Source organism: Rosa rugosa, chromosome 3 (assembly GCF_958449725.1).
Source record: "Rosa rugosa chromosome 3, drRosRugo1.1, whole genome shotgun sequence".
Taxonomy (NCBI): domain Eukaryota; kingdom Viridiplantae; phylum Streptophyta; class Magnoliopsida; order Rosales; family Rosaceae; genus Rosa; species Rosa rugosa.
The window spans coordinates 55,611,413-55,730,689 of NC_084822.1; the positions used below are offsets into that span (position 1 = coordinate 55,611,413).

The 119,277-nt window shown below is 39.3% G+C and overlaps 12 protein-coding genes, 2 long non-coding RNA genes and 1 pseudogene across 24 annotated transcripts; 11 read left to right on the top strand and 4 right to left on the bottom strand.

Annotated features, from left to right (window-relative positions):
- The first annotated feature begins 16,985 nt into the window (after positions 1-16,985).
- On the top strand, positions 16,986-19,797 carry LOC133739564 (patatin-like protein 2). The gene is made up of 7 exons (XM_062167344.1): positions 16,986-17,412; positions 17,848-18,029; positions 18,145-18,334; positions 18,468-18,629; positions 18,727-19,029; positions 19,140-19,312; positions 19,449-19,797. Exons 1-7 carry the CDS (start codon positions 17,278-17,280, stop codon positions 19,537-19,539), a joined length of 1,236 nt encoding a protein of 411 aa, XP_062023328.1. The 5' UTR covers positions 16,986-17,277; the 3' UTR covers positions 19,540-19,797.
- Positions 19,798-20,791: 994 nt separating this feature from the next.
- LOC133740211 (patatin-like protein 2) lies at positions 20,792-23,007 on the bottom strand (annotated as a pseudogene).
- A 9,397-nt stretch (positions 23,008-32,404) lies between these two features.
- Positions 32,405-34,377, top strand: LOC133735991 (uncharacterized). The gene is made up of 3 exons (XR_009859372.1): positions 32,405-32,601; positions 33,155-33,229; positions 34,217-34,377. It is a non-coding gene; the product is annotated as an uncharacterized LOC133735991 (long non-coding RNA).
- A 10,218-nt stretch (positions 34,378-44,595) lies between these two features.
- Positions 44,596-45,306, bottom strand: LOC133735797 (probable carboxylesterase 2). Its single transcript, XM_062163229.1, has one exon. The coding sequence runs from the start codon at positions 45,271-45,273 to the stop codon at positions 44,677-44,679; it is 597 nt and encodes a 198-aa protein (XP_062019213.1). The 5' UTR covers positions 45,274-45,306; the 3' UTR covers positions 44,596-44,676.
- Positions 45,307-52,170: 6,864 nt separating this feature from the next.
- On the bottom strand, positions 52,171-56,114 carry LOC133739887 (uncharacterized). 2 transcript variants are annotated; one of them, XM_062167708.1, is made up of 8 exons: positions 55,976-56,114; positions 55,539-55,906; positions 55,305-55,393; positions 55,076-55,217; positions 53,514-53,612; positions 53,274-53,399; positions 52,851-53,110; positions 52,171-52,746 (listed from the first exon to the last, which is right to left on the bottom strand). In XM_062167708.1, exons 2-8 carry the CDS (start codon positions 55,711-55,713, stop codon positions 52,633-52,635), a joined length of 1,005 nt encoding a protein of 334 aa, XP_062023692.1. In that variant the 5' UTR covers positions 55,714-55,906; positions 55,976-56,114; the 3' UTR covers positions 52,171-52,632. The 2 variants fall into 2 exon arrangements, with proteins under 2 accessions (XP_062023692.1, XP_062023691.1); XM_062167707.1 differs by having other exon boundaries at positions 55,539-56,092.
- A 1,367-nt stretch (positions 56,115-57,481) lies between these two features.
- LOC133739252 (origin of replication complex subunit 2) lies at positions 57,482-60,689 on the top strand. Its single transcript, XM_062166998.1, has 6 exons — positions 57,482-57,667; positions 57,764-57,870; positions 58,523-58,655; positions 58,792-59,086; positions 59,577-59,804; positions 59,885-60,689. Exons 1-6 carry the CDS (start codon positions 57,539-57,541, stop codon positions 60,082-60,084), a joined length of 1,092 nt encoding a protein of 363 aa, XP_062022982.1. The 5' UTR covers positions 57,482-57,538; the 3' UTR covers positions 60,085-60,689.
- A 677-nt stretch (positions 60,690-61,366) lies between these two features.
- On the top strand, positions 61,367-64,939 carry LOC133739251 (uncharacterized). The gene is made up of 7 exons (XM_062166997.1): positions 61,367-61,761; positions 62,493-62,550; positions 62,790-62,870; positions 62,988-63,023; positions 63,327-63,548; positions 63,626-63,767; positions 64,244-64,939. The coding sequence occupies exons 1-7, from the start codon at positions 61,580-61,582 to the stop codon at positions 64,723-64,725; spliced, it is 1,203 nt and encodes a 400-aa protein (XP_062022981.1). The 5' UTR covers positions 61,367-61,579; the 3' UTR covers positions 64,726-64,939.
- A 590-nt stretch (positions 64,940-65,529) lies between these two features.
- Positions 65,530-67,048, top strand: LOC133740189 (uncharacterized). Its single transcript, XM_062168109.1, has 4 exons — positions 65,530-65,913; positions 66,004-66,132; positions 66,221-66,694; positions 66,781-67,048. The coding sequence occupies exons 1-4, from the start codon at positions 65,644-65,646 to the stop codon at positions 66,919-66,921; spliced, it is 1,014 nt and encodes a 337-aa protein (XP_062024093.1). The 5' UTR covers positions 65,530-65,643; the 3' UTR covers positions 66,922-67,048.
- Positions 67,049-67,192: 144 nt separating this feature from the next.
- LOC133740190 (B3 domain-containing protein Os06g0194400-like) lies at positions 67,193-70,431 on the top strand. Of its 4 annotated transcripts, none has more exons than XM_062168110.1 (6): positions 67,193-67,866; positions 67,932-68,027; positions 68,110-68,304; positions 68,745-68,951; positions 69,304-69,375; positions 70,173-70,431. In XM_062168110.1, exons 1-5 carry the CDS (start codon positions 67,732-67,734, stop codon positions 69,331-69,333), a joined length of 663 nt encoding a protein of 220 aa, XP_062024094.1. In that variant the 5' UTR covers positions 67,193-67,731; the 3' UTR covers positions 69,334-69,375; positions 70,173-70,431. The 4 variants fall into 4 exon arrangements, 2 of the variants coding, with proteins under 2 accessions (XP_062024094.1, XP_062024096.1); XM_062168112.1 differs by having other exon boundaries at positions 69,304-69,365; XR_009861066.1 differs by having other exon boundaries at positions 68,745-69,375.
- Positions 70,432-70,932: 501 nt separating this feature from the next.
- Positions 70,933-73,944, top strand: LOC133740338 (B3 domain-containing protein At5g42700). 2 transcript variants are annotated; one of them, XM_062168279.1, is made up of 6 exons: positions 70,933-71,245; positions 71,330-71,431; positions 71,533-71,739; positions 72,166-72,372; positions 72,750-72,821; positions 73,664-73,944. In XM_062168279.1, the coding sequence occupies exons 1-5, from the start codon at positions 71,108-71,110 to the stop codon at positions 72,780-72,782; spliced, it is 687 nt and encodes a 228-aa protein (XP_062024263.1). In that variant the 5' UTR covers positions 70,933-71,107; the 3' UTR covers positions 72,783-72,821; positions 73,664-73,944. The 2 variants fall into 2 exon arrangements, with proteins under 2 accessions (XP_062024263.1, XP_062024262.1); XM_062168278.1 differs by having other exon boundaries at positions 70,934-71,245; positions 73,597-73,943.
- A 2,290-nt stretch (positions 73,945-76,234) lies between these two features.
- On the top strand, positions 76,235-80,454 carry LOC133738478 (probable protein phosphatase 2C 12). Its single transcript, XM_062166035.1, has 10 exons — positions 76,235-76,453; positions 76,709-76,998; positions 77,551-77,722; positions 77,970-78,123; positions 78,224-78,287; positions 78,411-78,518; positions 78,717-78,842; positions 79,023-79,258; positions 79,486-79,691; positions 79,820-80,454. Exons 2-10 carry the CDS (start codon positions 76,798-76,800, stop codon positions 79,843-79,845), a joined length of 1,293 nt encoding a protein of 430 aa, XP_062022019.1. The 5' UTR covers positions 76,235-76,453; positions 76,709-76,797; the 3' UTR covers positions 79,846-80,454.
- Positions 80,455-82,647: 2,193 nt separating this feature from the next.
- Positions 82,648-83,999, top strand: LOC133740054 (BRI1 kinase inhibitor 1). The gene has a single exon (XM_062167904.1). It carries the CDS (start codon positions 82,893-82,895, stop codon positions 83,838-83,840), a length of 948 nt encoding a protein of 315 aa, XP_062023888.1. The 5' UTR covers positions 82,648-82,892; the 3' UTR covers positions 83,841-83,999.
- Positions 84,000-88,124: 4,125 nt separating this feature from the next.
- On the top strand, positions 88,125-89,965 carry LOC133738573 (uncharacterized). 2 transcript variants are annotated; one of them, XR_009860172.1, is made up of 5 exons: positions 88,125-88,424; positions 88,578-88,642; positions 88,778-88,888; positions 89,175-89,316; positions 89,522-89,965. It is a non-coding gene; the product is annotated as an uncharacterized LOC133738573 (long non-coding RNA). The 2 variants fall into 2 exon arrangements; XR_009860171.1 differs by having other exon boundaries at positions 89,175-89,238.
- Positions 89,966-93,719: 3,754 nt separating this feature from the next.
- On the bottom strand, positions 93,720-94,322 carry LOC133737977 (uncharacterized). The gene has a single exon (XM_062165425.1). The coding sequence runs from the start codon at positions 94,320-94,322 to the stop codon at positions 93,720-93,722; it is 603 nt and encodes a 200-aa protein (XP_062021409.1).
- Positions 94,323-95,002: 680 nt separating this feature from the next.
- Positions 95,003-101,738, top strand: LOC133735481 (phosphatidate phosphatase PAH2). 5 transcript variants are annotated; one of them, XR_009859050.1, is made up of 13 exons: positions 95,012-95,180; positions 95,638-97,095; positions 97,323-98,229; positions 98,812-99,119; positions 99,243-99,316; positions 99,568-99,652; positions 99,798-99,884; positions 99,975-100,047; positions 100,387-100,430; positions 100,731-100,859; positions 100,960-101,061; positions 101,184-101,322; positions 101,385-101,738. XR_009859050.1 is itself a non-coding variant. In XM_062162887.1 (12 exons), the coding sequence occupies exons 2-12, from the start codon at positions 95,833-95,835 to the stop codon at positions 101,235-101,237; spliced, it is 3,126 nt and encodes a 1,041-aa protein (XP_062018871.1). In that variant the 5' UTR covers positions 95,012-95,180; positions 95,638-95,832; the 3' UTR covers positions 101,238-101,738. The 5 variants fall into 5 exon arrangements, 3 of the variants coding, with proteins under 3 accessions (XP_062018873.1, XP_062018871.1, XP_062018872.1); XR_009859051.1 differs by having other exon boundaries at positions 101,416-101,738; XM_062162887.1 differs by having other exon boundaries at positions 101,184-101,738.
- The last annotated feature ends 17,539 nt before the right edge of the window (positions 101,739-119,277 follow it).

The following is a 119,277-nucleotide window of genomic DNA, read 5'->3' on the forward strand; positions in this document are numbered from 1 at the left end:
GACCCGCAAACAGTAAGGATTTTCTTGTTTTAACTCCTCCATACTTTCTTTCCAAATCAAGTCTAATCCTTCGCCCCTGGCAGATCGCCGCTATCTTGGCCTGAAAACGCAATCGCTCTGATCCTCGAACTGATCCATGGGTGGAAGATGAACCAATCGCTGATCGACTAGTAAGACACAAGCACACTCAGTAATCTTCTTTTCATTCCGTGCGACCATATAATAATCCTCGTTTGCAGGTTCGTCATAGGTCCTCCAGACAAACTGGGGAGGGGTCCTCAGCTGCTGGTGAAGGCACATCCGCTTCCCAGGCCCAAGCGCCAACTGGTTTCATTAATCCTCCGCTTCCTACTGGTATTGCAAACAATTTGCAGTTGGTCCCGATCCCAGTGCAAGTCATAGATGATAGTTCGCCTGAGGTCGAAGAGAGAATGCCTCTTCCAGCTGCACCTCGCGAAGAACCAGACTCAACACCTGCTTTGGAACAAATAGCCCCGGATTCGGTTCCAATCTCTGGCGATGTTAATCCAGAGCCAGTACCAACAGTCGCTCTGCGTGAGCCCCCAGTCGAGGAGGTACCTTTCTTAACCAAATGTTTTATCGTTACTTCCTGGCTTAATTATTCTGACAATATCTCCTTTTAGGATCCAAATGCCATTCCAAACGAGGACGCGGTAGTCGGAGAGATAGTGGCCGAGGCTGAGGATCCTGCTGAGCCCACTCTCAATGTGGTTGATCAGGAACCTGCCCCCCATGCCCCCCAAGTCATTGGAGCCGAGGAAATAGGAGAACCTCCTGAACCAGTACCAGCGGTAATACCTGTCGCGGAGCCTCTTGAGGCCCCTGTCGCTGAGCAACCAACTCCGTCCACTTTAGAACGGTTAGCTCGTGTGCTCGAAGTGACCCCACCTGGGGTCGTAGATGATGCCAGAGAAGGCCTTCGTCGCCTCCTAGGTCCTGATATTCTGATTCCTGGCGCGCCTGCGAGAGTTTTGGAGTATTTGAGGGTACTTCTCCGCGAGGGCGCCATTACTGAAGACCAATTTCAAGAGGTCAACCAACTGCTGCAAGATCTCCCCCAAGGGCTCAATGAGCGGGCGGTCGCGACCGCGCAAGCTAGGCAGACCGAAACACACTACCAGACCCTTACTCAACAAACGGACACTGCGCATGACTTCTTGGGTGACCAGGCTAATCTCATCAGGGTTCTGACGCTCGAGAGGAACCATCTAAGGTCCCAGATTCAGGCTCTTCAGGCCCGATTAACTGATGTCACTGCTAGGCTCGCCCATGCGGAGCCTCAATTAGAACAACCCCTTGCCGCTTTTGAGATGTTGTCCCAAGAACTGGCCCAAGCTCGCGTAGCCGCCCAACAAGCCGCACAAGCTGCTGCGGATGCTAGCTTCCGACTGGACGAACTTTTCCTTCACTTAACTCATGTAGGCCGAAGACTTTTGGGCCTCTAGTACTAGCATTAGGCCCATTTTGTATGAACAATATTATTATTAATAACTTAAATATTTAGCCCACATCGCTTGGCCCAAATACATACGCTCAAGTTTTCGAGCAGTTCAACGTTTAATTTGCCTTTATTGCTATTGAAACTGTTTGAAAAGATAATCTCGAAATGAAGCGGTTACCTCCTTGAAGATTGCCCCGCTTCCCACGCGTTTTCAATTACCTTCATTTCTGAGATCCTAGCATTCAATTCCATCGATACTCTTATTGATGGCGTTGAAAACACTTCAACTACCCATCGCACGGTTGAGGCCACTGAGATTGGTCCTATAAATACCTGTACTTTGGAGAAGAAAAACTCAAGCAAATATGGCTTTCCCAGAAATGACTTTGCAAGCCTTACTTCTCTTCCTTTCGTTTCTGAAATCTTCCCCTCACGATCTCACCCTTAGCCTCGAATCCCTAGGCCTTATGGCTTAATCTCAATACCTGGGTAGGTCTTATGGCCTTATCTCAGGTCCAGCCGCATGTCTTTGGTCTCTGGAACTCCGGATAGGATTCCCCGGTTTCAGTTAGACTGAAGAACACGCGGCGCTCCTAACGCGGCAGAACCAGATTCTGAGGGATCTCTCTCCTTAGATTTCTCGCGTGGAGCAGGAGGGAGAAGGGCGGAAGGCCACTCGAGGCCGATCGTTCTTCTTCCGCAGCCTACCTCCGGGGTCTGACTGTCAGACTTCTGTTTTTCCCCTGGAGGTAGATGTGGTTGTGAGTCGCGCTCTCTCGGAAGACCATCTCCATCCCGGAGGGTAATCCACTAGAAGGTTTGGGATGAGTTATTTCCTTCCCTCTCCTCCCAGTACAGACGATAGCAGCTGCGACTCAGATCAGAGGAGGGATGTGGGTGAAGAGAGGGAGAGCATGCATGATCATAGCACAGCCCTCTTGTCACCACAAGATCCAGAAACTCTAAGCAGATCTGCAACTCTTATGATTTTTAAGCCACTTTTGACCTTGTAAACCGCAAATGTAATTGTTTCGATTTGTACTGCTTCTGGCCGCAAAGCCACTTTATGAATGAAAGTTTCTAAGTATTTTTCAAAAAATTGTTATAAAATAAGGCCTCATGTATAGGCCATTACATATATTCTTAACACATATTGTCAAGGAAGAATGAAAAAAAGTAAGTTAGAACACAACAAAATTGTTATTGAAATTGTTATAAGGCCTCAACGAAGGCCTGGATGTATAGAATGTTGCCCCTAGTGTTTGTAGGTGAAGCAAATACATGAGACTAAGGCCACAGGAAAGGCCTGAATATGAATGGATGATGGGAGCCGATGAAGACTATGGTTGCCCCCCTGTCTGGGAAGAAGGTTGATCCGGTGGATCCTCGAATTCCCAAACACTAGGGTAATATTTCTTCAGGAACCGCCCGTTGATGGGATTGCGATGGATGTCGCCATCCAAATCTTTGAGGTGAAAAGCCCCGCGCCCCATAATACGGTGAACAACAAAGGGTCCTTCCCATCACGGAGTCCATTTACCGCGACCGGTCAATTTCTCGCCAAAGGGCAAAACAGCTTTCCAAACAAGGTCACCTTCTTTGAAACTACGGCCACGCGTCCTCTTATCATAGGCGCGGGCGATACGCTGTTTTTCCATCACTAAATTATCCAAAGCCGCTAAGCGCTGCTCGCTCAGGTCTTCGTGCTCTTGCCACATCGCCTGGACATAATCTTCGCCGATCAAGTGATGCTGATCTTGGACGCGCAAGGATTGAACGTTGAGTTCTAAGGGTAAAACTGCGTCATGACCAAACATTAGTGCATAGGGTGTTTTAGCAATGGGATTCCTCTTAGAGGTGCGGTAAGCCCATAGTGTCTCAAACAATGTTTCGTGCCACTGGCGAGGGTTTTCGACAAGCATTTTCTTCAAGAGGGTGATGATAATCTTGTTACTAGCTTCTGCGTGACCATTGGATTGAGCGTAGTAGGGTGTGCTATGGATAAACTGTATGCCTACGTCGTTGACGAGCTTCTCGACCTCGCCACCCATGAATGCTGCCCCCTGTCTGAGACAAGCACTTCAGGGATACCAAACCTGCAGATGATGTTATGAAAAATGAATTGGCGAATGGTGGCACCTGAAGCCTCTTTCAAAGGCTCAGCTTCGACCCATTTGGTGAAGAAATCAGTGGCCACAATGATGAACTTGTGTTGGAGGGAGGAATGAGGGTGAATCATCCCAATCAAGTCCAATGCCCAGCCTCGTGCAGGCCAAGGTTTAATAATAGGTTGCATGGGAATATTGGGGATGTGCTGCACTGGACCATGTGCCTGGAAATCTTGGCATCCTTTCGCGAACGTGATACAGTCCTTCAAAATGCTGGGTCAATAATACCCATGTCTTCTGATGAGCCAACGCATCTTATGACCCGCTTGATGGGCTCCACATACTCCTGCGTGTGCTTCGCGCATTAATCGCTTTGCTTCGCGGCCATAGACACATCAGAAGTTTATGCCATCTTCCCCACATCGTCGTAACTCATCGCCTCTGAGGAGGTCATTTAAGGCAAGAAAACGAATCTTCCTGTCTGCTGTAGGATCTGGTTGCTTGAGGTAATCGATCAACGGAATGCGCCAATCGACGTCAATAGGCTCTAGGACCGCGACGACCGGATCGTCAGGCGGGTCAAGCCGCTCGAGCCACGAAGGCAGCGTGCGGCGCTAGACTTTCAGAATGCGCTCGCGAACCCCATACTTCAATGTAATGCCTGTAGCCAGTTGAGCGAGCTCGTTGGCCGCGAAATTGCGCTCGCGAGGTATGTACTCCAAATCCGCGTCATCAAATTGATCCAGAAGCTCAATGGCGCGATTCAAATATGGTACGAGCAAACAGCTTTCACACATGTACTTCTCTTGAAGCTGATTTATCACGAGCAGAGAGTCGCCGCGTACCTGAACGTCCCTTACTCCCAATTCCAGTAAGACTTCTAGGCCAATAATAAGGGCCTCATACTCTGCTTGGTTATTTGTACACTTAAACTCCAATTGGAAAGAATAAGAGAAACGATCGCCCGCTGGGTTTTCCAGAACAACCCCTGCCCCTGCTAATGTTTCTGTTCTTGAGCCATCAAAAAATAATACCCAGGGTTGCAAGGAGACGGTGGTTTGATACCATATGGCGTACTCTGGAATGCGCGCCAAATCTGGTCGAGTTGTGGTGGCGGTCGCTATCTCTAATTCCTTTACTGTGGGGATATCCAACATAGGGTGATGTGCCAGAAAGTCTGCGATAGCCTGTCCCTTCACTGCTTTCTGTGGAACGTATTGTAGCGAGAATTCGGATAGGGCCAGTACCCACTTGCCAATGCGACCTCTCAGAATAGGTCGCGACAACATGTACTTAACCAGGTCGGTTTGAGAAATTATGCATGTAGTAAAGGATAACATGTAGTGTTGCAACTTACAAGCGGAGAAGTACAATGTGAGACACAGTTTTTCTATAGGAGTATACCTTGTCTCGCAATCCATAAGTGTCCTACTGAGGTAAAAAATGGCATGCTCAACACCTTCCTCATCATCTTGGGCGAGTAGGCTGCCAATGGAAGCCTCAGCTGCTGAAATATATAACTTCAATGGAAATCCAGCTCTAGGGGGAACAAGCACTGGTGGGCTCGCTAAATAGGTCTTGATTATGTCGAAAGCCTCTTGATATTTAGACTCCCATACAAACTCGTTCTGTCCTTGCAACTTCAGCAATGGAGAAAAGGGTTGGATCTTACCTGCAGAGTTAGAGATGAAATGTCTCAGAAAGTTGATTTTACCCAGCAAACGCTGTAGCTCCTTCTTCGTTCGCGGAGGGGATGCGTTGATGACTGCGCTTGCTTTGTCTTCAGGGACCTCAATCCCCTTTGATGGACAATGAAGCCCAGGAAACCTCCTGCTTGAACTCCGAACACGCATTTGGCGGGGTTCATCTTGAGTTTGTGTTGTCGCATGCGCTCGAAGACCTTCCTGAGATCTGTAATGTGATCCCCTCTCTTCTTAGACTTCACAACTACGTCATCGATGTAAACCTCTAAAATCTTTCCAAGGATATCATGGAAGATTAGGTTCATGGCTCTCTGATAAGTTGCCCCAGCATTCTTCAGCCCAAAAGGCATAACCACATATTAGAAAACGCCTGCTAACCCAGGACACCTGAACGCGGTTTTATGTCTGTCTTTTTCTGCGACCGGAATTTGGTGATACCCTGCGGTGCCGTCCATGAAGGACAGCAATTCATGTCCTGCTACGGCGTCTACCAACATATCCGCTACCGGCATGGGGTAAACATCTTTAGGTGTAGCGATATTAAGGTCTCTGTAGTCCACGCAGACCCTCATCTTGCCATTCTTCTTGCGAACTGACACTATATTAGATAGCCACAAATTGTATTTGGCCACCCTGATAATGCCTGATTTATGCATTTTTTCGACTTCCTCTTTGACGAGGACTTAGGTTTCTGAATTCATTCTTCGCGGTTCTTGTTTCACAGACCTCTTGTCAGGGAGTGTTGGCAGCTGATGGCAAACCAAATCCGGTGACAGGCCGGGCATATCTTCATATTTCTCCGCGAAGCAGTCTTTGAATTTCAGTAATAGGTCAATAAGCCTCTGTTTCTAGCTAGGCTCTAAGGAAGCGCTGATAGCCACTTCCATAGGCTCATCTGTTGTTCTAAGATTGACCTTCTCGGTAGGGTCTCTGACCTTAGGAGGTGTATCGTCCAGCGCTGCCGGAGCGAGCTGAATTTCTATCTCATCTTTCTGTTCCTGGTCAGAGAGTTCTTCATTGACGATTTCTAAGGTCGCGATCCGATCATAGGCCTCTTTTTCCACTAAGTACGATGATAGCCATTCGTACAGCGAGTGGAAGGCCTCTATCCCTTCCTCTGGAAGGTCGTAATCCATTAATCGTTTAAGGGTTTGGGCACAGCGTGGCCAGGCCTTCTTTTGCTAGCGTGAGCCCCCACTGTGCCAGTTCAGAGGCTGTCACCCCTGTGGGGCGGCCTTTGTTATCGATGCCACTCACCTGCAATGGAGTAATAGGCTCCAAGTAGTACCTGGCATCTACATAATTCACGGAAACTGGGAATGGACAAGGATCCTCTTTGATCACCTCAGCCTTATCTGTCTCCCTGTTCCACATAATGAGTTCCTGATGGAGAGTTGACGGAACACAATAACTCCGGTGGATCCAATCTCTGCCCAGAATAGCATTGTAGGTCGCATAACAATCTGTCACAAAGAAAGCATAAACTCTCTCTGCAGGGCCAACCTTGATGCGCAAGAAAAATAACCCCAGGGTCTTTGTTACAGTCCCCGCGAAGTTCTTGAGTGTAAGGGACGTAGACTGAATTTTCTCTTTCTTGATCCCGAGCAAGTCCATGGTCCTGGTAGTGATGACATTAACGGCAGCTCCGGTATCAACCATGATCTTGCTAACTTTGGTACCGCCAACTTCTGCTGTGATGTATAAAGGTCGCATGTGTTGGACCATAGCAGGTGTTGGCCTGGTGAAGCTCATGAAGAATTCTCTGCTGTTGGCATCCTCCGTTTCAAGAAAGACAGCCTCTTCCACAGGTGTCTTGACTGCTGATGTAATCTGCAAGGGCTGTGCACTACTTTCCTCAGCTTCTACACAATCCTGCGCGGCGACCGGTAGTGCATACCTCGCGGGGAGTACGTAAACCATGTTGCATGCCGTATCAGTCATATCTGTCTCATCCATGTCATCTTCCAGGTTAAGCTTGGGTTCGTCGACAGGGGTGTCAGTGTTGAATTGCTTAGCCAGCCGGTCTACCAACGATTCCTCTGTAAGGCCTTTTACCTCACATTGCTTATGTTCCTGTATCTCGGGAGCCTGCTTAGGGGAGTTTGACTTCGGTTCCCTTGCTATGTTCACCTCTGGGGAGGCGACTACTACACTCTGGATCTTTTTAGGTCTCCACTGTAAAGTATCGGTAGTCTTGTCCTTGCCCCCCCCCAGTCTCTAAAAAACTGAGGATTTAGCTTCTGGGTCTTCGCGAAACAACCTGCGCCTGACATGTGGTCGCCTAGTCGGTGAACTCTCCTTTCGAGCTGGCGGAGGTGTTCTTTCTTCAGTGATCGTGCAAAAAACACTGGGCTTAGATGCCCCTGTTGCTGAGTTCGCTTGCTTTTGGAAGCTGCGGGGAGTCACTAATGGCTTAGCAGCTAGTGCCTCCATCTCCTTCTGATACTGCTCAGGTGATTTGACCAATTGCGAAGGCTTGATCAGACCCTGGTCCAGAGCCTCTAGCGCGCGCTTGGCTTCCCCAAACCTGCGCTGTAGTTTCCTCTTCTTGGAAGGACTTATTTCCACTGCCTTCCCCTTTTTCCTTGTGTACCACTTGCCTTCCTTGATGGTGGCGACTGAAGCAGGAGGGATATAGGGCTTGGTCAGAATATCTTTATGCTTGCTCGTAGCTTTCTCCTCGATCTTGTTTCCGATCAACCGCGGCCGCTCTCAGCTTCTTGAACAAATTGGAGTCCTTTGGGGATGATGTTGACTCCATTTTATCTTTTTCTCTCGGGCTAGAAGGTTGATAGTTTCTCGATGGCGAGGCCCACTTGATGGGCGGGAGAGAGCCAAAACGAAATGTCTGCTCGACCTCTTCATGTGACACTTGGATGCCACAGTCTTCTTTACATCGCGAGCATAGGACCACGGATGAGGCTTGACCAACTGGTTTAGCTTTCTTCTTTGTAAGGGTCTTATCCTCGTCAGACTTTTCTTCTCCCACCCTTTGTGTTCAAATCCAAGGTTGGTTTCCTCTGATTCTGCCTTGCCCAGTTCACGTCAACCATATTGATCCCAGTGTCAGGAAAAGGGTTCAGGTCTACTAATGCCGCTGCGGTCGCCGGAGCTTCCACCTGTAAGCTGCCATTATTGAGCCATACCTGAATCTGGTCCTTGAGCTTCACACAGTCAACTGTATTATGATTCCACAAGTTGTGGAATTTACAGTACTTCTTCCCTTTCAGGTGGTCCGGTCGAGGAAAAAGTCCAAAGTCTGTCTTCACCATCTTCGCTGCAATCATTTCATCCAGAATTTCGTGTGCCGTATTGGCATCATATGTGTATGTCGCGAATTCAGGTTTAGTAAAGGCCATTGATTTGAGCTTGACAGGTTCCTTGGAAATTTTCAATTGTTTCAAGGCTGGATTCTTCCTTCATGTCAGTTCATAAGCAGCGATATCATTCTCCTCTTCCTCCTCTTCCTCCTGAACCACCTCTTCAGCATGATGATGGTAGCAAGGGTCATAAGTACTTGGCTGGTAGTTCAGGGCTGCAACGGTGCGATGTTTTCCTAGCACATATGTCCCTTTGGACGCATTCTTCCTTGCGTCAGTTTCTCTGAGAAGATGCTCAAAGCTGCCCACTTCTGTGATAAGCTCTCCCATTGACTGGATCATGCTGCCATGTTGCTTCTTTCGCTGGCGAGGCTCTAAGCCCTTGATTGCCAGCTTGACCAACTCTTTCTTAGGCAGAATCACGCTCAGTTTGGCCTTCTGAATCTGGAAGCGTTGAAGGTATGCAACGGCGGACTCAGTAGGCTGCTGGGCCATCTGAGTGAGAGAAGCCAAGTCAAGCTCAGGCTCAATGGCTCCAAAAGTTTCTCGAAAGAGCTTTTCCTTTGCGGGCCAATCTGCCACTGTTCCTGGTCGGAGTTTGGAAAACCATCTAAAGGCAGCTCCCGAAAGAGAAGTGCCAAAGATCCTACACTTGAGGATGTCATCATTCTAGTACTGGCCGCATTGCACCCTGAACCTGGCCAGGTGAGTTGCCGCATTCTCGGTGTCTTCCCTTGAAAAAGTAGAAAATATGATATTTTTATAACCCCTGGGAAATGGCGCGAGCATTATATGCGGCGGGAAAGGTCCCTCATAGACCCCATCCATTTGGGCCCTAGGGTTAGCTAGCCTGATCATCTCCTCTACCTCTTCACGTCTTACATATTCTGGGCCAGGAGGAGGGGGTTCGCCGCCGTCTGGCGAGCAGCCTGCACAGGTATGGCTTGGCTAGCAGTCGTTGTTCGTTCCCCCAGACAAATAGTTTGGGGATTAGCAGACTGTTGAAGAGTCACCGCTGGTACAGGTATATCCTTTACCAATACCGTTATCTTGACGGGGTTGCCTGTCTGGTCAATGCCGTAGTAGTTGTCTGGTAGCTCATGATAGACATTCTCCGCCCCGTCGCTGTCGTTCTGAGTAAACACCACAGGATCGGCTGGAGTACCATCACCGGTCTTCTGGGTCTTATCCTTTTGCGAGGTCGGTGGAGTAGCCTTGTTCCCACCAATCACCAGAGCTTTCTCCTTATTTTTGGTTGATAAGGTAACAGCCGCTGTAGGAGGTGTGGTCGTACTGCTGCTAGTTCTCTCGCGAGCGTTTGGTGGTACATATTTCCCAGAGCCAAAGGGCTGGCCAAGTGAGCCGAGGATGGCGTTGGGATCGCCTAGAGCCTTGTTCAATACTTCTTTGGCCTGGTTCAACTCGGCTCTCTGCATGGCGACCTCTGTTGCAAGGCTAGCACCATCCTTGCGAAGACTAGCCATATCTGACGCAGTCTGCTTGGTTTGGCTCGCGATAGCCTCCATAATCCTTTTCTGCTGCTGATTCTGCTCATTAGCGATACTTGTGGCATGAGCCCTTACTGCAATCTCTGATTGTGCGATTTGTTGCTTAGTATCCTCTGCACGCTGGGCAATGCGCTAGTCTAGTTCGCGTATGAGCTGGTCTGTTTTCGCAGTTTCCTTTTCAAAATCAGCAGCTATCTTCTTACGATGATTCTCAATATTCTCCATGATGATCGCGAACCTTACCTCAAAGGTCGCTCCTTCTGGAATAGGCTTTGCAATGAAAGCCTCTCTTTCTCCACTTTCCGTAGTATTAGAGACAGCGGTAATGTTAACAGGCTCGCTGGCCTGATTAGTAGTGACAGTCTGACCCTCAGTAGCGGTCGGGTGATTCTCTCCCTGTTCAGTTGACATATCGGATGATTGGGAATGACGAGAAAATCTTTGAGTCACTTTTTCTTCAGAAAGACCACGACAGTCCGCGCGAGAATGCGGTTTGTAACTGGAGGTCTTATGCTTTGAGCAGTTAGCGTGAACCTTTTGGTAAGGGTTTTCGCTTGACTTCCCAATGGCTACGTTCACGAAGAGACACTATTGGGTCCCACTGGGCGTGCTAAAATGTTTGGCTCCAAAACCAGTTGGCTTGCAAACTGTCTCTTTTGAGCGTGTGCGCAGGCGTGCCAGCACCGTGGGGTGCAGTCGTCGGGGGAGTCCCTTGACCTGACTTCTTCTTCAAGCGTTATGGACGAGGAGAGCACCAACCTCGCCACAAGGTCCTTCTCTATGCCTTCCGGGAAATGACTTCTTGCCTTACGGATAAGGACTTTGGGTATGATCTCTTCGCGTCACCGAATCGATACTCAACGTTCTAGGTTGAGCAGAGCAATTATTGGGAAGTTTGGAGAAAGCACAGGGTTTGCTAAAGCGTGACTTTAGCTTCGCTGGGTTGCGAGGGCGTTACCCTTTCTTCGCTGGTAGTATCGGTGGCAGTGGTACTGGCAGTCGGCTCTTGGAGAGACTAGGACTGGCGCGCGGTCACCGGGTTTCAACAAGGTTGAAGGTTTGCTCCGGGGGAGGCTTTGTAATCGGTAAGATTGATTGATTTGAGAGAGGTCATTGATTCGTCCTTGAAACCTAGTATTTATACCTAGGGTTTCGACTATTTCTTGCTATAGAAGGATTATTGATTGAAGTTTCCTATTCAATCTCTGCTACTTGACTCCAATTAGGACTCGTTTTCCTTACGGAATGGGCGAAGCTGTACCCCAAACTCAAGTAGGCTTATTTTTGGGCCGCAGGTATCGGCCCGCTGCTCTAAATCCACTAAAGGATCTTGCCAAAATTACTTTTGGGCTCAAACACGGTCTACGCCGGATAAGCTTGTCTGGCATCATACCAAGAATGGTGTGTTCAGTGTCAAATCGGTTATTGGGTAGCTAGAAGCCTGCAAGAGAGAAAAGTTGCTACTACCAGTTTAAGTTATGGTTCAAATATGGAGGCTTGGCGTAAGGTCTGGAGTCTGAAAGTACCGCATAAGGTGAAGGTTTTCCTGTGCAGAACTATTAACAACTTTCTTCCTTGTGCGCAGAACTTGGTAAGAAGGAAAATAATGACTGAGTCTTCTTGTTGGCAATGTGGTAATCCAATTGAATCAGTTATTCATATTTTATGGGATTCTCCTCTTGCAAAAAAAAGTGTGGAAGCTGTCTTTTCTAAGTGACGTGTGCAAAACATGGAGGGAACCTTCTTTTCATGATTTGTTTTTACATGTCAGTACTATTGCAGTGGGGGATGACTTAGAAAAGTTTAGTTTTTTGGCATGGTGGCTGTGGAGGAATAGAAATCTCTGTAGGCATTGAAAGATTGAAGAAGAAAAGCAAGAAAAACCAGAAAATTGAGAGATAAAGGACTTGTATTGTAAACTATAGGCTCTGATACATCGAGAAAGAGTAGCAGCAGTAGAACTTATACTATGTGGGATTGCACAGATGCAAGCCACGTGTCTGATAGTTGTAGGACACTAGACAGATTAACATGCATAATACCCTGATTAACTAACTAATTATAGACTAACTGAAAAGCTAATTGTGCCCTTAACACCCCTCCTCAGCTTGAAGATTGAATACAAGATACAAGCTGCAAGCTGCAGAAGAGAGCATGCCTTTGGTGAAGATATCAGTTGAGTTAACACCCCTCCTCAGCTAGATGGGAGCCTTGACATCAAGTAAGCACACAGATACAAGTGTTGAGATGAGCATAAACCCTTGGTGGATAAATCTGCAAGTTATTAGATCAGATGTATGTTTCAGCCAGGAGGAATGAGGGGCATGGAAGTAGATGGACTTGGCTGGGCAGCAATACAAACTGACTTGGGTTGAGTGAAGAAAGAAGCAGCCATGGGTTGAGGAGAGTTGTTCCTTGATTGTTGTCTATATCTGCAGGTTTTGGTACTATGACCAAGTCTCTTACAAATTTGGCACACAATGGTTGAGCATGATGCACTATTCTGAGGTTGAGAGTTTTTCTGAAAGCACTTCCATGCACCATGGCCTTGTTTTTCACAGCATTGGCACACTATGACATCGCTGAAATTCCCTGTGGTTCTTGGATTTGCAATAATATTACTGGACCTGTTGTTGTGGTTGTTGGTATCCTTGTTGTTTGGCAAGTTTGGATATGAAGCACTGTCATGTAAGTAGCCACCGCTTGCAAAAGAATTGTTGAAGCCATTTTCATAACCATTGTTTAAAGAACCATGCTGAACAGTTTGTGGAGAGAAATTTTGCTGAGATAAAGTTGCATTCTGGTGTGGAGTACTGTTGTAGTTGCAGTTATTCGTAGTAGATGCATTTTGCTGCTGTTGATGACTGAATGGCACAGACATGTTGGAACCATGTTGAGCAATAAATCCAGATGTCCGATGAGAGACACCAAACAGAGATGGCATTGCACTGTAACTACCTTCATTTCTCATATTTTTGCTCATCATGAATCCATTGTTTCCCATAGATGATATCGACTGATAGTTACCATTAGATGGAATGAAGTTGTGTTGGAATGAAGTTGGTGAGGTAGCTAATGTGGGTGGTATAGCAAAGCAAGTGCTTGTATTCATAGTGTTTTGTGAAGTGACAGAGCCATATTGTGTGGTTGTAGGGGAAGCAAAGGATTCTGAGGGGCTAGATAATTGCTGTACAAAGCCTCCTTGGGACTCATTTTTAAGCACAGTATTTGCAGCATATATCAAATCCATTTTAGGAGTACATGCAGTGACATATCCAATAGAAGAGGCAACACTACTTGTAGGCATCATAGCATTAGTATCACATTTAGCATTTGTAGCATGAGTTGGTGCAGGGGCATACCTTGCAGGGGCATACCTTCTGAAACTATCACCATGTGCCACAATTCCAGTCTTGGAAAGCAAAGAAAACTTGTTAGCTTCTTCAATTTCAGCTTCAGCAATAAGCAAAAGGGACCTTAGCTCTTGTATTGAAATGGGGTTATGCTTGGCCCTGATTATAGTCTTCATAGTAGTATAGTCTGATGGCAAACCAAGAAGAACAGAGACAATTATGTCTTCATCAGTCATACGAATCCCTACATTAGCCAACTGATCACAAGCTAACTTCACCCGATCCAAGTACTTGTCAATAGAATCTGAACCTTTTTGAAGTTTGTAAAAGTTGGTCTTTAATTGCTCTTTGTTAAACCATGAAGTAGAAGCATACCTCTCCTTGAGCAAACACCAAAGTTCTCTAGAAGTGTTACTTCCAACAACAAAAGAGAGGACATCACTAGATAGAGTAGCAGCAAGAAGAGTCATAATAGCATAATCGTTTTGCTTCCAAATACTGTACTCTAGTGTTGTTTCAGATGTGCCTTCTTTTTCTTCTGTGATCGTGCATTGTGAAGGACAAGGGAACGAACCATCTATATACTTCATTAGGCCACAACCTTTTAACATTGTCTCCAACAAAAACTTCCATGTAACATAGTTAGAGTCGTCTAAGCGGACTGGAATCAGATTGCAGAAATTGGACAGTAGACAATTGCTTAAGTCCATATTGAACTAGTAGATGATTAGTACCCAATGACAAGAACTTTAAGATGCAGATTTCAACTCGTCACAGTAGCCAAAACTTCAATACAAAATAAAGGAAGGTACTTGATGTATTCCCAAAGTTCCAGAATGTCCATTTTTCACAGTGATATGAGTAGTAGAAGTAGTTGAACTAGAAGCAGCCATGGCAAACAATATGAACTTTTCCTTCACAGATTGATGAACGAATCTAAAATTTCAATGTAGTAAAACAAAGGATCTTCACAGATCTATTATCCCAGGCTAGTATCTTCACGAATCAAAAAATTAGGGTTTCAATTTGCATCTAGCACAGAATCTTCAACAGCATGTATGATTTTCTTGTATGAGTAGTAATCGAGTATCCTAAACACAAATCTGAAACTTCAATGCTATGAATCATCAACAAATTCTCAGAATCTTGGACAAGAAAATTAGATCGATCTTCGAGTAGTAAACTTATCTGAAAACGAATCAATCCACTGTATATGAATTTTCTTACTAAATCAAGTATAAGCAACAGGAGGAACAGCAAGAACACCGAGCTTGAGTCATCAATCCCGATCGAACCTGGCTCTTGATGCCATGAAAGATTGAAGAAGAAAAGCAAGAAAAACCAGAAAATTGAGAGATAAAGGACTTGTATTGTAAACTATAGGCTCTGATACATCGAGAAAGAGTAGCAGCAGTAGAACTTATACTATGTGGGATTGCACAGATGCAAGCCACGTGTCTGATAGCTGTAGGACACTAGACAGATTAACATGCATAATACCCTGATTAACTAACTAATTATAGACTAACTGAAAAGCTAATTGTGCCCTTAACAGGCATGGGGAAAACAGTCTTAAACCGGTGGATATTTTTCATAGTGCTGGGGAGTGGCAGAATGAATTCATAGCATGTCAAGTTAAAAGGGACCAGAAGATAGTGACGCAGCAACTACCAGTAGTTTGGAGCCCACCACAATTGGGGAATTTGAAGATGAATTTCGATGGTGCATTGGATCCAAGTAATGGTATTTGTGGTTTGGGGGTGGTGTTCAGGGAACATTTTGGAGACTTAAAAGGGGCCATGGCAGTCCCCCAGATTGGTTATTTATCTCCAAGATCAGTTGAGGCTCTTGCTTTGCTTCATGGACTTCGTTTCGCTGCTCATGTGGGATTTGGTGTTGAAATTATATTTTTGACTCCTCTTATTACAAATTCGGGCTACGCCACTATTCGATCATTTGGAATAAACCCAAAATTTTCATGGATGGATATGCATGTTTTCTAGGCAGAAGAATATATATAGAACGTACAGTAGTATACTTGCAAAATGGCCAAAAGAACTCAACACATATATAATAAAAACCTTTTAGATCGACTTATGTCCTATGACCTTTTTGCGTCTTTGCATATCATTTTCCCCATAAAAAAAAAATATTTAAAAAAAATCCCTTTATGGAGCATGGAGGATGATTAATTATTTGAACCTCGATCGATCAGATTATATATTTTAATTATTAAAATTTATTGATCAAACTAATCACACACACACACACATATAGAGCTGGCTAGCTAGGGTTCTTGTTCTGATCATGAACATGCAGGTAAATTCGGATTAAAGACTTTACAGTAAGAAATGCTTGTGAGGATCGGACAATTCTTTGAATTAGATCACATATCTATGTAGTATCTTGAAGTAATCAGCAAACTCAGCAAAGTATGACAAGGACAAAAGCTTGAATATATTTTGAGAGTTGATGGAGAAAGAACAGTGGTCATTAGGCATAACAGAAGGACATTGATATATTAGTAATTAATGTTAACACTCGATCAAGAGCTGATCGAGCTGGAGGATTAGTTTCAGCTTGCTGATTAAGCCTCTGTAGTGTCTGTTCTTCAATACTCGTGACGTCCTGTGGTTGATTTTGATTACAGCTGAGATTTTTGAGTTATTCATTTTCTTACAAAATCAATATACGGTCAATTTCAGTTTATCATGCATCTGTAACTCTGAAGATAATGTCTTGATGATATCCAAAATGATTACAGTGTATTTGAAGTTCACGATAACAAACACACGACAAATTCAACACTAAATCAAGGAACAGGAGAAACATGTGGCAATAGAATATGATTAAATCATGAACACTTCCTGGATCTACCATCTCACCATTTCTGTCATCATCAATTCAGATTAGAGTACACAGGCATATTAATTAATGGAATGGTTGACCAACAATTTTTTTTCAGTTTTGTGCAAGTCCTTGTTTTTATGTCTTGATCAATTACTTTGGCAAGTTATCCTATATATTGACCTTTTCCAGGTCTCCATGCCATCGTTGATCGATCATCCTCGCCGCCTTATACGAATCAAATTAATTTATTCCGCGTTAAACTTGATGATTTAGTATGATCTCCTTGAATTAGTGCAGCATCAATCTCTCCATTATTGCCTTCACTGTATGTTGGCTACAAAAAGATAACTTGAAACTAATTAACAATCCAAGGCATTGGCTTCTTGGTTAAGATTTTACTTTAGAGTTAGGCAATTTTAAGAGCAGAGATTAGGCCTAACTCAATTGTCTCCTCCTTGCTAGCCTTCGATCGATGCTTCAGCTAATCAGTCTTACCTACAATTCTCATAGAGTCTCACCTACTATTCTGCAATTCTCACAAATGCATTTGTGGTCCATAATAGTGGGGAACAATGTACGTTTTTTCTGTAGCAAAGAAGGCATGATGGACTAGATATGAACTTTCTAATAATATAATTGTATACGCTTATACGTGCATGCGGTCCAACTTGAACCATATCCAAGAAGTTGTACAAACCCGGGTCAATTTTTTGAATCGCGTTCATCTATTGACATTCCAGTTATTCAAACACTTTGGGGCGTGCAACTTGATTCAATGACTTGGTTGATTCTAGGTATATGTGTTTAGTAGGAGTCTATAAATACCATACTTGATCTCTCAAATAGGAATTCACCAAGGAACTTGAGCTATTTTCCTAAAGCCTCTTCTCCAAAAGTTCATCAGATCAACCATCTCGTTATCTTTTGATCTCTCACATATATAGCTGCAGCACAGAATTTCTCAATCAGTCTTATGGAAAGAACCGAAAGCATCCCACTACAGCCACCAACTTATGGAAACCTAATCACTGTTCTAAGCATTGATGGAGGTGGAATAAGAGGGCTTATCCCAGGAACAATCCTTGCTTTTCTTGAATCTGAGCTTCAGGTAGCATATGAACGCTAGATCAATTTTGTACCAAACTAGGGTTATGCATTTGCATTTGCAAGTTATAGTATTTATCGTATTCATTGTCCAACATGTACATGTTCGATATGAGTAATGCTAGAGTAATCACACTGGCGCACAATACAGATATATCAATTGATATATATGTAGTAGTTGAGTGCTATAAGTACATATCAACTGTCAAATACAAAGTGATCAAAATGCGTGGTCCGACTCGTGCATTTCTCCTAGGTTGATCAACCAATAAATCTAACATTTTGATCATGTTGCATAAGCTGCGCCAGTGCTTGTAGAGCAAACTAATTATAGAAATATTGTATTTTCTTTTAATGTCCAACAGCCGTCTTATATATGTCATTTATATTGGTTAATATATTATACCAACTAGTAATAAAGTCATTAATCAACTTGCAGAAGCTGGATGGGGAAGATGTAAGACTCGCCGACTACTTTGATGTGATTTCAGGGACAAGCACAGGAGGTCTTGTGACTGCTATGCTTACAACCCCAGATGAGAATAACAGACCGGTGTTTGCTGCTAAAGATATAAAGGACTTCTACCTTACTCATAGCCCCAAAATCTTCCCCCAGAAGACGTACGTAAAGCTTACATATTAGTTAATTTGCTTTTAACCTAGCTATTATTTACTACCTTTGGATGCTTCCAAGTAATTACTTAATTAATCTCTGAATTTCTTAAACCCTGGACAGATGGTGGCTATTTCCTCGTCTTATAAACATCATCAAATCTCTAGTAGGACCAAAATACGATGGGAAGTATCTACATAGCTTGATTAGGGAAAAACTTGGTGACAAGAAACTGCATCAGACATTGACTAATGTTGTCATACCTGCGTTTGATATAAAGAATCTCCAGCCAACAATCTTTTCCAGCTTTGAGGTGCACATTTATTATTTCTTCTGTCTAAAATTAATAATCCACTTATAGCATGCGATGGTATATATTATTATATACTTATAGTTGGAGTAAGTAGATCTAACATATATGGTTGCTTTTATTGGGATATCATCAGGTGAAAAAGAAGCCATCCTTTGATGCTTTGCTTTCAGACATAAGCATCGCAACCTCAGCAGCACCAACTTATCTTCCAGCTCATTATTTTGAAACCAAGGACGCGGAAGGGAAAGTAAGAGAATTCAACCTTATAGATGGTGGTGTAGCTGCAAATAATCCGGTAAGTACTAGAAATAAAATTATATATGTACTTCATATCAAAGATTGATAATCAAGAAACATATAACCCTAAATTCATAGTTTTACTTTTGTTTCAGACTCTAGTTGCTATTGGTGAAGTTACAAAGGAAATAATCAAGGGGAGCTCCGACTTTTTCCCTATAAAACCCATGGACTATGGAAGGTTTTTGGTTATATCATTAGGAACCGGCTCACCAAAAATTGAATTGAAGTACAATGCGCCGAGCGCGGCTAAATGGGGTATCTTGAATTGGTTAACCAGCGGTGGTTCCACTCCAATCATTAACGTTTTTAGTCATGCAAGTGCCGATATGGTCGATCTTCACCTTTCTGTAGTTTTCCAAGCCCTTCACTCAGAGAAAAATTATCTTCGAATTCAGGTACTTATAATTATTACTATGTAACTTTATTCTTCCAGATAGCCATGAATTAATCGTACAAATTTTTTGACAGATACAAATTTAATTGATTAATGGAAATGAAACTGCAGGATGATACGCTAAGTGGACAAGTATCTTCGGTGGATGTAGCCACAAAGAAAAATTTGAACGATCTCCTAGGAGTTGGAGAAGGCCTATTGAAGAAACCAGTGTCTAGGGTTAATTTGGGGAATGGCAGATTTGAGGCTTCCAATCATGAGACCAACGAAGAGGCTCTTATAAGGTATGCAACGTACTACATATGTTACCAATATATATTGGTTGTTTCTCCGATATCTATGGTATTATATTCTTTGATAATCCATGAAATAATATGTATACCAATATATTGACAGAAAGTTTTGACTATTAATTTGCAGGTTTGCAAAACTACTCTCTGAAGAGAAGTGGCTTCGCCTTGCAAGGTCACCTCACGGAAAATGTGACATGCCCATGCCGAACTCCCATTGATACATATGATATCCAAAAATTCTGAACGCCTCTATACATATATGTCACACAAACATACTTTTCTATTCTTTCATTTGCATTAACTGTTTAAGTAACAGTTTCTTGTAGTTCAAGGTATGGGGGAAAATGATCCAACATACTTGATCATTCTTTAATTCTTTGTATTGAAATAAAACCCTAATAGGCCGGGAAATAATTGTTGTGTATATTGTAACACGTCGATATCGATAATTCTCCTATTCCAGAAATATGTTTTGTTTATACATATATAAATAAAGGAAATTAGCTAGCAAGCAACAATTTTTTTTTTTTTTGGCTGAAGCCAAAGGTTAAGAGAGGCAAAGAGCCACCCTAACCTTTGAGATTTTATTGAAGAGGAAGAAGAAGGAGAAAACATAAAAGGGGAGGGGGACCAGAAACCAAAACCTCCCATATAAAACAGGAACAGGCTAAAGAAAAAACAAACTAACGAAAACGAAAATTCGGCATTCCTGAACAGTCTCTCTGAAAATGTCTGTCAATGAAAGGAGGAGCTAGCAAGCAAGAATTCTTTTGGTTTGGCTTCTTTGTATGTAATCACCAAACTTATAAATTATACATTAATGTATGAACCACTTTAGTCTAAATAAATCAATTCAACTTAAAATTTGCATCAATATGGAATTATAAGCTGTTTATATATAAAAGTATGAACCTGTTATATATATTTAGGATGCACACCATTCAACTTTAAGAAAAGAAAAGAAAAGGCTCAGTTTGTTTGTGATCTAGTTGTTCGTTGTTTAGCTTAGAGCTTTTTCTAAATATAAAGTGAATTTGCATATATTGCATTATAGTATTCTGAAGATTCAGTGATAAGCATATCTATCTTTCTGGAAATTCCACTGTTCTTGTCGTGAATTTGACCATTTGGTCAGTTAGGTCGGAAAATATATAATTCTTTAATTAACCGTCATAGATAGAATACGACTATTACCAACAAGTCAACGAACTAGATAAGCAACGACGACCTTCGCGCGAACCTAAAGCAAAATTAAATTAAAAGGGGAATGTTAATTTAAAACCAAGGCCGCCATGATTAATCTATCTATCTTAGCCTCCTGCACCATACTAGATAGAGCAACAGACAGTACGAAGTTATATAATCAATCCATGCACATGGGTGGTTGTTCCAAATGAAGAAAAGGAAAATTAAAGCTTCCAAATGAAGAAAAGGAAAATATAGTGCAGAACAAGATAGTTCCATCACAAATAACAAAGGTAGTAGATTGGTATTCATTGAGAACATAATCTCAGTACGCACGTACTGAGTTACAAGATAGTCGAAATTCTAGTATTAAGCATCAATATTCCACCATCACTATATATGATGGGCATTTATTTTTCTTCAACAGATCGAGTATCAAGCTTATCGATCAGCTGGCAGATGCTGGGTTTGCTTGTGGTGCTGCTGATCTGATTGCACGTTCCTTCTTCTCTTTGGAGAGAACTGCCACTACCCTGCATATGCAGAATGATTAAGAAAACAAATAACTAATTAATAATAGTAATATCAATGAATATATGTTTATGATGCTTTGATACAAATCCCAGTACGTACAGAGAGTAATTTGTAATCAATAAGTACCTTCTGAGAGCCTCTTCATTAGTAATATGACGTTCATCAGGCTCATGGAGGCCGGTAGCTATATTCAACTTTGAAGCTTGTTTCTTTAACAGTGCCTCTCCCACTTTTACAAGTTTTTTCAAGTTTTCGGGCGTAGCATTATCCATCGAATTCAAGTCGGTGCTCAATTGGTCATCCTGCCCACATTAGAGTTTAGGCATATTATACTGGATGCCATGGAGCACTTGTACGTGATCACATTAGTTAAGCAAATAATCAAAATAATCAGATTGTTTGTTCCCTTATCAATTGTTTAAAACCTAATTCAATTTAAAAGGTCATATATTTATATTGATTAGATCGATGTATATATATGTACCTGAATTCGAAGGTAGTTATCGTCAGACCAAAGAGCTTGGAAAAGGGTAGAAAGGTGGCAATCTACCATGTCACTACTTGCTTCAGTGAGTACATCTAACAATGGACATTGAAAGTTGGCTTGCATCAACTATGCCATAATACCCCACTTAGCTGCTACTCTGGCATCGTACTTGGATTTTGCTGATGAACCAGTACCCAAAGATATGAGGAGGAACCTATTACCCTGATCAGCTGCCTCAATCGGAGAGAAGTCAGTATTTCCCTTCTTGATTTCTTTTGTCACTTCGGTTACAGCAGTCAAACCCTGAGAAGTATAATTAACACAAGTGACTTTTTATTTTTGATGATAAATTTTATTGCTTGGAAAGTGATCAACGATATGATCAATTAGTTAATACCGGGTTATTAGCAGCCACACCGCCATCAACGAGATGGAATTCTCTTGTTGCGGTTTTGAAATAATGCGAGGGAAGATAAGTTGGTGCTGCTGAAGTTCCGATGCATATATCCGACAGTAGAGCCGGATCTAATTTCTTGTTCCTTTTCAACTACAATAAACCAACATATAATTTTTTTTCTCATTATTAAGAATTATATATTAGTAAGAGCACCAAAATATACATTATATACACAAGAAATTTATAAGGATCAGACCGAAACAAACCTCGTAGGTGGAGAAGATAGCTGGTTGGAGGCAACTTATATCAAAAGTTGGGATCACAACATTGGTCAATGTCTGGTTCAATCGTCTGTCTCCTAATTTTTCCTTGATAAGCTTGTGTAAATACTTGCCATCATATTTTGGTGCGTATACACCCTTTGCATTTTCTAAGGCGTCACCAAACAGTGGAATACTATGGACAGATATACAACATGCACAAGGAAATTAGTTAAATAGATCATGGTTAATCGTTAAGCCTAATAGTAATTACTAATTAAATTTCAATTAATTATTAGCGTTGGAGATATAATTACTTGATTTGAGGGAATATTTTAGGGCAGTGCTCAAGGTAAAAATCAACAATCTGGTTAGCCGCAAACAAGGGACGGTTGTTTTGATCCGGGGCGGTAAGCATGGCGGTGACAAGGCCACCTGTGCTAGTCCCTGCAATAACATCGAAATAATCTGCCAACCTTGCAGCTTCACCATCCAGCTTCTGCATATATACAACATAACTGTTGAGAGTATACATCCCATATGAGAAAAATGAGACCTTGCTTATGAGTTTATAAGGGTTTGGGCCACACCATCCATTGCCAATTGGCTTTAGTGTGAACTCCAGATCACTTTATCAATAACAACCAGTAATTAATATAAATTAACATTTTTTTTTGTTAATTACCTGGAGCTCGGACTCTAGGAAACTGAGCAGAGTCCCGGGGATAATCCCTTTGATTCCACCTCCATCAATGCTGAGAACAGTGATGAGCTTTCCACGTGAGGGAGGGGGATGGCAAAGGAATGCACTTGCTTTCTCCATCTGGACTAGCTAGCTAGTACTGTTTACTTAGTTAGCTAGAAGCTAGCTAGAAGCTAATAAAATTGAGATAACTTGAAGAACTAATTATAAGCTAGGATGATGAGTGAAGATTACAGAGCTTGTATATGCTTTATATAGAGGTCTCCTAACCTCCCTTATGTTGAAATTCATGGTAAGGTTGATGAAAGCTGAAGAAATCTAGAAGAAAAGCTATGGAGGATTGGAGGCTATTGAGAATGAAGAAGAAGAAGAAGAAGAAGAAGAACAAGAGAGAGAAAAGGGCAAAACTGATACTGATATTTTTCAATGTAGTTTTACAAAGATGACTCACACACATACAGTAAAGCATAAGTCCCTATTTATACTAACTTGATACTCTTAACATCCCCCCTCAAACTAGTGTTGGGAGAGCCAAGCACTAGGTTGCAGCAGAGTCCTTGGATAATAGTTTCAACCAGGAGGAATGAGTGGTAGGGCCTGACATAACATAGAATGAGAGGTCTGCCTACAATGCAGGAGAGTGCTATCCGGAATTGCAGAAACAAATGCCTTGTGATTGGAAATTGGATTCGAAGCTGGAGTGATCGTTAAAGGAGATTGAGTAAGGCTGGATAACAGAGGTGAAGCTGCAACGTTAGACGCAGGAGGAAGTTGAGAATTTCTGTGATAACATTTGTACGCAGAGTGACCAGGTTTGTCACAAATTTGGCATACAACCAAAGAACTTGATGCCTCTTGCTGTTGTTGAGAATTCCTATAATAACAGTTGTATGCCCCATGACCTTGTTTCTTACAAATTTGACAAACAATGCTGCTGTAAGTTTGACCTAGTGTTGGTAATTCTCGGTCGAGGTTTACCTTTGTTTCCATCAAAGTTGTTATTACGAAAGTGAGGATAAAAATCACCTTGCTGTATATATCCATCATTGCTAGAAGTAAAGCCATCATTGTCTCCATTGTTACAATTTCTGCTCTTGTTCTTATTAAAACCTCTATTGGAAAACCCATCACTACTGTTGGTGTAGCCTTGATTGAACTGAGAACTTGATTTGCTGTTGAAATTTCTGCCGCCATTGCCATTGTATCCACCATCTGAATAGCCTTGATTTGAGTCATCAGAAAAGTGAGGAGAATCTCCTCGTGAATTAAACTTGTTATTTCCACCATGTTGTTGTATGAGACTCTCATGTTCATATGATCCAATTAAGTTTCCATTTTGTATTAGAGACCTATCACCATGCTGCTGAGTGTAATCACCAGAAAAACGTTTGTAGAGAGGTTCTTGTACAATACCAGGTGATTGAGAAAGACATGTGCCATTGATCTGAGCTAGTCCAGTAGGCCTAGAAGCAGGTACTTGCATCATGAATCCATTATTTTGAAGTTGAGGTACAATACTCATCACATAGTCACTTTGTGTTGCCCCAGCCTCATTATTGATCAGAGCATTTGGGATTGATGGACCATTGTGAACAAAACCAGAAACATGTACCATGGTTGGAGCAAGTGGAGCAAATCCAATTTGAGGTACTGAACTAGTAGGACCAGCTGCATCGTTTCTATAAGTATTCATAACACCAGTTGGCATAACATGGCAATTGGTCACATGTGGATTGTAAGTTGCTTGTGGCACACCAGATGGTGTTGTAAACCCAGAGTGAATATCAACATAACCATTAGTACCAAATAATGTAGGTGATGTGTTGTGCGCAAACATAGCAGCTAAAGCTGAAGGTATTGCCCTATGTTCAAGCTCTATCTCAAATTCTGCAGATAATAGCAATAACCTTATTTCATCCATAGTTATATTGTTTTGCCCTCTGATAATCTGTCTCGTATGACCGTATTCACTAGGAAGTCCAGCAAGAATTAATATTTTCATATCTTGGTCTGACATTCTCACTCCTACAGCAGCCAATTGATCTCTAACACTTTTAAATCGCAACAAGTATTTCTCTATTGAATCAGACCCCTTATGGATATTATGTAAGTTGGACTTCAATTGCATAATGTGATACTCAGAAATTGAACCATATCTTTGCTTGAGAGTAGCCCATACCTCCTTTGAAGTTTGACATCCAATCACTAGAGTGAGTGCATCAGCAGAAAGTGTATTTGTGATCATACAAATTACAGAGCTATCCTGCTCCAACCAACGCTCATAGGGCCCAGAATTGTCCGAAGATAGACTGCCATCATCTTCAATGTGAAAGTGAAATGGACATGGATAAGAACCATCAACGAATTTGAGTAAACCATGGCCTCGAAGATGATGTTGCATCAGAAACAACCAAATGTGATAATTGGTTTCATCGAGTCGAACGGAAACAGCAGTGCAGGCTTGATTTGGAGACGCCATTGATGAAAAGCTTAAAGATTGAATCTTGAGAAAGAATTGCAACTAAAAACTTGTATGAACAAACTTGAATCTTGGAAAGAAACTGCTACAGATTGTGAATAAACCTTCAATTGTGTCTGGGAATCGCACAAATCTTCGACCTCTTGGTATTGAACTGGTAATTATACAAATTCTTTGGTGACTGAACTAGTAATTGTGCCAATAATGATTTTCTAGGGTTTTTGATTTGGTACTTTTTGAGAATTTCAACTGGTTTTTGAGATTTCTAACAAGAACTAGACTAGAATTGCAGCGGAGAAACAATGGTGGAGCGATGGTCAGGCCGCCATGACTCTGATACCATGTTGAAATTCATGGTAAGGTTGATGAAAGCTGAAGAAATCTAGAAGAAAAGCTATGGAGGATTGGAGGCTATTGAGAATGAAGAAGAAGAAGAAGAAGAAGAAGAAGAAGAAGAACGAGAGAGAGAAAAGGGCAAAACTGATACTGATATTTTTCAATGTAGTTTTACAAAGATGACTCACACACATACAGTAAAGCATAAGTCCCTATTTATACTAACTTGATACTCTTAACACCTTACTCTGTTTGCACTTGAAATTCAATGCACGTGGAAATCGATCATGAAGAGTAAAAACTATACTCTCACAATTATATCTCTAACATTTTACAGACACGTACCTATGTCATAGCCTGTAGGCATTAAGGGTAAAGGAGACTTCTGATATGATTTAAATTTTTGGCATGATATATATATATATATATATATATATATATATATATATATATATATATATATATTCAGAGCGGAGCTCCGCTTTGAAATTAACGTGTGAAGTTCGAGTTTTGGGTCACCTTTCGATCACATATCCATATCTCGACCGTTCAGTTTTTAGGTACTAGTGCATAGATCATCTCTGCAAATTTACAGCCAAATTGATGATCGTTAAGGCATTGATAACTGCTTTAAAGCTGGTACGGTTTAGGTAGATAGATTCAGTCCATCCATTGGTGTGATGCCCCGGAAATTCGTATTTATTTTCCGAGGATTTTCCGGAATCTAATTTGTGATTATTGGACGATTTCGTGGCTCGTGGATGGAGCAGAAGTGTTTCGGACGAATTTTTATTCGAAAAGAGTGGATTTAGGGGGGGTTGCAAAGGTTGACTTTTTATACGTTGAGATTCTCTGAAAACTTCATTCACGAAAGTTGTAGAACGCGTCGATACGAGTTCGTGGACATGTGGAACGCGTCAATCGGAGTTCGTATGAGAAAGTTATGGATATTGGAAGAAGTTTCCATTTTAGTAGTAAATAGGGAATTTCCGGAAATATTTTCATAATTTTATATTTCCATTTCTGGAAGGTTTCCTTAGTCTCTCTTCTCTCTCGGATGCTTCCCTCAGAATCGAAGAAACCCGTCTGACCGACCCGGCTTTTCCGGCGAACTGCGGCGGTCTCCGGCGACGAAACTTTCCAGATAGGATCGTCTCCTCCGTCTGGTCGTCCACGTGGTGTCCTCTAGCACCGATTCTCGGTGGTGGCAGCGGTAGAAGGCGGCGCAGTTGGGTGTTTTCAGACCCGATCGGTTCTCCGATCTCCGACGTCGGCGGGGCTTCAAGCTGGGCTTGGGGAGCTCAGAGCAGCCTCCTTGTGCGATCTGTGGTGATTGTTTGGAAGATTTCACGTGAAAACTCGATCAACTCAGTTTGGATTACTGTTCACGGTTTGTGAGGTAGTTTTCGATCCCTTATGGTTGTTTTCTGACTTTGAGCTAGTTATGAGATTTCACAAGCATGCTTAGATGAAGAACTTTGATGTTGGGAGTTTTGTGAAATATTGAGTTTTGGCCGGCGGCGGTGTGCCACTGCCTGTGGCGGCGTTCCGGCGGTGTTCCGGCCATGTATGGGATTGTTTCTGGTATTATATGTCTTATACTCGTTGTCACGCCCCGAATTTTGAATAACCAATTCAAATCCGAAACATGAATAAACAATTAATACAAATAACGTTCCGATTTTTTTTTTTTTCTCAGAAACAAACACACCACTCGCCACTCAACATAAAAACTCGAAGACCTCGAGTTAATTATTACAATTCACTCTTACAAAGTAAAATTGTAAAGCTCTAAACGAGCATAACAAACCTCACAATATAATGTTGTAATTCACATAACACTACTCTAAGCAGCCCGATCACCGTCCTGGTTCTCCTGACCTGCAGGGTTATCCGCTACACCGTTTGAATAGTGTACCGGGATTGCAACAACACAAAACCCGGTAAGCTTTTGACAGCCCGTATGAGTAAAAAGAAAGAACTGTTGATTTATTAAATTACAATTCTTATAACTCAACAACACAACCAACAATCTCAACATCCACGACGCAAACGTCAAACCAATTCAATATCACCACTTTGGTCCTATCACACAACACTATCACCACTTTGGTACTATCTCACAACACTATCACCACTTTGGTCCTATCCCATAACACGTTAGAGCTCTAACTGCCTCGTTACCTCTGACACCTTGGCCTAGGGTCAAGCAACGGCAAAAATACTTCGGTTAACACTATAACCGTCGCGCTTTGGACATCCCCGTCCTCAGCACCATATACTTCGGTTAATAATAAACCGTCGCGCTTTGGACATCCCCGTCCTCAGCACACAACTTCGGTTAATAATAAACCGTCGCACCTTGGACATCCCCGTCCTCAGCACACAAACACTCCGGTTATCCTTAACCGTCGAACTTCGGACACCTCATCCTCAGAACCCTACATTCTCTAACTCTATACATCCCCCAATGTAAATCATGAATATTAACAAGAACTCATCAATCATGTTCATCACATATAAATATGGTAAGTCAAATTTCAATTCATAGTAATTTAATCATCCCAAATTCCACACCCTTCAATGTCACACCATTCCACATATAATCACGTAAATATATATATACGTAATCACCCACTCAGGAATGACCACTAATACCAACTATAGTTCACATGCAATAAAACCGAGAAATTCATTTGTATAGTAACAATCATTTTACTTACCCATGGACCGTAGTTGATCAAGTCCATATGATTTTAAAACAAATATTTATTCCATAAATATTTTCACGCAATTACGACAAAATAAGGTAATTAAATTTATTCGGTTCGTAATATGAACCACGTGAGGTTTACTCACCTCTAATCCCGCTGCGTCTTCTTAACAGCTCAAAATACGATCCACAAACGTCCACCAACTCAAACCGTCAATCACCTAATCAGATATGATCTTATCTTAGCAAATCAATCATCAACCACACAAATACTACAATCCAACGGTCGGATTCTAAATTAATGATGATCCAACGGTCAGATCTTCCTGGATTGTCCTTACAAACATCTCCACAAATTTATATGAAAATCCGACGGTCGGATTCTCACGAATCGCCTTCCAAAACACTATTTCACAATTATACGAAGATCCAACGGTCGGATCCTCGCCCATGACCATACAAGGTCACTGGGACAGTCATACGATCAACATATCCAAACTACAAGTCCATCGGACGGTCCGATCTTCACAGATCATGAATCGAGCGATCGAAATTAATCGAAATCGTAAAATTCATAACTAAATCATACGATATCCAAAAATTGCGTATAATATATCAAAATGATCGTATTGAAATATGGAATCTAAAAATGTACAGAAACCATATTTTTGACCCCCGGTGGTGGCCGGAAAGGGCCGCCGGAGTTAGGGGCAGAGCCGCCGCCGACCACCGCCAATGGTGTCGGGGCCAAGCTTTTCTTCTTCGTCTCATCATTCTAAGCATTTTTCATAACTAGCACAAGATCAGAAAATGAACGGAAGTGGTCGAAAAGTTACCTAGAACACACGAGTTCGCCGGAATTTTTCCAGAATCCGGTGAACATTTGCAGAAACCGGCGAGCTCCAATTCGACGTAAAAACTTCAATTTCAGGCCTCGATACCTTCTGGAGAGTTGTTAAGAACATGAAGTTGAACTCACTGGATCAAGAATCACTCAAAACAAAGCTCTACAACTCGAGATATCTTGATCGAAAGTCTTGGTGGCCGGAAAATTTCCAGAATCAGGCGAGCTTGAATTCCGACGTAAAAACTTCCTCCTTTCGCTTCGATTCCTTCAGGAGACTTGTTCAGAAACTCAAGGCGAGTTCATCAAGCCAATAATCTTGAATATTGGTGGTCTAGAACTCGAGATATCGGCGTTGACTCAAAATCGAGCTCAAATCGGGCCAAGTTTGCCGCCGCCGCTACAGGCCGCGCCGCCGTGCAAGGACGCCACAGACAGGTGCGCAAGGACCAGATGAAGCCAATGGAAGAAGTCTGGTGAGGATTGGTGGCCGGTAGCTTGAGTTATCAAGCTTGGAACCAAAACGAGTTCAAACTGGGCGGAGCTTCCCACCATCGCTGGAGGCTGTGTCCCGGCGCAAGGCTTCCTCTGGCAGCTGCGCAAGGCCGAGGCGAAGCTAATGGAGGTGGTCCGACGCCGTTTGGTGGCCGGTGGAGGGAGAGAGGGGCCGGAGAGCCTTTGCTCTGTTTTCGGTTTCGGTCTCGCAAGAGAGAGAGAGAAAAAAAAATGGTTTTTCGGACGAGAAAGAGAAAATGTAGAGATGGTCTGCTGGCATGGTGATCATGAGATCCTCTCCACGAGGATAGTATTATTCCTCCAACGAGGTCGTATGATTCTTCCAACAATGTTGTATTATTCCTCCAACGAGGTTATTACAATCTATCCCCCTTAAAGGAATTTCGTCCCGAAATTCAAGCACAAGTTAATTGCTCTCGATTACGGTTAACCTAACCATCGAATCTCCATCTTTCCCAAAACTGTAGTAATCTACAAAGCCACAGCCCTTTGTATAAAAATACATTCCTATGGCCACTAATTCCTTTCATCAAGATGTAAATTCACAAAACAACTGCTCAACATCATTCCACATCAATTACACAAAATCATCACGTGGATCATCTCATAGATCCCCACATAGATCTTCACATAGATCATCACATAATATTGCTTATTTAAAACCAAATTTTTTAAACACCTCCACAACGTCTTCTTATTCCTTATGGACTTGGGAGGGTCCACTAGCACACGTTCACTCAACAGTGATGATGGCTTGGGCTTGCTCATTCCTTGGGCTAAGCATTAGGGCTGGCCAATTGGGCCGAAGAAACCGAACCATTCACATTTCGAACCGGCCCGAACCAATTTGGGTTTAACATTTGGGCCTACCATTCGGGCCGAACAATTGGGCTTACTATTTGGGCCTACCAATCGGCCCACAAACTTTCAGCTCGACTACGGTATGAAATTGTACATACCGTAGGTATACCGTATATATGTATGCATACCGTACAAACCGTATATACGTATGCATACCGTACATACCGTATATGCGTCCGTATATCAAGCATATACGAGATCCAAAAATATTTGTAGGAGGTAAGGTTCGAACTCCCGACCTCGAACACGAAGGTTTTGCTCCCAACCACTGAAGCAAGAGCTGCTTTCATTAATATAAACCCACGAGTTATATTTATTATGTCAAAAGCAACATAAAAATAAATACAATGGGATGCAAGGTTTCGAACCCTTGACCTGCTGCTCACAAAACTTGCCCCTAACCACTGGGGCACAAGCTGTGCTTAATATAATGTGTACAAATTTTATACTTATTATGTCATAAACGAACATAATAAAAATAAACGAGAGGCGAGGTTCGAACCTCAGACCTCTTGTACACGAACTTTACACTCAACCACTCCAGCACGGCTGCTCACGTTATTATCCATACCAATCCTTTTATTTAAACCAACTGTTTCAACAATTCGGCCCAAAACATCCAAGACTGTTGCAGAAACCCAGCCCAACGTATCCAAAACTGTTACAGAAATCCGGCCCAACTCATCCAAAACTGTTTCAGAAACTCGGCCCATCATGTCCAAAACTGTTTCTGAAACTCGGCCCATCAGGCCTCCACCCACAGCTACAGTGATGCCTTGATCCGAGACAGGCCCAAGTACGGCCCACTTGTGTCACGGCTTATCCCTTCCGTGATTTACGGCAGTCAAATCTGCTTTCGGCTACAGCTGTCTGCCACAGCGCCTCGAGATTCCCTCGGTCCCCTTACACGCTCTCCACGCGCCAACAACTTTTCCGGGTTTCAGGGCGACTTTAATCCAACGCGTAGAATGAATCACAGGAATCGTCCATCCAACGGTGGAGATCTGCTCACCTCGCTCTATAAATAGGTGCATTCTGGAGAAAAACTGTTCACACGAAATGTAATAACCTGTTTTGACAACTTTAGTGGAATTACTGTTAATAAAGAAAAAAAAAGGGTGGCAGACAACTTTCTGATTTTAGGGAGTAAAGCTCGGAGACGTGTTTATTTTCCTGTTTATGCATAATTGATGAGAGCTAACAAGCAGACTAGCATCTCTCTCTCACTCACTCTGTTTCACTTCAAAAAAAAAAAAAACAGAGCATTAGTTCTCTAACTCTGTTCTTCCTCCATCAACCACCTCCAGACGTCGGATCACTCCCTTTGGCTTCGCCTGAGGCTGCTCTACCTACTGGACGTCGTCTTTTTCCCCGGCACGGCCTCAAGGTTTGGCAAACCAGCTCGAACCCGGTTGCACCCGAAACCGAACTAACTCATCCTCCTCGTGTTTCCGGCCACCAATTCCCCCCAAACTTCATCCTCGAGCTCGCCTCAACGTCCTGAAGCTCCCAGAAGTGGCCTTGCACGGCGGCGCTACTCGTGGTGGCGGCTGGAAGCCAGACCCGATCAAATCGAAAACCGAAGCTTCGATCGATATATCTCGCGCTACAGGACGTTGTTTTGAGTGTTTCTTGAACTGGTGAACTCAGAGTGAGGATCTGAACAACTCTCTAGAAGGAATCGAAGCCTGAAATTGAATTTTTGACGTCGAAATCAAGCCTTGCCGGATTCTGCAAAATTCTGGAATTTTTCCGACCACCGAAGCTTTCGATCGGTATATCTCCAGCTACAGACCATATTTTTCTGTGATTCTTGAACCAGTGAGTTCTTCTTGAGTTTCTTAACAACTCTTCAGAAGGAATCGAAGCCTTAAATTGACGTTTTTACGTCGAATTGGAGCTCGCCGTTTTCTGCAGTTTCTCGCCGGTTTCTGGAAAATTCCGGCCACCTTCATACTGTTCAAGGTAATTTTCGACCCCTTCCGGTCATTTTCAGACTTCGTGCTAGTTATGAAAGTTGTTAAGCATGATGAGAGGAAGAAGAGCAGCCCGGCCCCGACACCATTGGTGGTGGTCGGCGGCGGCTCTGCCACTAACTCCGGCGGCCCTTTCCGGCCACCTCCGGGGATCAAAAATATGGTTTCTGTACATTTTCAGATTCTATATTTCAATACGATCATTTTGATATATTATACGCAATTTTTGGATATCATATGATTAAGTTATGAATTTTTACGTTTCGATCGATTTCGATCGTTTGATTCGTGATATGTGAAGTTAGGACCGTCAGATGGACTTGTAGTTTTGTTATGATGATCTTATGACTGTCCCAGTGGCTTTGTGTGGTCATGGGCGAAGATCCGACCGTTGGATCTTCGTATAAATGCAAAACAGTGATTAGGAAGGCGATCCGTGAGGATCCGACCGTTGGATCATCATTTAATTTCAATCCGACCGTTGGATTGTCGTTTGATTATGTTTTTGAGTTATTGGCTAAGTTAAGGTCATGTTTGATTAGGTGATTGACGGTTTGAGTTGGCGGACGATTGTGAATCGTATTTTGAGCTGTTAAGAAGACGCAGCGGGATTAGAGGTGAGTAAACCTCACGTGGTTCATATTACGAACCGAATAAATTTAATTACCTTATTTTGTCGTAATTGTGTGAAAATATTTATGGAATAAATATTTGTTTTAAAATCATATGGACTTGATCAATTACGGTCCATAGGTAAGTAAAATGATTTTTAATTATACAAAATGAATTTCACGATTTTCTTGTGTGAACTATAGTTGGTATTAGTGGTCATTCCTGAGTGGGTGATTACGTATATATATATTTACATGATTATATGTGGAATGGTGTGACATTGAAGAGTGTGGAATTTGGGATGATTAAAATACTATGAATTGAAATTTGACTTACCATATTTATATGTGATGATCATGATTGATGAGTTCTTGTTAATATTCATGATTTACATTGGAGTATGTATAGAGTTGGAGAATGTAGGATTCTGAGGACGAGGTGTCCGAAGTTTGACGGTTATGGATAACCGGAGTGTTTGTGTACTGAGGACGGGGATGTCCAAAGTGCGACGGTTTATTATTAACCGAAGTTGTGTACTGAGGACCGGGGTGTCCAAAGTGCGACGGTTTATTATTAACCGAAGTTGTGTACCGAGGACGGGGATGTCCAAAGTGCGACGGTTTATTATTAACCGAAGTTGTGTACCGAGGACGGGGATGTCCAAAGTGCGACGGTTATAGTGTTAACCGAAGTATTTTTGCCGTTGCTTGACCCTAGGCCAAGGTGTCAGAGGTAACGAGGCAGTTAGAGCTCTAACGTGTTATGGGATGGGACTAAAGTGGTGATAGTGTTGTGAGATAGGACCAAAGTGGTGATAGTGTTGTGTGGTTTGACGTTTGCGTCGTGGATGTTGAGATTGTTGGTTGTGTTGTTGAGTTATAAGAATTGTAATTTAAAATCAACAGTTCTTTCTTGTTTACTCATACTGGCTGTAAAAAGCTTACCGGGTTTTGTGTTGTTGCAACTCCCGGTACACTATTCAAATTGTGTAGCGGGTAATCCTACAGGTCAGGAGAACCAGGACGGTGATCGGGCTGCTTAGAGTAGTGTTATGTGAATTACAGCATTATATTGTGAGGTTTGTTATGCTCATTTAGAGCTTTACAATTTTACATTGTAAGAGTGAATTGTAATAATTAACTCGAGGTTTTCGAGTTTTGTGTTGAGTGGCGAGTGGTGTGTTTGTTTCTGAGAAAAAAAAAAATTCGGAACGTTATTTGTATTAAGTGTTTATTCATGTTTCGGATTTGAATTGGTTATTCAAAATTCGGGGCGTGACACGAAAGAAAAGAAATTTCTCCAGAGTTTTAGCCTTACTCTCTCAAACTCTTCAACCTTTCTCTTCTCAAATTTCCAGTTTTTCACTCTCAGATCTTCAATATTTTCCTCCAAATCTTCAATCCTTCTTTCTCAGATCTTTTCTTCCATTTGAAGATTCGATCTCTTCTTTCCTCTGAACTTTCAGATCTCCAATACCCCTTCATCGACCTTAATCCTTCTAAGGTCAATCTCCCACAAACACTCAACAACTTCGTTCTTCAATTTACACTTCCTCTCAACTCATCACCATGGAACCACGAACTCTGCAACTAATGGAGCTACAAACCCAGCAACAAATTGAGGATGTAGGAAACAACCAAGCAGCCGGGAGTAGTGCCAACACCGATTTCTGGCGAAGCCGTGCCAGGTGGGTTCCTACTCCAGATCAAATAAGGATCCTCAAGGATCTTTACTACGACAAGGGAGTTAAGTGCCCAACTACAGAGCACATTCACGAGATCTGTCTCCAGCTGAACCAGTATGGACATGTTGAGGGCAAGAACATTTATTTTTGGTTCCAGAATGTCAGGGCTCGAGAGAAGCAGATGAAGAGGTGCAATCAGGCTGCTCAAGTGCCCATGGGAACTAGTTCTCCTGGTACTGGTGGATCCATTGATCTCAATTTTGGGTCCACTGGTTCTACTGGTGCTGGTGGATCCATCGACATCAATTTTGGGCCAGCTGGTGGATCCATTGACATCAATTTTGGGTCCACTAGTTCTACTGGTGCTGGTGGATCCATTGATCTCAATTTTGGGTCCACTGCTTCTACTGGTAATGAAGGATTTATTTACTTAAATTTTGTTTCATAATCTTCCTCACCCTTCAATACTAATACCAGTACAACTCTTTTGGCACAACAGGAGGACAATTTTCCATGGAACAACGAGGAGGAGTTCGCCAGGAGTTTGAAACTCTTCCTCTGTTCCCCGTGCACGGCGAGGACGTCTATGGTAACCCGAAGACTACTTCCGAGGAAGGTAGCGCATATGATTACTATTTCGGTGGCTCAGGCGGTTACAACCGTGGATCTCCAGTTTCTCTTGAGCTCAGCCTCAACCCATCCGGAGCTACTGATTAGGCTTAGTATAGCGTAGTTCCAATTTCCTTTTTGTAATATTAAATCAATAAGATGGTGTGCATGTTTTCTTTTCTTTTTGTTTAACCAACAACAACACCAAGGATCGAACCTTGGTCACCCAATACTATTTTCAAAACCATAAACAACTCTACTGCACACATCTTTCATAATGATGCAATAAAAACAATCACTCAAAAAGAATCCAACAATCAATTAAGTCGCATCGAGGTCTAGCTAGTATCCTCTGAGTCAAACCAAACACAAACAATTTCATCGATAGGATTAGGGATTTATAAAGCTAAACACATCCTGAGTTAGCTAGGAAAAACCCACGTCTTTAGAGTTACTCTTACAACTCTTATAGAATCTCGATAATTCCATCTATCAATTGCTTCAACAAAAACTCACCACAATTCAATCCCTAACATTTAGCGATTCAGAAATCGAATCAAACTCCATATCACATAGTAATTCACTTGAACCACTATGGATACCTAACAAAGTCACTAAAATCAATATCCGAAATTGCGTTTAACTATATCACCTAAAATCAATCACCAAAGGCACACACTCTCATCCAACATCATTCACAAGAATTGATTCTAACTCTCCCAATTAATTACACCAAAATCAACTCCATTGCAAAAGTTTAAGTGTCCCTCCTACTTAAACTTAAAACACAAACAACCTCAAATTCACTTCAGTCCAACTCCATACTACGATCCAAAACTTAAGAAAACTAGTTCACAAAATCAATTTCCTTCACTTAAATAAAACTATGTCCACAAGTCATAGTCAGGTCAACAGACCAAGGTGTCCAAACGGAGAATTTCCAATCCAGTTGTCTTTGTGAAACGCAAAATATCAATCAAAAATGATGCTCGCAACATCAACCACGTACACAAAACATGTTCCTCGGATCTCGATTTAAATTTAGAAATACTAAAACTACCACTAGTCCCACTTCAAATAGCCCTTAAGATTTTAGGTACTCGGAGAGAACTCAAATATATAGTCGTTCGTCTCAATCACTCAAACACGAGATCAAACTCCGTTCTCGCACCTCAAACTCTGCTCAACAACTCACAAGCACATGGAAGAATTAACCACAATAATTTCTTCCCTAACCGCAACACTACTCACAACTCCACATGAGTCTAGAATCTATTCAAATGCATCTGTATGTCCAACTTAAGAAGGCAAAATTACTATCAATTAATACTCGTATCCACATCAGATACGAGCATAGGTCCACACCATGCCTTCAACCAAACACTTCTACATACAAAAGGAAACTCATTTCCATAAACAATCCTCACTGACTCATCAGAGTTAAATCCGGAGGTTTCCATTCCTCGAAGATCACAACTCGTGGAAACTAAACTTATTCTAATACGAACTTAGAAGGCAACTCTACCGTCCTACGGACATACACGCTATCTAGACCCCATACTAAGACATACCCAATGATTATACCAATACCGAAGAGTATATGATGGGGATCCGCTGCAGACGGGCCATCACTCGGGAAGTATTGATTATCACCAAATATGTACCTTACGCTCTGATACCAAACTGTCACGCCCCGAATTTTGAATAACCAATTCAAATCCGAAACATGAATAAACAATTAATACAAATAACGTTCCGAATTTTTTTTTTTTCTCAGAAACAAACACACCACTCGCCACTCAACATAAAAACTCGAAGACCTCGAGTTAATTATTACAATTCACTCTTACAAAGTAAAATTGTAAAGCTCTAAACGAGCATAACAAACCTCACAATATAATGTTGTAATTCACATAACACTACTCTAAGCAGCCCGATCACCGTCCTGGTTCTCCTGACCTGCAGGGTTATCCGCTACACCGTTTGAATAGTGTACCGGGATTGCAACAACACAAAACCCGGTAAGCTTTTGACAGCCCGTATGAGTAAAAAGAAAGAACTGTTGATTTATTAAATTACAATTCTTATAACTCAACAACACAACCAACAATCTCAACATCCACGACGCAAACGTCAAACCAATTCAATATCACCACTTTGGTCCTATCACACAACACTATCACCACTTTGGTACTATCTCACAACACTATCACCACTTTGGTCCTATCCCATAACACGTTAGAGCTCTAACTGCCTCGTTACCTCTGACACCTTGGCCTAGGGTCAAGCAACGGCAAAAATACTTCGGTTAACACTATAACCGTCGCGCTTTGGACATCCCCGTCCTCAGCACCATATACTTCGGTTAATAATAAACCGTCGCGCTTTGGACATCCCCGTCCTCAGCACACAACTTCGGTTAATAATAAACCGTCGCACCTTGGACATCCCCGTCCTCAGCACACAAACACTCCGGTTATCCTTAACCGTCGAACTTCGGACACCTCATCCTCAGAACCCTACATTCTCTAACTCTATACATCCCCCAATGTAAATCATGAATATTAACAAGAACTCATCAATCATGTTCATCACATATAAATATGGTAAGTCAAATTTCAATTCATAGTAATTTAATCATCCCAAATTCCACACCCTTCAATGTCACACCATTCCACATATAATCACGTAAATATATATATACGTAATCACCCACTCAGGAATGACCACTAATACCAACTATAGTTCACATGCAATAAAACCGAGAAATTCATTTGTATAGTAACAATCATTTTACTTACCCATGGACCGTAGTTGATCAAGTCCATATGATTTTAAAACAAATATTTATTCCATAAATATTTTCACGCAATTACGACAAAATAAGGTAATTAAATTTATTCGGTTCGTAATATGAACCACGTGAGGTTTACTCACCTCTAATCCCGCTGCGTCTTCTTAACAGCTCAAAATACGATCCACAAACGTCCACCAACTCAAACCGTCAATCACCTAATCAGATATGATCTTATCTTAGCAAATCAATCATCAACCACACAAATACTACAATCCAACGGTCGGATTCTAAATTAATGATGATCCAACGGTCAGATCTTCCTGGATTGTCCTTACAAACATCTCCACAAATTTATATGAAAATCCGACGGTCGGATTCTCACGAATCGCCTTCCAAAACACTATTTCACAATTATACGAAGATCCAACGGTCGGATCCTCGCCCATGACCATACAAGGTCACTGGGACAGTCATACGATCAACATATCCAAACTACAAGTCCATCGGACGGTCCGATCTTCACAGATCATGAATCGAGCGATCGAAATTAATCGAAATCGTAAAATTCATAACTAAATCATACGATATCCAAAAATTGCGTATAATATATCAAAATGATCGTATTGAAATATGGAATCTAAAAATGTACAGAAACCATATTTTTGACCCCCGGTGGTGGCCGGAAAGGGCCGCCGGAGTTAGGGGCAGAGCCGCCGCCGACCACCGCCAATGGTGTCGGGGCCAAGCTTTTCTTCTTCGTCTCATCATTCTAAGCATTTTTCATAACTAGCACAAGATCAGAAAATGAACGGAAGTGGTCGAAAAGTTACCTAGAACACACGAGTTCGCCGGAATTTTTCCAGAATCCGGTGAACATTTGCAGAAACCGGCGAGCTCCAATTCGACGTAAAAACTTCAATTTCAGGCCTCGATACCTTCTGGAGAGTTGTTAAGAACATGAAGTTGAACTCACTGGATCAAGAATCACTCAAAACAAAGCTCTACAACTCGAGATATCTTGATCGAAAGTCTTGGTGGCCGGAAAATTTCCAGAATCAGGCGAGCTTGAATTCCGACGTAAAAACTTCCTCCTTTCGCTTCGATTCCTTCAGGAGACTTGTTCAGAAACTCAAGGCGAGTTCATCAAGCCAATAATCTTGAATATTGGTGGTCTAGAACTCGAGATATCGGCGTTGACTCAAAATCGAGCTCAAATCGGGCCAAGTTTGCCGCCGCCGCTACAGGCCGCGCCGCCGTGCAAGGACGCCACAGACAGGTGCGCAAGGACCAGATGAAGCCAATGGAAGAAGTCTGGTGAGGATTGGTGGCCGGTAGCTTGAGTTATCAAGCTTGGAACCAAAACGAGTTCAAACTGGGCGGAGCTTCCCACCATCGCTGGAGGCTGTGTCCCGGCGCAAGGCTTCCTCTGGCAGCTGCGCAAGGCCGAGGCGAAGCTAATGGAGGTGGTCCGACGCCGTTTGGTGGCCGGTGGAGGGAGAGAGGGGCCGGAGAGCCTTTGCTCTGTTTTCGGTTTCGGTCTCGCAAGAGAGAGAGAGAAAAAAAAAATGGTTTTTCGGACGAGAAAGAGAAAATGTAGAGATGGTCTGCTGGCATGGTGATCATGAGATCCTCTCCACGAGGATAGTATTATTCCTCCAACGAGGTCGTATGATTCTTCCAACAATGTTGTATTATTCCTCCAACGAGGTTATTACACTCGTCGATACGAGCGTTTTGATATATAATACGCATATTTTGGAGTTCGTATGAAATTATTATGATTTTTACGATTTCATACCGGTTGATTTATTCGATCCGTGAGGATCCGAGCGTCCAATCGACTTGTGGTTGGGACGTATCGATCGTGGATGTATTCCGGAGACTTTGGGAGGTCTCGGATGTGGTTTCGCCTCGATTGGTGCCACTTTGCGGATTTTAGTTCAAAACAGGGGTTTCGAACTTAAATCGTTTATGAATCGTTACTAAGTTGAAACCGTATGTGATTAGGTATTTGGGAAGTATTCTTGGACGGTTGCTTTGTGGTTTGGCTGCTTTGTTCTGTATTGAAGACGCAGCGGGAGCTTCGAGGTGAGTAATCTCACAAGGTTCAATTATGAACGGATTTAATTGGTTGATTTTGATTTGCTTTCAAAATGAACTATAGATGATATTAGTGGCATTTCTGAGTGGATGACTATGTGTGTACATATATATATTATAGGATATATATATATATATATATATATATATATATATATACACACACACACATATGTATTCATGTTTTGGTGGGTTGTGGATTGATGAAAACAATATGCATGAATTGGTGCGTTTTATTGTTTTGGGTTGTGGCTTTTCGGAAAACAAATGGTGGGAAATGGTATTTCTATTTTTTGAAAAGTGTTTGAGGAATTGAGAGTCACAGGTTGTGATTTCTCCTTTTGATTTGATTTGACATTTGGGGTCCGGTGCGACTCGTTTAATATTTTGATCTGAGGGTCAGGTTGGCCTAAAGATCCGGGGTTGCAGGTTGCTTCCTCAGGCAATGTATATCGTAAGGTTGAACCTTGGCCGAGGTGACAGGTTACGATATATTCAGTTAGAGCTCTAGTCTGTTTGCCATGGTACCTCATAGATCTAAGTAGGTTACTTACGATTACTGGGTATGTATGTGTTTGTTCAGGTTGGACCGATTGATGTGTTTTGTCCAGGTTGGATTGATTTAACGTGTTTTGTCTAGGTTGGACTGATTTGATGTGTTTTGTCCAGGTTGGACTGATTTGACGTGTTTTGTCCAGGTTGGACCGATTTAATGTGTTTGTCCAGGTTGGACTAAAAGAATCATATGCTATTTGTTCGGTTAACAATAGGTATGACTGATGTGCGTATGTGTTTGTCCAGGTTGGACCGTTTTGATGTGTTTTATCCAGGTTGGATCGATTTATCATATTTGAATTGTTAGGTTAATGATTTATATGATTTTGCCACTGTGTGACTTTTGTGTTTTCCTTTTGGGAAAAAAGTATTGTTTTGGGAAGCATGATATGTTTTCCTTATTCTCGAGTCGAAAGGTTTTCCTCGTGTTTGGCGTGAGTTGTGCGGGCTTTTATCCCGTGATTTGGTGTGAGTTGTTTTGAGTTACTCATACCGGCTTGCAAAAGCTTACCGGTTTTGTTGTGTGACAACCCAGTACACCATTCCAACGGTGTAGGGGTTAATCCTGCAGGGTAGGAAAATCGGGGCTAAAGCTGAGGTAGCTTGTTGACAGCAGAACAAGTGGGAAGCAAATTTGATTGGCGTTGCCATTGTTATGACATTCCGCTATGTAGTAAACTCTGAGGAGCTTTTACTTTTATCTTGTTGTTGACAATTTAATTCGTAAGCTTATGTAATATATGACTCTGTGGGCGGGTCAATATTGACATAGTGGGTTCAGGGCATCAAAATGTTATTGTGTAAAGGGGAAAAAGTTTTCCATGTATTTGGTATTGATGGCTGAACGTTCACGCATGTATAATTATGGGGTTATATATCGATTTTTACTTATGTTAAAAATCAGGGGCGTGACAATTGGTTTAAGCGAGTTAGATACCTTAACGATCATCAATTTTGTTGAAAACTTGCAGAGATAATCTATACAGTAGTACCTAAAAACTGAACGGTCGAGATGTGGATATGCGACCGAAAAGTGACCAAAAACTCAAACTTCACACTTTAATTTCAAAGCGGAGCTCCACTCTAGATAAAATATATATATATTTTTTTTTTGATAACTTCACAACTTAAAGAAAAGAATGGATACTAAAAATTATGTAATCAGCTTGATCACAGTAACGTGTTGTGGTTTACCGTTTACCCTCTAGAAATCATTCAAATGTGGATGTTCCCATTGCAAACTGAGAAAAAAAAAAACTAGCTCTATGCATAGCATACAGACATTTAGTGCATTTTTCATCGGTCCACACCTGAACCAACACATATTTATATACATATAATATAATTTTCCAGTATTTTTTTTTATAGAGAACGGGATAATTAACCTTGGAGATTAAAGTTATGTTATAAATTTGATGATTTTTTTTATGCATTATCAATGCATTTTAGGTTATATGCGTGGAATTCGTCCACGAGTTTGATCAAGAGAATTTCTTTTGGTTGTTTCTAATAATGGAAATTATTTTACCTAACTTGCCAAAAAAAAAATAGTAATGGTTCTTTCTTCTTTTTTTTTTTTTTTTTTTAAAGTAATGGTTCCGGATGGAGTAGATGATAACGTTTTCTTTGTTTTTGGTGTTATGGAGAAACAAAGGCCTAAACGAAAGATGTATTACACATCAGGAATTACAAATACATTAGACAAACGCGATATCATCTCCAAACTGACATTTCTTCTTCTTTTTTTTGTTCAATTTGAGTGGACGAAAAAATAAGCCCATTCAGATTTCTTCTGGGTACGGTTAACATCAACGTTTGAGCATCCCAACCAATTAAGATGGGGCGCATTGCTTCCGTTCTTGTCTCTTTTCTTTTTGTGAAACACGATTTCTTTGTCTTTTTATTTGCAGGTCTTTGCATGCATGCTTAAATCGTGTGTTTATTTTGCTGTGAATAATTGAGATAATGGTCTTGCATGCAGAACTGGATCTGGTGTGAATACCTGACTGATCAGAGTAATGGTCCCTTGCTCGATCTGGATGCTGCTCTGTAAATGTTCTTTCCATTCAATCGTGAAAGTCTTGATGATAAAAAAGACAAGAACAATAATGACAAACAGTTCATGTGATGCATGCAGATAAAATATGATATTTGGGAATCAATATACAGTTCATAAAATTAAGTTTATAACTCCATGGAGGATCCATATAGTTTCTAGCTTCAAGAATATGCGTGGCTTATTTTTCCTCTATTCAAAATATTGCTGTATTTTTCAAACATTATCCTCGATCTGTTGAAGACACGGAGTCGGAAATTGTTATATATGGACCAATAATTAGGAGGAAATTTCCAAGCATGCATGGAACAGATAAATCAATCTAGCTGAGCTGGGTACGTATGACCTGAAATCGTCATGCCAATTTACACGAGTAATAACAGTGTATATTGAATATCAGACACGAGTAACTTGATTTTAACCTAAAATCCCATTGAAGTGTTTAACTGGTATATATGAAGAAATTTACTAAACTTTCGAGTTCTTGATCGATGTTTTAGGATTGTTAAGCAGTCGTCATAATCAAAATTAAAGTATAACATTGGTTTATATATGAAGGGGGACTTAATAGTCTTGTTATTAGTTGGGTTAATTCATCAGTTACGTACAGTAATTAGTATCAGACATGAACAAATGACCCTAGGCCATTGCATGCAATCTATATGAGTTCCCTTAGTTTTTCATTTTTCTTTTGGTGTGTGGCAAATTCAGTCTTTTACTGTTATGTTTTTTTATTTATTGTTTTTCTATATTCCGGCCAAGCTCAGGTAACACATCCCTATATGGATTAGTGAATTAGAACGTAATTCACACTTTAGAATTTCTGAGGCACCACGCGCGTTCGTGCATTCATCCTACCGCAATGAGCAGGGCACCTGTTGGCAAATTGCAGAAAATAATTGCACATTTGTGAATCATGCATGTATGGCCACACTGAATCACTTGACCTACCGTAGTACTATAGCAATTTTTTTTTTTTGGTCATTATTCTACTAATTTTTTTTTTTTTTTGGCAAAGTTTTCCTTCACTATGCTAACCAGAAAACAGGTTTTGTCTTCACTATTTTGAGCATACAGGCATGCCACTCGTGCTTCTCATGGGTTTTGGTCAATCTGGATGTGGTTTCACAACTTTCTTTTTTAGGTTCAAACTCTCTGAGTTAGGAAGGGAAAGTTTCTTTACGGCAGGAAATCCTCTGTCCCCAAATGAGATGGGGATAGGTGTCCCTCCTCACTGATTGGTTGATATAGATTAAAAATTATTATCTTAAACTTTTGTTTAATTTTTTAATCTTTATATTCATTTTTTAATCATTGTTAAGGGAAATGGGAACAGAAGATTTCGGTCCTTTCTTTACTATAGACCACGGCAGAGAGTCACAGACCACTAATTAAGTCTATGAGAAAATAGAACTTTATTCATTTCAGTACTAATCTGAAGTCATGAATCTGCTCAAGTACTAATCTGAAGTCATGAATCTGCTCAAGTACTAATCTGAAGTCGGAATCTGCTCAACCACCATACTTGATTCTTTTTATAATGTTATTTATGATTGAATAAAACCCAGGTGGCCGGATATCATCAATGTAACAGATCAAGCTTTCTATTAATTTTGGTTTGTGTCCGTCAATATATAAAACCTTTTAGCTTTTATCCACCTCCCGGCCAATCGGAACTTTCCCCCAGAAATAAGGATGGGTCGGACTTCTTGACCCGCAAGGCCAAGTGGTGTGCAATATTAGGCCCAGCACTATCTCCCACCAAGAACACTGCTCGCTCAAATTCAACATGATCCTTAACCCAATCGTCACGATCTTCACCACCAAAAACCCATTGAAGTACTGCCCAAGAATCCTCATAGGCAATCGGTAATGGATGCTCAGGGGCTAATCTGTAATTAATAGAAACAGCAATAGCTCTGGCCTCAGCAACAAGCATGTTAAGGCAGTTGTGGTAGAGACGTAGAGTACGTGGCTCGGGAGCTGAAGCTATGCAAAAAGCTCCACCATGATAGTAAACGATCAAAGGAAGCTTTTGGTCGGTACCAGTGATATTGGGTCGGTAAAGTCTAGCGACTCTAGCTGAGACACCGGTTTGTGGGAAAATCACTATGTCTTTGGAAAAAACTCCGGTTTGAAGGTCCAACCCGGCCGGAACAACTTGGGTTCCGGCAAGTCTCTCAATTGTTCCATCTTTGAGTACTCGCGCGTATGGAGGAACTTCAAGCGAGACTTCACTGGAACCCATTAAGAAGAAGATGGAGGAGAGAGAGGAAGGGAGAGGTTTTCAAGTCAACGGACACCTATGAGTTGAATTATAGAGAAGTGATTTTGTACACCTGTGCTAAAAGGATGAAGGGGGGAAAAGAAGCTTTTGTCGCATGTTTTGCGTGATCAGACTCTTGCATTATTTCCATTCCAAGTTATAGGTGTATTTTTGGCTTTCTACTTCTGGTGGGTACCAACAATTTATAATAAACTGGAGGGAAAAGAACAAAAAAAACCCTAAACTATGCCCCGTTCTAAATTTTCATACCTGAGTTTTAGAAACTATCATTTTGGTATCCAGGTTAGCCAGTCCGACCTAACTTTCGTACATGCCGTCCATGATGGCGTTAACTATCATGCTAGGCGGCAAACTTTGAGGGGTAGATCCGTCTCCTCTGTCTTTACCTCCAATGTCAACTAACAGGTCAATTGGTGGGGCTATTCTTGCAAGAAACAGAGCCTGATTCAAAAACAGGTCAATCCATCTCCTCCAATTACCCCTGTCAATGGCTTCTAATTACCATTTGGCCATCTGTGAATCCAAACGCAAAGGAGACAAAGGCTAATCGGCAAGCATCTTTAAGGGTTAGGGAAAGAACATAGGCTCAAATCACAGAAAGTAGCTCAAATCCATTTTCCAATCACAACTCAGCAAAACCCAGATGAAATTCACAAAAACAAAAAGGACCCAAGAGCTCAGCAAAGCCAAAGGGCGTGGTCTTTGCAATACCATCAAGCCGATGCTGAATTCTTGGTATTGATGTCGAAGAGGATACCCTAGTAGAGAATTTCAGACTTAGAGGTGAGGCTAATCAGGCTACCGATGTAGGAATCTGCAGGCCCATTTGACGAAGATCTGGATGGCTGAGTTTCTACTGTTGCGGAAGAATCGGAGACGAAAGAGGCGACGAGGGGAGAAAGAAGGGATTTGTGTCTCTGCTTCAGTGGAGGAGACAAATAAGGTTGGGTAAGGAAATGACCCAAATACCTATCCAAAATTAGCGCGTGGCTTGATAGTTAACGCCGTCATGGACGGCGTGTATGCAAGTTGGGTCGGGTTGGAAACTCTATGTACCAATGTGAAAGTTTCTAAAAATCAGGTATGAAAGTTTAGAATAAAGGCTTAGTTTGGGTACTATTCATATATATATATATATATATAGGGTGGTGCTATTCACATGCCTTTTTTTCTCTATTCACACACCCCTTCTAATTTTCTATTACTTTAATTCAATTTTTTTTTTATAAATTACCCTAACTACCCTCCCTTGTAAATATGTTTCTTTTTCTTTTTTCTTTTTTCTATTTGGCAATTCAATTATGAGAAGTTTTAAATACACACCCCTAATTACTTAATACACACTCCATACTTAATACACCACCCATTTAATTTCTCATTCTAATAATTTACTAAATACACAACCCAAAGTACCTAAAATACCCTTAATCTCAAAAATCATGAAATATCCTACTTTTTGACTATATTAAGGTTACTATTTAATATGATTAGTATATTCTAGTATATTGACATTTTGTAAATGACCATATTGATTACTTGTGTTAGTTATTGAGAAATCCATAAAGATTTATTATTGTTCCCTTTAAATAGATGCATATAAATAGGCTTTGTGTTATTTGAGCTCTCATCCACCAAACACCATGTTAATTAAGTATAAAATTATGAGTTAAACATTCAACCAAAACTATACCAGTAGTTTCTCCATAGTGTCGGAACTAAATAGTTGTCATTAGAGGGGCCAAACAAATTAACAATTACAAAGTTTTTTCACCTGTGATGTTTTATATTAGAAAATAAATTGATTAATCATAACTCTTAGAACAAAAAAGGAAATTAACTAAAAAATGGGAGTAAAGCGATATGTTTAAAAAATATTTAATGCCATTGATTTTGAAATTCTAAATATTATGGTCTCTAACCTCATCTAATTACAATTTATTTAAGGAAAAATTAAATTAGATAGTTTTTAACTTTATTCTTGTATTAAATTGAGAGGCCATGTATAGAAATTTGTTGTGTTTATCTAACTATTTATACATAAATAGAATAATATAAGGAAAATATGACTATTTTTTTCTTCTTCTAATGCATAGATGTCTGTTTTGGTCATTTAACCTACCTAGAAAATCTAATTTGAAATATAAAATAATAGAGATGTGTATTAAGTGATTAGGGGTGTGTATTTAAAATTTCTCTTCAATTATGAATCAAACATCATTATAAAATACATCAAATTTTTTTTTTTGGGAGCTTCTATTCATACCTCCAATATTGGTATTTTGACCTCTTTTTTTTTTTCAAGCTATAGTTGACTTTAGCAATTCATGTCAAATTACCAATAAAGACATAAAAAGGAAAAAAAGAAAGAGTTTTTTTTTTTTTTAAACCTCACCCCACCCCTTCCATGATGCCAGTGAGATTTGAATATGTGACCTCCGCGATGTCGGTTATTCTCATAGCTAACCGGCAAAAAAAAAAAAGGTATGTTCTTACTTCTACAAACAATAATTTTCAATGCACAAAATTTTAAGTTGTGCATCACCTATGATGTTGTCCCTTGCGCTTTTTTTTTAACTCGAAACAATTAGTAAATATGTGTCTCTCTCCAAGCTAAAGAGCATTATGTTGGACCAGCTTTGGAACACCATGACCACTTTCAGTATGGGCACTTAATGTTTCTTTTGCCTATATGTAAATGATAATTAAGTCATGAAAGGTTTGTATTCAAAAACTTAATTAAAGATTTTGAGAATTAGAAGTAAATAGCAGTATACCAACCTGCTTCTATATTCAATTGATTTAATGAAAAATTATGATGAGAGAGAGGGGGGAGGGGGAGAGAGAGAGAGAGGACTACCAACTAGAGTTTTTCTTCTTCTTCTTCTTCTTCTTCTTCTTCCGTGCAGCTTAATCATATCAAGGGAAAAATAGAATTGTGAAATCTTCAAAAATTAAAGGCGGTTCAACTACCGATTTTGGAGGTATAAATAGAACGTAACAAAAAAAAGAAGCTTTTATTGATTTTATTGGACGATGGGCATTGTGGGAAAATTAGGGAGGTCTAAATAGCAAATTGGTTATTTGTAAAAGTAAGTTGGAGGTCCATTAAGTTGGGAGATCCAAATACCAATTTTGGAGGTATGAATAGAAGCTCCTTTTTTTTTTTTTTTTTTACCTATAAATGAAGGAAAAATAATACGTTTATTAAGTGGAATGACCTGTATTATTAGACAAAGAATATGCTTCCCAGGTCTTCACCCAACTGAATCCAAATTGTAAAGTTTGTCCTCATACTTTGCAAAGTACAAAACTCAATGCTTGTTTGTTTATGACTCTTAATCCAGGTGCATCGTCCTCAAATAAATAAAAAAATATGGAATCAGCGTTTTATCCACTTCAGCGGTTCAGCCACAAGCTTCCACACTGCAGCTGATGATGTACACAAAATTTAGAGATGCTCTACATAATATTGAATGCAATGAGTTGCAATATTCATGAGGGGACAAAATTATGTTCTACTAAAATAATATAGTAGAACAAATCATGTTTATAATCATAAGGCCATCATTATTAGGTTGTTGTAAAGTTCTATAGTTGCTCAAGAATTCAAATACACCAAATAATTTCAGTTAGAATCTTACCAGGAATAATGGATTCAAAGGGGCTCGAATGATCACTAAACTCACTTTTTTTTTTCATGTCTCCATTGCAAATCAAATGTAAAATTTTCTCAAAAGATGGGTCTAAAGTTTCTTGTTCTACCATGATTAAACTTCAAAGCATCATATTAGAGAGATAGAATGACTATGCTAGAGAAGTTTTTGATGAAAAAGAAAAGAGGGAATCGAAAAGAGTTTTGAAGTACCTCCGGCGAAGCTTTCCGGTCATCAATGGGCATCGCCACAAGGGTGGTGAGGCAGGCGGCAACGCCTTGCTTAGTGCGAACAGGTCCGGGACGAGGTACCTCCGGCGAGGTTCGGCGGCTCAGTGGCTGGGGTCGCGGACAAGGCAGGTCTGGGTGCCCAGAGAGATTTTGGGTGCCCACCTATGGCTCTGGACCTGGGCTCCTATTGGTTTGGGCTTTTCAAGATGGGCCTTTGATTGGGTTCTGTCTTCTCTTTGGATTCGTATTTGGGATCCAGGCGACTTCTTACGGATTCCTCTTTCTGCTATACTCTGGATTTGGAATTTTGGCTACCTAGGTAGAAGATTGCTCTCTACTCGACGTATTAATTTGTGTGGAGTGGGTAAGGTCGGTCACACTACCGGCGGTTACCTTGATAGAAGGTTACCCTCTATTCGACGTGTTTATATGCGTGGAAGTATGGTCGGCCATACTATTGGAACCGTTTTACATCGCCCGGACTCTGTCCTGGGCGTCATCAAATGCTTAATTGCATCCCTTCGTACCTTTGTTCGGTTTTATTTCCGTTGCTTTATGGTATCTAGTATTTCCCTTATTAGTTTAAATTTTGATGTAGTTTCTACATCTTTAGGTTGTAATTTTTCTTATGTTTATTATTAATAAAATGGTTGACTATTATTCTCAAAAAAAAAAAAAAAAAGAGTTTTGAAGTCTTCTGTGTCTACGGGAAAATAAAGGTTTAGAATTTGAGGAAGATTGACTTGCCAAATTGAAAAAAGATAAAAGAAACATAATTATAAGGAAGGGTAGTTAGGATAATTTTTAAAAGAAAATTGAATTAAAGTAATAGAAAAATAGAGGGGGTGTGTGAATAGAGAAAAAGGGTGTACGAATAGCACCACCCTATATATATATATATATATATATTTATTTATTTATTTATTTTTTATTTTTTTATTTTTTTCCCTAAGAGAAATTTTAAATACACATCCCTATTATTTTATATTTCAAATCAAATTTTATAGGTAGGTTAAATGTCCAAAACAGACATCTATATATTAGAAGAAAAAAAAATCGAATCACGCCTATATTCTTTTTTACGTCTCTTCATCTAAACCCTAGACGCTGTAATACATCTTTCTTCTCCACACTTCATCATATCAATTTCGACCATTGACATAGAGTCTTAAGACCTCGCTCAACAATCTTCAATTATGTCGTGTTTAGATGAAATAATTATAAATTCTTGAGAAATTTAAAATGATGGAATCTACCACTCCATCAATTAGAATTCCATAAATTGCAATTTCTATTGTTGGGTTGTATTTATTCAGAATTTAGAATGTGTAATAAATTAAGAAGATTTCAAACAAGTTAAAATATTGAAAACGAAAATGACCTTGCTTTGGAAACTAATAAAGTAAGAAAAGTAAACTTTTGTAAGGAAATTCGAAATTATACATATTTTGATGGAAATTGAAGTAAAGAATTCGGACAATCAATTCATTCATTTCTTTCCATAGAGAAATTCATAATTTCCAAGTATAGAATGTCAAACGAGATAATTCATATTAAGAAGTTATGAACTGCTTATTTTCATTTTAAATATCATCTCTTTTTCCTTCATCCAAACACACTGTTGAGGTGTGTGTTCTTCATCTTGTTTATTATTATCATGTTTAAAGATTTGAAGGGAACGGTAATAAATCTGTAAGGATTTCCCAATATTTAACACAAGTAATCAATATGGGCATTTACAAAACGTCAACCTATACTGATCATACTAAATAGTAGCCTTAATATAGTCAAATAATAGAATATTTCATGATTTTTGAGATTAAGGGTATTTTCGGTACTTTGGGTTGTGTATTTAGTAAAATATTATAATGATAAATTAAATGAGTGATGTATTTAGAATGGGGTGTGTATTAAGTAATTGGGGGTGTGTATTTAAAATTTATATTTCCCTAAACCAGCAGCTAAAGATTAAACAAAGGGGGAAACAAATAGATGAATTCATTGAAAGTTGAAACTGAGTATAACATGTATGTACGCCCCTACCAACAAAATTCTTGATTGAATATGAGTTGGTTTGTGACCAACAAAATTCGTGATTGAATATTAGTTGGTTTGTGACTCCGAGTAAAGTGATCGAGCGCCATTAAACAATGTTCAATGGTGTGAAAGATGTGCCTTGTAGAGGTGGCAATAATGGTCCACTAAGTGCCATTACTGGTTGTCTGCCCAAAATGCAAATAGGAGGTGAAGTCGGATTCTAACGCGCGCAGAAATGAGTTGGGTTTCAACCAAATTACAAACGAGTTGGGCAGAAATTCAAACAAAAGAAAAAGTAAAACAGAAAGGATGAAAGAGAAGCAAGTTCACATTTAGGTTCATCTCACGGCGACGAGCTCGATTGTCGGGGCTGGAGACATTGCCACCGGTGAAATAGATGGGCCGGAATATGGATCTCTCTGTGCTTTCGGCGGACAAGTCTCAAAGTTCGACGACTGGGAGACTCTGAATAAAGTTAACAAATAAGAAGGCGGAATTTTTGGGCCGGGGTTTATTTGGTTTGGAAAACGGTCGGTCGGGTCGGGTCGTGCCCCATTTTGGTTTTTGGCTCTCTGCCCAAAAATGAAATTCTGCAAAACAAACAGGACCAATCACTTTTTTGGATGGGAAGTCGGATTCTATGTTTCTAACGCAGAAATGAGTCGGGATATCAAACTCGGTTCTTTGATTCATGCATTCTAAACCAAAATTCTTTCAATGAAGTGTTTAAGAGCATTTATCATTCAATCCATCTGAATAATAAAAATAACAAATTTCAAATCAGCTTCAGTTCTGTAATCACTGTCAACCTTACTTTGAATCAGGCAGAAAGGAACGAGCCTCTACCCTCTACATGGATTATTATCTTCCTCAAGATACAAACCAACCGATGAGTACAAAAAAAGAAGAAAACTTGGACCAAAAGATACTCTAGTCTCTAGAAACAAGAAATTAAGTATCTGCTTGTAGAAAAGGAGCATTACAAAGTGTTCAGAAACAGAAACTCACATTTCCCATTAATTAATAATTCACAGGAAAATTTTCCATATCTAACAGAACTCACTTTGCCTCTAACCAAGACTTCTTTATCTTGAATTATCAGCACCTAGACCATGACAATCCGTGTTACAAAAAATGACTTGTGAAACAACAACAGCATGGAGCATACCCTTTTTTACCCGGGCCTTGAGTCTCCTAAAAAAATTCTCCCTATTTCTCCTTTTTTTTTTTTTTCTCACAAAACAATTAATAAGGAACAAAAATATAACAAACACAGGGAGACGATGATTGCAGATTCCGGCAGAGCTACTTCATGTATTTTGCAATATTCCCAGAACATGGAAACCTATGCAGGTCACCTGACAATGACAAGAGTTTTTCGTTTTTGTGGGACAATGCTCTTATGCGGCACCAACAATGCCAGAGGCCCAAGGAACAATAATCGGTGCAGATGGGTGTGACCTTCTGTATGACTCCGGATACTTGTTCTTGAAATTAAGCTTAGGTGTTTCTGCCTGCATTTTATTAATTGAAACAAGAAATATTAGACCGGAGCGAATCTACATAATGACAAATAATCTGCAGGGGAGATAATAATGAAAAGTTGTTTGATTCTTACAAATTTCAGCCAGCACTCTCCAAGTCTATGCTCATAGATATCTGGAGAATGGCAACCATCTTCTGCAGGACAGTAAACCCATACATTACATTTCTTTTCATTTGGCTTGGCACGTTTTGCTTGAACCAAGCAAGCCTGACAACAGTCAGCTGCACTGTCTTTGTGGTGGTTAAGGCCCCATCTTACAGCAGCACCATCATAATCTGTATGAAGTTCAGCGTGGCATTCAGGTGGAAGAGGCCTGCCGGGCAAAACTTCATCTTCAAGAGGAAAAGATTACACATTAATACTATAATAAGTTTGTGGCAGAAAAAGGAACAAATATCTCAAAATTGGCAGATAATTATCATGACCTATACTTCTGTGAATGTATGTAAAAGGGGCGGGGGGTGGGCAGGGGAAGAAAAGGAACTGATGAAATACCTAAGTCATCCGGTTCACCCTCAGGTTTATCGTCGTGTTCATTGTTAACAATTTCAGAAGGTATCCAAAGGCCAATATCTTCCAACAGCTGTGTCCTATCAGACTCCAAAGCTTTTACAAGCATTACTACAGACAATGAAGCTCAGAATAGTAAACACTACTGATAATTTTACTAAAACACTTGCTTCATACACAGATAAGATTACAGTACCCCAAAACAGAACAAAACGTTCAGAATACCTGCTTCCTCCAGCAAAGTTGTTGAATTTAAAGTCCCTTTCTCACGGATCAACTGTTTAGCTTGTTCAAGTTTTTCATTACACCATCTTTCAGCAAAGTCTGTTTGTTTAAGCAAACACCATAGACATGAGTTAATAACAGACAGAACTAAATCACAATATCATGCATCACTCAGCTCATTACAGTCATATTTGGCAACTTTAATTATTACCGGTGGATAAGAGCTTTGCGAAAGATCTTATAATAAACATGGGCGTTTATACTTTTCAAGGTTATATTTACGCAAAGGTCAAAATTTTTACAAGTAGAATAGAATGTATATGGGATTACCAGGTTTGAAAATTTCATTATTGAGCAGAATATGTGTACTAAACAAGTGAGAGAATCCCTTTACACTTATATGGAACTCAAAAGTAAAACACAAGATGCGTACATCTAAAAACCATAAACAACCCTACTACAAAAACACAAATACATAAGAAGCTCTTAAATAGCACCAGCAATACAGTAATTCCTAAGTCGACAAAAAAACAAAATAATTCCCAAGTGGCATGAGTAACATAGTAATTCGTAACCTATTGTAATAAGAATTATCCAGGCCACCATCCACCAAAAACAGAAAAATGGCAGCAAAAAGTGCCGCATTTTTAGGGAGTTTCTGCTCTACTCTGTCACAATCATTCATACAGTTCTAGAGAGGTGCAAAGTATGCTTAAAATTAACCCTTTGCACTTGGGTCACATCCTTATTGTAATCTGGTTGTCATAAAAAAGGGAGAAAAATTACAAGTTATGATACTATCAGGACAGCAGGTTGTTCCTTGAGGAAAAAAAAAACACGAACAAGGAAAAATAACACAACAGAACAGAAAGAATGAAAAAGACTATCTTCCCTTAAATCCCTTTCAATATACGCTGCCTCATAGCTTTTTTGTATATATAAACCTTATTTTACTTCTTGTCAGTTCCTTCATCCTAAATTTCTAGTTCTATTGCTGAAAAAAAAAAAATGGACAACCTGGTATGCCATCCCATAGCTTGTTTCTACATATAAACCTCAGTTCAATTGTTTTCTTTCAACAGATTCTAGTCCTATTACTCGAAATTGGAAGCAGGGAGCATACCATATGATGCTATTGCTACATGATCATGTGTTTCCGTAAGAGATACAATTAACAAGAAAGCATGCCCAGTAGAAAATTAAGTCATACTATTAGAATTACTTAAAAGGCATAATGATTAGGGATTTAACAGTGATAAGAATATTTTGATTTCTATTGCACCAATACATCTTGACTGTGCTCAGGAGAACACTGGTCTTCATTCCATCATGACAAATGATACGAAAACAACCACTTCCTATGAGTTTCTCATCAACACTTGGATCTAGTTTGATATAAGAGTGTAAAACCCGACAAATATGAAAATGTAAATTCATACTCGTATTCAATTCAATGATGGGCAGTGTGCTGCATAGTTCATACTAAGTAGAATTTGCATGAATCTCAAAAAGAAAAGCGAGGCAGGCTAAAAGAAACTCAAATTGAGGGCGGGCGCACTGACCTCTTTGCTCACTGACATTTGCCTTGAGAGGCAGACTCTTCAACTCGTCAATTATCTCATTGGTTAGCTTCAGTTTCAAAGACTCCGGCAATTCAAACCCCAGTGAACGCTCAGCGGAAAGCTCCTTCTTAAATTGCTTCACCTAAAAGTCATAACAAACACTCCCTCCATCAAAATCCATCTAGAGCTTCAATCAAAACAGATCAGACTCGAATCCTTTTTTGCTTACCAATCTAATAAGCTCTACAGGTTCGGCTGACTTTCGAATCCGAACTGATTCCTCCATTTTCCTAATCTGATCCGGAGTGTACTCAACAGCTGAACCAAATTAATTAAACAAAAAAAGTTTTTCCCTTAATTAAACATGGAATTAGCAACTGGGTTTCGCCCAAAAAAAATAAAAATCGAAACTTTTTAAACAAACAAATAGTTGAGATAAAAAAAAAAGAAAAGAGAATCCTACTGAGACGTGAATCTCTGTCGGAATAGATATAGAGAGAAGCGTAGAGAGAGCGAAGAACATAGAGAGCAACGACAATGTTAATGCAGCAAACGATGAGAGTGGTCTTCTTGTAAGAACAAGCCCATTTCCCTCTAACCACTTTATGAATTGCCCATTCTCCTCCTCCACGAGCCATTCCTTTCTCTCTCCTTCATCCCACCATAGCCTCTTCCCACAGATCGATCAGAGAGAGAGACAGACCCAGATCAAATCCAACGGCCCAGAGAAACTCCGAAGCCACGCCCAGGATGTTGGGATGGCGTGCTGTGGGTATGGGGATGCACAAGTGGCGTGCTTTGATTTGGGTTTCCGATGTAATTAGCGGTAAGCTGTCGCAATTAGGAGACAGTTAAAGAGGGTTTTGGGGTGGGGAAGTAGAATAATGAGAGAGGTGTTACCGAATTAGGAAGGAAGATGGTGATTCTGGAGACGATTCCGTGATTGTTGGTGTTGGCTCTCGGTTGTGGTGGAAGCTAATCAAACAAAGGGTCTTGTGCCCTTGGCTATCCTGCGCAGGGTCCCCGTGTTCCTTTTATTTCTTTATTCTCTTTTCTTTTTTATTGATATTATAAAAAAGTTACGATACATATAATGGGATAGCTACGGTGAAAATTATGATAATCGTTCATTGATTTAATGCAATTGAATTAATAAATAATTTTTTGTTTACGATTAATTTTTGTAGATATGATATTTAATAATTGATATAACTTTTGAATGGTTAAATGACTTAAATCATAGATTTAGATTGCTAACTGTATGTAAATAAGAGAGGGTTTGAATGATCACATACATATTAATTCGGATGCAAGTATTTTCCGTATAATATTGATCTATTAAATAGATTTAATTTGATATTTAAGTACCGAAACAAAGTTATAGAAGCAGGTCAGTTGTCCTCAACCTAGTTGTCTCATTATGTCTCGTCTAATGTTATTATGACATGCGTGAATCACTAGTAGTAATTTTAAATTAGTCTATTAATGTATATAGCCAGTTGATGCATAAATCAAATTAATTTATAATGATTAACCTGGAACCATCCATTGTTCTATTTATCTCTTCTTTTTGTTATTTATCTTATATGAAAGCTTCTATTATCTTTTTTTATCGAAATTACATAGTTCCTCAAAGGATTTCTAGGTGCAGAGACTAATCTGTGCCGAGGGATCATGTCAGAACGCTTATTCCTCTCTAGCCACCAAGAATATATTTGGATTTAACTCCAATAAGTATCGGCGGGATTAAAATCTGGGTGTGGTGGTTTCGATTTCACATTTAGAGGCTCTTACCAACTCAACCACATGTGGTAGTTAAGCTTCTACTAACTTATTCTTTATTTATTTTGGATCCAACAGATATAGAGGATTTGAAATGGAGACCTAAATGTCGAACTCATAATGTCACTTAATTTAAAAACTTTGGGCTTCATGTATGATTTGTGATGGTTATTTCAAATTTAATCGAGAGGTTGGTTTAAGTCTCATTCAAATTATTAATACGTTAAATATTATCATAAATGAATCGCGTAATTAAGTAATTTATAAATTTCGAACGATAATAAGTTGAAAAGTTAGGAAAAACTGCCTTTTTATCTACTTTGCAAAAATCAGAAAGAATCTTAAACAGTTATTGGTACCTATCACGTCCGTCACTAATAAATGCCTGGTGTTATGCCATTATTAGTTACCAACTTACCATAATTACAAAGTTTCAGTTGTCACGTCATTAATACGTTATGTACAGTTGTACACCCCTTTTTCTTTGTGTCGACAACAACCAAAGATGCCCAATGGAAAATGGGCCACGCTGTGCGGTTCAGAAAGGCCCAATTCTCAGCCCAACCCTTTTTCCCTCGGGGATCGTAAAACCGCGGGAAAATCAGCACCTACAGAACTAACTAGGGCACCAATTCTTCTGAGTAGCGTTGGGGCTGTGGTCAAACTCAAAATCGAAGGGCAATGGAGATGAACGATGCCGACGACGAAGAGTTTGGGTTCTCTAGAAACTACTTTCTGGCGAAGGAGCTCGGTGGCTCCGCCGTGAAATCCCACTCTAAGCTCTCCGATATCAATATCGTCGACGAACAGGTAATGCTCGCTTTCAATTCCTTCAAAATCTTTCATCAAATTTCATTGCTTTTGCTAAAGTTTGAAACTTTTGGAATCTATTTCTGAAATGGGCAGGAACTGAGGGCAGCTGTATCTAATATTGAACCCAAACATGAGAAAGAGATCAAGGATTTGATTAGCAGTTATAAGAGGTTGTACCCCAGATGGGCTTTTGATCTTAGGTATGACATTGCTTTATACATTGATCACTGATATGCTAAATGCTATTCTTTTTTAAATTGGAACTGTGTAGACTTGGGGGTATATGCATAAATTTTCATCAGATATGTATCTAATGTTGGATGGTAACAACTATTTTGGGTTTCTAGAGTTAGGATTCTACCCTTCAAAGATGCCATTAGCTAATTAACCTCCCTGGTCTTTGGCCTCAAACTCAGTGTTGGATGTCTGCTGACATTAAGGGTTGTTTCTTGAAGTTATTCCTAGTCATCTTTCTGGCTACATTTTAGAAATTATAGTGCTTTTTAATTGATATACTTATTCGATTGCTGATTTTACCACATTTTGGATCATAGTTCTTTTACAACATTCTGTAGGCAGTTGCGTAACATTTTCCAATCTCAAGGAATTGCATTCTATTCTTTTAGCCATTGAGTGTTTTCTGGACTTTATCCCTGTTTATTTATTGTTTTGAGTCCATTTTGACATGGATTGGAGTTTTAAAGTTTTGAGATTTTCCTTTTGTATTTCTCTTTAATTTAATCTTTTGTAACTGGTTTGTGTGTTGCTGTTTATACTTATCTCCTTGTTTATACTTTACTGTTATCCAAAACTCGTTGACATGTTTGTACTCACCTTATTTCATGTTCTTAGGTGTGGTCTTGGTCTTCTCATGTATGGATTTGGATCTAAGAAGACTTTGCTTGAAGATTTTGCTTCAACATCCTTGACCGAGTATTCTGCGTTTGTTATCAATGGATATCTTCCAACAATAAATATAAAGCAGGTACTGTTCTGTTGGCATACGGTTCCCGAGCAATATATGATTGTTCTGCATGTGCCATTTCCTAGAACTAAGTTCTGATAGGCAAAATTCAACATTACCATCTCTGTTAATGTACTGGTTGATGTTGAAATTGTAGGTTTTGACATCCTTAGCTGAAGTTCTATGGGATCAATTGAAAATCAAACGCAGAACTCCTTCTAAGAGCTTGTCCAAAGATCAACAACCCTTTAGTTCTCGATCTGTGGAGGATCTTCTTGCATTTTTGGATGGATCAGAGGATAGGACAAGTGAATTTCTTGTATGTGTAATCATTCACAACATTGATGGGCCTGGATTAAGGGACTCTGAAATCCAGCAGTATCTTGCAAGAGTTGCTTCTTGTCCCAATATTCGTATTGTGGCCTCTATCGACCATGTGAATGCACCTCTTTGTAAGTCTACTCTCTTTAGAGTTTGTTATATTTTACATAGTACTTTAGCTGGTAGTGTCATGCTATGACTGTTTCTTGTTTCTGTGTTTGTTCAGTTTTATTATGGCATCTACTTTTTCAGTAATTCCATATCTGGGGAACTAATATTTCCTTGTTATGTTTATTTCTAGATGTTTCTAGCTTACAAAGTTATGGACCTCATTTTTTGGGTCTGTTTATTAAGCTAAGGAAGGTCTACACTTATCAATAGGAGGTTCACTCAGGCATCTTTGCTTCTGGAGAAATAATGTCTCCTTTCTGAGTTGTGACTAATGTATATCCCGAAGCATCGCCTGCATGTCTTTATAAAGATAGGCTTAAAAAGAGTCATTTCTTGTGACTCTACAGTTATGCTGGCCTCAAATATCTAATAAAATGTCTGCATGAAAGAAATGTTGCATTGAAAAATTGCTTGTAATCAAGTTTAGTCACACCTTTTTTTATTTGATAGTGTGGGACAAGAAGATGGTTCACACTCAATTCAACTGGTGCTGGTATCATGTTCCTACCTTTGCGCCATACAAGATCGAAGGAACGTTCTTTCCCTTGATTCTAGCTCATGGCAATACCACCCAAACTGCCAAAAATGCTGTTATAGTTTTACAGAGTTTGACACCCAATGCCCAGGGCGTGTTCAAAATTCTTGCAGAATATCAACTGTCTCACTCTGAAGAAGAAGGTAGGCAGCTACAACCCTATATGAACTCTTGGAGCTTTAACCTTTTTTCTAATCCATGTCAATAATATCTGTTGTTTCAGGGATGCCAATTGATAATCTGTTTGCAACCTGTCGCGAACGCTTCCTCGTGGGCAGCCGGCCTATGCTCAACTCCCATTTGACCGAATTCAAAGATCATGAGTTGGTCAAAACAAGAAGGCATTCTGATGGCCAGGATTGCTTGTACATTCCTCTAACAAGTGAGGCACTTGAAAAACTACTAGTGGAGATGACTCAGTAACTACTTAAAATCCTCATTCCTCCGAATTTGGCAAAATTTAAGTTCTAACAGAAGTGTCGAGTATCTAAATTTCTTACTTCCTACTTAAACATTTTATTCTATTTCATTTCTTTGGCACGGGGAGGTTCATTGCATTAGCTGCAGGGAATCGAAGCTGGGTGCAGGCCAGAAAAGTGTAAATAACTAAAAACCTAGACAAAGAAAAGAGGAGGGTTTTCTGAGGAGCGGTTTTGATCAAGGATGGACAATTGGACAAATATGAAAACTAAAACTTTGTCATGTTCACCGTGTGTGAGCATCTGTGTGCTGTGTAGATGCTCACACAGTTTAGTATATATGATCAGTTTGTGAGGTGTGGGATGCCTGAAGACAAATCTGACCTTATCAGCTGAAACCAAGGTATATCCTGGCTTTATCTGCCTACTTGCCTCGATGAACATCTTGCCAAGATAAGGGTTTACTTTAAATAACTTGTCATATTCTTAGGATAAAAGCCATAATAGTCAACTTGCTCCATCCTCTTTGAATTTGTACTGTGATTTTCAAAAATTTTCACTTTCCCTTTGTCAACTTTCCATGAATTTTGAGAGTTATCGAATTTCACCAATATGCTCACATTATGTGCGTAACACATTAGATTAATAGTGTTCTTTTTCATAGCCCCTAAGCTCAAAACATGAGGAGACACGCCGTGTTGGGTCTGTTTACAGAAAACAATTTGTTTTTCAATGTTTTAGGATATACGGTAAAATTTGATAAAAATGATTGAAAATTGACCGTTGGGAGAATAGTTCGAAGACTTTTAGAGAAGTGAAAGTTTGAAACAGAATTTGTTTCGTGTGGGAGTAATTGACAATTGTGCCGAAAGTTAGAGAACGAATAGATCATTCAAGAAAAATAAAGCTCTTTGTCAAAAAAAGAAAAGAAAAATAAAATAAAGCTAACAGAACCAAAAAATACAACTTCTTTTTGAGGTGTGAAGAAGAAAGCTGACATGTGAAAGTGAAAGCTTAGCATGCATTAACATGGAGCATAATAATAGTGCATCAAATTCACAGCTTTAGTAACAATGACGGAGACTACGAACATCAACACAAGCATTGCTGAAAAGTCTAAAACAGATTACGTCGATCGCTAATTTTGGTACAGGTCTTTAGGTCTATCCCCGAACCATTAGACCTCACCCAATCCGGACTCGACACGCTACAGTAAATAGGGATATTCACGTAATTTCCGTAGCGGGTACCAGAGTTCGTTTGTAAAAACTGGTTTCAATGGATGTGGCACGCTCGAAGTGTAGGAGAGAAAGACATAAGAAGAAGAATTGCAGAGAGTCCAAAGAGGCTCCAGGTTGGCTGGTTAACCAGGAAGCCTCAAGCTTCAATCTTTCCTCAGTATCTCTGATTCTCATATTGAATGAGTCAAGTTTTGATGAAGGCTCAATTTCAGAGGGATTGTGCATAAAGGATCGTTGTTTCTTTGTTGGTTGAGAAGGATGTGGGGATTTGGGGGTAGGTATTATTGGGGGAGAAAAGAGAGGAGGAGTGATGGAACTGAAGGGATAGTGGTGGTGTTTGCATGGATGTCCAGCGAAGAGAAGCATTTGAAGAGCTATGTGCAGCTCTACTCCTCTCTGGGTTGGAACTCACTCGTCTGCCACTCTCAATTTCTCAATATGTGAGTTCCCAATTTTTGCTTATGTTTCAAGATTTCTACTTTGACTTCAGCTTTAGCTGTTTGTTTGGTGTTTATATTTCTGGGTTTATTGGGTTTGACTGTTTCTGATGATTGGCTCAGAGCTTTTGCATTTGGGTTGGTGGAGGAACTTGGTAGCTCTAGGTAGTTTGTGATTTTGGCTGAGACTGTAATCAGTGGTATTTCTGGATTTGGAGATTTTGATTTTATAGGCGCTTCGTTTTATTCTTAGTCTCCTTACTGCCAAAGTCATTCCCTGTAAGTTGTTTCTTAAAGGAGCATATACGTTTTTGACATAGACAAATGTTAGGTTTGCTTGTTGATGATGTCCCATATGCTACTCTAAATCAAGACAATGCGCAGAGAAATGGAATTTATTTTTTTTCCTTATATGAAAAATAAGGGAAAATGTTAGGTTTTGGTAGGGACATCTTTTGTGCCTGAATCTTTCTTGCATTATGAAATCATTGTTCCATGCTGACAGTAGTTTAATATGGGGGTGGATATTCTATGCCGAATACTAGTAATTTTAACTTTGATTCCGTAAATACATACTTTGTTACTTATGAGATGAGTTATTTTGTGTGGACCAGCCCTTGGAATGGCTGCAGTAATTTAAAAAAACAAATGTATTGCTGCCTCTAAAATGAAAAGTGGCATTTTTGCGCATCCTTTGATGTTGGACTTGTGTTTGATAGACATAATTTGTGCAGGTTCTTTCCTGAGAAGGCCACAGCTCTAGCAACTGATATTATAAAGGAACTGGTTCAGGTCAGTTCTGTTGTCTCATCAACTATAATACCAAACTAAGACTGTTTTTATTGATTATCCTATCTGAATAACTTATGATCCAAATCCAAATCTCTGGATTTGACAAGAGACTATTGTTGTATTGTCTGTTGACCTCACAAAATAAAAATTACAGAACAAACATCTTTACCTTTTTGTGTTTGGAATTGGTTTTACTTGTTAAGGTGTAATAACTGTGTTCTTTTACATATTAAATCTAGGAGCTGAAGGTCAAGCCTTGTCCTGTGGTCTTTGCTTCTTTCTCTGGTGGTCCAAAAGCTTGTATGTACCAAGTTCTTCAGGTAAACTTCTTTCAGTATTTGTGTTTCATATTTTATGCTAAAGAATTTCTCAGGTTCATGTAATGTAGTATCTATTGAATGGAGCAACTGTTATTGACTGCAATTTCCTTTGTGCAGATAATCGAGGGAATTTGTGAATCAAAACTGAATCTGGTAAACATTCTTTTCCCTTTTCCTTGGCTTTTCATTGAATGATAATTTAACAATAACACACTGTTGTATTAGTTATACCTTTAAAAGACATTGGTGTACCACATAAGGGGACCAAAAGAAATTACTGCCACATAGATCTTCATTGGGGCCTACTTCGTCTAGTAGGTCCCCAATGGTGTTGTCGTTTCTACTCGGTGGATACGAGTTTATACTCTATTCCATTTTGATTAGTGCTTTTATGTTTTGCAAGTTACAAACATTTTTTGGGTACATTTTTGCTGATTTCTTTATTTGGCTGTGAAGGATGATTGCCGACTGGTTAGAGACTGTATATCCAGCCCAGTGGATTTTACTAGTGATCTGGGTACTAAATTTGTTCTTCACCCAACTGTCCTGAAAATGTCCCATCCACCAAGAGTAGCATCATGGGTGGCACATGGCATTGCTTCTGGTCTTGATGCCCTCTTCCTCAACAGGTTTGAGTCACAGCGTGCTGAGTATTGGCAGACTCTCTACTCCACTGTTGTAAGTAATTTAGTACACTGTAGGTGTCTATGTGCTTTAGAATTACATTGTTATTCATTACGTATCATTCTTATCAGGGTATGAAGGCCCCGTATCTCATTTTATGCTCAGAGAATGACGATCTTGCACCCTATCAAGTTATCTGTAATTTTGCTGAACGGTTACGAGAACTTGGGGCTGATGTAAAACTAGTAAAATGGAATGGCTCTCCACACGTAGGTGTGCTTCAAAACTTAAACTCAGAGCTAATGATAATAAATGCTATGCTTTACAACTTTCTGACAACTAATGATAATAAGTTTACAGTTCGTTTCCAAGCACTTTTTTATTTATTTTATTCTTTTGGTCAGAACACCCGAGAACAGTTCTTGGCTGGTTTGTTTAATTTGCTTCTGTATCAGGAGGAGAATTAACGACAGTTTCTTAACTTTCAGTTGGAAACAAGTAACCTAAAATCATTGCCTCCATTTCAACTTTGTGTAGTAACTATATAAGTATGCATCAAAGTATGGCAATGAAGTAGAAATTTTTGTGCATGATACTGGAAGTTCTCATCACCAGTATTGTCTTAGCATTCTCTTCCCACTTCATATATTTACTAGCTTCGCTATCTAGTGGGGTGAAATATACTTTTCTAGAGCATCATGCAACTATATAGGAATCATCTAACTGGATTTGAGTACTGGCACTCCCAGGTCATTATAGGCATTATCCAGTTGATTATAAGGCTACTGTAACTGAGCTCCTTGGTAAAGCAGCTGGAGTCTATTCCCAGAGAATTAGACAAAGGGAAGGAGAAAGCTTGTGTGTGCAGGCAGGGCACGACGACGTTGTTGAGCCAATCAATAGCCTTAGGAAAGCTGCAGGAGCCTCAAATGGGTTCCGAGGAGTGATGTTGGCATCCAGTGATGACTTCTTGGCCACCTCAACAGAATATTACGGAGTTGGGTCTGTGCAAGATGAAGGTTTAATTCACCTGTCTGACCCACCAACGCCAACCATGAATGCCCATGGAGTTCTCGGTCAGGTTCTTTTCGACATCTGTGTTCCAAAAAACATCGAGAATTGGGATATAAAGTCATCGAGTTCTTTGAATGGGAATGGCCGCTCTTTTAGTTTTAGAAGAAGGCAAGCCCCTTTAAACCCAATCAAGTGCATACGTCGCTCCAGACTATAATAAGGTTTAGGGGATGATCTGAAGTTTTTGGTTTCTTTGTTTTTGTTTCTTGCAATAAGGAGGATAGAGACCAAAATGAATCATTGTATTGAAAACTAGAGGAAGTTGTATAGTGTAAAAGGAATTTCTGTATATAGTAACGAGCACATATATCAGGACTTAGCAGTGAGAACTGCACTTGGCAGAATAATGATAGTAAAAATCAGTTTCAATATCTCTGTATCATTTTTCAAATTATGGGTACTCTCGAATCCAATGTTTTAAGTATCGGTTTCTGTAGTACATATTCGATATCTATGTAAAATTGAAGAAAGTTTTGAATATCGCCAAACTCAAAGTTCTACAGAGTTTTGGTTCTTCGGAAGTAATTAAAGGGTGTGGTTATTATTGCCACATTAGCCCCTTATTACAATTAACAATGAGAACAGAAAAATCATAATAAGAATATAAAAAAACCCAGAAAAAAATCTCATATAGTATAGGTAGATAAATTGACTTTTTAATTATAAAAAAAAAAAGAATAAAATTGGGGGAGAAGTTTTAAATACACACCCCTAATTACTTAATACACACTCCTTACTCAATACAGAGATGTCTATTTTGGTAATTTAATCTACCTATAAAATCTGATTTGAAATATAAAATAATAGGGATGTGTATTAAGTAGTTTGGGGTGTGTATTTAAAATTTCTCTAAAATTGGTAATTTTATAACAAAAATATTAAATGTAAAATATGAAAAAGAAATTAGTAAGGTGTTAATGGCCGCAGCCTAATTAAAACCAATTGACCATTTAAGTGACTATTTGATATGATAGGGGTTGTTAAGACCATCCTTCCTGCTCCAAAGCCCAAGCTTCTCCATTGAAGCCAAAGTACTCTGTTACAAAACAGTTTGTTGAATCGGAGTCAGCTCGACATGAAGGTAATTGTGACCGGCGCCTCCGGTTACTTAGGAGGAAGACTATGCCACAAGCTACTGGAACGGGGCCACTCCGTTCGGGCCTTGGTCCGGCCCACCAGCGACCTCTCCTCCCTTCCTCCACCCTCCTCCGGTTCCCTTGAACTCGTTTACGGCGACGTCACTGACTACCACTCCCTCCTCTCCGCCTTCTCCGGCTGCCACGTCGTTTTCCACGCCGCCGCCTTAGTCGAGCCCTGGCTTCCCGATCCCTCCGACTTCTTCTCCGTAAGAATCTCTAATCATTTCAACTTCCAATTGATTAATCAAGCACTTCATTTTCATTTTCAATTCCGATTCCGATTCTTGTTGTTTTAGGTCAACGTTGGGGGATTGAAGAACGTGCTGAGAGCAATCAGGGAGACGAATACCGTAGAGAAACTCATCTACACGTCGTCGTTTTTCGCTCTCGGACCCACCGACGGCGACGTCGCCGACGAGACTCAGGTGAGGTGCGTCCGTCCAATCTTAAAGCTTCGGACTTTTTTATCTTCACTGCTGAGCTGATCAAAATCAAATTCTCTGCTTATCACAGTTCCATCACGAGAAATTCTTCTGCACGGAGTACGAGAAATCCAAAGCGGCCGCCGATAAGATCGCGTTACAAGCTGCGCAGCCAGAGGGTTTGCCGGTGCTGTTACTTTATCCCGGAGTAATTTACGGTCCCGGGAAACTCACCGCCGGCAATGTGGTTGCTCGGATGATCATCGAAAGGTTTAATGGACGATTGCCTGGGTATATAGGCGCCGGGACTGATAGGTATTCCTTTAGCCATGTCGATGATGTGGTAGATGGCCACATTGGAGCTATGAATAAAGGGAGAATTGGGGAGAGATATCTGCTTACTGGCGAAAACGCATCGTTTAAGCATGTGTTTGATGTAGCTGCTGTACTGACTCATACGCAGAGGCCTAAGTTTAACATCCCATTGTGGTTGATTGAGGTCTATGGATGGGTGTCGATTCTCGGCTCTCGGATTACAGGGAAGCTTCCTCTGATCAGCCCGCCGGTATGTGATTTTGTTTTTTCAACTTGGTTTTTGATGCAATGTTTGTTTGTGAACAAAGTTTGGGTTATGCTTCATTTTGGGTGCAGACTGTTTATGTTCTAAGGCATCAATGGGCGTATTCGTGTGAGAAGGCCAAGCAGGAGCTGGATTATAGTCCTAGAAGCTTGAAGGAAGGATTAGAGGAGGTGCTGCCCTGGCTCAAGAATTTGGGTTTGATCAAATACTAATCACAAAGACTTTGATGAGCAGTGCTGCTGCTTCTGTGTCTTGTAAATCACTGTATTTGTATCAATGTGCAAATTTCCTTTAATTCATACTTGGAACAAAAATAATCAATCTACCTTTGCTCTCGTATGCCTGTTCCAAAAGAAAATGCTTGGCACAATCATTCGCAATTGCTTATGTGTGCACGAACGATTTTGAACTGTCTATTAAAAGCTTATCTGACTGGTATGTGTTTCACCAGGTTTTACAAGTTCAGATTATACTAAACAAGCGTTTAGTATAACTATCAAGTGACATTAAGCGTTTCTGGATTCTGTATGCAATAAATAAGCTTATATTCATTTCTTTCGACATCATGAGACTTGATCAATGAATTAACTTGGGTCTTTGAATGATTCATGTACCAAGGATAGTTTACGCTCCGGAGGTAAATCAATAGTTAGAGTTTAACCGATCCATTTTCCGAGATTGTGTGCAGAATGAGACAGTAACCTTGAGTGATGCCGATATTCAATTTCGGATTCACAACTGCCAAGTTCCAACTGATGAGTCTTGTGATTTCTATCTATCTATGGCAACAATGGTAAAATTCGAAAGTTTTTGAATTTGAACCCTTGGATCATCGGATTTGACGCCTATTATTATAAAACTAATTGATCAAAATCAAAAGTATACACAGAGTCCTTTTAGATTTTCAATTCCCACCTTTTTCTCTTCCCATCCCATCCTAGCAGTCTAGCACAGAAAGAACCACCACGGCACCCTAAAAAAAGTTCAGAACTTTTTGTTTGGTTCTCTGGAAAAAAATAGCCATGGCCAAGCCAAAAACATCCTACGAGGAAACCCGAAAGCAGAGAATGGAAGAAAACAGGAAGAGAATGGAAGCCCTCAATCTGCCTCAGCTGGCTCAGGCTTTTCGAACCTCTTCGTCTCCCAAACCTTCTCCGGTAAGCCTAAACCCTTTATTGCCTCATTGTCTCTGTAAAGACAGCTCATTCTCTGAATTTCTCAGATGAAGCGCCAGAAGCCTCGTAAAGTGGAGAAGCAGATTGTTGAGGTGAGGAGATCGGCTCGCGTTGCAAGGCAGCCTACCCCTGTTTACAGAGAAGTGAGTCAATTTTTCAGCTCATAATTTGTTTCTGTGCAAAAAAAGGTGCAATCTTTGAGGAGTTTTATGTGATTTCTGACAGGTTGAGGTGAAGGTACCAAGAAGCTATGGGAGGATTTCTAAGCATAGGGATTTGTCCAACCGGGTATATGCTAGTGAGTACGCCAGAGCTGAGGCAACCGAGAAAGCTGAGGAATTGGAGTCGCGCTTGGGATCCGATTACCCGACCTTTGTGAAACCAATGCTCCAATCCCATGTCACTGGTGGATTCTGGCTGGTAAAAGATTTGCTTTATATGAGAACTATATCACTTGTCCATTGTTTGTTTGTGCTTTATTGTTCTGGTATGGCATTGCTAGTATAAAAGCGCACATGTTTTGAACACCATAATCCCATACATAAGTACTCCAAGACCAATTTATTCTTGCTAGAATATATGTGTTTCTAGTTGTCAGAATTGAAATTGAGAACTTCGTGTTTCTAGAGGAATTGGCCATCACATTTTTTTTTTCCGGTCATAGTTACTGCAAAGTTATGGCATATAATCTGTGATTTGGGACCAACTATTGTCTTAGACTGGTGACTAATGAGACTTAAAATCATGTGTGTGACCATTCTCTGGGCATTATGCTGTTTCAAAGTGTGTATACAGCAACAATCAATTTGATTCACCACTAGAGGAATGCTTCTAAGTATTCTGTCTGATTTCTGAAACAGGGTCTTCCACTCCCTTTCTGCAGGAAGTACCTCCCCAAACGCGATGCAGCTGTGATGCTGGTAGATGAAGAAGGTGAGGAGTACCCGATTGTATACTTGGGGAACAAAAATGGACTTAGCGGTGGATGGAGAGGATTTTCGATTGCCCATGAGTTGGTGGACGGTGATGCATTGGTATTTCAGTTAATCAAGCCTACGACATTCAAGGTGATGACTTTTAAACTCTGTTTTGAGGACTCAGGGAATACATGAGAAACTCGTAAAACCCCATACTCGAGGACTGGTATATTAGATTATTAGAATAGACTCAATAGAGTCAATAGACCAGGTAGTACTTACTTGACTATAATTAAGGACTACTTACAAGTTTCTTGATTTAGTTCAAATGTAAGAGGGTTCTCTTTTTAAGCAATAACATGCTGTGGAAGGGAATGGTGAAAACAAATATAGTCTCTTCCGTAGATACAGATGATTCCAACTAGATAAGTGCCTTATTCTTCTTTCTTGTCCAGCCTAAATGTTTTGTCTTTAATATACTGTTTTTCTGTTACCATTTCAGGTGTACATCATAAGGGTAGAAAGCTCTTAAAGAGTTCAACAAGCTCTAAACTCATGAGTTAGGTCAGTTGAGGTAATTGTAGAGGTTAAATTTACTTAATTATTGCATCTTTTTTGTAATTTTCAGTATGTTCATTGATGATTAAATCTCAATCTTTGATTCTGATTCTGTCACTACTCATACTAATGAATTTTCCTACTATTTGTACTGCAATTTTTACCCACTTACTTAGTCGTGCATTCACTCTTCTCTTATGCATTCCAAATTCTATATGAGATGTTGTTACAGACTCTATTGATACTCTATCAGTCTCTTGGTTTGCTCTGCTGTGAGAGTTAGATAGGTTTATGGGGGATTATGGCAGTTGATCACAATTAGTAAGAACGAAAATTCATAGAAGAGTAGTAAAACTTTTATGATATATCTAGAAGTTATAAAGATGATTCAGAATATGTGCTCAATGAGGGATAGTAACTCTTTTAAGGAATATCCTTTTTAAAGTAACATGGGATATATCAAATTCAACTTTTATCATGATTTGATGAAGATCTACTTATCCCATGATCACATCTGCTGTACGTATTTGTATGAAACTATGAAGTATGAACATAGATATTCCGACAAAGAAACAGTTTACTTTTACATGCAAAAGACTAGGAATGTGCCTGTGTTTATATAGAATATATGTGTTCCAAAATGCTTGAGTTGCCTTCACCCGAGTGAATGAATTCACGGTTAATGTCTTTCAGTAATCCAAAAGTAGCCAATTTTGGCTTGAAATTCTTCTTCATTGCCTGCCTATGCGACTTGGTAGCTTTTCCGAGTTCATATTCTTAGCAATTCTCACTCGAGCTTTTTGCTTGTTGCAGGTTAAAATGTTTTGGAATGGACTATCCAAGTGCAATAGATCTTCATTTGCCCCTAGACAATATTTTTTGTATACTAGAGATCACCAAATGTTATTCGGGCTCTCTGTAATTTTTCTGATGAGGTGATCATATTCGGATGTCCATGGTGTCTAAAGACATGAACACAGAACTTCATTTGGATGCACTGTCTAGAGAAGATCATCTATAGATATCAATTTTAATGTGTTTTGAGTTCATTTTCTTTGAATTTTAATCTATCGGGAATGAATTCGTAATTGTTTTTATATCAATGTTGAGTCATCATCTCCTTAATTATATATAAGATTTATTAAAATAAAATATTTATATTTATGACACAATTACTTAAATAAAATGAAGATGAGATGGATATAAATGAGCTCTCCTTCACGGAGTGGAAGAACCTAGTAACATTTGATAACTTTTTATGTGATAACTATTTGCATTCCGATTCACTTTGTGTTAGTTGATGTTATGTATCATAATCGTATTCATCATTGCCAAATTCATTCATAGTAAACATGAAGTAATCCCTCCTTCCTAAACCAAACGCTTTAATCTCGTTCTAAATTACTTCATTACTGACGAGATTAAAGCAATGGGCGGTAAAATTTGAATTTAAACCCTTGATTTAACGCTGATTTGATGGAAGTCCATTCCCCCAACTCACAAACAATAAATAAATCACCCCTGACCAATGAGCTTCCGAGCTGTGACCCAACCGCGGGTGATGCGCCACTTACTCTATGAGGTGGGAACCCAACGGTCGACTGGCCTAGGGTCTTCTCTATTAAACCCTCCATCTTGTACCCACTGAGAGAGAGAGAGTCACTCTCGATCATCTTCATTTGTTCCCCAATCGTAAAAAACCAAACCCTAAATTTCAAAAACAGAGACCCAAACTGTGAGAATCGTCCATGGCTAAACCCAAGACAGTATCATACGAGGAGAGTCGCAAGCAGAGGTTGGAGGAAAACAGGAAGAGAATGGAGGCACTCAATCTGCCTCAGCTTTCTCTCGCTCTTAAAACCTCTTCCTCTCCCAAATCCTCCCCTGTAAAGCCCCTAATTTCCTCTGCGCATTTTTTGTTTGTTTGGGTGTGTGAAATGAGCTCACTTTGACTTCTGTTTGATTGTCAGATGAAGCGAACCCCCAAGCCCAAGGCCGAGAAGCAGATGGTTGTGGTGAGGAGGTCCTCTCGCGTCGCAAATCTACCTTCGCCTCCTGTCTACAAAGAAACGGTCTTCATCATTTTACCTCTACTCTGTTTATACTTCCCCTTTTCTTTTTTTTTAATGGTGGATTTTTGTTCAAAAAGAGTTTCAATGTTTTGCGATTACAGGAAGTTGTTGAGCGAGTTATGATACCGAGAAGGTATTCTGGTTCTACTTCTAAGCATAGGGATCTGTCGAATCGGGTGTATGCTTCTTATGAAGATAGAATGGATGCTATGGCGAAAGCTGAGAAATTGGAGTCGGATTTGGGGTCTGATTACCCGACTCTTGTGAAAACAATGCTCCAATCACATGTCACTGGTGGATTTTGGCTGGTAAGGATCAAGGAATGTGCTTACTGTGTCATCTTTTAATTGAATGTTTCATCTGTTTTTTTTATCAAAATAATAGTTATATGTTTAGATAACCATGATGACCAATTTACTATATAGTCGATGTACGTTATTTGGGTTTTGAAAGTTCGTACTGTGTTTCTAGGGGAATGGTTTTTGTTATATTTTTGATGATTAACCCTGTGGTAGTTGTCAGTTAACTGGAAGTTATGGCACAGAATTTGTGTTCTGAAGAATGATTCTACCTAAAATAGACCCTATCATGGGGTCTTAGAATAAGTTGGCTTTACTTACTCATCATCTATCCAATATGCTGCTTCATGTTGTGTATGAGGGAACAACCAACCGGATTCACCAGTAGCCTGATGCTTGTAAATGTTGTATCTAAATTTCTCTTTTTGGCAACAGGGTCTTCAAGTCCAGTTCTGCAAGGATTATCTTTCAAAGAAAGATGAAGTTATGACATTGGTAGACGAAGATGGTAATGAGTACGAGACTATTTACTTGGCCCGGAAGACAGGACTAAGTGGTGGATGGAAAGGATTTGCAGTTGCTCATGATTTGGTGGATGGGGATGCAGTGGTCTTTCAATTAATCAAGCCTACAACAATGAAGGTGATTTATTATCACATTTTGATGATAGAGGATACACTAAAACCCTTTAAAGTATAAGACAGATATAGTATACTGGTGGATTATGATAAGGAGTCGTTTTGAGTTTATAATATCATTTCCATGATGAATAGTTTGTTGACCCAAAACAAGTTTCTTGACAAATCTACATAAAACTCTAGTAATTTTCCCTTCATATAGTCAAATGAAGGCATAAAATAGTGTCTGCGGCAATCGTTTATTGTATCTGTAGATACCATTTATTCCAACTATTTAAGTAACCCACAAAGTATTTGCTGCATCTATTTTGACCATTCTGTTCTTTGTTTACAGATTTGAATTTTAATATCTCATTTGATGTACTTTTATTATATTTTCAGGTGTACATTATAAGGGTGGAAAGAAAGGCCTGAACAGTATTATGCTAACTCTAATGCAGTCCGATCGATTAGGTATTCTTTTCTTCCAGGAGTTCAATTTTCTTATTTCATCTCATATCCATTGCTTTTTCAACATATACATTGTTAATGAATTAGCAATGTTCTGATTTGATTTATTCTATTCCTCATCATCTAATTCAGCAATGACATTTTCTATGAATTGACCTATACAAAAGACAGTGTATCACATTCTATTAGAATTCTGTCAAGCACATGGTTTGCTCAGCTTTACGATTCATATAGGTTAGTTAATCAAATCAAACAGAAAGTAACTAGTAACTCATAATTCTCAATAGAGAAACTTTCTTTCTTTTTTTGTTAAATAAATAGCATATCAGCTGCTTGGGGACCAGATTTGGTCTCAGAATTACTCAGCCATGAAGATCTGCATATGCCATGATCATAATAAAAAACAAATGTCTTTGTATGAAACACATATGTAAGGGGTGATTACGTACTGTACTGTCTGTACACATATATATACAAAACACCACAAATGAGGGCACAGGGGTATCTGTTTGTATACAAACCATGTGGCTCCTAATGTCTTGGCTGACATACTGGCATGCAAGTGTACGAAGTCACTTCCCCTTCATGTAAATGAACAATTCATGGCCTTCATAATCCAAAATAGGCTTATTTTGTCTTCGACTGGCAGCTTTCTAAGCAATTTTTATCCCAAAGACATTGAAGTCATTACATTAATCTAAAATCTTTAATTCTCTGAATCGAATCCTTCCTCACAACCCCCCCCCCCCCCCCCCCCCCCCCTTTCTCACTTTTGCAGGTTAAAAACTTTTGGAATAGCTTTTATATCCATTTTGATGCAGTGAATGACCCTTTATTTGCTGCAGGAGAAGTAGCAAGTTGTACCATTCATGTTCTGTGAAGATTTCTAGTTTTAGGAGACACATAGAGATGTCTATTGTTTCTTAAAGAGACATATATGTATGAACCTTTGAGCAAATTTGAATGGATGGCAGCTCTTCTTATCTCTCGCCCTCTTCGATTTTATATATAAAATTGCTATTTATGCAGATATTGATGGAGAAAGACAGCTACATTGCATGTTGTTTGGGATGTAAGTGTAAAAATAGATTGAATATATCCATCTGTTATGGGCATGTGCGTCTCATAGCCTCAAACTAGCCAGTAGGCATGACAAATGGCTTTCAATATGAAGCAATTGACTAACTTCGAGATTAATTTTTATCATTTTTCTTCTTCTCTTTCACCACTTTTTTTTTTTTTTTGGTAATTTTCTTTTTTAACATGGGGAAGCAAGTGAGCTGTTTTGGTTGTGGTTGAAGGTGTCCGTATTTAATACCAAATCCTGTGGTACAAATAGACTGTTGCTTGGCAAGGTTGAGCTTTTCCAGCTTGCAAAAGCGATTTATTAGAACATGCTTCTGCGTCTGGCTTTTCGCCCTGGAACACGTTTGCATGAGCTTCGATCCTCTGCGGCGCTCAGTATCATAAGCCAGTGAGCCGGTCGATCTAGGAGCCGATCGAGCCGTGTTCCATGACTTATTTCACGCGGAATAGTCTTTCAACCATTTACACAGACGCGCCATTTCCGTTTCTGTGACTACACGCGGAATAATTGACGCGCATTTGCTGCACAAGAAAATAGCTCACTGGATTGGAGATAACTGGCGCCGAGAATTCCGGACACTCCAGGTGGAGGTCAAGGGGTTAGGTTGGAAGCAGGAAATTGGGCCCCCTGGGTCCAGGCCCAAGATCCCACACTTAATTTTAATCATAGTCTGCATAATCCAACTAGGCGACATAAAAGGAAGCAATTATTGAACATCATAATCCTGATCTCTTTATCTCAATCAGGAAGTCCTAACCAGCATTTGGATTAGTGGTAAGAAAGACAATCAAGGGAGTATCAGTGCACCGAATGTGCACTTAGAGCAAGTCCACCCGTAGTCAAGAAATGTCAAGGTCGAGAAGTCAAGAATTCGACCGGTCAAGTTACTATTCACTGCCACTGGACATGGGTTTGCACCCGTTGTTTTTCTTGCCCGGTGACCACTTTTCAGTCTTTCACTGTTCACGCTACTGTTCACGCAAAAATACTGTTCATCAGTGGTATTTAAATGCAAAGCCTCCAATGGTTCTCTTCCACGTGGTCTGCAGCTGCCGGCCCAAAGGATGTCGCTACGCGACAAGCGCGTTGCTGCAGTCGTTCAGCAGTTGCGGCGCCACGCGTCAAGCTGCTGTCCCTCACTTCCCAAGCAGGCGCGTCTCCTTCTCCCCTGTGTTGCTGACGTCCCCCACGTTGTGTTTGTAGCCTTCCTTCTCCATGAGCTCGTCTCTTTCTTGCCTGGGCATGAAAATAGTCATTCCCATGACTATTTTCTTGGCTGTAGTCAGGAAGGAGTGATTCTTGCCCAGTCAAGCTTCCACCGGTGGAAGAGAAGATTTTGCAAAGAAAGTCACCTAATCAGCTTTTTCATGACTATAACCAGGCAAGGGCAAACCAGTGCACTTGCTCTTAGCTACTTACACTAATAAGAAATTATAACAATTTAAAATTATATATTTATTTTTAATTATCAAATTCACTTGTCTCTTACCGTCTTTTAGGAACTATATCTAAGTGAGCAATTCTTAGTTGTAAGGTTTTTTTTGTTTTTTTTTTATGGAGGTTTTGATTTCAAATTTACATCGCCGCTTTCGTTAAAGGATCAAAATTTCTTCGTTATCCAATACAAGTAAATTAATTTATGTTTAACATCATCATCTGTCGCTTCCATGGTTGTCTTTTCTAAAAATGAATTATCTCTAAAAACAGACAAGTTATAACTAAAAAACAACCATTTATGACAATAAACGCTAAACTAAGCGTTACTAACATGAATTGAAAGGTAAAGCAAAAAAGAAAAACTATATATGAAGATGATTTGTACTTGCATGTCTATCGTGTGTGAGGGGTTTATGTGGTGACCTGGGTCCAGATTCTCTACATCGAGGCCTCCTCGTTGCTTCCCTCAAATAACCGGCGCCAGCCAGCCAACCAATAATTTAGATTCCCAATTAAAAACCCGATCCTCGATCAATTCATCTTAATTAGTTTTAACCCTGATTTGTCTTAATTTTTTTTGGCAAATAACCCTGATTTGTCTTAATTTGGTGGGGTCGCCCCACATCAGATTCCTTATCAATCAAAAGACGTCCAGTGGGACCCACTCCTTCCCCCTTCTTGTGGCCCGCCAGAGAATTTGAGATCCACCAAGTCATCACTTGACTCTTGCGCGCAAATCACACAAGTCAAACGGCTCGGAAAACCGCGTTAAACGGCTCGTCGGGGTAGCGCCGAATAATGTAGCCCCAAAAAAAACGGTGCATTTCTCTTCCACGTCAGCGCCAGTGAGTTTGTTTCCTTCAATTTTTTTAGTAATTTTATTAGAAAGGAAAGGAAAAGGAGAAGAACAGCTTCATTTGCGCTTTTCTCTCATATTCTTCTATTCGCTCTCCTTTTTCTCTCTTTGGCTTTGTAGAGAATGGAATTTTCGCATCGGCGCTCTCGATCGGACCAATCAACCGTCGTATTCGCCGTGCCGCTCTTTCATCCTCTTCGCGCCTAAACCGCCATTGCTCTTCCGCTATCGTTCTCTCTCTCTCTATCTCTAACAGTAATTTTTTCTCTTTCATTTCTCGGATTCGTGTTCAATATCCGCATTGCGATTCGTTATTCCTGTTCCTTTTTTTTTGCTGCTGCTGCATCTTTTTCATTGTTAATAATATCACTCATTTTCGTAAGCCCTCCGTTTCCGTCAAAGATCTCTTTAATTGTGGCCGTCCTAGCGTTTTTTTTATGCGTAGGAATGCGATTTGGGAGAGAGGAAACGGTGCGTTTTGTTGAGGTTGTTATTGTTTTTGTTTTGCAGGATTTGGATTTGGATTTGGTTTTGGTTTGAGAATCGGGCATGGAGGATTAGAGTTGGGAGGAGAGGCTGTGTTATTAGGGGTGAGAACAATGTCCAACAGGAGTGATAATCATCAGACGGTCCCGCTTTCGGTGTTGCTAAAGCGAGAATTAGCCAATGAGAAGATTGAGAGGCCCGAGATTATATACGGTCAGGCCAGTCAGAGCAAGAAAGGGGAGGATTTCACTATGGTAAAGACGGATTGTCAAAGAGTTGTGGGAGATGGAGTTTCTACCTATTCAGTTTTCGCGGTATATTTTTCTTTGTTTCCTCTCTCCTTCATTTGTGTGTTTTGGTTGCATTGACAAAATGGTGAATGGGCTATCTAGGGGATAAAAAGCTTAGAGTCACCTAGTTTTGGTTCATGTTTTTGACATGCTCTTTCGCTATTTGCATAATTTCACAAGCATTGGACTATTTAATTGATAGCCATGGTGGTGGGACTATAAGCATCCAACTATGTTGTTGATAGCCGTGGTGGTTAGAGTAGCCATGAGTGCAGGGCTGGGGGAATCATGCTGGGAATTTCAGACTTGTGATCGTCTTTATTAAATAACCAAGTACTTCTAAGCGTTATGATTGTCAGGTCTGCCAACCCAATAATATTTTGCTAGATCTTGTAACTTGCTAAATTTTATTGCTTATTTCTCCATTTTATCCAACGCTTGGAGCTCTTATGTATTTCTATTTTCAATTTTTACCTGCTTATGGAAACCATTATTGAAGCATTTTTAAATATATGGGATTATATTTTCTGCTCAAGTAATTATTTTAGATCATTCTTACTGGACTATGTCTTGCAGCTATTTGACGGGCATAACGGGTCTGCAGCCGCTTTATACTCCAAGGAAGCTCTTCTAAACAATATTTTAGCTGCTATCCCCACAGATCTTAACAGAGATGAATGGATTGCAGCTTTGCCAAGGTCGTTGGTAGCAGGCTTTGTCAAGACAGACAAAGATTTCCAAGAGAGAGGTATCTATCACACTACTGATCTTGATAAGAATAAAAGATATGCCTCACTGTACCTTAAGCTTGTCCAAGTCGTCGTGTTTTTTCTTGTAATACAATTCTGCCAAAACGTCTATATGGGGTTTGTTCGGAGAGTTGAGAAACTGGGTTGTTATTTTAACCCATGTATGCCATTATAAGAGCCAAGAGTTATTGATTCTGGTTCCTGTTGCGTGCATGATATTTATACATTGTTACTGCCATCTTTCAGCTCAAACGTCAGGAACCACTGTCACCTTTGTAATTATAGAGGGATGGGTAATATCTGTTGCATCGGTTGGCGATTCTCGTTGCATAGTTGAACCTGCTGAAGGTGGAGTTTATTATTTATCAGCAGATCATAGGCTTGAATGCAGCGAAGACGAGTAAGCTTTTCTTAGAATGTGTTTTTGTGACTCAGTTACCGATTGATATCTTTTATTAACACCGTTCTGTTTTTTTTTTTTTTAAACTAAACTTGAACAGGAGGATGCGTATCACTTCAAGTGGCGGTGAGGTTGGTCGGCTGAATACTGGCGGTGGGGCAGAGGTAAATTTTCTTTGTCTTAAGATTATTATTTTGACATTGTGGTGCATTTTTCAAATAGAAGGTTTTGTGTAAATAACTAAATACAAACGAATTAACTTACATGATTATGTTTATTTCATGCAGATTGGTCCCTTGAGGTGTTGGCCTGGTGGTTTGTGTCTTTCAAGATCCATTGGGGATATGGACGTAGGCGAGTTCATTGTTCCTGTTCCTTATGTAAAGCAAATGAAGGTGTTTTTCTATCTCCTGCCAGTTCCAATATTCAGTGTCTATGATTTAGATTCCATATTCATGTTTTCTTTTTTGATTTTCCAGATGTTTTAACATTTATTAATCCCTTTATTATGATTATTGGAAATAATTACCGCGCAGTGTGAAACTATTTTAAGGGACAATTTGTATTTATTTTATTCATTTCTTTTGTTGCAGTTGTCTACTGCAGGTGGTAGGGTAATCATATCAAGTGATGGTGTATGGGATGCTCTGTCCGCAGAAGAAGCTCTTGACTGTTGTCGTGGGATGCCACCGGATGCTGCAGCTGCCCAAGTAGTCAAGGTACGGTAATATTTGTAAATTTCAGTTTGCTCTTTGTTATGTTATGTGTTATATAGTTTGTAGATTTTGTCCCTTGACCTAAACATATATAGATGCTTTTTTCCCACACGCTCTTGCTGTGAGTGCTCTTGCATAGAAGTGATAGAACTATGTCTTACACATTTTATTTTCTAATTCCAGGATGCTGTTGGGGCAAAGGGACTTCGGGATGATACAACCTGTATTGTGATTGACATTTTACCACAGGAGAAGCCAGCGGCTCCATTGCCGCCACCAAAGAGGCAAGGAAAAGGAGTTTTTAAGTCCATGTTTAAGAAAAAGCCTAATGAATCATCTTCTACTGTTGAAAAAGAATATCTTGAGCCTGACACGGTGGAGGAAATATTTGAGGAAGGTTCTGCTTCTCTTTCCGAAAGGTTTGTGTTAAAAAACCCATCTTTGTTGCGGTACTTTTTTTTTTTATTCCTGGACTAGGCATCATGTGGCAAGTTTTTATTTGCTTTTCTTTACTTCATTTGCATGTTATTTATTTGGTAGCTGTGGATCTGTGTTTATTGGGATTGTTTCGTTACGCGTGGAACTTTCTATAGTGAGAGTTTCTGCAGGTTTGCTGGATTTTGACTAGATCATTTTGTGAATTCAGGTTAGATTCAAAGTACCCACTCTGCAACATGTTTAAGCTCTTTATGTGTGCTGTTTGTCAAGTTGAAATCAAACCAGGGGAGGGTATTTCTATACACTCCGGGTCATCCTCTAACCCAGAAAAAGTGCGACCTTGGGATGGCCCCTTCCTTTGTACTAGTTGCCAAGAGAAGAAAGAGGCTATGGAAGGGAAAAGACCATCAGGAAGTATGAAAACCTTCCCATATCTTACGTTTTTATTTTTTTTCATGGTTGTTTGTTCTTATTATTTTTATTTTCTTATCTTAATTAAAAGGAAAGTGTCCTTCAATTCATCTGTGTTATGTTTCTTGCAGATCGGCGTGACAGCGATAGTGATTAGCCAACCCTCTTCACCTTTTATTTGCAGTTTGAGAGCACTAACAATTACTTGGAAGTTGTTCATGAGTGGGAACGTGGTGCTTCTCTCGATACTAGTTCCCTTCAACTTCTCATGGGAATTTACACAACACGATCCATTTGGGCACCCAACTTAGGAACCTATGTGGATCTCTCTCATTTTTTTATGTTTCAAGTCAGAAGATTCCAGTTAGAGCTTTCATTAAGATCTGTTTTCTGACTTCAGAGTGACGTAAACAGTGACTGCTTCCCTTAAAATGGGTTGTGAAGGGGCTGGATGAATTTGCTTGTGCATGACAATGCATCGGAGGTAATTTTTTCTCTGGATTCATACCCTTCTATTTTACAGAGCTAACAATGAATGACAGCACGCTTCAATGTAATATTATAATATAGGTGAAATTGATGAGACCAAAGACAGATTCATCACACATTAGGAAAAAATCCCCTCTTGTCAGCTTTTCTGTATGAATTTGTTCTAATAGTTATCCTTCCTGGACAATTAGGGAAGGTAACTCTAATAGAAAGATTGACATTTATTTTTTTATTTTTCTTTTCTTTAATTTAAGAAATTTGTCTATCCTTTCTTTTATTTGGATGTCTTTTTTCTTTTATGTGAGAATTTGGTACTTCAGTTCCATTACTGCATAGTTGTCTGATTATCTATTTACTGCTTCAACTATTCATGCCATTTATTATCCAATTGCTAAAACGGTTGCTGTAATTGTACGTTATAAATGAAAGAAAAGGGCGTCATTTGCCATTATTTGACTTGGCTGTGTGCTATTGAATCTATGTTGTACCATTATCTATATTTTTTGCTTCTAAAGGTTTCACTTATTTGTTATCATATGATTAAGGCCGGCTTTAAATATGACTTTGAAGGAGTATACATCTGAGCTTTGCTAGTTTGCTAACTGTACTTTCTCTTTTACTATAGCAACTCCTTTTTTGTTAGAGCTATAGTCCCTCACAAGTAGATTTGATTTTAGGTTGGTTCCTGTTAAATTGCTTTTATAGTATAGGTGGGTCTTTCACCTGGTAATAGCTTTAATGTTTTGAAAATTGTGTTGGGGATAGGAGAAACCCCAAAACCTGAAGTGTTTGGTAATGGCATCTTGAGCTTTTAGTTGATTGTAGCGAAAGAAAGCTCTTATGTATTGTTTAGGACTGATCAAACAGAAACCATTCACAAACCCTCACAAGCTGGCTTCTGTTTGTTACCCCTTCATCTTTTTTTGCTTGTATTCCTATTAGTCTTGGAAGATCAAATAAGAATATGAGTGGCTACTGGCAAAAGCATAAAGGGGGAAACTTTCATAAGATCTGCATATGGTCTGTGAGTGCGAAATCTTTGTTTTATGCCATGTTTCCTTGTTGCTGTTTCTTCTATTCTTATCCTTATGAGAAATTAGAATAAGTTTTTTGAATGGTTAAGTGATGAGAATGAATCAGTCGCAGCCACAATAATGCTTGCATGATTGAGATGTCGACCTTAACTATACGAACAAAATTCCTCTACTATGGATGTTGATCAAGGACCACTGTGCGCACGTGTGTACGGGTCTACCATCCTGCACCTAACTTTAAAATTTTGTTTATCACTATTATTTCGTTCGTTGTCATCGTGTTCTGTGTGTTCTGTGTTCTGTGTTCTGTGTTCATCCCCCTATGATCTATTAGGACTCCTCTATATGTTCTATTAGGACCTGTGATTTCTCTCTCGCTTGACTTACATTTCTCTCTCGCTTGACTTACATTTCTCTCAGAGTGATTGATGGGTTGAACCATATATTGGTCCCCAGGTCTCATGGTTAATGATCCTTTTTGACGGAATATCAATATAGGTCCCCCACCTCCTCTCTGACATTTAACAATCAATCATTTGAATTTAATTTTGGACAATATGTGTGTACATGGGAAGCTCTAATATAAGTATTGTATACCGCGTTCCTCTCGCCACTTTCGCAGTTAGCAATATGCACAAAGATTACGTGTATCAGTGTCCCGTGGAGAATTGACTTGTTTTAAATTGTTCTGTAGAGATTTAGAATAAAAATCTCGAGTGGAAATAGACAACTAAGATTACGATATGAGCCCGTGATAGTGGTCAAGAAGAAAGAAATATATACACATCGTTGAATTGTTGCTTGGTTTGAAATCTTATCTCCTCGATCAAAACTATCCTTGTTCATCCTCAACTTCCACAAGTGACGTCTGACCTCGTATGCCACGTTACAGGTTTTCCCCAGTCACCATACATAAACTAAAACCATAAACATTCACCAAAAAAAAAAAAAAAACTATAACCATAAACAACACCACCTTGTCCGCTGTGGTTTGGGTGCGCATAGAAATAATATACATAACCAAGAGAGGTAGGAGGAGCAGAAATAAGTGGCTGCTGGTTATGGGTTATAATACAATTCAAAGATTCCTTCTTTGATTTGATTTATGGGTTCAATGTGTACGTGAACATGACCTAGCTTGGTCTTTGGGGACCCTTTCCCTCCTGGCAAAAGAATCAAATACAAAGACACATACCCATTACCCAAAACCAAGTCCTTGCCTCGCCAATCCCATCTACCTTTTTTGGGGCAAATTTGGATCTTTGTGGCCTCATTTCCCAAATGGCCAAATCTCTCCTCTCCTCTCCCAGTAGCAGTAGCTGTTAGATTTTGACAAGGACCCACCACCCTACATCATCAATACAGCTAAATTTTTCATTTCATTCCAAATTTCCACAGTGTCATTGGCCACCACAACCTTCCTCTATCATCCATCTTCTTTATCTAATATTAATAATGCATGGCAATAAAGCTTTGTTGCTTGCACTAGTGTCATGTGGCAATTTCTCATAACAAGACATTTGAAACCCAACTGCAGCTAGTACTCTCTTTCTCCACTGCTTCCTCATCCCCTTATCTCTCTCTCTCTCTCTCTCTGCCCAACCCCAAAAGCCAAAGACCTCAGATTATAATAAGTGAGTGAGAAAGAATCAGAAACTGGGTTCTGATCCTTGATTGAGTTATGGACAACCATCTGCTTGAAAAGACCAGAGAAAAAGCTGCAGGCAACAACATGCTTCAAGAAAAGCCACAGTCACCGGTTACAGCCTCACCACCCTCAGCTTCCTCTTCTCCTTCTCATGAATTCTCCTTCACAGTCTCTCTTCATCACTCTTCTTCCACATCAATCCCTGATCATAGTAAGAACAACAACAAAGCCAAAACTCCGCCTTCTTTCGCTATTGACTTGTCTCCTGCAGATGACATTTTCTTCCATGGCCATTTGCTTCCTTTGCAGTTCCTCTCTCACCTTCCTATCTCTCCTCGCTCCTCTACTAACTCCTTAGATAGCTTCACTCTTCCCATTAGAGACTTAGTAGACGATCAAGAACCAACCAAGGAAAGCAACAACTGTAGCACCAGCATTGGGAGCAACAACAACATCATCAACAAGAAGAAGAGCAACAGCAGCAGCAATATCCAAGAGAGCAAGAGCCGCAATGGCGAGACGAGGGGGAGAACCAAGTCCAAGTCCTTTTCGATTTTCGGGTTACCAAAAAGGCGAAAAGATTGCGAAGAGAGGGAGGACAAGGAGGGGAAGCACAAGAGGAAGATGAGGTTTGATGTGAGTAATATACTAAAGAGGTATGTGAGGATGGTCAGGCCCTTATTGTTCTTTAGAGGAAGAAAAGAGAATGTCCATTTTAGTAGGCAGCCTTATTCGTTTTCGGGTAATTTGAGCCCCAGAAATAAGCATCACTTGAGAGGAAGGAGAGGAGAGTTCTCAGCACCAGCATCAATGAGGACATCTCCAACAAATAGTGGGCTTCTTCTAGCAACTTCAGGAGCAACTACTCCTACTAATACCAGTGATAGTACCATGGAAGAGTTGCAAGCAGCAATTCAAGCCGCAATTGCTCATTGCAAGAATTCCATTGCCACAGAAGAGAAGATTAAATGCGTAGAGTAGTAGATACGGGAAAGTACCTGGGTAAATTATGTTGTAATTTTTTAACTATTGTTCATTTGCATATAAATTGGATTTCATATATAAAGAATGGTATATATGAGGATGTCTCAATGAGTTCGATCCAAAGCATTTTTCAATAGATTACTGCATTCAAAATGAGCTTTGATAGTGTGCGTCTTATGACTATCGAATGTTATATTTCAGAAAAGGCGATGAACAAGTAGGAATGATGATATACAAATACAAGAGAGTCAAATAATGATGACTCGTTCATAACCTAGGACGAAAGTCAGATCATCCGGATCTATCAATAACATGAGCTCACTAGTCTCCGATTGGGACTTCTATTTAGTACTTTCTTTTATTGTTTGAGCTTCGAGTGTTGCTCTTTCTTTTTACTTTAGTATCTCCCTCCGTCATAGTGGGAGTCTTCCGCCTTTTGTTCTTGATGCCCGAGGCGGCGGCGGTACCTAGTGGGCCCCGCCAATTTACCAGATTACATCCTCAGTCCCGTGAATCTGTGATATATATACTAGAGAAGATCCAATGCATCAAGTAACTCGATCATTATCAACAATCAGTAAAGGCAGCTGTTAGGAACAGCTTCATGTGGCAAGTTTTCTTTTTTTTCTTTTTCAAGTACCAAATGAGATTCTGTTTACAATTCCCATCAAGATTTTTCATCTTCCAAAGTTTTGGAAAAACCATACAATCATCAACCATACATGCATATGAGTATAAAATCATCGCACGATAAAGTAAATACACGAGGGAAAGAAAAGAAACAAATGAACTTTAGCACCGGCAGTAGCTAGTCCCCACAAAAAGAGGCAATGCATGAGAAAGAGCACGAACCCTTTTTCTAACAAAAGTGTGTGAAACATGAAGTGTAGGGGATGATGATATGAAAAATGGGATGGTGCCAATTGGACTTAAGCCAATGGTTTTTGTGGATCTAAAGAGATTGATGGCCTCAGAATCAAAATAAGAAAGTGACCAAGTACAATAATCATAAAAAGATAAGTTAGATAAGTTCAATAATGCAGAAGGTACTTGGTCTAGTTTGACACATCAAAGACATGATGAAGTCTATCAGGTGTTATAGTCTGTAATTGGAACCATGGTAGTTCGGTTAAGATGCGGTGGGCGAGTTACTAAATGATGACTAACTGTTTTTAAGGATTGTCTTTATGAATTTATGACTAATCTTTTTCTTTGTAGTCTTGTAGGTATAGAGGATCTAAAGAACATTATTTAAAATTTTCTAACGTAATTTCGTATTTTTCGTTTGTAATTCGATGAATAATTATATCTCTTTATTTTGTAATTTAGTTTAGATGTTGTTAAAAAGATGAGTCAAAACGGAAATTATTCAGCTATTTGCAATTATCATTCTCATTCTAATTTTATTTTTCAATCAGATTGAATTTGCTTGATAAGTACGAGTGCAAAAATCCAGGTTGAGTACTTGATACATTGTCTGGTTATAATGCTTTGACGACATTCACTATTCACAATCCCACAAAATCAAGATCCACATGATAGTGCTTTCGTTTTGTTCCTTTTCAGTCATTTAGGTATACCAAAATAAAAAATAAAAATAAAAATGGAGAGAGAGAGAGAGAGAGAGAGAGAGAGGACAACAACTTTCCAAATGGAAGATACATATAACACTATGGTGAGTGCACACTAGGACTCAAGCTCGTTGGTTTTGTGCTCTCTCAAGATTAGTGGCTTAGTGCTATTCTGATATAGGTTTCCAAAAGCATTGGAATTGACCATTACAACTCTACATGATTCGTTTTCCCAATCACCAAGGAAGACAACATAAAAGCTCATGTGTTGTTGGGCTCAAGGAGAGCTAAGGTATACTTTCATTTTAATCATGATCGATTAAGCCTCCATGTAAAACACAAATGCCAAAGAGGCTTTTTGTTTCTTTTGATATAAATCACAAAAAGTGAAAATTCTTCTATACACTGGCAGTGTAAGTAACTCAACATCTATTAAGTGATCGCAGTTCTTGATATTTGTTGTCAACATTTTTTTTAATAACAAAAATGAGTACTTGATATTATCCAACCGTCCATTTTTGTTGGTGCTCTGAATCTAATCTTTGTATTTTCTAGTTGGAAAATTTCCTGAACTTCTATGTTCTTGGATTAACCAATTCGGTTTCTTTCAAGTTTTAGAGTAAAGCACTAGCGTGATCATTTACGAAATTAAGTACATGAATGAAATTGGTTAAAAAGGTTAAAACACATTTAGGAATTAGCTAGAAGTGCTCGCGTGCGTATATGGCATTAACTAATGGAAATGACTAAACTAGCTAAATGAAGATGAGATTATGTTGGCTAAAGTGAGAATACATGGACTGAAATACTAGATTTAATTAAAAGGGAGGGCAAAACATGATGACTGTGGTAACCTCAAAAAACGATAACTGTGGCACTAAAGTTGGGCCTGTAGTGCAAAATCAAAACAGGCCCGAACACGTATAGGGCTGTCTGACGAAACCCATTTCTTCCTTTTGATTTTGTCCTGGGCTTATCGCCCCAAAATCTATGACCCCAACAAAATTTAATATGAAAATAGACAAACTTTTGTTGATGCATTGTTCGTTGACAAAAACTTCACATAAAAAAATATAATAAAGATGAACCCATTTTTATCACTAATATTATCATAAAATAATATAATAAAAGAGAAAAGAGATGAATTATCATTGGTTGAGGTGCAACACTTCCACGAAAAAAAAAGTGGGATGGTGATAAAATAAAATAAAAAATTTCATGAAGTAATCCTGTTTTTTTTTTTTTTTTTGGAAAAGGGAGGTAATCTTCTTTTAGATTTTGAAGTGTATTTTAAAATGGTAAAGCTATGGTACGTTAACATTTCTCATACATATCATATTTTATGTAATATTTACTATTTTGAGAGCTCATGTTACTACTTTTTTTTTTTTTTTTTTTTTTAATAAAGGGCTGGTGCGACTGCCCTCAAGCCTTGATTAATGAAACTGTCGAATACAAAGATGAGACATTAAGCCTAAACCCCTAATTACAATAAGCATTTAGAGTATGTCTTGAAAAAATATCAAGAATCTCTACATAAGACATGTATTCTAACAAGCACCAACTAGCAAATAGTGCACTAATGGCTACTCCATTTGCTTTGACATAGCGGTGACATAACGGAAAGATAAATTGATATGTAACTAAATTACCAAGTAGCATAATTATCAATAGCACAGCTTTCCTACTATGTTGCCGCCGGAGAGTAGATCCGACGACACTTAGCTTCACCCTGTCACTAGGCGGTAGCGACCATTTGAAAAAGCAAGAGACTCGCTGCCTACCTAGAGCAGACAAGGCACTCTGAGTGCACACACAGGCACAAGGGCCGACTAGTCCTACACAACTAATGTAGGGACTTATTGCTCGCATAAAGCGACATATAACTAACCAATATAAAATAAACTTAGACCTAGGGCAGGGCCCAAAAACTGAGCCCAAGCCCATGTAGCTCGAGGATCAGAGCCAACATGACAAGTCCGGCCCAATACTGTTTTAGCCACCGCCGATATCCTGGCACCTCCGTCGCACCTCCCCCCTATTTCGGGTTGCCGCCGTCATCAGCGCTCCACCAGCCTCGCAACCTAAGCCTTTGGCCATCATTCTACCCAAATCAGATCTGGGATCACCCATATATCCAAACCAGAGCAGGTCATCCATCGTCCTTCCGTTATTGACTTCGCATGATCCCGACATTGCTCCCAAACCAGCGACTTCAGGCCAGCCCCGCGACAGCAGCTTCATCCGCCGACCCCTCCAAAGAGTACCAGACCACCGCTCGCCATCAACCGCGATCTCCTCAGCCACTTCTCTCAAATCCCAGCGATCTAGATCGGATCCACTCTGATTGAGAGCCCAACAACCTCACCTCAGACCCGTCCCCGATGGACGGACAATCAGACCCGTCTGGCTGCACCCACAACGCGCCGACAAGGTCAATGATTAGGGGTGGGCTCGCGAAACCGAAAACCGAAAAAAACTGCACTGATACCCGAACCGCAGCCGAAAAAAACTGCACCGAACTGGAAAAAACCGCACCGCACCGAATCTGGTCGGTTCGGTTTTCGGTTTCATCCCGGCCAAAACCGAACTGAACCGCAAAACTGAAACACTGTTCATTCACTACAAAATGACGTCGTTTTGGATTTAACTTCAGAAATCCTAATGGCCGCCATATATATAGATGCTAAATCCCTCGGTCAACTCAGTCTCTATCTCGAGAACTTCTCTTCAGCCGCTCTCTCTCTTGTCTCGCCCTCTCATTCTTCTCTTCGTCAATCCTTTCAGTTTTCTCATCGCCATAGAGAATTCGAGATCCCCAAGGACTAGATCGATCAAGCTCACGAGGCTAAGGTCTCGGTTGGGTCATGAAGACCAGATCGATGGCCAGGGATCTGAGCGAGATAGTGAAGGAGATTCTCTCGGTTGGGTGCTAGGTCGAAGGCAAGGATCTGTAGGATTTTCATCGTAGATTATCCAGGAGATTACCGACGGCGATGTTGAGGTGCTGGTATGATTTCAAGCTTTTTCAATTTCAAATCTCGCTGCTCTTGATGCTGGGTTTATATCTTTGTTTCATCGTAGTTTCGTCTTTTTGATAAACCCAGATATGATGAATATTTCTGTTCTTTCGCTTTTGATTAATAGTTCTCTGCTTTTTCAGTACCAATCTTTATATTCGTCAATGATACATCTTCTGCACCTTGGTATCTCAATGCCGAAAGACCTGTAAGTTGTTCATTTTCTTTTCTGATATTGAGTTGATAGTTATGACAAACAAGCCTCAGTGTGAGGTATGAGTTATGATACTGATACATGATATATTGTTTTGCCTTTTTGTTTTTGGTTTGGTTTGATCCAAAGCTTGAAACATCCAAGGAAATGGAAATCAGATCCAGATTGCTGTTGAAACTGATGATGTATTCAAAAGTGCTTGCTGCTTAGCTTTTTCTAGACCAAGATGGTTGGAAAACTGTAAGTCTTCACTTGTGTACGCTTAGCTTTTTATTTTGACGTTTTCTTTAGTCCTTTTTTATTTTGGCAATGTTGTTGGAATGGGATAGAATGATAGATGAGTGTTGTGTGCAAATTGGATACATAATTGCTTTATTGATCGCATAATGGCACTTAACTTTCTTTTCATTTGCTTGGTTCTGGTAGCAATGTTGTTTAAATTGCAAATTTGGTACATAATAGATGGAAATGGCATTTGCTTGGTCTGTGTTTTATCACTGATGAGTGTTGTCATTGCTTTGTGCAGTATCAAAATTGTCAGATTCTTTTATATTGGTGGAAGCTGCTTTAGCAGAGCATGAAATTTCTGGGTATGGAATGCTAACTTTTGCTCTTACCATCTGGCAGTACAATTACATAATCAACTCAAGCTGCGGAACTTATCAATGGTTCAAAAGTTCTACTTTATTTCCTTTATGTTCTCTTTCTAGTTCAGCAAATAAACCTTTGAATACTGCATCTTTGTTTTCTAATTCTAATTGTTTTCGGCAAAGAACATGCTTATACATTTGTTAGTGCAAAGACATTAATTGTATGTCTTTCTTCTTTGAATTTGATTTGGAGGCTTAGACTTGTTTTTTTTTTTTCTGGTAGGTTAAATTTTCTCTCTATCAACCGTTTTGAGAGGAAAAAGAATATAGACTTGGCGATTTCAGCTTTTGCCATGCTTCGCACCCTTGAAGGAGATGTGCTTCATGGTCTTAATCTAGCTGAAGCTTCCTTGACAATTGTAGGCAAGTTCCTACTTATTTTTTGTCCAACTGATCTTATTGATCGAGACCTCATACTAGTAGATAAATATTCAAAAGTAGGTTTTGCAGGGACGTGTAATTAATTACTAGGTGCTCAATCACCAAGAAGTACGCTCTTACTTGATTCTGTAATTAAGCTTGCCCTTTAGGTTCATTGGTGTCTTGAATGATTCAAGTATTTTGCCAACAAGAAGAACAATGCTTACTGTTCTTGAGAACTAATGTGTCCATGAATATTAGTTACTGACCATGAACAAGGCACTTGAATATCATTGCCTTTCTCTGACTCAGAAGATCTTTGCTAATATATTTGTTCCTCTATTGCGTGGGTCTTATACCTATATGCATTGTCTAATTTTTTTTATGCTGCATTGTTACCTTCTGTCTAATATTTTTTGTGGCTCAGTTCAATCTAGTGCTGCAAGCTGCTCTTGGTACGGAGATGTTGACTTGGGAGAGAATCTGCAAGCTCAAGTAGTGAAATTTGTGTTTACATGGTGGAAGAGTGATTTGCTCTGTTTATTTAATTTTTTTTCTTTCAGTTCTGTATATGGTTAATGGGTTGCTTTTTTTTTACTTTTTATAATAAATAAGGCTCCAATGGCCTTTATTATTTTTGAAAGGAAGGCTCCAATGGCCTTTATTCTTAATTTCCGGATTATAGATGGGATTGATTCGTGGCTCAAATGGATATATATAAATGATTAAAAAAATAAAAAAATAAGAATGAAATTTCTTTGTTCAACTAAAATTATTTATTAAAAAATAAAATAAAAACCAAACTTGACCCGACCCGAGCCTAACCGAACAGTTCAGTTCAGTTTTCGGTGTTAAATTTTCAAAAATGGAAAACCGAACTGAATTTAATATCGGTTTGGTTTTCGGTTCTGGCCCAAAACCGAACCGAATAAAACCGAACCCGCCCCTATCAATGATGACGCCGGGCCGCCGGACGAGTGCAAACACGGCTAGGGTTTCTTCCTGTTTTCGCTCTCGCTCTTTTGAAAATATTTTTTTATAAGAGGTCTTAACTCATGTTACCACTTTAAAGACTCATGAATTTAGAGTAAAATATATAACTAGAAAAAAGTCTTCATTAAAGTAAATATGGGTTCTCGTTAGAGTAAACTAGGTTCTCATTTGAGTAGTTAAGTTCTAAAAGTGGTAATTGTTGTAGGTTCTCATTTAAATCGATAGCCCACTTCATAATGGTATGTTCATGAACTACTGGTTGTTTTACCTATGCTAATTAAGTTTTCATTTTTTGATTGGGGGGGGGGGGGGGGTATTATATAGGGATTTGGCTTCTCTGCTAGAACTATAATTTGCTAGAAAAAAAAACTGCAAGGGATGAACTTAAAGTGACTTCTTGATGCTTCTTGATGTGGCATCATCTTGCCCTTAAAACTATATCTGACGGCTGTGAGTAAAATCCAAGCACATTATAGCATGTCATATTCTAGCAGAGAAGCCAAGTAGTTGGTTTGGATTGATCAAACATGCTGTACCGCAGAGTATATAGCACCTCGATCCAAAACACTTCTTTTCGCAATTGGGTTTTCAGTTTCAGTATCTGCTTCTGATCATTCAAATTTAGAGATATTTGGACTATGCTAATGAAATTTGAGGATGTTAAAGTTGTTTAGTTTGAATTGAGAATTGGCACCAGAGTTTACAGCAGCTCTGAGTATTTGTTTCTTGTTTTACTATACACGCTTTTGAACATTGGTGTTTTGTTGGCCTGCTTCTTTTGCATTTGATTGTTAAATGCATTTGAATGCTTGCATCTTTGCTTTCTAATTTCTTAAATGGGCTTTAATAATGCAGCTCGGTACACATTTACTTTCATGGCCTCTTACTTATGAGAGTAGGAGCATCCAATGTCCATTAATTGTATGCAACTAATTTTCGTCATTAGTCCTATCAAGATTATTGTGATCCTGTTGAATTTACTAATTTAATGATCAGCTATTATTTACATATCAAGTGCATGACTTGTGTATACATATTGGCAAAAAAAGAAACAAGATGGCTCTTCTGTTCTTAATGTTGTTGTGTTGGTTTATGGACAGGTATGCTTAAAAGCTAAGGTTCTCTAATAGGGTTCATGTATCAACAGAGCCTACTCTTTCGAGTCATCACCGCGCCTTCCAGGCAGGACAAATCAAGTTGGAGCTTTGATTGATGCCGCAAAGGCAACTGGGGAGTAGCTGATTGATGCAACTCTGTGGGTACGTAGGTGCTTGGAATGTTACATGAGTTGCAGTAGTCTTGACAATGCAGTATATTTGTTTAGCTTAGTAGATTTTGTCATTAATTAGTACAAGGTCAATGTTGCATTGATTATCAAAATATTATGTAATACACTCTCAAAGCACAATGTACAGTGTTGTATTATCCTTGTAGTTTCATTTCATTTTACTGCATATGATTGCAATTTCTGCTTGGGTGATTACTGGATAGAATCATAGAAAGCTTAGCTAGAAAGGAATTTGAATGTACAGTGTGAAAAAGAAAAAAGAATTTCAACAGCTTTAAATTGATATTTTTTAGGACTAAATACTGTTTAGTCATTGAGCTTTTGACCATAAAACACTTCAGTCCCTGACCTTCTAATTTCACACGTTTAGTCCCTTTACTTCAAAATTTCAGACCAATAGGTCCTTGCCGTCTAAAAGTCGCGGCGAAATGTCTATTATGCCCTCAGTTCTTTTTTTTTTTTAATAAATTTATTCCTTTCTCTTTTTTTTAATTTATTCTTTTTTATTTATTTTATTTATTCTTTTTTTTTTTCAAACAGAAAGAAAGAAAGGAAAAAAAAACAGAAAAAAAAAAACAGAAAGAAAGAAAGGGAAAAAAAATTCCTTTTCCAAAAAAAATAAAATAATTAATTAATTAAAAAAAAAAGAACTGAGGGCATAATAGACATTTCGCCGCGACTTTTAGACAACAAGGACCTATTGGTCTGAAATTTTGAAGTACAGGGAGTAAACGTGTGAAATTAGAATGTCAGGGACTGAAGTGTTTTATGTTCAAAAGCTCATGACTAAACAGTATTTAGTCCTATTTTTTAATTTCAAAATGTTGAAAGACACAGTTATCATGAGATGTAAAGACAACTTGGGATCCCCCTGGAACTGTGAAGCCAAATGTTGATGGTGCTCGATGTAGTGCTAATGGTCGCATTGCTTCTAGTGGAGTCTTAATAAATTATAATGGGATTGAATTTGCGGTTTTCAAGCCAACTTAGGAATTGGTTGAGTTTTAAATGCAGGTTTGGGGTCTTGTTCTTGGCCTCAAGATGGCATATAATTGCAACATCTCTAAGTTAAGAGATTGAATCAAACTCTGCAATCTTAGTTAACTAAATTTTTCACGAGGACATTGAATCCCACCCACTTGGTGCTATTATTAAGAGCTGTAGACACTTGCTTTCTCAATTTGATTATGTAAACCTAGCTTATGCATATTTTCAGAGGAAAAAAGGGCACTACGGATTCTCTTGCTAAATCAGGCCTTAATCATGACCATGATGTTGTCGTGTTTGATTCCCTTGATCCCCAAGCTACTACCGCTTTTCTTGATGATTTTTGTGAACATTGTGGACATCAAATTTAAATTTCACTAGCACTAAAAATAAGTAGGATTGTGATAAAATAAAAAAATAAAAGTGATGAGGTTATCTTGCCTTGAATTTTGAAGTGTATCCTAAGAAGGTTGACATCCAAGTAACTAAAATAGCACAGAGTTGTAACAAAACATTGACTTTTCTTGTTCTGGTCAACAATTCAACATGCAGCAACTACCACTTGGATAGTTGGATTAGTTCCAATAAATTTGATCCGAGAGCATCATAGTATGATCAGTATCGGAAGGAGCACAACTCAAATATCCGGTCGTAAATTGTGTAGCATACCTTACCGTGATTGCTTACCACTTTGTCTCAACTAGTTAAGTTACACAATACTTGTACAAGAGTCACAGCTTGATATCCATCAAATTTATAATATTTTTTTTTTTTTTTTTAGGAGGAAAATAAATTACAACTTAAAGCCCATATTACAACCAAAACTAAACTGATCAAAATTAAAAGCAGACAAAGCTGAGAACGGAAACTTTTTGGACCAAGTGATAGGAGTAGATGATCTATGACCCATATTTGTAACAGCATCAGCAACGAAGTTGGCTTCCCTGGGACCATAAGAGAAGGAAACAGCTTCGAAATTGCTAGCCAGACTCAGGATGTCTTTCACAAGAGTACGAAGACGCCAAGGAGGAGCACATTTTTTGTTGATGGAGTCTATAATTAACTTGGAGTCACCTTCGACATAAAGCTTTCGACAGTTAAGGAGGAAGGCATGATAAAGACCATCACGAACAGCACTTCCTTCAGCAATGGGGACAGAAGCATGACCAATAGCTCTCACACCAGCAAAAAGGGGAGAACCATCATGATCCTTGATAACAAAACCAGCAGCTGCTTTCTTATTGTTGACAACAGAACCATTGAAATTGAGCTTGGCGAAGCCAGTAGGAGGAGGAGACCAGCGAATAACTTGAGAGGTAGAAGCAAGACCCTTGAAAAGGCAAGGGTTATTCCTTCTATAATTCTCACCAATGGATGCCGCAGCATGAACCACCATATTAGGAAGAGAGGGAGAATGTCTGAATATGAGGTTATTCCTCGCCTCCCAAATTTTCCAGCAAAGAAGGAGAATATTTTCAGTAGTAGACTTTTGGTAATCCTTCCTGAACTAGGAAAGAAACCATTCTTCAAAGTTTTGGAAACCTGTATTGGTAATGCCAGCAGAGCGCCAAACATTTGCATCAAAGGGGCAGGAGAAGAAAATGTGGTTTAAGTCCTCATCCCCTGAGCTGCAAAGGGCACACAAAGAATCATAATTAGTAGAATAACGAGCAAGTCTTGCCCTAGTTTTCAAAGGACACACAAATATTTTATTCATAATTAGAAGTTACGATTCTACTCACATGCGCATAAATGATTATTTCAGCATATAATTTAAATTTTAAAACGATAAAATATCATCAAAACGTGCCAACAATGTTAAGGCAAATTCAATCCATCTAATCAAACAGGGTACGAATCAGTCGCTTAAAACTTCGCATGTTCATGTTCTCATAAAGTTTCCTTCTTTCCCATAGGCCATAGGGCATATGGTCGTGGGCTCGTGGCATGTGGATGCCTCATCCTATATACAGCTCCTTTGGTTCTATAATAATTCAGAAGGATCTATGCTGCTGAGACGACCCACATGGCGGCAAAACAAAAATGACGTAATAAAGAAAAAGGCTCGATGGACCCTAGTGAGTTCAAACCTCCACCCAACTATATTGCCACTTCGAAACAGAGCACTGCTAACGTGTTTCTATTTGAGATTTTCAAGAAAACAAACCAAGTTACGATCTCTATATCTCTGTAGGCCCTCCAAGGCCGTTTCTTTCTTTCTTCTCGTGTACCTCCCTCCTCTGTTTCAATTCAGGTCAGTTCCATATCTCAGAGGGAAACCCTAATTATTGTTGTTTACGTTACTCTTTGTTTCATCACGTACTGTAAAATAGAGAAAGAAAAGAAAAAAAAAATGAAAATGATGGTTGGGATTTTATTGACGAATGGTTCGACGGCACATTCGAATAATTAAGACCGAATATGCTCCAACCGCTAATGTCTTCCTCTTGCGTTTTGGTTTTCTGCTCATCAACTACTTTCTTTAATTGGGTTTGTCTTTCATACTCTGTGTGTGTGTGTGTGTGAGGCTTTGGTCTTGGTATCTATATCTAGATTAAAGCTTGCTTTCTTGGTTGTTTGTTAATTTTGAATAACGGGTTTAATTCCTTGAGCGGGATATTGGTAGTTTCTGATTCATGCAATGATTGTTTTGAGCTAAAGACGATTGATTTATGTGTTTTGATCATTTGGGTTCTTGAATTATAATGTAGAGTCTGGCGGATTGGTCATCTGGGTGGTCTCAAAGATTGAATTTTGAGGTTGTTTTGGTGGTTGATTGAATTAAAGTCTGGTGCTTTGAGCTATTTAGCCTGAAGATTTCTTGAGGAATTCAACAGGCTTTGTAAGTTATGATTGAGTTTCAAGATTTTGGGAATTGGGTGGTTTGAGAAATCAAAGAGGGGAGGATGTACGCGGTTGGGAGGTTAGGGAGCTACATCTCGAGGGGGGTATACACCGTCTCGGGGCCCTTTCACCCTTTTGGTGGAGCTGTGGATATTATTGTAGTTCAACAAGAAGATGGGAGCTTCAAGTCTTCGGCGTGGAATGTCAGGTTTGGCAAGTTTCAAGGAGTTTTGAAGTCCAAGGAGAAGGTGGTGAACATTTGTGTAAATGGAGAGGACGCTAGTTTCCACATGTATTTGGATAATAAAGGGGAGGCTTACTTCCTTAGGGAGGTTGATGCAAAAGAAGGGGAATCTGTGTTGTTTCCTTCCACGTCTTCCAGTGATGAGACGGATGAGCAATCTCAAGAAAAGAGGCAGCCAGTGAAGTCCAAAAGTTGCAAGTATGATGCTGAAAGTTTGATTGTTGATCATAATAATAAGTGCAATGGGAAGGTATTATCCAGGACTAATTCCCGGAAGTCGCGGATATTTGGGATATTTGGAAACAGGTCAATGAAGGAGAGAATGACGGTCAACGAGGAGGCAGAGGGTGACAATAGCACGATTAGAAGGGTGGATTCTTTGGAGCGTGCAGAGTTTGCGGCCAATCTTATGGAGGTGAAATGGTCCACTAGTCTTGCTACCAAGAAAAACAGGAAAGAGGGTGATTCTCGTCTCTCTTGTCCTGATATTTTGGAGAGTGGAGTTGATGAAGATATGCAGATTAGTTCTGAGCACCGCCGGGTGTGCTCATCTCTACCTGATTGTGCTTTGCAGGAGGCGACTGCCTTCTGCAATGCCCAAATAGGCAATGATTCTCTGTCTGGCTTTGACAAAACACCTAGTTATGCGGAGGAAGCTAGTCTAATTTCATGTTTAAACACCCCGAATATAGTGTCTAGAGTATGCAGAGAATTGGATGAGTCTGGGGCAACTGAAAATGATGGAAATGTAAAGGCACTCATATCCAATATCACAGGTTCGGATCCTACAATTCCACACTCACTAGAGGTTGAAGCATTTCCATTTCCTGGAAAGCATTTTGTTGGACGGGTTTTTGATGACAAAGGTGTTGTACTAGCTGGCTGTGGCATTTCCGAGAAGGACGGTGGAATAGATAGAGTTGAATCCTTTATTTACTGTCAATCATCAGAGAGCGCAGTAGTGGGAACAGATGTTTCCAGCGAACAAACTCATGGAAAACTTTACATTGCTAGAGGAGATTGTGGAAAACTTCATGTTCATGCTGAAGCAGTACATGCCAGAACTGAACTGCTATCTAAGGTAATCTTTCTTAGAATCTCTTGCAATGGTACAGAAGAGTTCTTAAACTATTTAAGAATGTGTGGATGTCATTTTGATTACGACTTTTTGGCGACAAATATGTGTAGACAATGAGGAAATAGAATGTAATTAGAAATTACCCCTTGACTAATATTGTTCTTATATCAATGTACACTTGGATTTTAATTTTCATTGACTTGAGACCAAGTATGTGTGTTCTTGATCAGGATGCGGTTACTGAGCAGTTTGTTGAAGATATTGCCTTAAAGGTGCAACCATTGGAGGCTCCTGAAACTTATTCTCACAAAACAGCTCATCATTCTTGCACGGGTAACCATAATGGGGAGCCTGGAGGGCCAGCAAAAGCTCCAGAGCACTGTAGTCAAATGGTCCCTATTAATGCATTGCCTGATTCAGTTGAGATTGAGTCACGTATCGTATCTAGGTTAAGCAACTCTGACCATCAAGTTCAAGATGAGAAAGAATTTAAAGGCGAAGATATCGCATGTGATGTCCAAACCTCTTCCGGGTACATTAGTGGTTCTGAAATCACTGAAGCCACAAGTGTGGTGCCACCAGGGAGATTAGAAGAAGAACAATTCCTTTTCAGTGACTCTGATGAACTCAACACCACTAAGGTTCAATGCACGGAGTCAAGTTCTTCACAATGTGTAGATGGAGAAATTAGTGTCTTGTGTAGTCCAGATGGCAGTAAAGAATTTAATGGGTCAGCAGTCAGTACAAATTATGAATCATACTCATCTCCAGAAAAGTTTGCTCAAGAAATCCCCTCAACTGGTTTTCAGAAAGTTATAGGTAAACTGAAGGCAACATCAACAACAGTTGACATCCCCAGAAATCAAAAGGCTGCTGATAAGGAAGTTGGGATGCTGGTGGGATCATTGCCCAGTATGTGGCATCAGACTGACAATTTGAGTGCATTGGATCTTGATGCTCCTTTAAGCCATTCGCTGGACTCAAAAGCCAAAACCTTGAAGTGGATACAGCAAAATAGAGATGATTTGAGCTGTATAAAGTTGGACATAGAGCAACAGTTACCTCTGGTGAAGCTAGACGCTGAGAATGCTGAGGGTACAGAGGAGCTCAAAGATGTTCCCGGCAGTCCTGCACTAGGTAAGAAACTTGGATTTATGCTTGTATGATATGCTTATTTTCAGGATTTTCATGTGCTGAAATGATATAGTGTGTGCGCACATGTGTGTGTGTATTTTACGTCAAAATAGACTATATATTTATCTTTTTCCACTAGTGTGTACAGAATGATATATTCCATGTCAGGTAAAATGACTGTCCATGGAATCTGGTTGGTAAAAACTGATTAATAGTCCACTTTCTTCGTAGTTAGACTTATTGCCTGAATTGCAATATTATGCAAATTGGAAAGATCTCATTTCTTTTTGGTGCAAAAATGTACAAGTTTCTTTATGCAAAGCTATCCATATGCAAACACTTGCTATATGAAGTATGGGATGGGATCTGATACTGCTTCCCAAGCATTTGATGCCGAAATCTGGATTTTAATAAATGTACCTCTCTAGGCCTGTCTTAGCTGCTGGTTGTCAGAAATAATGGCCAACATTTTTCCTAGGATGTAGCTGCTTCTATTGTTTTATAGATGTTTCATTTGGAAGAGACAAATATTTGAGTGCCTAGGGGAATGATAGCTGTTGACCAAGTTGAGAAAAACCATTACAGGAGATCCATCAAAAGCTAGTGTTACCCCTAGTGGAAGCTGGAAACTCTGGCCTTTCCGTTTCAGGAGAACAAATTCCCAGAAGGCTATGCAACCAAATCTGAATGATTGTGGAAGTCCTGAAGTTGAGAATGCTTCAGAGAGCGCGGTTGGTGTGGATAGTAGTAACATTGTGCTTACACCGAAGGGGATGAAGAAAACAGAAAGGGCAACCTCTCCAACATCTGAGCAGTTGGCATCCTTAAATCTAAATGAAGGGAGAAATACAGTAACTTTCACATTTTCTACTGCAATGCTAGGAAAGCAGCAGGTAATATATTCCTGGGTTGTCAGTCTTGATGACAGTTAATTACTTTTGAATTTGATTTCTCTGTCATCTTATGTGTTCCAGATGTACTTACTCTGCTTTCTTATAATTTTTGGTTCATTACAGGTTGATGCCAGAATTTATCTTTGGAAATGGAATACTCGTATAGTGATCTCAGATGTGGATGGGACAATCACAAAGTAAGGCTGTTATTTAAATATTATACCTAACTTTAATCCTTTGTTTTCGAGAATTCCTCAAGCTCATGTTTTGTCCTACATCTTGCACAAAGTAAGAAGTAAGCTAGATATAATGATATATCCATTTGTCAAGGATATATTTTAACATGGTTAACAAGATAAGATAATAGTATGAAAACAAGAGGTTTTCTTGAACCAAAACTGGGACTTACCTGATTTGCCTGATCCACTTGATTTGCATCATTTTACAGATCAGATGTTCTAGGTCAGTTCATGCCCTTGGTTGGTGTAGATTGGTCACAAACAGGTGTCACTCATTTGTTTTCAGCCATTAAGGTTTGCTTTGTCTCATCGCATTGTGCCTTTGCCTCTCATGGAAATATTATAATTTATATTTTAATTATAAATTTTGTTTTTATATTTGAATTCTCATGGGGCCTAATCTTTCCAGAGAGCTAATTATAATTTTAATATGATGCAGGAAAATGGATATGAATTACTTTTTTTGAGTGCACGTGCCATTTCTCAGTCCTCTCAGACGCGACAATTTCTGTTTAACCTTAAGCAGGTTGGTACTTGGTTCATGCTAAATATTTCATGTATTTGAACAAACCAAATAAAATAAAATAAAGAAAAATCTTTCTTTCCGTATTTGCAGGATGGGAAGGCTTTACCTGATGGGCCCGTTGTTATTTCTCCAGATGGACTTTTTCCTTCTCTTTTTCGGGAAGGTAAGTTTTATGTATGCACTCTGTTTTCCTAAAACTTAACTGCCATTAATTAGGCGTGTTTTGTGCTTGTTCGGATGGCCATTTTTACATCTACTCTCATGATAGAACAGAAGTGGTCAACTGCTTTATGTAGTGTGCTGGAGCATGTTCTTTTCTTGTTCAATAATGTGTTAATTATAAAAAATTAAAAATACAAACAATTAAATGCCTACCCAAACAAAATATATGTTCCGTATGCTAAGAAGTAATTTTGAAGGACATACGCCACATCAGAGTCTCGTCACTGAATCCCACCTAATTTTATAATGCATGAACTGACTCTTGCTCTGTTTTTCACAGTTATCCGGAGGGCTCCTCATGAATTCAAGATTGCATGCTTAGAGGTTCCTTGCTTTCTACCTGTCTATTTGGGATATTCACTTGTCTTTTCTACATCATTTTTTTACCATATTCCTGATGGTGTAATTTGTTCCATAAGATTTGTCTTGCTTGTATATCTTTGCACTGTGGTCACCGTCTGTTGATAAAAATTTTGCTTATTAATAATACTGATGTAGTATGATTGTTAGCTGATATTTGTTCATTAACTGACCAGTCTCTGAGTTTTTAGACTGTTTGTTGGTAATATTTCAGTTGCACCATTCGTTTCGTTCGAATATCTTACATTTTCCTGTTTTTTGCAGGATATCAAATCATTGTTCCCTTCTGATTGCAACCCGTTCTATGCTGGTTTTGGAAACAGAGATACTGATGAATTCAGCTACCTTAAGGTTGGAATCCCCTTGGGTAAAATCTTCATCATTAATCCCAAGGTAATTAAGACCTTCATGACAACTTAGCAGTTATATTGAAATCTGTAATGTATCTACGTCAAATGCCAACTTTTCTTTTTCTGATGATTTGGGTATGCAGGGTGAGATTGTTGTGAACCGCCGTGTTGATGCAAAGACATATACCTCCCTTCATGCTCTCGTAAATGGCATGTTCCCCCCCACAACTTCCTCACACGAGCAGGTATTGGTTCTGCAATAATTTTCTGTTCTAAATTTGTTGCTCTTTTGCCATTTTAATAACTTTTAAATATCCAAGTCAGGAGGAACCCTCTGACCATGCTTTCCTTCCCATGTTGATTACAGGAGGATTTTAATTCGTGGAATTTCTGGAAACTCCCACCACCTGATGTCAGTTGAGGTGTAAAACAGTCTTTGGCCTTCTTTGGTCCTCTCTAGATATGTAGATAGATGAGTTTTGCGACGCTGTTTCAGAATTGTCAAGGTAAATTCCAACTTCACATTTGCTTAATCTGTCAGAAACTCAGCGTGGAGTTTTGGTTGTAGAATGACAGTGCAGCATCCAATGAACTTTCAGAATATGATCGCTGAAGTTCTGCTTTGCTTCATTTTTGCTGAGCTGGCTGATATAGTGGCGACTCGAAGCAATATATGGAAGACATACAGAAAAACAGTTGGACAGAGGGATCCTGCTCCAGTTTCTCTCGTTGTTTTTCTCTGTTAAATCCAATTTTGTCTAGTTCACGTATCTTAGTCCCATGAACACTTCGATTTGTAAGTATTATTGGACACCGACATGGGTAATAGGCTGTTGCACATATTTCATGTACAGAAATTATTTATAAATGTAAATTCATTTTTCATATCTTATACAATCGTTCTGATCCTTTCGTGAAGGTCTACTTTTTACTTCTTTTAGTTTTTACTGCAAGACCCGTAAGAACAGTATCAGTTTTCTGTTTCCAACTGAGAACTAATCAATACAAACTTTGATTTCTAATTCTATCACAATCAGTTATACGAATAAGATGTACATGGATTAAGGAGGGAATACTAAGCAATCCATAGCACCCCACCATGCCGAAGCATGTGCATGACCTTGGTGGTGCTACAGTTGCATTTATTCTGCCTCTGAAAGTCACTCATTCCATAGAGAATACAACACAAATCTATATAAATAGGGAGCTGATGATCAAAAGTGTATGATCCTGACACCCAAATACTTCTGTGCAAACTCTACAAGGTTGTCGAGTTCTTCTTCACCTATGTATCCGTCTTGATTGACATCTGCAGATCGTAACCCACGCCTGCTCTTGAACGTGGCAAAGCGTCCACCGGTGGAGCGGATAGCCTGGCGGAGTTCCTGTTTGCTTATACGGCCATCTTTGTCAGTATCAAATTTCTTCAGCCATTTCTTCAACTCCTCGGTGGTCATAACACGTTTGCCATCACTAGCGACAGACTTGCTCTTAATCGCCATAGAGAGGTGTATATAATCTAGCTTGTAGTAGTCGGATACTTGTATTAGCAAGTTTGTGCTGTAAAAGCCTTGGATCATCCTCTTTATAATCTGTTAGTGACGGAGCTCTCTCTCTCTCTCTCACTCCCTTTTTTCCTAATATTTATTCTTGTTAGGCTTAGATTCGATTTAACTTTCCCTAACAATAATTTATCGAATGAGGTTCTACTGAAATGATCCAAACGTGAAAGATTTGGATGGTTGAGGATTCTCTTTTTACCACCAAGTACCTTTAAATTGTTTTTGGTCAAAAAAAGTCGGGACAGAGTTTAGTGGAGAATGAGTCAAAGAAGTGAAGAACTTGGGAATACTAATTTATACATACGTCCTTCACCACAGGGGTGAATTTAATAATTGTCCTATTTTCTGTAACAAAAAAAAAAAAAAAAAAGGGTTTTTGTCTATTTACCCCATTTCTAGGAATTTTTTTCCCCTAACCCCATTAAGTTATTTTAATTCTCTCTTACCCAATACACTCTAAGGGAGTATTCCCTAATACCCCATTAAGATTTTTTTTTTGTTTTTAATTTTTTTTAAATACCATTTTACCCTCACCCCTTTATTACTTAGAGAGAGAGAGAGAGACAAAGAGAAAATGGAAGAGAGAGAAACCATAGGAGACTTCGCCGGAACCGGTCACCGATCGCCGGATTCCGGCCAATTTTTGCCGGAATCCGGTCACCGGCTGCCGCCTACCGGATTTTTTTTAAAAACCTCTATTGCCCCCCAATAGAGGAGCAATAGACGTCTATTGCCCCAGTAGTATATTGCCCCCTAATAGATGTCTACTGCCCCCCAATATACGCCTATTACCCCCCAATATAAGAGCAATAAGGTATATTGCCCCCCAATAGACATCTATTACCTCTCAATAGACATCTCGATTACCGAAATGGGAACCAATCTTCTTAAAATAACACAAATAAAACTTTGATTAAAGAAAAAAAAACGAGGAAATTACATAAATTCAAAACGTATATTGCCCCCCAATAGAAAAGTTGATTGCCCCCAATAGATATCTATTGCCCCCCAATAGAGGGGCAATAGACGTCTATTGCCCCCCAATAGAGGGGCAGTAGACGTCTATTGTCCCCCAATAGACGTTTCGATCACCGAAATATGAACTAATCTCCCTAAAATTAGACAAATAAAACTTTGATTAAAGAAAAAAAAGAGGAAATTACATCAATTCAAAATGTCTATTGCCCCCCAATAGACATCTATTGCCCCGCAATAGACATTTAACAAACCTCTATTACCTCCCAACTCTTTTTTTTCATTTTTCAGTCCTTCTGGGTCTTCTGCCCCCATTTTACCAAAAAAACAAAAACAAACAAACGAATGACATTTCTTATAATGAATTTTTATTAAACTAGAATGACATTTCAGGTCTATTTCAAGTCCTTCATAAATGCAGTGGTCTAATAAACCCAAAGAAATTCGAACTGGTCACTTATTGATTCACAAATGATCCAACTAAAAATCATGCAACTCTGATCAAAAAGTGAACCATAACTTTTCATGTGAAAGGACCATTCGACCATTCAAAATAAAGAAAAAAGGAGGACCATTCCAAGCTACTGGTGTTAAGTCAAAGCGGATTTGGGAATGTTCCACTCTCCCTCTGCTTGTTCCACTTCTCAACCCATTCACCTGGGCATATTTGAAAAATCTTTCACATTCGCCAGATTCTTCACCATTTAGCAGCCAAACACATACGAAACTCAATGTATCGCGTGACACAGTGCTGCTTTGATTTGATGGGGAGGGGTTTCCGACTGTCGTACATGTCCAACACGACAGTGTGGAGAGCGTGGTGACTGGAAATCTCATAGGTCACCAGGACATCGAGGCCATATCCGATCTATGGCCAGAAATCGAAGCCATATCCGATCTATTGTCTGACGCTTCAGACGCCGTTGCCGGAAGCCTACTTCGGCTGCTACGACGTTGACGAGTCGCCAATCGATCGCAGTTTTCAATGTGGTTCTTGTGCTACTCTGCAAAGGATCGAAGAAGGAAGGAAGAAGCATATCACGATAGCTAGCACTTGCACTGAGAATTGAATTGAATGAGATCCAGAGCAGAAAGATACAGTCTATGAGAGAGAGAGAGAGAGAGATTTTCAGATCGGAGGAGAGAGAGATGGCACGTGGGGTAGTTTATTAATTTGGCTAAGGGTAAAATTGGGTAGTTGGGAATAAAAATCTGTTGCTGAGGTAAATGAGATAATTTTAGCTGATTTTGGTGCTTTGGGTCAAGAACCCAAAATAAAAAGGGTGCATTAACTATTTAAGCCATTCTATTATGTTGAGAATATATACATCCCACATGGGAAAAATGGAACCTTACCTATGAGTTTATAAGGATTTGGGTCACTCTATCCATTGCCAATCAGTTTTGGATGTGAACTCCAAATTGCATGTACATGTCTAATGGCCACACGGGCTCCACGTCACCCAAAGTTGTTCATGTGTATGGCTTGAAAATTTCATTGTTGGGTGAAATTCCATGCCCACAAAGCCTAATAGGCTATGATCAGGACTCAGGAGTTGAGAACATATTAAAAAAATTATGGTTTTAAATTAAATGCATGTTACTTGTTTAAATGAAATCAGAAGTTGACGAATTGTTTTATTATAAGCGAAATTGTATTCTCAAATTTAATAGTTTTTTGTGTGCAAATTGTTACATATATAATACATATATAATTAGAATTAGATGAGTTGGTGTAAAAATTTGTGGAAGTACGATACACACACACACATAATATCAAACATCCGGTAAGAGAACATCTTGAGTCTTATTTTAACTTGGTAATTAGAAATACATGCGAAGAGGGGCAACGTACGTACGGGTCTATCACCTCCTTCCTTCACTTAGTTGGTCGCAGCTATAAATTTATTACTGCTTACACACCAGGACGCTCATGAGTCTACACATACATACACACGTACACATATAAGACGTACCGAATCTAAAATAAGTAGAGCAGTTAAGCTCATGCATGAACCAGAAGCTGGTTTAATTACTTCGGTGTATACTCTAGTTCCAGGGTATAGGTGACAAGTTCATTGAGCTCGGTCTCGAGAGAGATGAAGCCATCCTTGTCGGCATCGGCACACCTTCGTCCTCGCCAAGCTCTGTAGTCGGGCAAAAGCGCCCCGAGTTTAGCGAACGCAGCCTTCACCTCATCCCAGGAGAGCTTGCCGTCTCCGTTCTTGTCAAAACCTTTGAAAATATCTATGATCTGCTGCCTAGTGTACGGAACAGGACCCTTATACACATCCTTCGGGTTGTCTCTCCGCCCCATAATATATGCAAGAAAATTTAGGGATTGTTAATTGGGTGAGATATGACTTGCACTACTATGAATTTGTATATGATGGATCAGTGGGTTGAGCAAAACATCTATATATAGGGCTCTGGCAGTCTAGTCTGGCTGGTCCCTGCATATATCCAATTCTAGAAGCCAGTCAAATATTTAGTGTATAAGCTAAATATATACGGGCACGATTAAGAAAAGATTGATATAATTAATTGATTATTGACAGTTAGTTTTATTCTCGTAGGTACAATGAACTTTAAGCAACTTATACTGTGACACTACACTTATGTCCAGAAATATTAATCCAAATTGTAGTCTAGTTTACTAAAACTTGAAGTTGAAACTTTTAATTAGGATATGGTTGGACGAGAATAAATAGATTACTTGGGACCCCTCATGTGTGTTGTGACCATGGGACCGCTCAAAGTCGAAGAAAAGCATCTTATGGATACTGGTACCTAGCCCTAGCTCTTCTGCATCCATAATTTTAGTTCAAAGGTCTGGAATAACTGGAATCAAAATCGAATGGCTTGAGACAATCATTCCTCTTCTTTTGTATGGGTGCAAAATGCCCGTGGATTAATATTTATGTGATGCTTGGGGCCGGGATTCAGGATAAGAACCGAAATTATATGTCAAGGCAAACACAGTATAAAGTTTTTAGAGATTTGAAGATGATATTGACTCTGAAGCTTCATTTGAATCGAATAAACCTAAGTTACTTGTTCATTTCCAAATGGGGTCTCAGCTTAGTTACAGTTGATATTCTTGAAACATACAAGCAGTAACCAACCTCGTGTGGCACATGTACTGCTTTTATAAGAGTAAAAGCGAAAGGCTGATGGATCTATTATTCCGATCCATACGAATAAAAGCAAAGAAATATTGTACCAATGGGAGAGAATATATTGTCTGGATATATCTCACATCGAATAAAAGTCACTTTTTCTTCCTTACTTTGGTCCAAATCGTATAAAAGATTAAAAGTTAAGACTGATGCAACATAGATCTACGTACGAGTGTCCACCAGAGCACGTACAGTTGGTTCAGTATCATCTCTAGCCGACCAGTTTCTCTCTTCATCTTTTTTTTTTTTCCTTTCTGTTAAGCTAGTTTGGTACTTTAGTCTCATGAACACTTCGACTTGCAAGTATTATTGGAAACCAACATGGGTATTTAATGGCATTCGCGTATAGTTGTTCGTAAATTAGGAGTTATTGGGGAGTTTTCTAATAGTGCATGTAACTTACAATTGAAGATGATGTTGCAATCGGGTGCTATAATGCTTCACTCGTAGTTAGACGCCTGTTGTGTGTTTTGATATTTGATTTATTTGGCTCTGCTTAATCTTGCTTATGTTTTTGTTGCATTTTTGTTTTGTTGTTTCGTCTAATGGGTTCTGACTTGCATGTTCCCTTCTCTAGGTGCTATTTTTTTTATTAAATATATTTCTTCAATTGCCAAAGAAAAAAAAATTAATATACATGCCTTCCAATTTGATCAGTTTTGGGGGCGATTGTAACCGTGACTTTTGTTTAATCTTGTGTTTTGTTTGTTTTTTCTTTCCTGATCGAAAAGAAAAAAATAAAAATCTCTAAATGACATCTGCGACCATGCAACTTCACAAACAAGAATTTCAGGGCAACTGATTAGTCGGAAGAATAAAACGCCGTGAAAATCAGTATGATGAAGGTCTCGATCTAAACAGTCTTTGCCTCATTCATATTTTCACACAAGTTTCATTGGTTTTTTTTTCTTTTTCTTTTTGGTAAATTTTTGATAGACCAAACGTTACTATATAAGAGTAGGATTCTTCGAGTCTTTGACCCACCTCTAGGCCAAGTGGCCAACTGATGGTATTCTCTCTGTTTTCATCTTCAGTCCTCTTTTCTAGGAATCAATATCCCAAATATATGGATATCTTTAGTGTACAGAAACAAGGGGAGAACCATTAATGGCCAGTTGACTAGATTCCATATATATAGATAAGATTGAATGATTGATCAGTATGTCGATATACATGAAAAGATCGACGGTTCTTCAGAGGCATACTGAAGGTGCTCCATAAGAGCAAGTCCACCCGTGGGTCATCAGGTCACCTACTATTCACTATTTTTTATGTGTATTTTCACTCTCTGAGTCACAGGCACAGTGTATTTCGTGTCCTGGGTCACTTTTTAGGTCACCCTGGTGACCTGCAAGCTGACCTGGTGACCCAGGTCTTATTGAAAACTGTGCCTTTGACCCAGAGAATGGAAATAAACACTAAAAAGTAGTGAATAGTAGGTGACCAAATAACCCAACGAGTGAACTTGCTCTAACCGAGTTCCTGAGTTTATATTCTCCATCGTTAGAGTCTTTCACTTTATGTCTCGGAAATAAATTAGTCTCTGGTTGTAATAGTTTGAAAATCCGTGTCTTGGAAGGAAATAGAATTCTAGTTTTAAGAACACTACTGGTTAGATATATATTTACATAGATGATTACAGAAACAGGGTTACTTCATCCACCCCGGCAAAGAAGGGCAACGTACAAGAGGTCACCTCCTACCTTCGCTTCCGTAAAACATGCGTATACATAACAACAAGCTATCAAACTAGGACGTACGCTTACATAAAACCAGACATGTATATATAACCCCTAATATATATAAGATAAACTGAGGGCTATATATAACTAGCGAATTAAGTAACCACATTCTAGGGCATAGTTGACGAGATCATTGAACTCCTCTTTTGAAATCTGGCCGTCGTCGTTGGAATCTACATAGCGTAATGCTCTCCTAGCCCTGAAAGAGCTCCACCTCGATCCAAGTTTTCTAAAGGCTGCCTTGAGCTCTTCCTTGGAGAGCTTGCCGTCTCCGTCCTTGTCGAAGCTTTTGAAAAGTTCGCGGACCTGCTCCTTGCTCCACGGAAGTGGGACCAACTTCGACTTCTGCTCCGGCCAATCGACATGCCTAGTCATTTCTTTCTTGTTTATTATAGATGCTTCTCCTGAACTTGGGTGACTTGAAATATGAGATGGTTATGAGAGGTTTAGAGCCCGACATCAATTTTTATAGTGAGCTCTAGCTTGGCAAATAGCTCCATCTACACTTTCGGTTTGCATAAATATTATTATCTTAATGCATCTTTCTTGAGTGAGCCACGTGATCAGGGATTCTCGTTGTATGTGTATCAATGAAATTGGCCATCACTTTGGACTTCTTGTTTTTAATATTTGTGTTTATGTCCAAAATATGTTGGGAATTTGAAACATTTTGAATTTTGATAACGACTGTTATACAAGAATATATCCAACTAGAGGTCTAAAATGACATATTTTAAATATAGTTACACATAAAATTTAAAAATTAACAGAGAATTTGAAAATCTTATCAGACTATAGATTTATTTCTTATTTAAGTATAATCCATTCAAAACTTAGTAGATTTTCTCAGGTGACATGAATGAAATCAGAGACTTTTGTCTCTTAATTCAAAAAAAAAAAAAAAAAGATAATAGATGATTGCACGTTTTGAACTTTTCTACTGTATCAGTCTCATAATAATACTATTTACAGCGATTAAAAGGAATATTAGTTCAGCCTACTTTTGTGGGCTTGTTTAGTTTAGTCACTTAGTGCTCTTTAAAGCTTAATATATATACTTGCATGCATATTTACTTTTCAGAGCTACCAACTTAGGTAGTAAGCTAGTCTGGTACTGGCTACTCCGCCTTTGCTGGAGATTTATATCTATATATGTTTCTATCTTTGAGTAAATTAATCTCAGCCAATTACCGATGGAGAATATATGTTGGATTGGTGCGAATAAGAATCCACCATGGGTCCGTGTGGCCTTTAAAAAGCATCTTGATTAATTTACTGGATTCTTGTAGCTGCATGTGGATGCTGGTTATGTTAACAGATAATTACCTGATAATGCAGGCACAACAACATTCATGACTAGTTCCACTGAGTGATGATTAATTGATTATTGATTAAGGAACCACATTAAAGTATGTTGTGTACTGACTTCATCATAAATAAAAGTGAAGGATATATATGTGCAATTATCTTCTCCCTCATGCATACGCAACATTATGGTATGTTTCAGGCGTTTTCATCTTATAATCTTATTTTTGACTATCCCTCATGCATATGCATCTGTGATGTAAAAACATATATTACACACTTTCATATGTCACAGATATATCTAGTTTTAGGTGTTTAGCGTGATAACGTAATGTCTCACTCCTCAATCGAATATATGATAAAAGTTTTGAAAGAATTCTATTATCATGTGCTTGATTTGTACGTAATTTTATCGAAGTAAATTGTTCGCAAGCTAGGAGTTATTGGAGAGTTTTCTAATAGTGCATGAAATTTATAATTGAAGACGCTGTTGCAATTGGGTACTCGAATGCTTCACTTCACTTAATTAGTTTTAATCTTGTTCCCATTTGCCATTAACAATATATATATATGTGCGCGCGCGTACGCATAACTAAACAAGTTTCTTCTTTAATTTTGTCTTAGCCTGGTTAGATATAAACAAGGTTCGATGATCGAGCTAGTTCATCCACCCTGACAGAGGGGCAACAAGAGGTCACCTCCGTCCTTCGCTACCAAAACATGCAAATTAAGACACTCAATATACACAGACACTATATAGCCCCAGATACTTCCATATGATATTCAACATAGATGGCCGGAGGGCTATACTTAACTAGAAGATAAAGTAGTTAAGGCTGTTAAGCACAAACAGTACCACATATATTATATGTATGGCGCTTATAGCTTATAACCACATTCTAGGGCATATTTGATAAGGTCGTTGAGCTCTTCATTAGATATGATGCCGTCGCCGTTGGCATCTACATGGCGTAATGCTCTCCTAGCTCTGTAAGAGCTCCAACGCGATCCGAGATTTCTAAAGGCTGCCTTGAGCTCATCCTTGGACAGTTTGCCGTCACCGTTCCTATCAAAGCTTTTGAAAACATCGCAGATTTGCTCCTTGCTCCAGAGAACTGGGACCTCCTTAATGACCGTCTGCTCAGGCCAGCAGGTTGGTGCAAAACAAGAAGCAGATCTTTCAAATTCTGGTTTAAAAGAGGGAAGACCGACATCCCTAACCATATATGGCTAGCTTTACAAGGAAGGCTTATCCTGGTATCTGGCTGTAGTGAGAAACTAGTTCAGAGCGCGAGATCAATTTATAGTGTGCTCTGCAAGAGCTACGTAGCTTGTCCCTCTGCGTCTGCACTTTGGATTGGATTATATATATATATATATATTATTTTAATACATCTTTTTCATCTTTCTGTTTATATTACTTTACTACACCTTTCATTCAAGAATCAATGAAATTAGCATTAGCTTAACTTTTCTGCTAGTTCTTATTGTTTTTGGGTCCACAGAATAATTCCTCCCTAATCAACTATCACTTTTATTAGAAAGTTACTAATGTTAAATTAATGGTGTTTAACCATTAAAATCTCTCAAGCATATTCTTCCCGCACAAATTGGATACCTGATGCCATCCAAATAGAGTACCGCAGCTGTTAGAAGTCTAGTGATAGATGTTAATTAGTTACGGGGTTAAATGATTTCTTCAGTTCGAATTTCTTATCCAATGTATAACGATTATGTATGCTTGAAGTTATGATATCTATTATAACTAAAGTCTGTTGAGTATTTCATGCAAGCTATTATAAGACTGTAATGTAATTATGTAAAAATGCAAATTATGTTCAGGACCGGATTAACATACTTGATTGCTACCATTAATTAAGTATTTGATGGTCGTTTAGAAAGTGCAAACATTATTGAATTATCTATAGGTGACTTAGGTGCTTCTCTTGATAAATTAGAGTTCATTACTCTATTTACTAAACCGTTATGAGAATGAAAATAAGGAAATTACTCTCATTTTTTTTCAATCTTGTGTTTACTAACAATAATAATCAAATTTTTGTGGGTCTGTAGAGGAAATGACTCATTCATTTTCATTTTAGTGATGATGGTGACTCCCATTTATGGATGAATCAACTTTTCATTCAAAGTTCTCACCCCAAAACTTTTATATATACAAAACAAACTCTCATTGTTTTTTAATGGTCTAAAGTTAGGGTGGTTCTAGTTGGATCTCTAAATTTGCACCTTAAAAAGTGAAGTAAAGGTTTAATAACTCTCATTATTCATGTATTTACACTCAGTTATGAATACCAGTAAACATGCACCTCAGAGGAATGCTTTGTGTTCACTCTCTTTCTATCTCTCCATCCATTCCTCTTCTTTCTGATTTCTCAGCCCCCTTTTAAGTTCAATAAACAAAGCCTGCGGAGATCATTATCATATATGGACAGCGTGCAAGGGAAGCTGCATGGAACATAATATTCATAGAGGATAATGGATGCTTAATTGGTTGACTTGGTCAAAAGAAATTGGGAGCTTTTCTACATTTTATAGTCAAATTAAGCTGGTAACAACAGTAAAAATGCTTCATCTGCCAATGATATTGATTCACATCGCTTGAAAGAATTTATTTTTTTATTTTTTTTGAATTATCCCTCATGCATGCATTTGTATCTGTAATGTAGAGACATATATTATGCACGTTCATATATCACAGACATATCTAGTTGTAGAAGTTGGACGTTACAATATACCATGCCACCCTTCAGTTGAATATATGATAAAAGCTTTGAAAGAGTTTTACTATCACGTGTTCAATTTATATGCTAAGTTATGGGGTTAAGTTGTTCGTAAGTGAGGAGTTACTGAATATTGCATGTAAACTATAATTGAAGACTCTGTTGCAATCGGGTGCTAGAATGCTTCACTTATTTATTTTTAATCTTTGCCTTGGCGTAGATGTATATATATATATATATATATATATATATATATATATATATATATATATATATATATAGAGGCCCGATCACAGGCGGACATCCGCACTATCGCTAAAGTGCGGACGTCGATGCAGTAGCAGCTTCCAAACGGCGACAGCGGCGCGCGGCTTTCAGGAGGGAGCCCGGAGGCATCCCGGACCGTTCTGGGCATCGATCGAGGTCGGAGGAGATCGAGGTTGCACGTTCTGAGCAGCGGCCGGACCTGCAACTGCAAGCTTCTAGGCAACGCCGCAACCTCATCGCCGGCGACTCCACCCGACTGCAGACCAGCTTCTTAGACCCCTAACCCCCCTCCGGCAAGCCCCGCCGCGCCGTCGAAGCTTGATCGAGGCCGGAGGAGCGACGTCCGCACTTTTTCTGGATTTGCGGACGTCCGCTCTCGAACGGCTCTCTCTCTCTATATATATATATATATTACATAAACAGGGTTCGATCTAGCTAGCTAGTTCATCCACCCTGTCAAAGAGGGGCAACAAGAGGTCACCTCCGTCCTTCGCTACCATAACATGCAAAATTAAGATGCTCATTATACACAGAGACTATATAGCCCAAGATTCTTCCATATAATATTCAACATAGATGGAGAGCTATACTTAACTAGAACGAACACACACACACACATGTGGCGCTTATAGCTTATAACCACATTTTAGGGCATAGTTTATAAGATCGTCGAGCTCCTCATTAGAGATGATGCTGTCGCCATTGGAATCTGCATGGCGTAATGCTCTCCTAGCTCTGTAAGAGCTCCAACGCGATCCGAGTTTCCGAAATGCTGCCTTGAGCTCTTCCTTGGAGAGTTTTCCGTCACCGTTCCTATCAAAGCTTTTGAAAAGATCGCGGACTTGCTCCTTGCTCCAGTGAATTGGGACCTTCTTAATGGCCGTCTGCTCAGGCCAGTAGGTCATGCCCGCTGCAAAACAAGAAGCAGAACTTTCTAGTTCTTGTTTAGAAGGTGGAAGATGGACAACCCTAACCATATATATTATTCAAGTTCTAGCTATCTCTAGAAGAAAGGCTTGTTCTGGTATCTGGCCATCTGGGTATAGTGAGAAACTAGTTTAGAGCGCGAGATCAATTTATAGTGTGCTCTGCAAGAGCTAGCTAGCTTTACCTGTGCATCTGCACTTTGGATTGGATTGTATATATTGTTTCAATACATTTTTCTGCGAGTCACGTGATATACCCCGTCCAATCTAAAGTTTTTGCTTTTTACTTTTTTTAGAATACTTTCCACTATTTTAGAGATGAGCCAAATTATGCTGAATCCCTTAGTAGCATTGTCAGAAAAAATCATTACCTAAGCAATTCAATATTTTTAACAAACATTAAAGCACATCCAAAAGAATCAAAACTACCCTACACTACCTATGAATGACCTCAAACATGTGTAGATAATGTAGGTGCTCTTGGCAACATTTCTCAAAAGTTAAAATTAAGGACCTATAAATTTCTCGCCTAGAGGAGGAGAAATTCCACCAGTCAACCAAGGGACAATACTTGGCTGACCAGCCATGGGCAGCCCGTGCTGACCAAAGCCACTCAGGGTCCAACACGTGTTTTTTTGGGCCCCTCTCTTTCTGTTCTTCTTCTTTCTCTCCTGTTCTCCTTTTCTCTTCTCCATTCCCTATCGGCTGCTCACCCCGACCAAGCTGACCATCCCCAAACCTCATTCCTCCTCCTCTTTAATCTTCAACCCTTCTCCACTCCCTATCGCCGATTTTCAGTCACCACCACCGCACCCACCCTCTCAATCAAAGTCTACACCGCGGATCGAGATATCTCCTTACTTGTCTCCCGTAACGGCACGTCTCCGGCAACGGCAAATCCTCCTCCGGGGTACCACCCTGCTTCGCAGCAGTACTATGCTTGCTTCCTCCACCTCCATCCCCGTCATGAAGCACAGCACCACCGACGGGATCGAGCGCGTGTAGAAGGCTTAACTGGCTTGGGGGGACACGTGTCTCCCACTTAGTGGTTATGGTCAGCCAAAGCTGACTAGGTATGGTCAGCGAAGTATCTTCCTCAACCAAGCCATGATATGCAGCTCCGCGATATGTTAATGCGTCGCCAATTCTGAACCACGTTGGCGAACCATACCCCATTTGCAGTTGACCACCTCCACCAAATTCGCGCCAAAATTAATCTGCCATCACCCCCATTTGCATGTCTAAGCCAACCACCCATTTCATCTGCCTCTAATGAGCACACCCCGTTGTCGTCGCCGCCAATAGAGAATCCGGTTTGTATGTCTGATCGGGGTCGATTAATCTGACCCGATCTTAATCCACCCAGATCCAAGAATCCTTTCCTTCACCATGGCCTCTTTACCGCGAACAGAGTCTCCACTCGAACAAATCCAAATTGATTCAACACGAGGCACCCGACCCAGTTGGCATCGTCCAACCTAGCTACAACACCACCTACGTACCCACAGCAGCACTGCCATCGTTCACCAAACCCACGACATATCACTCGCCACCCAGCGCAACAAAGAAGAGAAAGAGCAAACAAAGATCTGCCCTAACCACCATTGACAAGCAACAGAGGAATTTGCAAGAAGCGGCCGCCTTAGGGGAGAGGTTTCTCAACCCTAGCAGAGCGCTAGCTATGTCACTATTGGATAAGAGTCACTTTCCAAAGTTTTTTTTTTATGATTCTCTACAGATAAATTTATTTAATAAAATGAGTAGTGATATAAAGAGGGGGGCCAAGCCAAACCTCTTAAGGAAAACAAAAAAAAAATCATCTAAAGAATACGAAAATTGGAAAAACCCAAGTAATCTCTATTGTAGGAATCAAAAATAAAAGGTGGTGCAAAGTCCCACCAAATTACACCATTAGAAGAACAACGAAAATTACCAAGAGCATCTGCAACTTGATTACCTTCTCTGAAAGTATGTGAGGAACGAAATTTCATTTAAGCTATTTGATGGAAACAATTACCCCATGCAACTCGAAGACGCCAAGTTAAGCTAATGTTGTTTTTGTATATATTATTTTAGGACTAAATACTCGTTACTCCTAATATTTTTGCATGAAAAACAGTTTAGTCCAAAATTTTAAAATTAAACAATTTAGTCCTTATTCTTTATAATTCTCATACAACAGGTCCTAAAATGACTATTATACACCTCACTTTTTATTTTTTTATTTTTCTCTCTTTGTATTTTTTATTTTTTCGGCCTCTCTCTCTCTCTATATATATATACACATACACACACACACACACACACACACACACACTATATATATATATATATATATATATATATATATATAGAGAGAGAGAGAGAGAGAGAGAGAGAGAGAGAGAGAGAGAGAGAGAGAGAGAGAGAGAGAGAGAGACAGAGAGAGAGAAAAAAAAAAGAGAAAAATAAATAAAAAGTTAGGGGTATAATAGTCATTTTAGGACCTGTTGTGTGAGAATTAGAAAGAATAAGGACTAAACTGTTTTTCATGCAAAAGTATATATATATATATATATATAGAGAGAGAGAGACAAAAAAAAAAGAGAAAAATAAATAAAAAGTGAGGGGTATAATAGTCATTTTAGGACTTGTTGTGTGAGAATTAGAAAGAATAATGACTAAACTGTTTAATTTTAAAATTTTGGACTAAACTGTTTTTCATGCAAAAGTATGAGGAGTAACGAGTATTTAATCCATTATTTTAATACATCTTTCATTCACGAATCAATCAAAATAGCATTAGCTTAACTTTTGTGCTAGGGTTTTTGGGTCCTAATCAACCATCAATTTCATTAGCAAGTTACTGCTGTTTTTTTTTTTTTTTGAAAAGGCAAGTTACTGCTGTTAAATTAATGGTGTTATACCATTAAATATCTCAATGTGTGCGGCTATTGCCACCCTACCATTTTCTTTGTTCACCCTACTTGTTCATTACACCCTACATTTTAATTTCAATTATTAAATGTACTTATTTAACCCATTTCTCTTTCCAACAATATCCTTATCTGACATATCCAATTAAAAAATAAATGTTTTTAATGAAAATATCTCATTTAATTTATACTCATAAAAAGATTAAAATTTATTTAAATTTCCTAATAAAATCATAATTTGATTTACTCTCATTTTTTTAATTTTTTCTTTCAATTTCAATATTCTCTATTTCAATCCATGTAAAAAGATTAGTAAATTTACAACTATGAACAATGAAGAAGAGATTGATTTTATTTTTTTTCTTAGTGTTTTAAATTTTTAGTTTTGGTGTTCACAAAGAATATTGCAAAGATTTTGATGAAGTTAAAAGTAATGGTTTTGTGAATTGAATAACAAATTAATGATGAAGAGGCAACAAAAAGACAAAAAGATAGTAATAAATTCAAATTTGGGTGGAGAAGATAAAGATTAATGTTATCCAATAAGAAATTAAGTAGTATTTGTATTTAGTTAATTACTTATATATTTATTTTTTCTCACATATTTGAATTTTATTAAATTAGTGTACTTATATGTCATTTTGCACTTGGGTAATATAGTCTTTTAATAATTCAAATATTTGTATGATGAACTAAAAAAATGGTAGGGTGACAAATATATGGCAATAGCCGCACATTAAATCAATTCCCGCATAGATATTGGTTATCTTATAAATAGAGCAACCAGCTGTAAGAAACTAATCTAGTGATATATGTTTTTTTTTTTTTTGAAAGGATCTAGTGATATATGTTAGTTACACGGGGTTAAATGATTTCTTAAGTTCAAATTTCTTATCCAAAACATAATAGTTATGTCTGCTTGAAGTTATAATTTCTATTGTAGGTAGGTAACTAAAGTTTATTGAGTATTTCATGCGGGTTATTATAAGCCTGTAATGTAATTATGTAAACATGCAAATTATGTTCAGGACCGAATCGAGATATACTTGATCACTACCAATAAGGGAAGCATAGAACATAAAATTCACAGAGTATAATGGATGCTTAGACTTGGTCAAAAGGGTTGGGAGCTTTTCTACATTATATAGTCAAATTAAGCTGGTAACAACAGTAAAAATGCTTCATCTGCCAGCGATATTGATTCACGTCGCTTGAAAGGAATATTAATTCAACTTTTGTAAGTGCGAAGCCTCTTAGAAAAGCTTAGAGAGACATTAATTAATTAGCATATATATAGTTTCATGCTTACTTACCAAACTAAAGTACGCAGCTATTCTGGCACTGGTTGATCCTTCTATGCTGGAGTGGTTCAAAGTTCAAACTAGGTATCTATATATGTATCTTCAGAAAGTTGTCAGTTAACTAATACCCTATATTATCTTCGGGAAAATAAAAACACTAAGAGCAACTCCAACAGCTTCCCTATCATTTCTGTACTATAGGGAAGCAAAAGTTAAAGCTTTAGCCTTTTTTTCTTCTCCAACTCCAACAGATTCCCTATTTTACAGCAATCTCTAAAATCTCCATAATTCTTCCTTAAATTTTAGATATTGCTGTAAATTTAGGGAATTTGATTTTCTCTTTCCTCTTTATCTCTAAAATAGGGATAGTTTTAGGGAATCTGTTGGAGCAAAAGAGGCTCATTTTTCCCTAAAATATAGAAAAATCAAAATATGGGGAAGCTGTTGGAGTTGCTCTAATACTATATTGGGTTGGTGCGAATAAGAATCCACCATGGGGTTCCTGTGGTCTTTAAAAAAGCATCGATCTTAATTAATTTTAATAACCAGATTCTTATATATATCCCCCAGTCGAAGTTTAATAGCCGAAGTTATGAGCAGCAGGTGGCACATGATGATTATCACCGTAATACTCTTGATATGATAGAACCAACAGGGCATGTGTTGGGTCTTCGGTCTTCCCTAGCTAAGAATAACAGATCGACAAGGATCGATCAATCTAGTCCTCACACTAATCTACCCGGATATATATCGCATCAAATAAAAAGTGAACAAGCACTGTGTTTAGGGTATCTAGCTTGGCAAATACTTAGGTGGGGGTTTCCCCACCACGTGGCCTTACGGCCACCCAATCAGAACTGCCAAAAATGTCACTTCTTCCTAAAGTGAAATACCCAAAACACCTCCCCTGCTGGGGGTGATTGACCCTCCCCACCACGTGTCCCTACGGGTGCCCCACGCAAGATCTTCTCATCAAGATCTTCTCATCTAGCTTACCCATCATCAGTTGCAAGTTAGGTTAAAAATGAATTATTGTGTTGGGGATCGGGGTAGAATTAAATTATTGACCCCACTTCTTTTGGGATTGTGGGTACCCCAAATTGACCGTTACAGTACAACTAACATTGCATGATCCTGTATTAATTATTTATTAAAAAAATATCGGATTAGAATAAAGGCCAGTCAATAGATATTTATTCTTTCATAAAAAAAAAAAAAAAAAGATATTTATTCTTTCATGTTAATCACGCAACATCCCTGCAGATCTGTATGCTTTGTTCTTCCTTTTGAATCAAATAAATATGCGACTGTGAGATTTGAGGCTATAGAACCTACATACTGGGACAACCACCGCCACTATTGGTAATTTGGTATATATGCCGAATGGATAGAGTCTGGATATATATAGAAACATCAAGTTTTTAAAAGCTGGGCATGCCCCCTATAGGTGGGGGGTCGATCACCCTTTCAAATTCAATAGAATCTCCCTCTAATGAGTCTAATCATACTACGGGTAGATTACTAGTGTTCAACTAGATACATGGCCAC

Bases quoted from the DNA above. Each gene is read 5' to 3' on its own strand.
- LOC133739564 (XM_062167344.1), top strand. From the start codon at position 17,278: ATGGAAAGAACCGAAAGCATCCCACTACAGCCACCAACTTATGGAAAC. The intron at 18,630-18,726 runs GTAAGTACTAGA...CTTTTGTTTCAG, and splicing joins GTGTAGCTGCAAATAATCCG to ACTCTAGTTGCTATTGGTGA. The intron at 19,313-19,448 runs GTATGCAACGTA...ATTAATTTGCAG, and splicing joins AACGAAGAGGCTCTTATAAG to GTTTGCAAAACTACTCTCTG.
- LOC133735797 (XM_062163229.1), bottom strand. From the start codon at position 45,273: ATGGGTTCCAGTGAAGTCTCGCTTGAAGTTCCTCCATACGCGCGAGTA.
- LOC133739887 (XM_062167708.1), bottom strand. From the start codon at position 55,713: ATGGCTCGTGGAGGAGGAGAATGGGCAATTCATAAAGTGGTTAGAGGG. The intron at 55,394-55,538 runs GTAGGATTCTCT...AATTTGGTTCAG, and splicing joins CGACAGAGATTCACGTCTCA to CTGTTGAGTACACTCCGGAT. The intron at 53,111-53,273 runs GTATTTCATCAG...TTCCTCTTGAAG, and splicing joins GGGTGAACCGGATGACTTAG to ATGAAGTTTTGCCCGGCAGG.
- LOC133739252 (XM_062166998.1), top strand. From the start codon at position 57,539: ATGGAGATGAACGATGCCGACGACGAAGAGTTTGGGTTCTCTAGAAAC. The intron at 57,668-57,763 runs GTAATGCTCGCT...TGAAATGGGCAG, and splicing joins TCAATATCGTCGACGAACAG to GAACTGAGGGCAGCTGTATC. The intron at 59,805-59,884 runs GTAGGCAGCTAC...CTGTTGTTTCAG, and splicing joins GTCTCACTCTGAAGAAGAAG to GGATGCCAATTGATAATCTG.
- LOC133739251 (XM_062166997.1), top strand. From the start codon at position 61,580: ATGTGGGGATTTGGGGGTAGGTATTATTGGGGGAGAAAAGAGAGGAGG. The intron at 62,551-62,789 runs GTCAGTTCTGTT...TATTAAATCTAG, and splicing joins TTATAAAGGAACTGGTTCAG to GAGCTGAAGGTCAAGCCTTG. The intron at 63,768-64,243 runs GTGTGCTTCAAA...TGGCACTCCCAG, and splicing joins GAATGGCTCTCCACACGTAG to GTCATTATAGGCATTATCCA.
- LOC133740189 (XM_062168109.1), top strand. From the start codon at position 65,644: ATGAAGGTAATTGTGACCGGCGCCTCCGGTTACTTAGGAGGAAGACTA. The intron at 65,914-66,003 runs GTAAGAATCTCT...TTGTTGTTTTAG, and splicing joins ATCCCTCCGACTTCTTCTCC to GTCAACGTTGGGGGATTGAA. The intron at 66,133-66,220 runs GTGAGGTGCGTC...TGCTTATCACAG, and splicing joins ACGTCGCCGACGAGACTCAG to TTCCATCACGAGAAATTCTT.
- LOC133740190 (XM_062168110.1), top strand. From the start codon at position 67,732: ATGGCCAAGCCAAAAACATCCTACGAGGAAACCCGAAAGCAGAGAATG. The intron at 68,028-68,109 runs GTGAGTCAATTT...GATTTCTGACAG, and splicing joins CTACCCCTGTTTACAGAGAA to GTTGAGGTGAAGGTACCAAG. The intron at 68,305-68,744 runs GTAAAAGATTTG...TTTCTGAAACAG, and splicing joins TCACTGGTGGATTCTGGCTG to GGTCTTCCACTCCCTTTCTG.
- LOC133740338 (XM_062168279.1), top strand. From the start codon at position 71,108: ATGGCTAAACCCAAGACAGTATCATACGAGGAGAGTCGCAAGCAGAGG. The intron at 71,432-71,532 runs GTCTTCATCATT...TTGCGATTACAG, and splicing joins CTCCTGTCTACAAAGAAACG to GAAGTTGTTGAGCGAGTTAT. The intron at 71,740-72,165 runs GTAAGGATCAAG...TTTTGGCAACAG, and splicing joins TCACTGGTGGATTTTGGCTG to GGTCTTCAAGTCCAGTTCTG.
- LOC133738478 (XM_062166035.1), top strand. From the start codon at position 76,798: ATGTCCAACAGGAGTGATAATCATCAGACGGTCCCGCTTTCGGTGTTG. The intron at 78,124-78,223 runs GTAAGCTTTTCT...AAACTTGAACAG, and splicing joins CTTGAATGCAGCGAAGACGA to GAGGATGCGTATCACTTCAA. The intron at 79,259-79,485 runs GTTTGTGTTAAA...TTGTGAATTCAG, and splicing joins TCTGCTTCTCTTTCCGAAAG to GTTAGATTCAAAGTACCCAC.
- LOC133740054 (XM_062167904.1), top strand. From the start codon at position 82,893: ATGGACAACCATCTGCTTGAAAAGACCAGAGAAAAAGCTGCAGGCAAC.
- LOC133737977 (XM_062165425.1), bottom strand. From the start codon at position 94,322: ATGGTGGTTCATGCTGCGGCATCCATTGGTGAGAATTATAGAAGGAAT.
- LOC133735481 (XM_062162887.1), top strand. From the start codon at position 95,833: ATGTACGCGGTTGGGAGGTTAGGGAGCTACATCTCGAGGGGGGTATAC. The intron at 97,096-97,322 runs GTAATCTTTCTT...GTTCTTGATCAG, and splicing joins GAACTGAACTGCTATCTAAG to GATGCGGTTACTGAGCAGTT. The intron at 100,431-100,730 runs GTTCCTTGCTTT...TGTTTTTTGCAG, and splicing joins TCAAGATTGCATGCTTAGAG to GATATCAAATCATTGTTCCC.